The sequence below is a fragment of the Mustela erminea genome, chromosome 13 (genome assembly GCF_009829155.1).
Source record: "Mustela erminea isolate mMusErm1 chromosome 13, mMusErm1.Pri, whole genome shotgun sequence".
Classification (NCBI taxonomy): Eukaryota; Metazoa; Chordata; class Mammalia; order Carnivora; family Mustelidae; genus Mustela; species Mustela erminea.
Window position 1 is genome coordinate 23,801,169 of NC_045626.1, and position 109,286 is coordinate 23,910,454.

The 109,286-nt window shown below is 42.9% G+C and overlaps 5 protein-coding genes across 36 annotated transcripts; 4 read left to right on the forward strand and 1 right to left on the reverse strand.

The window, feature by feature from the left end:
* Nucleotides 1-2,134: 2,134 nt before the first annotated feature.
* Nucleotides 2,135-28,947, reverse strand: SKA1 (spindle and kinetochore associated complex subunit 1). 4 transcript variants are annotated; one of them, XM_032311039.1, is made up of 7 exons: nt 28,802-28,947; nt 17,861-17,954; nt 12,680-12,804; nt 11,046-11,143; nt 7,811-7,948; nt 4,017-4,186; nt 2,135-3,234 (listed from the first exon to the last, which is right to left on the reverse strand). In XM_032311039.1, the coding sequence occupies exons 2-7, from the start codon at nt 17,934-17,936 to the stop codon at nt 3,086-3,088; spliced, it is 756 nt and encodes a 251-aa protein (XP_032166930.1). In that variant the 5' UTR covers nt 17,937-17,954; nt 28,802-28,947; the 3' UTR covers nt 2,135-3,085. The 4 variants fall into 4 exon arrangements, with proteins under 4 accessions (XP_032166930.1, XP_032166931.1, XP_032166929.1 ...); XM_032311040.1 differs by lacking the exon at nt 28,802-28,947 and adding an exon at nt 26,827-27,009; XM_032311038.1 differs by lacking the exon at nt 28,802-28,947 and adding an exon at nt 16,153-16,252 and having other exon boundaries at nt 17,861-17,946.
* Nucleotides 28,948-45,790: 16,843 nt separating this feature from the next.
* CXXC1 (CXXC finger protein 1) lies at nt 45,791-52,579 on the forward strand. Of its 2 annotated transcripts, XM_032309113.1 has the most exons (15): nt 45,792-47,121; nt 47,965-48,083; nt 48,184-48,284; nt 48,577-48,812; nt 48,904-49,080; nt 49,490-49,516; nt 49,594-49,839; nt 50,010-50,117; nt 50,282-50,466; nt 50,761-50,968; nt 51,047-51,157; nt 51,286-51,335; nt 51,482-51,578; nt 51,897-52,049; nt 52,133-52,579. In XM_032309113.1, the coding sequence occupies exons 1-15, from the start codon at nt 47,119-47,121 to the stop codon at nt 52,277-52,279; spliced, it is 1,968 nt and encodes a 655-aa protein (XP_032165004.1). In that variant the 5' UTR covers nt 45,792-47,118; the 3' UTR covers nt 52,280-52,579. The 2 variants fall into 2 exon arrangements, with proteins under 2 accessions (XP_032165005.1, XP_032165004.1); XM_032309114.1 differs by lacking the exon at nt 49,490-49,516 and having other exon boundaries at nt 45,791-47,121.
* Nucleotides 52,580-53,628: 1,049 nt separating this feature from the next.
* On the forward strand, nt 53,629-66,936 carry MBD1 (methyl-CpG binding domain protein 1). 28 transcript variants are annotated; one of them, XR_004277838.1, is made up of 18 exons: nt 53,631-53,814; nt 55,223-55,357; nt 57,745-57,859; nt 57,950-58,116; nt 58,204-58,286; nt 58,450-58,490; nt 58,865-59,011; nt 59,116-59,244; nt 59,422-59,496; nt 59,635-59,754; nt 59,838-59,906; nt 60,472-60,639; nt 61,001-61,297; nt 61,391-61,528; nt 61,871-62,005; nt 62,092-62,153; nt 65,077-65,371; nt 66,845-66,921. XR_004277838.1 is itself a non-coding variant. In XM_032309098.1 (18 exons), exons 2-17 carry the CDS (start codon nt 55,248-55,250, stop codon nt 63,375-63,377), a joined length of 1,896 nt encoding a protein of 631 aa, XP_032164989.1. In that variant the 5' UTR covers nt 53,631-53,814; nt 55,223-55,247; the 3' UTR covers nt 63,378-63,409; nt 65,077-65,160. The 28 variants fall into 28 exon arrangements, 26 of the variants coding, with proteins under 26 accessions (XP_032164986.1, XP_032164991.1, XP_032164999.1 ...); XM_032309098.1 differs by lacking the exon at nt 66,845-66,921 and adding an exon at nt 63,338-63,409 and having other exon boundaries at nt 65,077-65,160; XM_032309099.1 differs by lacking the exon at nt 66,845-66,921 and adding an exon at nt 63,338-63,409 and having other exon boundaries at nt 65,084-65,149.
* A 121-nt stretch (nt 66,937-67,057) lies between these two features.
* On the forward strand, nt 67,058-106,527 carry CFAP53 (cilia and flagella associated protein 53). Its single transcript, XM_032309116.1, has 8 exons — nt 67,058-68,298; nt 71,982-72,211; nt 72,935-73,108; nt 90,049-90,352; nt 93,176-93,394; nt 100,227-100,443; nt 102,199-102,301; nt 106,120-106,527. Exons 1-8 carry the CDS (start codon nt 67,897-67,899, stop codon nt 106,346-106,348), a joined length of 1,878 nt encoding a protein of 625 aa, XP_032165007.1. The 5' UTR covers nt 67,058-67,896; the 3' UTR covers nt 106,349-106,527.
* Nucleotides 103,961-104,803, forward strand: LOC116571324 (60S ribosomal protein L7-like). Its single transcript, XM_032309117.1, has one exon. The coding sequence runs from the start codon at nt 103,982-103,984 to the stop codon at nt 104,726-104,728; it is 747 nt and encodes a 248-aa protein (XP_032165008.1). The 5' UTR covers nt 103,961-103,981; the 3' UTR covers nt 104,729-104,803.
* Nucleotides 106,528-109,286: the final 2,759 nt, after the last annotated feature.

Consider the following 109,286-nt stretch of genomic DNA (forward strand, 5'->3'; position numbering starts at 1 on the left):
ATGCTCGCTCTTTCTTTGCCTCAATGAATAAATTAGAAAATCTTAAAAAAAAAAAAAAAGAAAGAAATGAAAGTCTATCCCCATTGATCACCTGTAGAGGGTGTTCCCTGCCCAATATTTGAAAACAGGGTTAATTAAAAGTAACACATTTTTCAGATACCATGCTTACACACATATATCATTTCTCCACATTTAAGATGCCAAATACATCGCTTTGTGTGCAAACATAACAATATTTACATCCAGCATCATTCAAGAAACTCATGTCTCCAGACACATGAAAAAATGCTCATCACTAGTCATCAGGGAAATGCAAATCAAAACTACAATGAGTCCACTTCTCCCTCTCCCTCTGCCTGCTTCCCCCCCCAACCTTGTGTTCTCACTCTCTTAAATAAAAAACGTTTTAAAAAAGGTTTTATTGGAGAGAGCATGCACTAGGGGGGGAGGGGTAGAAGAAAGAGAATCTGAAGCCGACTCCCCACTGAGCAGGGAGCCCAAAGCAGGGCCTGATCCCATGACCCTGAGACATGACCTGAGCCGAAATCAAGTCGGTTACTTGAAGAGCTGAGCCAACCAGGTGCCTCAAGTTTCATGGTTTATATTTGGTTAGACTCTTAAGCCTTTTTAAAGCTAGAACATGATCCCCCCATTTTTTTTTTTTCTGTTATTGAACCTTCAAAGAACAGATGAAAGACTTTACGTAAAAAAATTAGTATCTCAAGTCTAGAAGCCTGAGCAAGGCTCTGGGTGTCAGAACCCAGCCCTCTTCCTCCCAGGACCCACAGGCTGGTAGGACAAGGTGTGCAGCCAGGCCTCAGGCTTAGTGGCACCCCGCAGGTGACAGCCAGCCGGAATCCATCCCTGCCAAGCTTCAGAACCTGCAGCAGAGAGCTGCGGCATAAGGGCCAGTTCTCCCAAAGTTATGGAGCGAGCCATGCCGTGGGCACCATGGACTGCCGAGGAAGGGGGCTTAAGGCTGCCAGCTACTGTAGAGAAGCTGGAGAGCGAAGGGTGAGGGGTACACCTGAGGGCAGAGCCCCAGGACCACGAGATGCATCCAAACATAGATCTTTAAAGGTGTCATTTACAAAAATGAGGAAGTGGAACTACCCTGTTATTGGCTTGAAAATAAAGTTCATGTGACAGAGATTAGTTCTTTTTTTTCCCTAAAGATTTTATTTATTTGACAGAGAGAGACAGCGAGAGCAGGAACACAAGCACGGGGAGTTGGAGAGGGAGAAGCAGACTCCCTGCTGAGCAGGGAGCCTGATTCGGGGCTTGATCCCAGAACCCTGGGATCGTGACCTGAGCCGAAGGCAGACGTCCAATGACTGAGCCACCCAGGCGTCCCAACAGATTAGTTCTTGTTTGAAAATTAATGTCTTTATTATTCTTTGATGAATACAAGTCAATCAATGTATGCCCAAATTAATGTAACAAACTGATTATGTGCTAATGATTAAAATAGAGACTAATTGCTTTCCTCAGTACCCATTCTACAAGAGTTAGACACCTTTATGGACAGTTGTTCACTATGAGTTTCAAGAATATTTCAAGCAGATAAAATGATCTTTCATAGAAAATGATATATATATAGAGAGAGAGAGAGAAATCAAGTAAGACTTAAAGAATAATGCCATTATTTTTATTTAAAGCAAGACATGAAAGATTAAACACGTCTGCATTTAAATTAGGGAGGAAGAAAGGACGACAGTAAGGAGTGTCTCTGATATACTCTGTGGTCCTCACAGGGAGTATATTTTATTCACCAGGCCACCAGGCCTAGATGAGTTTTCACTGGGCTACAAGGATCCATCTACCCAGCAGACGGCACAGAGACTGTGAGAGTTCACTTTATGTGTCACCTGCACTGGCCACAGGGTGCCCACACTAAACCTTGTTTCTGGACGCCTCTGCGAGGGCGTTTCCAGAGGGATGAGCATTTGAATCTGTGGACTCGGTAGACTGCCCCCCCCAGTGTGTGTGGGCATCATCCCATCTGCGCACGACCCGAATACAAGAAAAGGCGGAAGAAGGAGGCATTCACTTCTTTTTTCCGCCTCACTGCTGGAGCCACATCTCATGCTCTCTGCTTCTCAGGCCTCCGGACTCGGGACTGAGTTACGCACGGCTTTCCTCGGTCTCCAGCTGGCAGACGGCAGATCGAGGGACTTCTCAACCAATTTGTCATCATCTCTCTCTCTCTCCATATATCTACCTCCTATTGGTTCTGTATCTCTGGAGAACTCTGACTAAAACACACATAGCCAGTCTCCATAAGTGCACAAGAGAAACATCCGCAATTCTTGCAATCCAACCACCCATTTTCCCGACAACTATCAAACCGCTTATGTGTTATTTTATCATTTTTTTCATCTCAGTATATTTTTATTAAATTTCATTATAGTTGACGTTTATGGATTGGTCCATACCAAATGCATTTCAGGTAAGCTGTTCCCTAACAACACATGAGAAAGCAGAATCATCCCAGGGAGGGGGGCTGCCTATAAATCCAACTTCTGCCTGTAGACTGAAATGCCATTGATAGAATTTTGACATTAACAACCTTTAATTCTAAAGAGCCTGGGTATCACTGAAGCACCTGAGTGGCTTAGTTAAGTGTCTGACTCTTGGTCTCAGCTCACATCTTAATCTCAGAGTCATGAGTTCAAGCCTTGTGCTGAGCTCCATGCTGGGTGTGGAGCCTACTTAAAAAAAAAAAAAAAAAAAAGATAGGGTATCTTTGACCTTATCTTCTTGAACTTTTTCTTCCATTATCACATGTGCATCTATCTTATTGAGGTCTACAGCACTGTCACTAAACACAAAAATTAACCATGAATATTTTTTAGTTCCATTATATACCTAGCACAGAGGTTCATCTGGTAGGGGGTTAAATACGTTCTGAAAGAAAATGAATTTTAAAATATATGTGCTTTACCTCCTAAAAAATTGTTTTTATAGGAAGCTAGAAAAGAAAATGAAAAAGCCAAAGAAATCATTTATAAAGAAATCACATATAAGGAAACCACGGGAGTGGCCTACACCCCATATCTGGCCAGTTCAAAAGAGCACGCGGGCTTCAAGTTATGACGTATCGGGTAAGGCCTCCCCCGCGGACCTCTGAGAGCCTCCGGCAGTGTCGTAAGATATTCAGTATCACGTGAAACCGCTTGTCAGCTTTCAAAGCTGTGAACTCCTTTATGTCAGCTTCCACTATGAAATAGTGACCTGAAAATAAAGATATTAGTACTACTTTTCATAAGGACAACTTTCAGGATGAGATTTAAAGGGATTACATTGTGACCATGAATAACATGGATCATGTTTACTATCATTAGGCAGCCAAAGTTGAGAACAGATATCTTCGGTGAAATTATCAGTATTCTCTCAACTGAAGTTGCGTGATGTTTAGCGAAGTGTAGCCCTGCTTATTGTATTACTAGCTGTCTGCTGATATCTTCTGAACAACTGACTTTTCAAGAAGAAATACGGGATAGTGGTTAAGAGAATGAAATCACTGGCAACTCCATCCCTTAATTGGCTGACCTTGGACAAGAACGGGACGCTCTCTCTGCCTCATCTACAAAATGGGGGTAACATAGCTCGTAAGATGTGAGGACTAGAGCTCTCAGTACACTATCTGGCACGTGGTAAGTGTTTTCATTACTACTCCAATTCTGAAAACAGTGGGTAGAGCTTTATAATAGACTCTAAAGCAGTGTTTCTCCGCCTCGGAAGTGGAGACACCCGGAGCTAGGTATTTCTTTCCGCGGCAGCGGTCTGGTGCACTGTACTCAACTGTGCTTTTAGTCTCTGGACACCAGTGGCAGCCCAGCCCTAGCTGTAACAACCCGAATTATCTCCAGCCATGGAGAAAACGTGCCCTACTGGGAAAACCACTCCTGGTTGAGAACTACCTCTCTAGATTCAGAATTTTCTAGAATTCACCTTGTTTCTCACGATTTAGTTGCACTCCAAACATGCACACATATATAAGCCTTCATTTTTACCTTTGGTATCTTTCGTTTCTTCGTCAATAAATCTGTGGTAGAGATTTCTGGCCACGGAACTCATGGACTTTTTTGGTTGATGTAGGATCTTGTATTTACTAACCACCGCCTTGTTGATTTCTTTAATAACATCATTAATTTGACAATAGGTTAAGCGAGATTTCATGTACCTGCAAATAAGTATGTGATTAATTTTTAAAGAATCATTATACAAAATTATTTTTTCTTTGAAAAGTGTTTATGTATGATGACTTTATACAGAAGCAAAGCTATTAGAACTCTTCATAAAAATACATACATATGTATAGGCACTTGGGTGCCTCACTTGGTTGAACGTCCAACTCTTGGTTTCAGCTCAGGTCATTATCTCAGGGTCGTGAGATGGGGCCCAGTGTCCAGATCCACGTTTAGCATGGAGTCTGCTGGGGATTTTTTTCTCTCCCTTTCCCCTTGCCCCAGCCCCCACCAAAATAAATAAATAAATATTTTTAAAAAATGTATATCAACTTCCAAATAAACACATCTCAATAGCTGAAAAATTAAATAGAAACAGAGTATCGATCGCTTAACTTCCTATTTATATCTGGATGTATTCATCTCCATTCTTTGCCTTAATACTTAATACTGCCTTAATACTCAGACTTAATACTACAATTTAAAAAAGGGTCTCAAATACTACAATTTAAAACAGGGTCTCTTGTTGGTTAACTGCAAGAGAGAAGTTTATTTAAATATCTTTAAATGTTTGTGAGCAAGGAAAAGAAAAACTTAAATATTAAGTAAAGGGACACCTGGGTGGTTCAGTTGTTAAGTGTCTGCCTTTGGCTAGGGTCACGATCCCAGCGTCCTGGGATCGAACCCCGCATCGGGCTCCCTGGTCAGCGGGAAGCCTGCTTCTCCCTCTCCCTCTCCCTCTGCCCTTGCTTGTGTTCCCTCTCTTTCTATCAAATAAATAAATAAAATCTTTAAAAATATATATATAAATAAGGGTGCCTGGTTGGCTCAGTGGATTAAAGCCTCTGCTTTCAGCTCAGGTCATGAACCCAGGGTCCTGGGATCGAGCCCCGCATCGGGCTCAGCAGAGAGCTTGCTTCCCCGGCTCTCTCTGCCTGCCTGTGATCTGTCAAATAAATAAATAAATTAAATATTAAAAAAAAATATATATATATAAATATATATTAAGTAGCTTACATAACTATACCACTCTGGTTTTCTGCTAACTAATCTGTTCTGAGAAAGAAAGGGGAGGAGGGGAAGGGAAGATGGACAACAAAGACCACAACAAAGATGGTGACAACCATCAGGACAGAGAGCCAGTAGTGCAGCTGGCAGAGGACAGGGTCTGGGGGCGAGCTGCAGGGAGAGGGGAGCCAGGGTGCAGCTAAATCCACTCTTCCACGCCCATCTCCCTCTTGCCATCCTCCCAGTCACCATAGAGTCCTAGAATAAGGCTGAAACAGGAGACTCGATTTCTCTGCACACGCCAAAAACAAAACCCAATCACTTGCCTCAATTTTTCCCTTCAACAAACTGTGGAGTCAGTATGTGAAACGCTGCCCTTCACCTCTCCTCCTAATCAAAACTTCTATAATATGAAATAACATATGTTATAATTATATATAATAATTATATACTAATATAATACAAACAATATAACATATTAATATGTAAATGACAAAATATAAATAATATAATAAAAATAATATATTAATAATAATATATTAGCCAAAAACATTCATTTTCACTACTCTCTTCTTTTCTTTTATCTAAGAATTTTATTTATTTGAGAGAGGGAGAGAGAGCTGAGCGCGCACCTACAAGCAGGGGGAGTGGCAGGCAGAGGGAGAGGAAGAAGCAGACTCCCCCTGCACAGGGAGCCTGATGCGGAACTCGATCCCAGGACCCCAACAACATGACCTGAGCCAAAGGCAGAGCCTTAACCAACTGAGCTACCCATGAGCCCCTATTCTCTTCTTTTCTAAATTCATTTTTGCTTCTGTTGTTTGTAACTATAATTCCTACAAACTGTTGATCCTATAGCTCCCCACAAAGCAATTCCTTTAAATCCTCTGAACTATTATCTTAATTTCCTCAGTGCCCACCCCCACCTCTGTCAATGTTCTCTATCTTAACTCTACCCTCAGTATTAATTTTTTAAAGATAAAATAAAGAAAAGCCCAATGCTTGGAATACGTTTTTCCTTATCCCAATCATCTAAGTTCTCTCAGTAAATAACCCCTTAGTTTAAAAATGAATAAATGAATACTCTACCACGACTATCCTAATTTCCTTCGTCTCTTCACAGAAGCATTTTATAAAAGCCCGCCTACTCCACTGTTCCTCACACACATTTGCTTCTTTCTTTAGGTCAGCCAATGAGCAACAAAAATAACAGTTTAAAAAATTGAATAGCATCAAACAAAATTTTCATGAAAATAAAGCTATCATAAAATAAATGACTGACCAAAAAAAAAAAAAAAGATTAAAGAGAAAGGTCAGTCTCATTTTAAGGAAATCTAACACAACTAATAAATCCAAGTTTACAATAATAGTTAACAATGGCAAAATGCTCATAATAAAAAAAGCAAGTAAGCTCTAATAGCAGTATAACTACATTGTTGTAATGACAATCAGAAACAACCTATTATACATGTGAAATTAAAATCTGAAAGGAAATACTCCATCTTATCTGGGTGACAGAACGACAGTTAAGTTTTTTTCTGACAACATTTTCTAACAAGCTGTTATTTGTAAAATGAAAACATAATACAATATGCAACAATATAAAGCCAAGAAGTTAAGCAAAGCCCTGAAGCGATGAGAGTTTAAAAACACGAGTTTCCAGGGGCACTTGGGTGGCTCAGTCGGTGAAGAGTCTGATTCTTGATTTCAGCTCAAGTCATGATTTCAGGGTCATGAGATTAAGCCCCACGTGGAACCCTGCATGGGGCTCTGTGCTCAGTGGGGAGTCTGGATCTTTCTCTCTCCCCCCACCCCTCTAAAATAAATAAATAAATCTTTAAACAAACAAACAGGAGTTTCCATCATGGGCTCTCCATTACTGTCTTCCGTAAAGAGCAAAGCAGACCTCCTTCCAGGGAAGGAATCTTGTCTTACTCATCCCTGCACTGTTCTCAGTGACCCACAGCCCGGAACAGAACACACACTCAAACATATGTGTGGCATAAGTTGAAGAGCAAACGGAAACCAAACACACACAACATTTGCCATTCTAATTCTCAAACCTATACAGCACACGTTCCTTAAAATTCACCAAAACTGAAGCTACTTTTTTCTTTTTTAAGATTTCATTTATTTATTTGAGAGAGGGAGCCCAAGAGAGCACAAGTGGGAAGAGGGAGAGGGACAAGCGGACTTGAAGCTGAGTGTGGAGCCCAGCGCAGGGCTTGATCTCACAACCCTGAAATCATGACCTGAGCCGAAAACAAAATATGGACACTTAGCCAACTGAGCCACCCAGGCACCCCAAAACAGCTACTTTTAAAATGTAACTGGATAAATCTGGACCACAAAATGGTCCTGGAAAGGACTCAGCAATACCCTGACCCATCTCTAGATCTTGCTCTGAAGAGCTCTAGACCAAATAAAAACCATGATTTTAACCATCTTCAACTAAAGGTTTCCTGCATTTTCATTGTCTGAGGTAAGACTAGTTGAGAAAAGATCAATATTTGAACACAGCACACTATGAATATAATCAGGCTTTAGGATGTAAACAATCATGTATGTTGACCTAAAGAGTTGAACGTTAAAATTCTATCTTAAATACTTACGCTGGAATGCCATTAAATTCATCAGAAGTTATAAACGGCATTTCTTTTATACTTCTTTGTTCTTTTGGGGGCTTCCTTGTGGCTGCGGTTTCCTCAACTTTGACTGGTTCCTCAGGGTCAAGATCTGAGACATTAGCACTGCAGACAGAGATGCACAGAGGTACAAGCGATCATCAGAATTTCATAGCATACTAGGAAGTTTTCCCAACTGAAAACAATCCGTTAACAAATACAAGATTCACCTTATTATAATTGTATAGCCAAAAAAATTTTTTTAAAGATTTTACTCATTTATTTGCCAGACAGAGATCACAAGTAGGCAGAGAGGCAGGCAGAGAGAAAAGAGGAAGCAGGCTCCCCACCCAGCAGAGAGCCCAATGCGGGGCTTGATCCCAGGACCCTGAGGTCATGACCTGAGCCGAAGGCAGAGGCCTCAACCCACTGAGCCACCCAGGCGCCCCTATCCAAAAATTTTTGCTGCCCCTTCTCCTATTGTTCATGAAGATCTGAATAGTGAAGAGAACACTGAAAAAAGAAGTCCCCAAATCTTTAGTAGTAGAATTATATTTACACACCCAAAACACGGGTGTATGCTGTACCTAGGCTAAACGTCTTCATCAGTTATCCCACTGGCTTCTCAAAGTCAATACGTGTCAAGTCGAATTTATCTTAACCTCTAAACAGCTTCTCTTCCTGACTCCATAATTCTGAACATAGAAACATTAATCTTCTTATACTTCTATTTTTCTAGTTTATCCCACTGGTTGCTAGTATCAGTCTCTGCCTGTTGCAGATTCATTTTAGTTGCCAGCAATGAGCATGGAACTTTTGGCTTCAGTCCTACCCAATTTTTAGAGTCAGTGAGAAGCCTAATATAGTTCCTACCCCACTAGCTAAGAGTCTAGAAATAGGCTGTAGCTTCTGGGTGATTTAGCTGCCAGGGAAGGAACAGACCCTTGTTGGCAGCAGCAAGTGAAGCCATGCTGGCTCGACTACTCCGAAACAGAAATGGGAAACAGGAGACCGAGCAGATCCAACCCAAGAGCAAGTGAAGGGAATCCCAGAAACACAGGAAGGTGAGACCCCAAGATGACAGCTGAGCACCAGACATGAGGGAACCAGGCCCGACTGAGGCGCCATGACTGCAGATGGACATATTGTTAGGTTGTTGAGATGAAGATGGCCAATGCTATGGTACCATCAACCTTCCATGAGTGTTAACATGAGACTTCATGGTGAGCCTGGCTGACTTTTGGCTCTACTTGCTTGTCCTCACCAGATGCTAAGAGAAATTCCTGATTTTTTCCTTCATGCTCTGCTGCGACTGTCAGCTGAAAAGAACCATTTCAAGCTACAGAAAGGTTCTGCTATGACCTTGGCTGAAAGCTGAAACTAAGCCACAGTGAGGTCGGGAAAAGAAAATTCCTCCTATTCCCCAAGCCATATTCCTGCTGGATGTCTGATGTCCAGCACACGGCACAATCCTGGCAGATGTCCTGTGATGACCTCGGCTCCGAGCTTTCATTCATGACCTCACCCACCATTTTCTCTTCTTGCAGGGACACTGCAGGGGAGCCTGACCATGGCAAGTACTCTGTGGAGCTTATCTTTTTCTAGAGAACTTCAACCATCCGCAGTAATGTGGCTCATCCCCCACATGGCAAGGCTCATGCCTTCCTTTCAGTTTTTCAAATTTAAGCAGCATCATGTTTATAGAAACACATGTGCAAGAGTATGATTATCACAAACAGCAGGATGGCTACCTCTTTGATAAAGGAAAGGTCTGCAAGAGAAGAAGGGTTGTGAGGTACAGGTAATATCGTATTTCTTAATCTGAAAGTTAGATACACTGATGTTTATTTAATTCTTTTTCAATTTGCACAAATAATGGTTAGTCATTTTTCTGGATATATATGATACATTTCAGAAGTTAAAAATTTTTATATTACACATGGAATGTTTTTACACCCTTGGAACCCCCTTTTAGAAATGTAACTTTGGTGGCAGATGCCTGGGGAGGGGGAGCAGTGGAACCACGGAAGGACAAAGCACAGGAGCTCTCAAATCACAAAGACACGGGATGATGGGAGATCGCACCCAGAGCCAGCCGATGAGAACAGAAGGGAGGGCTGCGACAGACAAAACCCTATAGAGGCAGCGTGCATGGCTGAGGGCTACAGAGAGAAAGACAGGCGGAAGGTACCCAGCTCCTGTCCAGGGGAAGGGGGGAGGCAGCAGGCACGATGGGTTGGTAACAAGGAACTGGTCGGTTTGGCCTCAGACATGCAGAGCTGGAGGGAACAGCTCATGTGCTAGGCTCCTGGCAAGCAGCAGAGGTCACGTCAAGGTTGGAGTTAGGACATTTGAGAGCACTGACTATGGTGGAAGGGAAGCGTGAGCCAAACACAGCTTTAGGAGACGCCCGTAATTTAAAGGAGGGCAGAGAAACGGGACGCAGCCAAGTCAGAGGTGCAGGATGACCACGGAGCACTGGGGCAGAGCAGAACACAGCGTTTCAGAAACAAAGAGACAGCGAAATACAATCTGGAAAGAAGGATCGGGGCTGCAGGGGAATTTCTGGGTCAGCTTCCTAAGTGTGGTGGTACTAGCAGCCCAGGGACAGGCGGAGGGGGGCTCTGGGGAAAAGGGGAGGCGCAAACACATACTGGTGGGGGACACACAGGGGACACTAGTTGTGGGGGAGGGAAGAAAAGCTAAGTGTTTTGTTCCTTTGGCTGTTTATAAGATGGGAACTTCATTAAGCGTATTTTTGCCCTAAGACAGTGGTTCTCAAGGATCGGGGAGAGTCTGTCCCCCAGAGGACACATGGCAATGTGAGGAGACATTTTTTCATTGTCACAACTGGGCATGGGTGCGGCTGGGGGCATGGGGGGTGCCCTTAGCATGTAGTTGGTAGACACGAGATCAGGCATGCTACTGAACCTCCTCACTGTCCTCACAACAAGGAATCATCTGGCTGAAGATGGCCGAGGTTGACCAACTCTGGTCTGAGGTAAAGAAATGAGACAAAGTGGGAAAAGAGCCTCGCGAACACTCGCCCGTGGGAAAGACGCACGATGATTTCTGTGGAGGCAGCAGGATAACTATTTCTAGGGTAAATGTTAAGAAAACTAACAAACACTAACAAAACCACAAGTCCATAAGAAAGCAAAGACCTGAGGTGTTGAAGAGTTTGATAAATGCAGATAGCAAGAATCATTATAAATACACTTACAAGTTCTGGCTTACTGTTACTTGAGGCAAATGGGGAGGAATGTTTTCTTTGAGATGCTCCACGTCTTTATAATCCTCTTCAACGGACTCACAGAGTTCCTAAAATTAAAAAAAAAAAAAAAAAGCTCCCAAGTAAGCGTCTGTCCCACCAGTGTGTGTTTTAAGACATTGTAAAGAGCGCAATCACAACCACAATGACAGTGACTGGGAGTGTTCAGAACACAGAGGAGATGGGAAAGCACTGCCTGTAGCAATATTTTTTTACAAACCCTCTCGTTTCCAGAGCTGGTTTTAGATGGCAGTACAGTAGCTTTCTCTACTGGTTTTCAGAGAACAATGGTTATAATCACATTACAGCAGGGAGGGTTGACATGTCACCTTGGAGAGCAACTAAAAAATGCATGAAGGATTTTCGTTTGTCATTCTAGTAAGTTGCTTTTGTCGACTTAACAAACATTCCCCGGTGTTATCTGTACAGCAGCGCCAGGAGGATGGTGCATGGCTGGAGCACACGTCCGAGACACTCCTCAGAACCACCAGCATCGCTGACACCCACATACCCTGGCTTAATGGAAATTTCCACTGGATTCTGAGTGCTTTGCTTTTGTTTTGTCTTTACCTTTCGCTAGAACTTGAGGCTATGAACTCATGCAAATTTAATAAGAAAAATACTCAACACCTTTGGATTGCTGACTTCTGATTCTCAATCCTAAGATGAACAAAAATTCTAAATAGCCTTCCATTCTGAACGTAATGTTCTTTAGGTCCACACTTAACTCTGGGCACTCCTAGATAGGTTAGAACTGAAACCAATATTGGTTTCTGTTTTGAATTTATAGGACATCTTTCTTTCTAAGAGCTGAATGACATTCATAGCCACTTAATTTCATTTCAGCAGTAGTAGGATTCATGCCCATTCCTATAGTGGAAAAACGGATTATTTTAAATGGAAAAAATTAAGGATTATAAGGCTGAAAGGGACCATAGAGGCCACCTCGTTCAATCTCAGGGAACCCACCAATAGCTCCAACAGCACGAGGTAACTATGTACAGGTTGTGTATTTTCCCAGAAGTATACAAGCACTCTCATTAGCTTAGTCATTAGAAAGCTTATTTAAATCAAAATGGGGTGTGACTGAGACTCAAATTTTTCTGTACTTGAGAATCTTTATATTATGCTTCATAGAACAGAGAAATGCAGAATAGAAGGACCTAAGAAATCCTTCAGTATGACCCATTATTTTCCAAAGGATGACCACAAGACCCAAAGAGGTAAAAGGGCTTTCTCAGGGTGGCAGAGGGTGCTGAGCGCAGCCAGGGCGAGAATCTGCATCTCCTCAGCCCAGGCTAGGTGTTCCTTCCACATCACTCTATCAGATCATTCGTTTAAATTAATGCTACCAAGATTTATTTAGGAAATCTTCCTTTTCAGTACAGTTCAATTTCACTGGCTACCCACATAAAGAGACAAACACCTGAGGAGCTCTGGAGTCCTTTATACTAAGAAGATACAGTGTATACCATTAATGATAATTTACAGCTAAGAACATTTGGAATGTAAAGAATCCAGAATTCCCTGGCGATTAGGCAGTTTGTATTTATTGCCCTTTCGTTTCTTCATTGTAAAAACATTACCTTGAGTGAATGGTTGGTTTGTTCTTGATACTGAATCTCCAATTCCAATTTATTTAGAAGTTCATTTACTACAATGATCTCATCTCCTATTTTATCTAATTTAGTCCTCAAGGCAGGTTCCTGACCTATTAGTAAACAAAGAGATAATGAAAAATCAAGTATACAGAAAAGTATTAGCACACCGTATTCTTCTCAGTCTCAACCCAATTAAACTCTTGGGCCAGAGCTTTACCTGAGAGAGACACTTGGGGGAGGAGAAAGGACTACTGTTTCAGGTTCTAGAGCTTGTCTCCATGGATAATCTTTTTTTTTTTTTTTTAAGATTTTATTTATTTATTTGACAGACAGAGATCACAAGTAGGCAGAGAGGCAGGCAGAGAGAGAGGAACGGAAGCAGGTTCCCTGCTGAGCAGAAAGCCAGATGCAAGGCTCGATCCCAGGGTCCTGGGATCATGACCTGAGCTGAAGACAGAGGCTTTAACCCACTGAGCCACCCAGGCGCCCTCTATGGATAATCTTAAGACCTCATTTCTAAGTAATATGGTAGTGAAGGAAGGGAGAGGTAAGTACAAAGTGTCCCCTGAGTCCCTTGATTTTTGGCAAAGTCCTCCACTATAATAAAACACCTAGAAATGTTGGATTAAAAAAAAAAAACCACACAAAAAAACCCCTTCTACCCTCAACCCTTCTACAGTTGAGCTTTCATGAGAATAAGATAAATCTCCAATGGCTTCGGCATGAAGACAGACCCACACAGGCAATCTGGGGGAGCTGATGCTACAGCAGCCCCAAGTGGGTGTGCAGAGGAAACCTGGAGAGAGTTGTTTACCAGTCTCAGCAACCCAACACATTTGGTTTTAGTGGGGTCAAGAACCAAGGCTTTGACAACTCAAAGCACAGGGTGTTGGAAGTGAGAATCCCAAAGGAAACTCATTGATGGGGTAAACCTTCAGTGAAACTGCATTTCTCAAAATTCTGTCACTGGCCAGGGAGAGAAGCTTTTGTTTTGGACTGGTTCTCAAGGGTATGGGGAAGATGGGGGAGAGTTTCTCTTTATGATCTGCAGTACTGGCTTGGGATGCACTTGGGTTTGAGATTCATATTAAACAAAAAGTGACATAAAAGTCACAGGCTAGTCATAAGCCTGGAGTTTTTGACAGAAACAAACATCAGGCGTTTATAAAGCAACATGCTCTCATACTCCCAACGTCCCCTCCAGCACCCCTCTTTAGTTCCATAGATTTGAGAATGGGAAAACCAGAGTCTCCTCCTCCCTAGAAATAAAAGTAGGAATAAAAAAAATTTTTTATGAGATCAAAAGCACAAAAGAAAAACTATCATCATAATCAAGTATTTCCATCTTTACTTCTAATAACCAATGACATGTACGTAAGTAAAGACACTATTAGGGAGATGGGGAGAAAAATAAAGAAAAGCATAATTCGACCATATCTGTAGATTCTGGAGGCTGTAGTGTGAAATGGCCAGAAGGTCCAAGACCTAAAGTCAGAGACACCGGCACCTACCTCAAGGTTACTGTGAAGATAAGCAACAACATATATGTAAGATGGGTTGAACATTGTGCCTGGAAATCTAGTAAAACACTCAGTAAATGCTAACTACTATTCCTCATTAACATGACAAGCAATATATAATTCTTATCTAATATCATTAACTAATTCTTATCTAATATCATTACCATTATCTATATCATTATCATACCATAATCATATCATTATCTAATATCTAATAATTCTTATATAATATCAGTGTTAATCGCATTTGACAGTAGGTTCATAATGACTAAAAGAAATTAGTAAGGAAGTAAGAGTACAGATGTCTCTATCAAGATTAATTTCAGGGAGTTAAATAACTAGTGTGGACACACTTGCATTTCAAATAACTTTTAGTCACCTCATTTTAGGGCCCTGTCTACTGATTTAGTAACTTACGGCAGCTAGAGTGGCAAACAGATAAGGGTAAATAGAGTGAGCTCTATTAAATGAGCAATGGAGGGGCACCTGGGTGGCTCAGTGGGTTAAGCCTCTGCTTTCAGCCCAGGTCATGATCTCAGGGTCCTGGGATCGAGCCCCACATTGCGCTCTCTGCTCGGAGGGGAGTCTGCTCCCCACCTCCCCCGTCTCTCTCTACCTGCCTCTCTGCCTACTTGTGATCTCTGTCAAATAGATAAAATCTTTAAAAATAAATAAATAAATAAATAAATAAATAAGCGATGGAACCAAATAGACAAATCATTCTCTCCACATACAAATGATAGTGTGTAATGATCTAATAGGTCACATTGTTTCGGCAAACCTCATGCTTTGGTGGCGTCATTTGAATTCAAGGTTTAGTTGTTTTAGAGGTCTCTAAATTTTATCTTTTTATCATACAGTAATCATGCCCCTAGAAAGAAAAGGCTAAACAAGACATTAAAAATCTAGATGTCCTTTTCGGGTTATTCAATAAAAGTGGCACAGAAGTAGGAAGAATACTAGACTGGGAATCAGGATCCAAAACGGTAGTTCCAACCGACCACCATGAGCTAGGGAGCTCCGCAAGTGACTTGACTTCTGAGACTCATGTGTGAAATGAGAGAGCTGGAGGAGAAGAACCCACAGTCCCCTCAGCTTGCACTTTCTACAGAGAAAGTAAGCCGTAAATTGTACAATGGGTGGTGTTCCTTTACTGAAGGTTCTCGACAAGAAATGAAGAATACGAAAGTCCCTAGAAGGACATGTATAATTCAAACGGGCATTTCAACATTATAATTTCATATTCTTAAGAATGTCTTAAATTATCAATTCATAGTACAAACTACAGTGAAATTCACTACAATTTTCCCAGCAAATAGAATTCTGCCTATAAATAAATTTTAAGCTCTCCTAATATAGACTCGGGAGCTCACAATTTTTGTAAACAGTATTTTCCCAGACTTGACTAGTATCACCCATTTCTTTGCACTGTCATTGCCTCATCCTCTTTCAGCCCTTCTGAATATTCTGGAAGATGGTTACAACCTCCAAGCTTCTGGACATTAAAAAACTGGACATTTTCAATCAGTTGTTTCCTAGTCATATATAAAGATCAGATTCCTGCAAAGCAAGCTGCTAGATGGAGAATGGGCTATTTTTACCCCTGTGGGTCTTTTTCACTTCTATTTTTATCCCTTACCTTTCAGTATCTCTAGCTTTACCACCACAAATGCCAGATAAGCTTCAAATCTTCCTATTGTATCTTGTATATCTCAGAAAAACACAAGCCATTAAGTCTAATTAATATGCAGGTCATTGTTCAATATAACTTACATTTTAGTACTCTGCTATATTCAAACTATTAACGCTGGAGCGCTTCAAAAAACCACTGTTTGAAAGTTAAAATTACCTTTCACTTAACCAGGCTTAGGATATTCAAAGCAGAACAATAATTAAAATGCATTTTACATCTATGTCAGTGGAATCTGTTCTACTTACCACAGTTTCTAAGTGACAGAGTTCTTTTAATATTGCTAATCTTTTCATTAATATGAGAGCATAATTGTTCCAGGTCTGAGGAGGCCATCCTTTAATCCTCTGAAGAAAAAATAAAGAAATAAACATTTACAAAAACAGAAAGGGCAAGTTTCTGTTTACTTTCAAAATCCATACCGGCATTTACCAGTATTGACCCAGTAAGTGAACCACAGATGTGATACACTAAATCATATCTTGAAAAGAAAGTGCAAAAACTCAATTTCTTCCAATTCTACAAAATTCAGTTTTTAACTAGAGTCCAATACTGACTAGTCTTTGAGCCTTCTGTAATCAATGCATCCCAAACCAAAGTACAGGGGACTTAGGGGGACAAATGCACGACTTATATATAAAGACAACTATGAAATCTTCTTTAAAAATGTAAAGTACACATGAATTAAAAAGAAAGCACACAGTAAGGGCAAAGAAACGGGTCCAAGTGAGCATTTCTCCCAGGCTGCCGGGGACTGGAGCTTTACGGTTTGGAGCTGATACAGAGGCAGAGGGAGGGGAAGGGAAGGAGTCAGTTATTCATTCCGAGGGTAGGACAGATCTAAAGCATCCACTGCAGCCAACCGAGCGGTGGGGAGACGGAGCGCAGTCCCTCGGCTCGGCCTGGCGGCCCCGCGCCCCCATTCTGCCCAAACATTGCCTCCGCCGGCCTCCGAGGGCAGGATCCCCAACTTCAGATTCCAACCTGTCGCGGGTCCGGGAGCAAAGCGCCACTCGCTACAGGATCGCCAGCCGCCGAGACTCCGGGAGCGAAATTCAAAGTGCCCGCCAGGAACCCGCGCCGCGCACGCGCACGGCGGCGCTCCCGGAACGCGGGCTGCTCGAGTTCCGGCGCCCTCAAGAGCCACAGAGGGGGCAGGGCCACAACGGGGCGGGGCCACAACGGGGCGGGGGGGGAGGCGGGGCTGGGGGGGATTGACGCGCACGTCCGCTGGAGCCCAGAGCTCCTCCCAGTCCAGGCGGTCCCGCTTGATCTCGGTCGCTCGTCCAGTCTCGGCTGCAGGCCTGCCGGGGCTCGCGCGCTCCGGGGATCAAACGGTGAGCTCCAACAGTAGGTGTCCAGGCTGGTGGCAACGTTAGAATCACCAGGGACAGCTTTTACAAATTCCAATGCCTACGCTGGACCCCAAGCCTACGCTGGACCCCAAGTCTTTGAAATCAGGCACCCTGGAAGTGGGGTCCACGCCCTAATATTCTAAAAACCACCCCAGAAAATTCCAAAAATTCCTCCAGTTTGTGAGCTTAAAGACAGGGATCTTCTCTTCCTAGAGTTTACAGCCTCTGTAAGGGCAAATACAAACTTAAACTAAGAAAAAGGGTTAATTCTCCCTGTTGGGGGGGAAAAAAGAAAGAAAGAAAGAAAGGAAGGAAGGAAGGGAGGGAGGGAGGAAGGGAGGAAGAAAGGAAGGAAGGAAGGGAGAAAGAGAGAAAGAGAGAGGGAGAAAAAGCAAGCAAGCAAGCAAGCATCCCCAAGCTGGTGTGGCAACTCCACAGTCATCAACTATCCAGATTCCTTCTTTCTTTTGAAGACACCATCCATAGCATCATGCATTCTGGCCTTGGGATTTCCTGTGATGCAAGATGACCCCCAGTTCCTTCCTCAGATCTCGGTCTACAGTAGCAGAAAAGAAGAGGCAAGGGTATCAGGCTCACTTACCAGCTGAGCCACCATCTTTAAAAAGTTTTTTTTGGAAGCCACATCCAGTGGCTTCTCTCTGCTTTCCACAGGCCATTCACATCTGCAAAGTAGACTAAAAGAAAAAAATCATTATTATTATTATTATTTTTAATTTAGACAGTTACATTGCATCCTCAACCATATAGGGCTTCTGTTTGTAAGGGAGAAGGAGAGCATAGGTGCTGGGTAGGCAAATAGCATACTTGGCCGTTTCTACTTATTACTTTTAAAAATTTCTGGGAAATTTCAAACTTAAGTTAAAATAGGATAGTGAACCCGGTGCTCAACCCATCACCCCAGCTTCAACCATTATTAACTTATCTCAGATCGTGTTTCATTTGTACCTCCTCTCCTCTCACCCTTTTCCTACTGGAATTTTTTTTTCCTACTGGAATATTTTAAAGCAAATTTCAGATATTGTATCTTTCCATCCAAAAACATTTATATGCTTATCTCCAGAAGATAGAAACTCTTTAAAAATCACATTAGCATTATCACACACAAATATTTTAACAATTATTTCTCAATAACAAATATCCAGCCAGTGTTCAGTTTCCCCTGATTGTATCATTGTTTATTTTAAAAACTATTGGTTTGATTTAGAATCCAAATAAGTTACACATTATTTGGCTGATACATTTTCAATGTTTCTTTTAATTTTGACACACCTACTTGTCTAAAGCTAAAGTCCTTTAACAGAACAAAGCCTTTCATTGTAGGACTAAATGTGAGGCTTCAAATGTCAATATCTAAGAAAAATAACAACGCAAATGCACTCTGTAGCATCAAACACAAACATTTTCAGATTCTTTCCCATGAGAAAATAAACAGGAAGACCAAAGCATAAAGGCAGTCATTACAAGGTGGGGGGATGTGGGGGGAAAATTTGAGCAATTAGATTGCACTGCCTGATTCATATTTCTTTCCAATATAGGATTATTTATGAGGATTTTAAGTACAATGACAGAAACTCAATCCAAACCAACTTAAGCAAGGAGAAAAGACTTTCTTTGGCTTATAAAACTGTAAATTGTGCTTACATATGTGTCTACAGTTGTAGCTGGACCCAGGAACTCAAACATCCCATTAAAGAACCGTCTCCTTCTCTCAGTTCTGCATTCCTCTGTGTCAATTCCATTTTCAGGCAGGCTTTTCCCTATGGTAACCTCTGGTACCTCTAGACTTATACTCTCATAGGTTAGCAGTTCTTGCTTTCCCAACAGATCTAGCAAAAGCCCCAGGATTTCACCTCATTGTCCTAATTTGGGTCATCTGCCCAGTCTTAAACTATTTTATCAGCCTGTTTAGGGGGGTGGAATGGTCTGACTGGCTAGACATTCAGGAGCTGGAAGTTAGGATAATCCTACCCTAAACAGGGGATCCAAAAGTAGGACAGAAGTAGTCTCTGAAACATTATTTTATGGGAGAGGAGGAGGAAGTTGGGAAGGGTTGTTTTGACCAAAAGTTTGCTGGGGAAGAGCAAGAGTTCAGAGTGATGATGATTTCTCATTGGCTGAGTTGCAGAGAGAGTTAATTTCTCCTAGAAGATACTATGTACATCTTTCTCTGCTGGGGCTTATAATTAATGGTTCTTTCTTGTTGGTGATTCTTCTGTTGGGATCTATAATTGACATTTCTTCCTGTAACTGACACAGAATAGAAGGCTTCCCCTTCTAGCCACCTGATTCCACCTTAGAGAGGTTTCCCTTTATTAATATTTACAAGAGCAAGATATAAGAAACTGCTGGACTGGTCCTTGCAAGAAATAAAATCAAGAGTTAAAGCAATGTGAACTCTAGTCTCCAGAGAAAAATAATATCAGAAAACTTTTACTGGGTACTTCATCTAATTCAGGCACTTTACACATACTACCCTGTTTAGACTTTGTAATAAACTTATGAATACTTACAATTATGACCTATACTTTACAGATGAGCAACTGGGGCTTATAATTAAGTAACTTCCCCAAGTCGGTATTTAGAGCCTGTCCTCTTTCCCATGATGCTCCGCGGCCTCTCGGGTGCAAGGGGTCAGTCACTTGCTCCTATGCTTTATGTTTCTGAACCTAAAGACTTCCATCATCATTTAATTCCTTCATGTGAAGTATATTATCACATGAACAATTCTAGATTCTTTATGAATTCTAAGCTTTTGATACCCAATGGACTTTGACGAAATACTTTACTTCCTTTCTGTCTTTTTCTTGCAGCAAGGGGTCAAGTTTAATTTCTGGATGTCCCAAAGTCAGGACAATTAAGGTCCTCATTGTAGAACAAAGATCAAAAATCTCTTTAAGCCCTAGGACTCTGCATTCTGGGAAACTTAGGAAATATTTAATCCCCTGGTTTTGACAGTGGATAGTGACCAATAAGTTTGGGGACAGTTTTATAGCTGTCATTTCAGAAGAGGAAAGGTCTATTGTAATAGATGGGGTACAATCTGAGATGCATCACTGATCACCAACAGGTCTGATCCTTTGGGAAGTAATCACATTCAAGGCAAGCTTGTGTTTTTACATTTCCTACTAAACTATCTTCCTTTAATTTTTTTCTGAAGTCATTTTCCAAGGGGCAACATTAAAATCCAAGGCATATACTCATAATACAATTCTCACAGGGACCATTTCTCAGTTCTCATTATGTCATGGCATCTGAGGTGACACATCCCAGAAAATCAAACTCCTCACTTATGCAATGTTTCATACCCTAAAATGATTTATACCTCTGGTGGTATTATTATTATTATTATTATTTTGGTTGGTTGGTTGGTTGGTTGTTTGGTTGGTTGAGGTTTTCTTTTTTGAAACTAGAGAGAAGAGGGAAAAGAAAACTTCTTACACTTTTCCCCTAGTCTTTATCCTGTGTGTACTTTTTTTAGTGTTATTGTTACAGCCCCAATTTCTGGGCCAACAGTGTGCCTTTAACAAAGTCTCAGAGGCATATAGTATGATTAGAGGTAGAGAAAGAAAGTCACAAGCTTGAAAACTACTCTGTGTGTGTGTGTCTCTCTCTCTCCCTCTCTGATATCTAGAATTCTACCCATTCGTGAGACAGAGGAAAATGGAAAAAAAAAAAAATACAGGGAAACCTTTAGTTAGTCCCAGTTCAGTTATTAACTGGCTCTGTGAACTTGAGAAGTAGATGACTTCTGAGATTTTGTCTAACTGAAAGCATTTGGTTTTTTCCTTCTGAAAATTATTTCCGTCTTCCTGTGACCTGCTTTTAAAAATAAACATGACTAAGTGGAGAGTAATGGCCTCTAAAAAATTAACATATAATGTATTATTACTCCAGGGATTCAGGTCTGTGAATCGTCATTGCATTTAACAATGAAAATGAAAAAAAGGGGGAGAGTCAAGGAAGGAAGAAACCATGTAGAGATTGATAAAGAAAATGATCAAGAATACATATTTAAATGAATACATACAAGAATACATATTTAAATGAATAGCAAGAGGGGCGCCTGGGTGGCGAAGTCTGTTAGGGATCTGACTCTTGGTTTTGGCTCAGGTCCTGATCTTAGTGTCCTAGGATCAGCCCCAGGTTGGGTGCCTTGCTGGGCCAAAGAGTCTGCAGCAGTTTCTCTCTCACTCTCTCTCTGTCCCTCCCCCAACTCTCTCTTTCTCAAATAAATAAATCTTTAAAAAAAAAAAAAAGCAAGAAATTTTGTATTTATATGAACTGTATATATACTAATTAAAAATAAGACCTCATCAAGAACAGAGTAAACAGAAACAAGAGAAACAAAACAGAGAACATTAGACTTAAAAATATAAATTGAAGGTTCAAACACCACCATATTCTAAATTACAAATAGCAAGGAATAGAAGAGACACCCCTGACAATTAAGTAAAGAGAAAAGCTTAAGATGATCACAGTACATGCAGTTGAAGAAAAGGAAATTAAAGAAACACAGAGAAGCCCACAGAAACAGAAGATAGAAAAGATCCAACATGAGGATAATTTGTGTCCTACATGCAAAATGTCCCTAAAATGGGCAGAAGATTTATTTTTTTCTAAAGATTTTATTTATTTGAAAGAGAGAAAGCGAGCAAGCACAAACAGGGTGAGGGGCAGAGGGAGAAGCAGATTCCCAGATGAGCAGGGAGCCCGATGTAGGGCTCCTGGACTCCATCCTGGGACTCCAGAATCATGACCTGAGCCAAAGGCAGATGCTTACAGGTGCCCCAGGGCCATTTTAATAAAGATTTTTCAAAAAAAAAAAAAAAAGTCTTTAGCTGGAGAAGCACACTGCATTATTAAGGGACACTTGACAGCTGTAAGTATCCAATTTAAGTTACCCAACTTTAAGGATAAAGAAAGAATACTTTAAGCATTCAGGTAAAAAGCAAACTGACTACAAGAAGGCAAAAATAATCAGGCTGGCTGGCTCTGGCAGTGGCACAGTAACATTTCCCCCCTTATTTTTGTTTTGAAAAATTTCAAACATAAATAAAAATGGAAAAAGTCTGGGGTGCCTCGGGTGGCTCAGTGGGTTAAGCCTCTGCCTTCGGCTCGGGTCTTGATCTCAGGGTCCTGGGATTGAGCTCCGCATCGGGCTCTCTGCTCAGCGGGGAGCCTGCTTCCCCCTCTCTCTCTGCCTGCCTCTCTGCCTACTTGTGATCTCTCTGTCATATTAATAAATAAAATCTTTTTAAAAAATGGAAAAAGTCAAACAGCAAAGACTCATACACCCTTCACTTAAATTCTTCAAATTTAAACATTTTGCAACTTTGTCCTCGCTCTATATCTGTACATGTATAGTGGTGGTTTAAAAACCCCATAAATATTATAGTATATTGCAAATTCTAGGGAGACCATTTTTTTAAAAAAGAAGTATAATTGTTTATTAATGAAAATGCTCAACTAAACCCAGGGAAAGTAGTAAAAGATGCTTCTAACAACAAATAGAAAATACTTATAAACATGGCTGATATTAATTCAATTACATCAATAATCACTTTAAAGGTGAATGGGTCTAGTTACACTAAAAGACAGGGATTGTCAGAGTGGATTAAAAAAAATTAAGACCCAACCATATGTTATCAACAGGAAAACCACTTTATTTTTTTTAAAGATTTTATTTATTTACTTGACAGAGAGAGAGAAAGCGAGAGAGCACACCTGTACGCAAGCACAAGCAGGCAGGGCAGCAGGCAGAGGGAGAAGGAGAAACAGGCTTCCCGCTGAGCAGAGCGCCCAGCGTGAGGGCTTGATCCCAGGACCCTGAGATCATGACCTGGGCTGAATGCAGATGTTTAACCAATAAGCCACCCAGGTACCCCAGGAAAACCATTTCAAATGCACAGAATCTGACAGATTAAAAGTAAAGGTATGTAGAAAGGTATACAGTGATAACACTGATCAAAAACAAAACAAAGCTAAAGTACTTATATTCATTTTGGATAAAGTTGATTTCAGAACAAGGAAAATTATCAGGGACTATTACACTTGGAGATCCCAACATCTCCATCAATAACTAATAGACCAAGCAGGCAAAAAAAATCAGTAAGGATATACTTTAATTGAACAACACTATCAATTTGATCTAGTTGATATTTATGGAATATTCTGTCAAACGAAAGCAGAATACACATTTTTTTCAAGTTTGAATAGACCTTTCACTGTGACAGACCACATTCTGGGCTAAAAAGCATACCTTAACAAATCTGAAGACAAGAAATAATACATAGTATGTTTCTAGACTACAGTGGAATTGAACTCTTAAAAGTCGTATCTCCAAATACAGTCACATTGTTGGGTTAGGATTTCAATGTATGAATTTTAAAGGGACACAATTCACTATCATATACATTTTCTACTATAAGAGACTAACATGTCTCTGGCTTCTAGGGTCTAGCATTTTAATGAGACAGACTGTGTATATGTAATGAAAGAATAAGGTGAGAAGTCCAGTTGCCTATTGGAGGGGAGGGACAAGGACACAAATGAAACAACTTTGTATTTTTTCAATAATAATAATATCTTTCTAGCTCACATATTCCATAGGATGGCTGCCGCATTTGGGGGTATAAAATGTCCAACCCACACAATAGCAAGGTATGAATAACCCCTTGAATTCTGATAGGCTGTGGCTAAGCTGACCTCAAGAGAGACTCAGGTGACTGGAAATTGGAGCACTGGTTTCTACTAAAAGAAAAGGGAGAAGAGATGTGTGACTAGAGCAGCTCTATAGTACAAAATCTCTCCGGTGTTTCACAGAGATGGTATGTTAGTAGTTTCTGCCATATGCTTAGTTCACACAAAGGAAAGAGTAAGCACATTATATTATTCAAAATCTTGGCAAAAATAAGATTGGGGGGAACTGGATAATTTGAGGAGAGTGTAATAAAAGGGACTACTTAAAATATGTGGTAGAGTTTTCAGAAGGTAACATCTCATGGCACAGTTCCCTGGGGTTTATAGGAAAAAGTAATTATTCCTAAGCAGGAAGATGGACAGTCCCATGAATTTAGGGGGCAGCTCTAAGGAAGTGACCACTTGTTAGGAGCCATGGTCTCTGGTTAGGTTCAGAGCACCCCTGTCGGGAATTCAGCAGGAAGGAAGCTAGGAGAATAAATATCTCCTTGTGTTCCCCTCCCACCGATGGGTCTTCTGCTGATAACCCCAACTTCCATTGGCTGGACCCATCCCGAGGCCAGGAAGCAAAGGAAAATCTTGAAGCAGTCCATATGGGTCAGGCCCCCTCAGTCCAGGACTGGGTAGAAAATCATGGAAAGTAGATCTGGAGAAGAAGACAACCAACTCATAAACTTGGATTACGGCATTCACATATTGGCATACTTTGTGAATTTAGTAAAATATTTTTTTGAGAACAGGCATCAGTATTTTACATATGAATATTTGAGATCAGGTTTTATACATGACAAAACTCTTTTGACAAAGACTTCTCCCAAAGCATTTTAAACATGTAAAGGATATTGTTATATTGGTATTTATAAATGGCGCAGTTTGCGATTCTTAAGGTAGAGAGGAGCAATGCTTGCTAAATTTTCCAGAATCAATTAACTGCAGAAATATCTGCTAATCAGATCTCTAATAATGGGTCACAGGAAAGCTAGAAAAGACCATTTGTATACCATTTATATAGATGTGTTTATTTTGCTGAATATGTTCTAATCTTTTAGAACCAAGGTGTTTTTCTTGCTTTCCTTCTGCAAGTTCTCCTTAATGGAAACTCAGCAACAAAATGAAAACTCAATTAGAATTTCATTTTATTAACTGTCATTATGATGTACAAATCTATAGAATGAGGTGATTTCCATGTTTTAGAAAATCTCTATCTGCCTAGACACGACCAAACAGGATATGTTTATAAATCTTGTGTAAGCTTTATATAAAGCTAAATCGATAACAATTTATGTATTTCAAAGATGTTTATAAGATTTTAGAGGTTTACATCAAAGATTTATCGGACCTCATTAGAACACTCCCAGCCCTCCAAATCCTCCAAATTAACTTCCCAGATAGCCTAGGAAATGACTGAATTACATCAGAAATCTCTCACATGATGTTGTTATTATCATAGCAAAGGAGACAAACCCAAGCGCAGTAGATTGACCCTCCCAGGTTGCTATTGATGGTTAAGAGAAACTGAGGCCACCCAGAAGGAGTCTGAGTTGCTGATGAACTCCCCAGAGCCTAGTGCACTCATAGGGAACAGCACAATTGTGCCAGGCCAGGTGTGTCCATACCACAATGGCGCCTAAAGCAGCAAAGCTCAATCCTGCCCGAGCCCACAGTTTAGGGATTACACGCACATTCTGCAGTTGAGTGGTTCAGCTCTTCCCTCATCACACCCCAGTGAAGCTGCTCCCAGGACCTTCACTGGTTCAAGGTCCCTCTCTGCCTTTTCTCTTATACCCAGCATGGGTCCCCCATACCCTGCTGCCAGACCATGTACTTCCCCTTCATGCCTTGGCCCAGCTGTTCGCTTCCCCTCCCCCACTCCACATTATGGGTTTCCGCCCTACCCACCCTATTGCCTGTCAGGTCAACAATCCCCACCTCCATCATGCTCCACGGGTCTTTCCTAGCTCTTGGTCACGCCCCTTCCATTCTCGCCTGACCCACTGCCACCCAAGGCACCTATGAAATAGTAATGGCACCCTTCTTTTGTATCACTCCCCTTATGCTTGTTTATTGAAACAGAATTGTGATTCAGCTGACGGGAAGCCAAATGAGGGTTGAATTGTGCACCGCCTCCTCACCCCCATTCATATGTTGAAGTCTAACCTCCGCGATCACAGAACGTGACCTTATTGGGAGCTAAGGCCTTTAAAGGCGTAATCAAGTTCAGCTGAGATCATTACATGGGCACTAATCCAGTATACGACCGGTGTTTTTATTAAAAGGGGATATTCGGACACAGAGACAAATACGAAGGAAGATAAAGTGAAGAGGCGCAGGGAGAATATGGCCAACCACAAGCCAAAGAGAGAGAAGCCTGGAACACATCCTTCCCTCACAGCCGTCGGAAGGTAGCCTGGAACACATCCTTCCCTCACAGCCGTCGGAAGGTACCAATGATGCCAACACCTTGATCTTGGACTTCTAGCCTCCAGAACTGTGAGACAACAAACTTCTGTTGTTCAGAAGTTGTTACAAGTGCCGAGCTTGTAGCGCGTTATTACAGCAGCCCTAGCAAACCATACAAGTTGTAACCGTAAGAAACCGCTACTCCAGGCCCCTGGTTTACTGATTAACTATGACTAAACTGGGCTCTTCCTGGTGGTATTGATTTTCTTTAAACCATAAGCTCTAAAGGAAAGGTTGTTTTGTTCAATATATTCTTTTTTAAGAAACAGTGAGAGTGTCCATCTAATTTTTAATGTAGTTCCTTAAGAGTTAAACCTCGAGTGGAGTTCATAAGTGGAGTTCCTTGATGATGCCAAAAGGATGAGATTTTACCATAAAACAGAATACCTGATCTGTGTTTGGTATCAATAAGTCTTCAACCAAGTCAAAGTTTTACCCAGAACAATGTACATTTGTTGCCTTCTTCCGAAGTTGGTAAAACAAATTTTGGCTTTATTGAAATGCTGGTTGGATGGCACCTTTGCCATGCGACCACTAGATGGCAGGGCAGGACCATTCTTCTTGAGGACACGCGCTAATAAAATGCAAATTCAGGATACCTGCTCGGAAAGTTTAAGAAGATAAACTTCACTAGCTTCCTTTTTAGCATTAACTTTTTCTTTTATAAAGTAGCGCATGTTTTTAACAGCAAATCAAAACAACACATAAACGTATAACACATAAACGTATAGGGAATAAAATAAAAACTCTCATTATTCCACCTGTCAGAAGCAAACACACAGAAGGTCCTCCTCCTGCTATAAAATGGCTAAAACGTGGACCATTCCCAGCATTCTCTGTAAACACCCCTGCTCAAGGTTCCCTCCCCTTGAGGGAATTTCAGTCAAACTTAACAGAATCCGAACTCCAATCTAACCCTAACCCCAACCCACAATTCTCCTTAGGTTATTTTTAGAAATTTGTTAGCACTCCGGGTGAACACCCAGTGTTCACAGTGCTCAACATAAATACCAAATCTTATGTCAGCTGCGGCATCAGGTATTAATTTTGGTAAGACTGATAAATTCTGCCTTTGTTTTTTCCTTTGGCCATTTTTAATTATAGGTAAAACACTAACATCTGAAGAGATGTCACAGAGACATCAGACCAGTTAAAGAAACAAAAATATGTTTCCTCCTCCCACCTATGCTCAGGGAAGAGGTCATAATCCTCCCCTTAAAGACGGATCTTCCTACTTTGTACAACACTTTGTCCATTAAATTCTACCCTGTGCAGGCTGTGTAATTAACATCCTCTCCCACAGGATTTATTTTTTTTTTAAGATTTATTATTTATTTATTTGACAGACAGAGATCACAAGTAGGCAGAGAGGCAGAGAGAGAGAGGTGGAAGCAGGCTCCCGGCCGAGCAGACAGCTCAATGTGGGGCTCTATACCAGGACTCTGGGATCATGACCTGAGCTGCAGGCGGAGGCTTTAAGCCACTGAGCCACCCAGGCGCCCCAGGATTTATTTTTAAATAAATCTTCCAGCTCTGGTCAATTAATCAGCGAATCAATAAATATCATTCAGTACAACTAAATGTCCTGGCTTTAATCCTTCTGCCTTTCACACTGTTTTTCACTGTTTGTTTCCTCTGGTGTCTGCTTAAGATTCTCAATAAAGCCTCTTGGTGAATTTCCTAGCAACACCACCTGCAGCTGTTCCGTCTCTCAGTGGTAACAGGTTAGGGCAATACAGCATCTGATACACCTGGACATTCCATTGCTAAACTATCTCACCCCTAGAAGGAAGATCCGGATTATGTGGCCCATTAGCCATCCTGGTCCTGCCCTTTCACCTGGACTGCCCCACATATGTTCAGGATAGATTTGGAATCCACATCCTCTTATGAACCATCACGGTCAGATTTATTATTGCTTAGAAAAAATAGGATCAGAATTAAGAGTTCGGCCCTCAGGAGGGGAACCAGATCAGGAATGGTTTGAGACGGACGGTCAGGGGTGATTGTGGCAGGACTTAATGCTTCCCTGACAAAAGAACCTTCGTGGCTGCCATCTTCAAAGGAAAGCCCAGGTTCCTTGGCCTGGCATACAGTTCTACTGTTGACCTGCCCCCTGACTACCTCATTAGCCTCAGCGACCGCCCCTCTTGCCCAGCACTTGATACCACGAGGAATCGATGTTCGTGGTAGCTGCCACGTTGTGCCTCCCAAGCCCATCTTGCCAGTCCGTACATGCTGTGTGATACCTCTACGTCTCTGTTCGTAATGTTCTTCTGTCTGGACTGTCCTTCAGCCCACGAACCCTTTCGGTCCTCTGAATAATTCCGAATCATCTTTCAAAATTTAGCTCAATACCTGCCTCTGCGGGTCATCTTCCTTGATCTCCCCTCAGAGCGAGTCCAATTTTTCTGAACTTTGCATTCCTTTATTATTGATGGTAGTTTAAATATATATATATATTGAAATTGTTTGATATCGTATCGTCTTTCCAACTACATCATGAGTTTCTCACGGGAAAGGATGCCGTAGTAGTAGGCGTCATAATCGATTTCCTGTGTCTCCACCCACCCACCCGAACCCGGGAGCGAAGGAGCAGGGGAGGCTGGGGGCGTGGCCAATGAGGAGGCCAGGACTGCGCAGACTCAATTTCAACTCTGTTAATCAGATGATTAAATATAGAATTGCCATATGATCGAGCAATTCCATTCCCAGGTAGTAATTCCCAATAGCAATGAAAACGCATGTCGAGGGGCGCCTGGGTGGCTCTGTGGGTTAAAGCCTCTGCCTTCGGCTCAGGTCATGATCCCAGGGTCCTAGGATAGAGCCCCATATCGGGCTCCCTGCTCAGCAGGGAGCCTGCTTCCCCCTCTCTCTGTCTGCCTCTCTGCCTACTTGTGATCTCTGTCAAATAAAGAAATAAAATCTTAAGAAAAAAAAAAAAAAGAAAACGCATGTCCATGCAAAGACTTGTCCATAAATTTCATAGCAGCATTATTCATAATTGCCAAAGAAAGTGGAAACATCCCAAATATCTATCAACAAGTGGATAGATGAAATGTGTTATATCAACACACCGGAATATTATTTGGCTATAAAAAGGAATGAAATACTGATATATGCACCCGTATGAATTTATCTTGAAATTATGCTAAGAAACCAGTCACAAAATACTAGATACTGTATGATTCTATCAATGTGAAATACCCAGTCTAACCAAATCTATAGAAATAAGAACTAGATTTTGACTGCCTGTGGTTGGAGAAGTTGAGGGAAAGTGAGGAGTGTCTGCTAATGGGTTCAGAGTTTCTTTTTTGAGGTGATGGAAATGTCCTAAACTGACTGTGGTAATCTTTGTACCATTCTCTGAATATTCTAAAAACCTTTGAATTATACATTTTAAAAAAGATTTCATTTATTTGAGGGGTGCCTGGGTGGCCCAGTCTTTAAGCATCTGATTTGGGCTTGGGTCATGATTCCAGGGTCCTAGGATCGAGCCCCACATCAGGCTCTCTGCTTGGTGGGAAGCCTGCTTCTCCCTCTCCCACTCTCCCTGTTAGTGTTCCCTCTCTCTCTGTGTATCTCTCTGTCAAATAAATAAATACAATCTTTTTTAAAAGATTGTATTCATTTGTGAGAAAGAGAGAAAGAATGAGCAGGGGGAGGAGCAGATGGAGAGAGAGAGAGAGAGAGAGAAGCAGGCTCACCACTGAGCAGAGAGCCCGATGCAGGGCTCCATCCCAGGACCTGGAGATCATGGACCTGAGATTAAGATCAATACCTTGCTAAAGAAGAGTTTAAGTACAGTCAACGCTTGAACGAGACAGTGACTAGCAGCACTGATCCTATGTGAAGTCAAAAATCACATATCATCCCCAAAAACTTAACTCCTAATAGCCTGCTATTGGCCAGAATCCTTATGGATAACATAAACAATAAATATGTTAACATGAACAATATGTTAACATAAATATGTTAACATAAACAATCGGTTAACATATATTTTGTATATTACATGTATTACATATGGTATTCTTTATTTAATTTAATTTATTTATTTGTCAGAGAGATCACAAGTAGCAGAGAGGCAGGCAGAGAGAGAGGGGGAAGCAAGCTCCCCGCTGAGCAGAGAGCCCTCAGGACCCTGGGATCATGCCTGAGCCAAAGGCAGAGGCTTTAACCCACTGAGCCACCCAGGCGCCCCTACATACGGTATTCTTACAACAAAGGCAGCTAGAGAAAAGAAAATGTTCTTGAGAAAATCATAAGGCAGAGCGGTGCCTGGGTGGCTCAGTGGGTTAAGCCTCTGCCTTCGGCTCCCATCCTGATCTCAGGATCCTGGGATTGAGCCCCGAATCAGGCTCTCTGCTCAGCAGGAAGCCTGCATCCCCCCTCTCTCTGCCTGCCTCTCTGCCTACTTATGATCTCTCTCTCTCTCTGTCAAATAAATAAATAGAATCTTTTTTTAAAAAGTTCAAAAAGAAAATCATAAGAAAGAGAAAATATATGTATAGTTCTATACTGTATTTATTTTAAAAAGTCATGTTTAGGGGTGCCCTGCATGGCTCAGTCAGTTAAGCGTCTGCTTTCGGCTCAGGTCATGATCCCAGGGTCCTAGGATCCAGCCCCGAATTGGGCTCCCAGCTCAGCTGGGAACCTGCTTCTTCCTCTCCCTCTGCTGCTCCTCCTGCTTGTTCTCCCTCTCTCTCTCTCTCTCTGTGTCAAAGAAATAAAATCTCAAAAAAATAAAATAAAAAATTATGGTTTTTTAAAAAGATTTATTTATTTATCTGACAGAGATCACAAGTAGGCAGAGAGGCAGGCAGAGAGGGGAAAGCAGGCCCCCCGCTGAGCAGAAAGCCGGATGCGGGGCTCAATCCCAGGACCCCAGAATCATGACCTGAGCCGAAGGCAGAGGCTTTAACCCACTGAGTCACCCAGGCGCCCCCAAATTTAAAAAATTGTGTTTAAGTGGCTGGTGCAGTTCACATCCTTGTTGCTCAATGCGCAACTTCTAATCTTAAAATACTACAAGCAATAAGAGTCTTGGTGACAGCTGCCCTGGAGGCAGACAGGACAGGTGTGCCCTGCACTAACCAGAGAACAGCGGGGAGCCTGCCAAAGCTCTTGTCTTCACTTCTAAAGACCTTGGAGGCTTGAAATCCATTAGTGGCCCAAGAGACGCCCCAAGGGTCTGGAGAGAGCAGTGGAGAATAATGTGTTCCAGGTGGGGGCCCCGGTGCACTCCCAGGAGGACCCAGCCAGTGCAGCCTCTCCTGTGAGCCATCCTGCATTATTTCAGGCACGAAGCAGCATATCTGGCCTGACCTCTGTGCTTTGGCTCAGGAGATCCGACTGGAAGGCCACTGCAAGGGGGTCTCTAGCCACTGATCCTGGTGATTCCCTCCAGGGGCCTGGAGTCTGATGATGCACAGGAAACCCAGAAGCCTCTATGGATGCATGCTTCCAGCTCTTGATCTGGTCTGCAAGTAGGGAAACCCAGAGGCCACCTCCAATGGCTCCTGCAAAACATCTGACCTAGAGGCAGTCCTCTGCAATTTCACAGAGCTGACCCAGGAGCAGCAGACTGTCTCCAAGGATGGATGAAGAGTCGGGCACCAGGAGGGGCAGGAGGACATCTATGTGTATGACATTCACTCCGTGGAGATGATCACTCCAGGATGGGTGGACGATTTACTCTGTGCGGTCCTACAGCCAGGAGTGAGACTAGCAACCAGAGGACATTTACGAAGGTGAAAATGATGAGAACAGTAAGAAAAACTGGCAGAGTGAGGACCCAAAGGAGGCAAACAACACTGGAAATGAAGAAGATTCCAGAGGCTCTGATGAATAGGACAGCTTCACAGAAAAGAAAGGAGGCAATGGTAGACCAGAGATGTGGGGCAAATCCCCTCTGGGGGTAGAGAAGAAGTTGGGCTGTGACAACCCCTCTGATCTGGAGTCAGACCAATGGTCTTGTGATGTCTGTGAGGTTCGGCCACTGGTCCTTGAGGGCTCTGTGACTGCAGTGTCAGCTGCCCTGGCAATATTTTCTTGGGCTTCCTAGCTTAACACATGGAAGGAAAATGCATGTCCACCAGCACCATTATACCAGGGAAATTTTTACTGAAGAAGTATGTCTTTTCGAGTAATAGTAGGGTTCCTTCACCTCACTCAAAAGTGATTCTATGGTTCATAATATTTTTTTAAAGCCATGAAAATGAAGCTGGTTTGCCTAGACGTTTTCTTATCCTCCTACTGTGCTAAAGCCAGTAAATGGAGGAGAGGCTTGCTTTCCCCAGCCCTAAGATTTCCCATAACATCAGGACACCTGCCTTCAGTAAAAGCCTGTTTCTTTTAATAGAGGGCACCTAGGGGCCCCTGGGTGGCTGAGTGGGTTAAGACTCTGCCTTTGGTTCAGGTCATGATCTCAGGGTCCTGGGATTGAGCCCTGCATCGGACTCTCTGCTCAGCAGGGAACCTGCTTCCTCCTCTCTCTCTGCCTGCCTCTCTGCCTACTTGTGATCTCTGTCAAATAAATAAATAAAATATTTTTTAAAAAATAGAGGGAACCTAGAAGGGCGTCCCTTATAGCAGCACAGACTAGATGGTAATAGCCACTAGGGAAGGAAATAGAATGTGCCTGAGCTCTGAGAGGTTCTAGTCAACAGCTGTCTCTACTTCCCTGCTTCCTGACTTTGATAATGGTTGTCAATATTGTTTTCCTTTGGCAGTGGTGCCAAGAAATAGGGAATGTATGAATGTGATACCCTGTGTTTAGTAGAAGCTAACTTTAAATATGAAAAAGAAACACCAGAGCAATAGAAAAAAAGTCAGTGACTTCCCTCTTCTCCCATTTTTGTTTAAAGGAAAACATTTATTCATCTGAAAACATAAGCTTCAAATTATTTGTCACACCTTTTTTGTGGTATTACAAAGATTTCTCAAAATCTTTTACATAATGAGCAAATATAAGCACATATATTGTAAATTTATATAGAATTACATCAAATACTGTGTTCAAGAGCAGACAATACATTTTATAGCTACATTTGTGTTTTGAAATGCAAACGCACTGTCCATATTAAAATAACACACTAAAAACTATTTCAAAGAAATTACACAAGAATGGTCTTTTTTGTTGTTCTTTGTTTTTTTTTTTCATGGAATTCCCTGCTATGCTTGAGATCAAAGGAATATTAAGACAATTACAGTTTTTAAAACAGCACAAAACAAAAACATAACATGGCAGCCCACCATAAACATTCTGAAAACTGTCAACATTTGTTTTCCTCTGTTTGTGTATGTCTGCCAAAGTGAGCACTTGTTTTATCTTCCTAAATCATCAGAAGAAAGAATAAGTCAAGGGACACAGCAGGGAGACAAAGTCATACCACAGTGGTAGAAAAAACCAAGTTGGCAAGTGGCGATAATAATTTGAATTCAGTTGTGGTGTGAAAGGCGTTGTCTGGGAGAGAATAGCAGTTAGCACACATGGCCTCCAACTGGTCTCCCTCGGTGCGAAGGGATTCCCCTTCCTGTCCTAGTACTCAAGGCCCATGGATGGTAGGGAAGACAGGGGCTGACCCAGTCATACCCCAGAGGAAATAACCTCGGGTTCCCTGCCCCCAAAGAACCACGTGACACTGATCCCCAAAGGGCTGCAGATCATTGTGTCACAGTCCCTTGAGGCCCATGATAGGCTTCCTGCTTCCAAGAGGTCAATCAACCCTGTTCCCATCCAGAGATTTCCTTGTGCCAACCTGTCCCCAGACCTGCACTGGCTGGACTGAGTCTCTGTGATCTTCTCACCACATAGGGGCAGAGGGCTGAGTCCTTGAAGGGGTTAAAAGTGGCGGGGCCAGGAGCTCCCATCTTATGCCCCAGTCCTATGACATTGTTCATTTAACATTTGTTAAGTGGGATGCAGGGGACTGGAAGGTGACAGCTTGTGTTGGTGCTTTGGAAGACTTAATGTTGCTCCCATGACAGTACTACAGATTCAAACACCCCTATCAAAATCCCAGTTGACTTCTTTGAAAAACTAGACAAGCTCATCATAAAATCTTAGGAAAATTTAAGAAATCCAGAGTAGCTAAAACAATATTTTAAAATAAAGAGACTCAGACTTTCTGAATTTGAAACTTACGACAAAGCTACAGCAATACATATATGGTACTGGCATAAAGACAGATATACAGATCAATAGAATACAATTCAGAGTCAGAAATGAATCCTCATATTTATTGTCAATTGATTTTTGGCAGGGATGCCATCACTGTTCATTGGGGAAAGAATAGTCAACAAATAGTGCTAGGACAACTGTATACCCATATGCGTAAGAATGAAGTTGGACCCCTACCTCACACCATACAGAAGACTCAAAATGGATCTTTTAACTCAGAATGGAACAAAAACCTAAGTGTAAGAGCATAAACTATAAAATATTTTGAAGACAACATAGGTATGAATCTCTGTAACCTTGGATCAGGTAGTAGTTTCTTAGATATACCAAAAGCACAAGGACAAAAAGAAAAAGTAGATAAACTGGACATCATCAATATTAAAAACTTTTTTTCCTTTCCCATCCCCCCACCCACCTCCCCTCTGGTGATCCTTTGTTTGTTCTCTACAGTTAAGGGTCTGTTTTTTGTTTTTCTTTTTTCTTTCCTTTTGTTCATTTGTTTTGTTTTTTAAATTCCACATATGAGTGAAATCATATGGTATTTGTCTTTCTCTGGCTGGCTTATTTCACTTAGCATTATATTCCCTAACTCCATCCATGTTATTGCAAATAGCAAGATTTCATTCTTTTTTATGGTCTGATAATATTCCATTGTATATATATAAACACCATCTTCTTTTTTTTTTTTTTTTTTTTTTTTTACATATCATAAACATTTTATTTGGACTTTTTTTTTTTTAATTTATTTATTTCCAGCATAACAGTATTCATTATTTTTGCACCACACCCCGTGCTCCATGCAATCCGTGCCCTCTATAATACCCACCACCTGGTACCCCAACCTCCCACCCCCCGTCCCTTCAAAACCCTCAGATTGTTTTTCAGAGTCCATAGTCTCTCATGGTTCACCTCCCCTTCCAATTTCCCCCAACTCCCTTCTCCACTCTAAGTCCCCATGTCCTCCATGCTATTTGTTATGCTCCACAAATAAGTGAAACCATATGATAATTGACTCTCTCTGCTTGACTTATTTCACTCAGCATAATCTCTTCCAGTCCCGTCCATGTTGCTACAAAAGTTGGGTATTCATCCTTTCTGATGGAGGCATAATACTCTATCCCCAGGGGTACAGGTCTGTGAATCACCAGGTTTACACACTTCACAGCACTCACCAAAGTACATACCCTCCCCAATGTCCATAATCCCACCCCCTTCTCCCAAACCCCCTCCCCCCAGCAACCCTCAGTTTGTTTTGTGAGATTAAAAGTCACTTATGGTTTGTCTCCCTCCCAATCCCATCTTGTTTCCTTTATTCTTCTCCTACCCACTTAAGCCCCCATGTTGCATCACCACTTCCTCATATCAAGGAGATCATATGATAGTTGTCTTTCTCTGCTTGACTTATTTCGCTAAGCATGATACGCTCTAGTTCCATCCATGTTGTCGCAAATGGCAAGATTTCATTTCTTTTGATGGCTGCATAGTATTCCATTGTGTATATATACCACATCTTCTTGATCCATTCATCTGTTGATGGACATCTAGGTTCTTTCCATAGTTTGGCTATTGTGGACATTGCTGCTATAAACATTCGGGTGCATGTGCCCCTTTGGATCACTACGTTTGTATCCTTAGGGTAAATACCCAATAGTGCAATTGCTGGGTCATAGGGCAGTTCTATTTTCAACATTTTGAGGAACCTCCATGCTGTTTTCCAGAGTGGCTGCACCAGCTTGCATTCCCACCAACAGTGTAGGAGGGTTCCCCTTTCTCCGCATCCTCGCCAGCATCTGTCATTTCCTGACTTGTTGATTTTAGCCATTCTGACTGGTGTGAGGTGATATCTCATTGTGGTTTTGATTTGTATTTCCCTGATGCCGAGTGATATGGAGCACTTTTTCATGTGTCTGTTGGCCATCTGGATGTCTTCTTTGCAGAAATGTCTGTTCATGTCCTCTGCCCATTTCTTGATTGGATTATTTGTTCTTTGGGTGTTGAGTTTGCTAAGTTCTTTATAGATTCTGGACACTAGTCCTTTATCTGATATGTCATTTGCAAATATCTTCTCCCATTCTGTCAGTTGTCTTTTGATTTTGTTAACTGTTTCCTTTGCTGTGCAAAAGCTTTTGATCTTGATGAAATCCCAATAGTTCATTTTTGCCCTTGCTTCCCTTGCCTTTTGCGTTGTTCCTAGGAAGATGTTGCTGCGGTTGAGGTCAAAGAGGTTGCTGCCTGTGTTCTCCTCAAGGATTTTGATGGATTCCTTTCGCACATTGAGGTCCTTCATCCATTTTGAGTCTATTTTTGTGTGTGGTGTAAGGAAATGGTCCAATTTCATTTTTCTGCATGTGGCTGTCCAATTTTCCCAGCACCATTTATTGAAGAGGCTGTCTTTTTGCCATTGGACATTCTTTCCTGCTTTGTCGAAGATTAGTTGACCATAGAGTTGAGGGTCTATTTCTGGGCTCTCTATTCTGTTCCATTGATCTATGTGTCTGTTTTTGTGCCAGTACCATGCTGTCTTGATGACGACAGCTTTGTAATAGAGCTTTAAGTCCGGAATTGTGATGCCACCAACGTTGGCTTTCTTTTTCAATATCCCTTTGGCTATTCGAGGTCTTTTCTGGTTCCATATAAATTTTAGCATTATTTGTTCCATTTCTTTGAAAAAGATGGATGGTACTTTGATAGGAATTGCATTAAATGTGTAGATTGCTTTAGGTAGCATAGACATTTTCACAATATTTATTCTTCCAATCCAGGAGCATGGAACATTTTTCCATTTCTTTGTGTCTTCCTCAATTTCTTTCATGAGTACTTTATAGTTTTCTGAGTATAGATTCTGTGCCTCTTTAGTTAGGTTTATTCCTAGGTATCTTATGGTTTTGGGTGCAATTGTAAATGGGATTGACTCCTTAATTTCTCTTTCTTCTGTCTTGTTGTTGGTGTAGAGAAATGCAACTGATTTCTGTGCATTGATTTTATATCCTGACACTTTACTGAATTCCTGTACAAGTTCTAGCAGTTTTGGAGTGGAGTCTTTTGGGTTTTCCACATATAGTATCATATCATCTGCAAAGAGTGATAATTTGACTTCTTCTTTCCCGATTTGGATGCCTTTAATTTCCTTTTTTTGTCTGATTGCTGAGGCTAGGACCTCTAGTACTATGTTGAATAGCAGTGGTGATAATGGACATCCCTGCCGTGTTCCTGACCTTAGCGGAAAAGCTTTCAGTTTTTCTCCATTGAGAATGATATTTGCGGTGGGTTTTTCATAGATGGCTTTGATGATATTGAGGTATGTGCCCTCTATCCCTACACTTTGAAGAGTTTTGATCAGGAAGGGATGCTGTACTTTGTCAAATGCTTTTTCAGCATCTATTGAGAGTATCATATGGTTCTTGTTCTTTCTTTTATTGATGTGTTGTATCACATTGACTGATTTGCGGATGTTGAACCAACCTTGCAGCCCTGGAATAAATCCCACTTGGTCGTGGTGAATAATCTTTTTAATGTACTGTTGAATCCTATTGGCTAGTATTTTGTTGAGTATTTTCGCATCTGTGTTCATCAAGGATATCGGTCTATAGCTCTCTTTTTTGGTGGGATCCTTGTCTGGTTTTAGGATCAAGGTGATGCTGGCCTCATAAAATGAGTTTGGAAGTTTTCCTTCCATTTCTATTTTTTGGAACAGTTTCAGGAGAATAGGAATTAGTTCTTCTTTAAATGTTTGGTAGAATTCCCCCGGGAAGCCGTCTGGCCCTGGGCTTTTGTTTGTTTGGAGATTTTTAATGACTGTTTCAATCTCCTTACTGGTTATGGGTCTGTTCAGGCTTTCTATTTCTTCCTGGTTCAGTTGTGGTAGTTTATATGTTTCTAGGAATGCATCCATTTCTTCCAGATTGTCAAATTTATTGGTAAACACCATCTTCTTTATCCATTCCTCTATCATTGGACATTTGGACTGCTTCTATAGTTTGGTTATTGTAAATAACACTGCAATGAACATAAAGGCACATATATCCCTTCAAATCAATGTTTTTATGTTCTTTGGGTAAATGCCCAGTAGTGTGATTGTTGGATCATAGGGTAGTTCTATTTTTAATTTTTTGAGGAACCTCCATACTATCTTCCAGAGTGGCTGTACCAGTTTGCATTCCCACCAGCTGTGCATGAGAGTTCCTTTTTCTCTACATCCTTGGCAGCACTTGTTGTCTCTTGAGTTTTTCATTTTAGCCTTCTGACAGGTGTGAGGTAATATCTCATTGTGGTTTGTTTTTTTTTTTAAGATTTTATTTATTTATTTGACAGACAGAGATCACAAGTAGGCAGAGAGGCAGGCAGAGAGAGGAGGAAGCAGGCTCCCTGCAGAGCAGAAAGCCCGATGCGGGGCTCGATCCCAGGACCCTGGGATCATGACCTGAGCTGAAGGCAGAGGCTTAACCCACTGAGCCACCCAGGCGCCCCTCATTGTGGTTTTGATTGCATTTTTCTGCTGAGGAGTGGTGTGAGCATCTTTTCAGGTATCTGTTGGCCATCTATATGTCTTCTTTGGAGAAATATCTGTTCCTGTCTTCCGCCCATTTTTAATATGGATTATTTGTTATTTTGGTGTTGAGTTGTATGAGTTCTTTATGTATTTTGGACACTAACCCTTTGTAAGATATGCCATTTGCAAATATCTTCTCCCATTCAGTAGGTTCTCTTTTAGTTTTGTTGGTTGAAAATTAAAAGCTTTTGTGCTCCAGAAAACACCATCAAGAAAGTGAAGAGAGAATTGACATAATGGAAGAAGGTGTTTGCAAATCCCATGTCTGATAAGGAATATATCTAGAATATTTATAGATACAGTAACAACCAATGAAAAATAGGCAAAGGATTTGATTAGAGATTTCTCCAAAGAAAATATAAAAATGGCCAATAAGTCCACAAAAATATGTGCAACATCATTAACCATTACAGAAATGCAAATCAAGCCCAGAATGTGACACCACTTCACACCCACTAGCACGGCTATAATCCAAAAGAGAGATAGCAAATGTTACTTGAGGAGTTGGAGAAATTAGAACCTGCTGGTAGGAATAGAAAGTGGTGAAGCTATTTTGGAAAACAGTCTGGCAATTTCTTCAAATAGTCAAACATAGAGTTATATGACCCAACAATCGTGTTCTTAGTTATATACTCAATAAACCTGTTTATCCTTAGCAGGTAATGGACTACAAGCACCCATCTTGTGCAGCAGGGGAAGGACCACATTCCTGGTGGGATATAGTAGTAGAGTTAGCCAGGTGCTCTATGATGTACATGCTTAAGCAGAACAAAGGAGTACACATTGAATGGGAAATTAAGTACTTCATACTCAATGTAGTAAAAGTCCCACTGGCTATGGGAAACCAAGGCTTACTGGTGTAGCTGATCTCCTTTTGTACCTTCTCTGTGTGACTAGAGCATTGTTTTAACCAACAGTCATATTGTTTTTGATGATCCTGACACCAACAGATCATGAAGTGTGTTGACATGCAGAGACTGCTACTCTTCATTCCATGTTGCCGGTTTCCTGACTAAGATCCTGATCCCTGGAGTCTGATTACCTGGACTACTGATCCATTCCCTGACATAGGCCTACTGTGATCCTCAGATTTCAGAACCTGCTCCATTCTGTGGCTGTCCCAACAGCCTTTTCATTTGGCTGTTCCCATACTGGGGTTCCCTCAGTCTATGCCCTGATTTCAACCCACTGGGCAGCACTCAAAGGGGAAAATTGTGGGGCACCTGGGTGGCTCAGAGGGTTAAGCCTCTACTTTCTGCTCAGGTCATGATCTCAGGGTCCTGGGATTGAGACCTGCACCAGGCTCTCTGTTCAGCAGGGAGCCTGCTTCCCCCTCTCTCTCTTTGCCTGCCTCTATGCCTACTTGTGAACTCTTTCTCTGTCAAATAAATAAATAAAATTTTTTAAAAAGGGAGAAAATTGTTACTAACAATATCGGATTTATTATTACTGACTGTGTGATCTGGCAAGAGACTTAGGCTCCCTGAGTCTGGATTGCTTTCACTGTAAAGTGGGGATAACAATCCTAACTTTCAGGGACCTAAAAAAATACTTTCAAATTAGTTTAAGAATTATTTTAGGGTCACCTGGGTGGTTCAGTCAGTTAAGCAGCTGCCTTCAGCTCAGGTCATGATACCAGGGTCCTGGGATCGAGCCCCATGTTGGGCTCTCTGCTCAGTGGGGAGCCTGCTTCTCCCTCTGCCTCCACCTGCCTACTTGTGCTCTATCTTTCAGTCAAATACACAAATAAAATACAAAAAAAAAAGAATTATTTAAAAAATATTTACATATATGGCAAAGTATTTCTCAAAAAAATATTAGATTGAAAGATTATAACATAGGCCTGGAAATAATTCATGTAACCCCAAATCTGTTTTTTAATGTTCATGTACCTGTATCTACATATATAAATATGTTAGCAAGTTAACAGTGCTTCTCCCAATGGTAGGATTGTTTTGGGGTTTGTTTCACATATTTCTAGAGGTTCTAGTTTTTCTGCAGTGGATTAGTATTATAATTAGGAGAAAGGTAAAGGAAAAATATCACAAATCATACTTTCTTTTCCTTGTCAATTTTAGGGCTTTACTATGCACTATGTTTGCTACAATAAAAATTTAGATTAGAAAGACTTTGGACACGTGGGTGGCTCAGTTGGTTGGGCATCTGCCTTCAGCTCAGGTCATGGTCTTGGAGTCCTGGGATCGAGTCCATATCAGGATCCCAGCTAGCAGGGAGTCTGCTTCTCCCTCTGCCCTTCACCCTGCTTGTGCTCTCTCTCAAACAAATAAACAAAATCTTAAAACAACAACAACTTGGAAAGTTACTGTGCCTCTTCTGACAGGATTTCACTGGTGCATTTCTTTTTCTGTTATCCACCCCCTCAACCTGGTGTATTTCAAAGAATTTCTCTTCTCATTTAAAAACTTTTTTTGTTGTTATCTAGCAACTTTGGGTGTTCTCTTCCTGTGTCATCTACAGAAAGACAGGTAACTGCTGATTATTTTTAAGATCTTAACAAGCATGCTTATTGTCAATTAACTGACAGTTATCTACGAGTCACCAGGTAGATAGAGTACTGTATGCCAAAAAAAGTAAAAAGCTTGTATCCCTGACTTCAAACAGGTTCCAGTTTAGTTAGTGCAATGAGAGTAATCCACGTCAATCAATCAGCAACACTCAACAGTATTTGATTAATACTAATCTTTATGGTCTAGAAAATTGGTTCCCAAAGTGTTGTCTATGGACCTCTGGGGATTCCTGAGATGATTTTAGGCAGTGCGAGATCAAACTTTTTCATAATACTAAGGCTCCCCTCCCATTCCTCACTGCATTCATAGTTGCACCAATGGGGTAAAAGCAATGGTTGGTAAAATTGAAGACGCTTTAGCATAAATCTAGGCAGTTTCTCTAAACTATACTGTTGACCCTAGAACAACACGTCTTTCAACTTACATGCAGATTTTTTAAAAATAAAAAATAGTACAATACTTGGGATGCGGGGGTGGCTCAGCTGGTTAAGCGTTGGCTTTGGCTCGGGTCACATCCCAATGTCCTGGGATTGAGTCCCACATCAGGCTCCTTGCTCAGCAGTGAGCCTGCTTCTCCCTCTGCCTGCAGCTCCCCCTTTTTGTGCTTTCTCTTTCTCTCTGTCTCTCTCTCAGTACAGTACTGTAATAGTACAGTACTGAAAATATATTATTTTCTTCCTTAGAATTTCCTTAATAATATTTTCTCTTTTCCAGCTTTATTGTAAGAATACAGTGTGTGAGTCATATAAACACACAAAATATGTGTTAATAGACCATGTTATTGGTAAGGCTTCCAGTCAACAGTTGGTTATTAGTAGTTAGGTTGCAGGAGAGTCACAAAAGTTACATGTCAATTTTCAACTGCGCAGGGCCTGGAGCCCATTACCCCCAGGTTGTTCAAAGGTCAACTGTAATTAGTACATTTCAAGAAGGGAGTTTTTAAATTTTTGGTCCCAGGATACTGTTATACTCTGAAAGTGGCAGACCAAACAGCCCACGAATTAATAAAACCAGCCAACCAACCAAAAAAAAAAAAAAACAAAAAAAAACAGATTCATGAAGGGGTGTATTGGCTGGGGCTATGAAATGGCTTCTTCCCACATAGCACAGCAATCACAACTGCTTTTGATTTGTAGCTGACAGTGAGTTTTTGTTTGTTTGCTTTTCTAAGATTTTACTTATTTATTTGCCAGTGAGAGACAGAGAGAGAGAGAGAGAGAGAGTGTGTGTGTGTGTGTGTGTGAAAGCACACAAGCAGGGGGAGCAGCAGGCAGAGGGAGAAGCACGGTCCCCACTGAGCAAGGAACATGATGCAGAACTCCATCCCAGGACTCTGGGATCTGACCTGAGCTGAAGGCAGATGCTCAACCGACTGAGCCACCCAGGAACCCAACAATGAGGTTTTTAAGAGCTATAGTGTATCCTATCATGCAAAACCAGGATGGCCATAGGGCTAGGTCAATTGAATTCAGCCAGACCTGTCTAGTAAGGCACATTCTATCTGGGGAAGAAAGAACAGTTTTTGTTTTTTTTTTTTCTTTCTTTTTTAAAGGAACACATTTCTTTTCTCTTCTTTTAAGATTTTATTTATTTATTAGAGAGAGAGATCACAAGTAGGCAGAGAGGCAGGCAGAGAGAGAGGGGAAAGCACACTCCCTGCTGAGCAGGGAGCCCGATGTGGGGCTTGATCCCAGGACCCTGGGATCATGAACTGAACCAAAGACAGAGGCTTAACCCACTGAGCCACCCAGGTGCCCCAACAGTTGTTTTTCTTGACTGCCAGAATAATTATACAGCATGAGCACATAAAACCAAAAAAACTTAGCAAATAGGCCCCTAAATTTGGGAGGTGGTATATCAGTCAGTCCTTTGGGCAGAGTATCATAATGTTTTAGGTCATTGACACTGAGACTTTGACATTGCCAACCAATGGGTGATCATCTATGAATAGGTTGGACAATGCGGAACCTGTATTCCACCAGCACCCACCACCTCGGCAAGAGCATTTGATACTGAATCCCAGGGAGTTTTCATGTTCATTGCTTCAAACTGTCAGGTGGCCAAGCAGTCCCTGAGCAGTGGCGTGGTGGCTAAAAAGGCAACAGGTTTCACTACTACCCCTGTTTAGCATGGGTTGCCATGCCTCCACAGACCCACTTGGTGAGGAGACAACAAGCTGAAACACATTCAGACTGCTTATTAGATTTAACAAGATCATCATGGTATCAATTTCCTGCATCCCAATCTCACAAACATAATGCGCAATCAGAGGGGTCAAATGGGCAGTACTGGTGGTGGTCACTTTTCTGCTCAATGATCAGTTCTAAACTTCAGTCAAGTGCTTCTATAACCAGTGGCCTGAAGGAGAGGTGAAGTGATAAGTCTTGTGCTCAGCTGCAGCTGTGGAGCTGAATGAGACATGGTCTTTTGGCTATTCGTCATAAGGGGGGAAATCCAGGGCATTCCACCAAGACTCAGATGGCAGTTAAGTCTTTCCTATTTGGCCTCTGTGGAGATGTGTAAGGCAATACAATATTTCAAATATGAAACTAATCTTGCATTTTGAAGATCATTCCTGGCATAAATACATTTGTTTATGATATATTACCATTTTTACAAATTGCTAGATGCAATTTGCTTATATTTTGTTAATGACTTTACATCTGTGTAGAAAAGAATTTAACTTTGCCCAAAGAGAGGTCTGGCTTTTGGTCTCCTTGACTTCTGGGAGCTATCTCTAAGCCCTTTAATGTCATTCCTGACTGAAGTGTCTTTGCCTGGGGGTCTTTAGTCACTGGATAGTCTAACAATGTGACTTAGGGTGAGAACTTCAAGTCACACAGTATCATGCTCTCTTGAAGGGATAGAAACTGTGACCAGACACATGGGTTGTCATTTTCTTTTTTTGTAATGCCTTTGTCTAGTTTGGTAGCAGGGAAATGATTATGAAAATGAATTAGAAAGTGTTCTTTCCTCCTCTATTATCTCAAACACTTTGTATAGGATTGATCTTTTGTCCTCCTTAAATATTTGATGGAATTTATTAGTGAAGCTATTTGGGCTTGGAGTTTTCTTTGGGGAAGTTTTTAATTAGAAATTCAAATAATTTTATAGCTGCTTGGCTACTCAAAATTTCTATTTCTTCATGTGTTAGTTTTGGGAAGTTCTCTTTTTCAGCGAATTTGTCCATTTTATCTAAGTAGTCAAAGATATTGCATTAGACTGGTATAAATGTGTGAAAAATTCTCTTTTTAATGTCTGTGAGATCTGTACTGATGGCTCTTTTTGCGTTCAAGAGGTGAGTAATTTGTTTTCCCACTGTTTTTTCTCAATTGAATAAATCATATTTAATAAGTTATATATTAAAATTACAGTAATTGAATATACATTTAATTAATTCAACTTAGTTATGTAACTTTAAAAGGTAATGAATTAGGTGAATTTGAATTAAAATTTAAGTGTATTAAATTGAAATAATATTAAATAAAATGTAATATAAGAAAGGAAACAATATTAAATTGAAATTAAATGATACACAACATTGAAATGAATAAATTGACTTAATATTAAATTATTTTAAACCAAATTAAATTTAGTAAATCAAGTCAGTAACATTAAATTAAATTTGAGTAAATTTAAGTTAAACTTGAATTATATTCCCTTAAACTTATTTTCCTACATCAAATTGTAATTAAATTAAAATTGAATAATATGAAATTCATTAATTGATGTTAAAGTAAATTTATCAGTACCTTACTAACACGTACATATTCATTTATACTAAATAAAATTAACTTAATACAAGAAATGAACAACTAAATTTGAAGAATTAAATTATGCTAATTTAAATAAATTACAATCAAATTAAGATTAATTCAACATGAATTAGAAAAAGGAGGCAAGTCTGGACCGGAAGGTCCGCTTTGTGGATTAAAAACAGGTTTTAGGAAGAGAGGGTCATTGAATCCCTGTTGCAGTTCCTGTGTCTTCAGTTGTTTGTGATGGTGTGGAGGGGCCAGAAGTAAAAATGTTTAGAGAAGGTGAAGAAAACGAAAACAAAAACCAGACTTCCGAAACCACCGGCAGGAGAATCATCAGTAGCAAACAAGTTGCTATCACGTCGGGATCCAAAAAATCCAGAATTATCAGCAAAGGGGAAAAAGTCTCTTTCTCTTCAGGCCTCTTTCCTCAACCCGAATCAAGTCGTTCTGATTCTGAATGTGGACATGTGGACATTTACTACGACCAAGACTCGCGCATTGGGTGGCGTTTGGGCTGGTGGGGGCACTGATCCGCAGTTTCTCATTTGATTTCGTGGTTGCCCGAGTTAGATCATTACCCTAACGGGACGTCTACCTCTCTGATCGATCAAAAAAATTTTTTTATTGTACATGATCTAATTTTTAAAATGTTACAATTAACTTTATAGGAGAGAATTGAATACGTATGAAACCAGAGAACTGAAATGGACGTCACCAGGAACCCTGCAAATCCACATTCTGGCGGTGGCCCGAGGTCAGAGGAAGACTTGGTGAAGCCAGCTGTCTCGGATTTCGAAATCTGCCTTGTTTCGGCCACTTCTCACCAGAGGCGGTCAGTTCACCACCGTTTATAGCCTTCCATGGTTGTTTCCATGAACCGTGCCAGGGCTGGCTGAGGAACTGGAAGGAAGAATGAGGGCGGGAAAGAGTGGTGGACGGTGACATCGGAGACATAACAGGGGGAAAGGTTTCCTTCGCAGCGCTAAAACACACAGTCTGCTGGCGCCCAATTAATACATGTGGAAGGGGAAAGTGACTGAATGGAAGAGTGAGTGTAACTTGATACAGGTAGTGTTTCGGGAGGAGCCACTCTTTCTTTGAACTTCTACGCAGTGCAAACCGCTGGCGTACGGAACCGATGGCCAAAATGGCGGCGCCACCCTGGAATCCGCGATTAGGACGCTGCCATGTATTGCCTGTGAACGTACGGACTCGGCCATCTTACGGAATCAGATTCCAAGATGACGGCATCTGAGTGGAAGTTGCGCACAGGCGCGGCCATAGTTCCTGCAAGGTTGTGTCCGTACAAGCGGTCACCGTACGGACTTAACTCACAAGGTGGCGGTGCCCTCGGGAAAGCAGCCGTATAGGTGCGGCCATGTTTCCTGCAAACTTACGGATTTGGCGGCCGTACGGTCTCAGTAATCAAGATGGTGGCGCCTGAGAGACCGTAGAGGCTCTAGACGGCGGATCTACTTGTATGCTGCGGAGCCGACGCATTAGGCCTGCGCAATAAGAGTACGGTGCCCGGGAGGCGCGACCAAAGCGGAAGTAGTTTCGGGCGCCTTTACAACGGCCGCGGACGCCACCGAGAGGTCTGTACGGATTCGCGGGTCGCTGGCGGGGATTGCGGAGGGGTGCGCCGAGAGCGGAGAGATGGTGAGTACGGGTCCGGGGAGGGGGTCGGCGGTAGAGGTCAGCGGGGTGGTGGTAGTGGTGTGGTCCGTAGGCAGACTCTTGGGGGTCTGTGGTGAACCGTAAGGAGACTGAGGGCAGTATGGTGGGGGCCTGTGGTGAGCCTTAACAGGGGTCTGTGGGTAGAATGTTGGGGGTCTGATGTTCTGAATTTTTTTTGATGAGTGAGCCGTCTGGGAGTTTTGTGATGAGCCATTGTGGGGGTCCGTAATGGAAGTTTGGTGGCGATCCCTTTCGGTAGTTCCGCGGGGGTCCGAATGGGAAATTGTTTGGGCAGAGTGATACGGGGTATCACTTGGTACTGGTTAGTATGTGGTGAGCCGCGACGAGTCAGTGTCAAAGGACCGGTGGGGAAAGGTGATGGGGGTGCGTTGTCTGTGGGGTTGATAACGGGGGATCTGCGGGGAACCGTAATGGAAATACATGTTCCGTCTCCGGAATCTGCTCTGTGGTGTCTGTGAGAAGTGAGGGGGTCCTGTGAGGAGTCACGATGGGAGCAGCAGGAGATGAACGGTGGAGTGAACTAAGTTATAAGTGTGTGGATTGAGTGATAGAGTGTTAGCGGACTAAGTGATGGCAACTCTGAGACAGAGTGATGGGATTTGTAAGTGTGGTACTGGGATGTCAGGGGTGAGTGGGGGGGGGGCTTGTGGGGATTGTGATGGAAAGATTTATGAGGGGCTGTGATGGAAAGTCTATTGGCAGAATGTTGGGGTTTGTGGTGAGCCCCGGTGGAGCTGTAATAAGGGATGAGGCACTACGATGGGGGTTCTCTAAGGAACCGTGATGGTGGGGGGAATCCCACAGGAGGGTGATGGTTCAGACCCGGAGCCTCCAGATGCTGGGGAGGACAGCAAGTCGGAGAATGGGGAGAATGCGCCCATCTACTGCATCTGCCGCAAACCAGACATCAACTGCTTCATGATGTGAGCCGGGGAGAGGCGGGCGGGGCTGACACTTGCAAGGTTGGGTGAGGCTGATGGGTCCGGCCCCTCACATCTGCACCACTCACCCCATCCTCTGCAGCGGGTGTGACAACTGCAATGAGTGGTTCCATGGGGACTGCATCCGGATCACTGAGAAGATGGCCAAGGCCATCCGGGAGTGGTACTGTCGGGAGTGCCGAGGTGAGGGGGTGGGTGGCCTGGACAGGGCAGGCAGATCCATCTGCCTCGAGGGAGGAGAAGCCATGAAGGGAGGGTGGGTCGTGGGAAGTGGTGGTATGTGTCTGTGGGTGATTATTGGTTTGTGGTGAGCTGGAGTGGAGACTCCACTGTGAGCCCAAATACAGGGTCCCACCAGATGGGGTCGCTCTGCTCTGGAGTAGGGGGACAGAGAAGGTGGCTGGGATAGAAAAAAAGAGGAAGGAGTTTTGGGATCATCCAAATTTCTCAGTGTCCACCCGCCTTGGCCCCACAGAGAAAGACCCCAAGCTGGAAATCCGTTATCGGCACAAGAAGTCACGGGAGCGGGACAGCAATGAGCGAGACGGCAGTGAGCCCCGGGATGAGGGTGGAGGGCGCAAGAGGCCTGCCCCGGATCCAGACCTGCAGCGTCGGGCGGGGTCAGGGACAGGGGTTGGGGCGATGCTTGCTCGGGGCTCTGCTTCGCCCCACAAATCCTCTCCACAGCCCTTGGTGGCCACACCCAGCCAGGTGAGTGGCTGCCATGGTTGGGGTGGGTAAGGGGATCCCATTTCGGGCCCAACTTGAGTTCCTGAATTTTGTTCTGGGTCCCTCTCCTCAGCATCACCAGCAGCAGCAGCAGATCAAACGGTCAGCCCGCATGTGTGGCGAGTGCGAGGCCTGCCGGCGCACTGAGGACTGTGGCCACTGCGACTTCTGTCGGGACATGAAGAAGTTTGGGGGCCCCAACAAGATCCGGCAGAAGTGCCGGCTGCGTCAGTGCCAGCTGCGGGCCCGGGTGAGCACGGGTAGAGCTGGGCAGGGCCAGGTGGGGGTGTCAGTATGTCCAGGAAGGGCTCACTCAGGCCAGGAGGGGTGGGCCAGGTGAGGTGGGGCCTGATTGCCTGCAGACAGGTGGGAAGGAGCCTGTCCAGATGAATGGGGCGCGATCAGGTGTGCGGGGCTAGCAGGGGTGCCTCAAACCCTAGGTGGGCAGTGTAGAGCCAGATGTTTCAAGGCGGCCAGGCATGTCGGGGCCGGTGGGATGGGACTGAGCATGTCCTGGTTCTGAGAAGTGAGGGTAGTGGGTCTGTCTGGGGAGGCAAAGCGGGGCCAGTTGGCGGGGCTAGGCTCTTGTGGGAGGGGTTAGGGCAGGGCCACCCTCCATCCACCTGGGGCTGACCTGGGCCTTCCTCCTGCCGGCACAGGAATCGTACAAGTACTTCCCTTCCTCGGTGAGTCCAGCCCCCCAGGGCGGGGCGGGGCATGCGGGCAGGGCGGTCAGGGCCAGTCCTGAGATTCTGCCCTGCAGCTCTCGCCAGTGACGCCCTCAGAGTCCCTGCCGCGGCCTCGAAGGCCACTGCCCACCCAGCAGCAGCCACAGCCATCACAGAAGCTGGGGCGCATCCGTGAGGACGAGGGGGCAGTGGCATCATCAGCAGTCAAGGAGCCACCTGAGGCTACGGCCACACCTGAGCCACTCTCAGATGAGGACCTGCCGCTGGACCCTGACCTCTACCAGGACTTCTGTGCGGGGGCCTTTGATGACCATGGCCTGGTGAGCAGCCAGAGCGTCCCACGGTGGAAGGGTAGAAGTTACAGAAGCTGAGTTCCCATGATAAGGAGAGATGGAAGATGAGGCAGAGTATGGAAGGCTGACGGGGGCACTGAGTCGTGGCGGGGCAGTCACGAGTGCGGCAGGTGGGGCAGTGTCTGTCTCACTTGCAGCCCTGGATGAGTGACACAGAGGAGTCTCCATTCCTGGACCCTGCGCTGCGGAAGAGGGCAGTGAAAGTGAAGCATGTAAAGCGTCGGGAGAAGAAATCCGAGAAGAAGGTGATGGAGAGGGTGAAATGGTTGTGGGAAGGCAGCGGGCAGGGAGAGGAGGGAGAGGCACAGGTCAGGAGCTGGATGGGACGAGAGCCAGAAGGGGGTGGGATACGGGGAGACACGGATCTCGGGCTGACTTTAACTCTGCCCTAACCTGCGTCGTCCGACAGAAGGAAGAGAGATACAAGCGGCATCGGCAGAAACAGAAGCACAAGGACAAATGGAAACACCCAGAGCGTGCCGATGCCAAGGACCCTGCATCACTACCGCAGTGCCTGGGACCCGGCTGTGTGCGCCCTGCCCAGCCTGGCTCCAAGTATTGCTCCGATGACTGTGGCATGAAGCTGGCAGCCAAGTGAGTCATTCCTTAAAGGTTTAAGGGAATCAGGGAATACGGGATAGGGTGTGGCCAAAGCTCTCTCTATGTCTTCCCATCAGTCACCTGCCCACTCGTCAGTCCACAAAGCACCATCTATCCATCCCTCATCCACGTACCATTCAAGTGCTCATCCGCTTATTTATCTTCCACTCATTCAGTTATCCTTTTTGCCATTTGGTCGGCCATCCGTTCTGCCAGTCGTGGATCACCCCACTTTTTCTGTTGTCTGCCACCTTTCCTGCCTGCACCTAACCCACTGCCTCCCTGCAGCCGCATCTACGAGATCCTCCCTCAGCGCATCCAGCAGTGGCAGCAGAGTCCCTGTATTGCTGAGGAGCACGGGAAGAAGCTGCTCGAACGTATTCGCCGTGAGCAGCAGAGCGCCCGCACCCGCCTTCAGGAAATGGAACGCCGATTCCATGAGCTAGAGGCCATCATTCTTCGTGCCAAGCAGCAGGCTGTCCGTGAGGATGAGGAGGTGAGCAAGCAAGGCCCAGCGGCACGGGACGCCGTGCCTGGTCCTGCCGGGCCTCATCGTTTCTTCTACTCCACACAGAGCAATGAGGGGGACAGTGATGACACAGACCTGCAGATCTTCTGCGTGTCCTGCGGGCACCCTATCAACCCACGTGTTGCCTTGCGCCACATGGAGCGCTGCTATGCCAAGGTCAGGGTGTCACCCTGAGGGGGAGTATCCATGGGTCCACGGGGGGACAGATGTGTTGTCTGGGGGTTGTCTCAGGCGGGCATGCAGCGCACATCCACAGTTCCCTCCATTTGTGCTCATCCCTCCAGTATGAGAGCCAGACGTCCTTTGGGTCCATGTACCCCACACGCATTGAGGGGTGAGTGTGGGCGCTCCGTGCAGTTAGAGCAGGGAGGTTAAGGCTGGGTTGGAAGTGGCATGTTGGGGCAGGCTACGGGCGTGGACAAGAACAGATGGGTGCCCCCTCCCTCCCTTCACTGCCTTGTCTCTACTGTAAACCTCCAGAGCTACACGACTCTTCTGTGATGTCTACAATCCTCAGAGCAAGACCTATTGTAAGCGGCTCCAGGTGCTGTGCCCTGAGCACTCACGGGACCCCAAAGTAAGTTTTGCCCTCAGCTCCCCCCGTTCTGTCCTTTCCTCCTCCTCACCGCCCACATCCATCCCTTGCTGCTGCTTTTGCCCTCCTGCCTTCCCTTTTCCCTACGTGGCTGCTTCCGTAAGTCTCGCTTTGCCTGCCTTATCACTCTTCATTCCTTTCCTTTCTCCTGTCTCATTATCTCCGGTTCCTCTCCTTTTCCATTCCTTTCTACTCCCTGAACTCTGTTCCTTCCTTTCTCTCTCTCTGACCACTCCCCATTCCTGTCCTCTTTTCTCCCTCACCGCCGCCAATCATCCCTGACCCCTGCTGTCCTTGCAGGTGCCCGCAGATGAGGTATGCGGGTGCCCGCTTGTACGTGATGTCTTTGAGCTCACGGGTGACTTCTGCCGCCTGCCCAAACGCCAGTGTAACCGCCATTACTGCTGGGAGAAGTTGCGGCGTGCTGAAGTGGACCTGGAGCGTGTGCGCGTGGTAGGTTTTGATGCTGAATGGGGCTGGGGTCAGGTGGGGCTTCTAGAGCTCCTTCTCACGGCTCTTTTCTGCTTCCCTGGCAGTGGTACAAGCTGGATGAGCTGTTTGAGCAGGAGCGAAATGTACGCACAGCCATGACTAACAGGGCAGGATTATTGGCCCTGATGCTGCACCAAACGATCCAACATGACCCGCTCACTACCGACCTGCGCTCCAGTGCTGACCGCTGAACCTCACACTGGCCCAGAAGTCTTCACACCCTGCATTCCAGGCCAAGGAGCTGCCCTGAATCTCCCATTTGTCTGTTCTGCCATTCATATGTTTCTCCAAATGGTCCCTGAGTTTCTCCCTGTGCCCATCCACCATCTGACTACCCAGCTGCCGTTACCAGAGGGTCTCAGAATCTTCTCCTGTCCTTGTCTGTCCCTCTGTCTCTCCATTCTCTGTGCCTGGGTGGGACTGTGGAGTCTGCTCACTCTTGGCTCCCCTATCCTGGTTTTGTTAATAAAATTTTGAAGAATCAAAAAAGATTACTACTGAAGGTTTTCACATTTATCCAGCTGCAACCGCATTCCCAAACCCCATGGGTAGATGAGCTGTGGCACACACCTGTATTCAGAAGGGGTTGCAGTACACAGCTTTAAGTATACAGTTGGCACCTACTCTGTGTTCTGCAGGAGCCCCCCCCCTCGCCTCAGGCGGTGGCATATGCCTTGCCAAAGAAGAGCCCAGTGGCCTACATTCTCAGCATTTCATCTTGAAACAATGGGTACACAGTTGGCACTAATTCAGTATTGTGATTGACTTACCACCCCTGTGTCCGCATTGACATTCTCCGGACTAGAAATGTATTCGATGATGGACACAAGGTCTCGTTCTCCCTCAAACCCCTCTTTTGCGACACGCGTGTTAACAGAAGTCCGGGAACCCCGTCCCACCCTGTCGTCGGGGCTACTGATCCCCCACAGCACAGCCTTTCCAGGACGGGCCCCGCCGGTCTCCGTTGCACGGCCCTTCCGTTTACCTGCAGCGCGGCACCGCCCCCTTCTCCAGTTCCCGTGGAAAGTACTGGGGTTAGCGTGCGGCCGGACTAGTCCCCGCGCGCTCCTGCAACTGTTCAGCGGAGCGGAGAGAGCTGGACGCAATAGTCCTGGGGGAGATGTTCGGGAAACCGCACGGCACAGGCGCGACGTAGACGAGAGGTGGGAGAGGACCCCTCCGACACAACCTCAGCCCTGGGCACCCCTCCCTCCCGGTAACCGCTGGTGAAGACCGCCTGGGGAACAGCGTAGGGCCAACCCCAACCCTCCACGCCCCCTTAGGTTGGGAGAGCGCAGGCGCAAGCCAGGTGGGCGGAGCGGGGAGAGCGCCGGTTGGGGAAGAGAGGGGCTCCGGCGCTGCAAGTCTCCGATAGGGGTGCGAGCCGTACTTGGACGTCACGGTGCAGGCGCAGTAGGTTCCGGGCAAGAGGCGCGCGCTGCTGTGGGACCGAGCACGCAGGCGCGGGGGGGGTCCTCCCTACTAAGGGCAAACGCCGGAGGAGCATTAGAGCGCAGGCGTCTTGCCGGGGGCGGGGCCCTAGAGGGGGCCAGCGGGTTTCCGGTTCCGGGAGCAACGAACGGCCGCGGCAGCGACAGCTACCGCTTCAGAGGAAGCGTCTGCGGAGGAGGAAGAAGAGCAGGGCAAGGCGGGAGTCACAGGCGGGACCCTCGCCATGGGTCCGCGGACCTAGAGCGGCGGAAGCTACCGGCCTGGTGCCGAGCTGGTGAGACAGTTGTGGGGGTGGAAATGGAGAGCGCTCGGGCGTAGGATGGGGAAGAATTGAGGCTCAGAACCCTGACGGAGAGGAATGAAGGGCCCTCAGGCCGATGAGTGGGAGGAATGGCGGCGTCGGAATACTGAAGGGGAGGAATGGGAAGGTTTTGCCTGAGGACGGGGAGTATTGGGGCTCAGAGCGCTGACAGGTGGACGTGTTGGGAGTCTGGACGAGGACGGAGAGGGTTGGGGAAGGATCCGAACCCCGAGGGGAGACCTTGGTGCCTCTCAGGTTGAGGAGAGAAATGAGGGTTCAGAACGCTGAGAGGGAGAAATGAAGAGGGGTCTCAAGTTGATGACGGGAAGAAATGGAGCCATTGGGAGGCTGAAAAGGAGCGGCGGGGACTCCTATGGAGAAGAGAAGGAATAGGGGTTCCGAATGCTGAGTTAGGGATGGCATGATCTTGGGACTAAAACGGGGAGGATTGAGGGGTGGGTTCAGAATGTTGAGGGGGGAAAGCAGCCTATCTCAGGGTGATGAGGGGAATGGAGAATAAGAGACACTGAAGAGAAGGCATGAAGAAACTTTGTAGCTGAAGATGAGAGGAATAAGGTTTGGGGACTGATATTGGTGAAGACTTGTGTCTCAGGGCACTGACAGGGAAAACAAGGGAGGAGGAGGCTTTCAGGCTGAGGAACAGGAGTGAGGGGCTGTTCAGGGTAAAGAGATGGAGAAGCTGGGGGCTCTCTGGCAAGGAAACGGAGGAAACTGAGGCAGTAGCACTGAGGTAGCATGATAAGAGGACATCAGAAACGGAAGGAGTGGGAGGGTTAAAGGACTGAAAGAGAAATTGAGGACTCCTGGGTCAATGATGAAAGTGAATGGGAGTTCAGAACACTGAGGTAGATAGAGTACTGGGACCTTGGTCTGAGGATGAGCAGAATGGGGGCCTCTTGGGCTGATGATGGGAGGAATAGGGCCTCTCAGTTCGGGGAATGGGGTGTACGGAGGTTTCAGGGTGACAAAGGGACGGCGTAGAGACCAGTAGGTTAAAGACAGCGTCTCCTGGAAGGAAAGAGATTCTTAGGCTGGCAGAGGGGAGAAGTGATGTGTTCTCAGGCTGAGGAAAGGGAGGAAGTGGGAATCAGGACATTGAGTAAGGAATGGGGATCTTTGGGTTGAAGATTGGGACCCTTAAGTTGAAGATTGGGCTTCCAGGTCAGGAAGGGGTAGGAATGACAAGCTTCTGGGCTCAGGACAGGGAAGAATGAGTTGGGAAAGATTTTCTCTTGTATTGGCCAGTTGGCTGTGGGAGGTACCAAGTCTCGAACAAGCATACTAGCAGTTTGGGGGACTAGGGTACAACACGTCCTCTCCTAGTCCCTCAGTTTTCGTCATTACACACTTCGTGTTGCAGGCCGCTGCTCCTTCCCGTGGCTTCCATGGCTGAGGACTGGCTGGAGTGCCCAGCCTTGGGCCCTGGCTGGAAACGTCGTGAGGTCTTTCGAAAGTCAGGTGCCACCTGTGGACGCTCAGACACTTATTACCAGAGGTACTGGGTGGGTTGTGGACAGGGTCATGGGTAAGGCTGAATCTGGTTGAGCAGGGTGAAATCAGGGGGTGTGTTTAATTTTGTGGGTGGATTAAAATTATGCATATATAGTCCATTCTTATTACTTGTGTATTTCATATTTGCTAATTTGCTTGCTAGAATTTGTTTTCTTAAAGTTGATATTCCTTGTACTTTCATGGTCTTTCATAGACATGCACAGAACAGCAAAAAATTTAAGTTGCCTGATACACGTATTCCCAGCTGAGGTTGAATGTGACTTTCTTATTTCAGTTCTTTTACTGTAATCATGTGTCTTTTTCATGGCCTACTTAGTGCCATGTTTTTCACATTTTTGTACTTTTTATTGGTGATTTTAGTATTTAGAATGGCCCTCAGCATAGTGCTGAAGTTGCTATCTAGTGTTCTAAGTGTAAGAAGTCCGATGGGCTACAAGGAGAAAAACGTGATGTGCTGCAAGGAGAAAATACATATTAAATAAATTTCAGGTGTGAGTTGTAGAGCTGTTAGGAGTGAGTGCAGTGTCAGTGAATCAAAAATGTGGTACATCTAGAAAAAGAGAAGGAAAATTTCCAATTTGTCCAACTTCAATTTCTGGAAAATGCTAAAGTTACGCTGAACCTAAGGAAAAGGTGGGAAAAGGGCTAAGTATAAATAAAGATCCGTAATATGACCAGTAAAGTAAAGCGTAGTGGGCATCGGGAGAGGCCGAACGCCAAGGACTTGATGGTTGTGTTACCTCTGTTTAGGAAAATGTTGAATCTATCTTAGTGCTGACTGGCTTATGTGTTTCAGAAGGTGACATATTGTAAAAAATGTTAAATTCGCATACAAGGTAGGTCTGCAGATCAAGAGTTTGGAGAGGAATTTTTAAAATAGCCGTTAAGTGTTACATGGGAAATGTGTTACGTAGAAGACCAGGTTTTCAATACTGGCAAGGCTGGCTTGTTTTACAAGGGCCTTGGTAAAAGTACCTATATAACAATACTCCAGAGCTCCTGGCTTTAAATCATTCAAAGGCCATACATTAAAAGAGGTTACGCATTGATCATCTGAGGCTCGCAGGAAGCTATCCTGTGGTTCCCTAGGACCAGAGGTTCTATGTTCACTAATTCAGTGTTTAATGTGACTTTATACAACAAAGCACGAATGATAATTGGCCATTAATACATGAATATGCATGTTTGTGTGCTATTTTCATGTAAGGATCTAAGGTGTTTCAGGATCTATTAGTGATGCAGTTATTGAATTTACTCTTCCTGAACTTCCTGAAGTTCACTCTTTCTGAACTTTTTTGGTATCTAAGCTGCTGTTTTCCTGGAGGAATATAGTAAAATCATAAATATAATTGTTCATTCACACTTAGTTGTATATTTATCCACATATAACGCATCTGAAACTGTCACAATTTATATTTTTAAGTGTTGTCATCAAGAACTGTAAAAGACTAGAGGTTTTGTCCTAATTAGGGCAAGATAACAAGTATGTCACAATTTTGTGGATGCTGGTGTAGGATATACAACACTCCTGGGTCAGAGATGAAAGACAGCTTATTACTCACAGTTATAGCGGTATTCAGAATGTCTTTATTTTCCTGTCAGTTCCCCAAATGCCAGTTCCCACATCATGATCTGAAGATGGCTATCTAGCATCTGCCCATGCATTGGGTTGTAGGAAAGGAACTACTTGAGCTTCAGGAATCTAGTCTTTTATGTTGGGATAGTAAGGATGCCTTTCCTCTGCTCTGGAAGGAGAACTTATCTCTTATCTTCCAAGGCTGTTTGCTGTACAAACATCCTTGAAGAGATAGTTCATAACAAAGGACTATCAGTGCCTCTCTTGCAAGACATGCAAAAATGCTGGAGACCCGTGGAGTATTCTCTTTCGGTATTGCTTATTCCTGCTTTGTTTTGTATGTAGTTGCGTTTGTATGTTTATGCATGCATTTGCATATACATTTATGTGCTTGTTCATTTGTGTGTATGTTTTTAAGCAGGTGTTTATTTTATTTATTTATTTTTTAAATATTTAGTATGTAATATTAACACACTTAGACATTACTTAACAGATTGGGATTGGTACTCTTGACTGTATAGACTAAGTAGTAATATATGACATAAATACATACATATCTACGTTTATATTATTTATTTATATATGCATATGCGTGGCTATTTGTACACATTTTATATTTCTGCTTTGCAGGCTTAGTTGGGGTACGATCTGGTCAGGGTTTACTTGCAATCCCAAGCTACCTCCTGTATCCCCTGCCAGCCTTACAGGCCTGTTCACCAGTCCAGTAGGAGGGTTGTGTGGGTGGAGTGGCCATGACTTCACCCAGGTACCAACCCATCCTGGCCCATCCTTAGCCCCACAGGAGACAGGATCCGAAGCAAAGTTGAGCTGACCCGATACCTGGGCCCTGCGTGTGACCTCACCCTCTTCGACTTCAAACAAGGCATTCTGTGTTATCCAGCCCCCAAGGTACTACACAGTGTGGGGTCCCCAGCAGGGATGACTGAGCCACCTAACACCCACCCACTGATCTCTTCCTTCTTTTCCTCTCATCTGCAGCCCCAGTCCTTACCTGTCCCTAGCAGAAAGCGGAAGAAGCCTTCACGGCCAGCCAAGACTCGGAAACGTCAGGTTGGACCCCAGAAGGGTGAGGTCAGGAAGGAGGCCCCAGGGGATGAGACCAAGGCTGATGCTGACACAGCCCCAGCTTCACTGCCTGCTCCTGGGTGAGTGTTGACCTAAAGTGAGCCAAGAGGGTGAGGGTTGCGGTTGAGGGTGCACTTAGAACCCCATACCCATGTTTCCCATCCCAGGTGCTGTGAGAACTGTGGAATCAGCTTTTCAGGGGATGGTACCCGAAGACAGCGGCTCAAGACATTATGCAAGGACTGCAGAGGTGAGTGGCCCCCAGGCCCTGGGACACAGAAGTGAAGCAGGTCTGATGTCAGGTTAGGACAGCACTGTCAGGCTGGAGGTTGAATGGTGGACGTCAGGGGAGCGGCAGTGCGTGAGGGTAGATATCTGATGCTTCTTGTTCACTTCTGCTTTTTCCTCTGCAGCACAGAGGATTGCTTTCAACCGGGAGCAAAGGATGTTTAAGGTAAGCACGACCTGCCTCCTCCTCACAATTGTGTGGTGGGAGCAGGATGTGATGGGGGCTTGTGGAGGGTCTGAAGGAATAGTGATGGATTCACAGTGTGTCAGAGTCATTTTGTAGGGAGCTAGCTACCAGCAGCAGACAGTAATGGGTCGTTGGGGTATCAGCAGTTTCAGCAATGAGGTTAACAGGGTACTGGTAGACCTTGGGGATAGCCTCTGATGGCCGCTAATCAATAGTTGTCAGGTACAGTGATGAGGCAAGTGGTAGACTACTAGACGTGGAAGTGGGGGCTAATAATAATAGACACGTAAGGGGCAGTGCACCTGGAGCTACTCTGTCTGGGCCTATGACCTCGCCCCACCCATTCCTGGCAGCGTGTGGGCTGCGGGGAGTGCGCAGCCTGCCAGGTAACCGAGGACTGCGGGGCCTGCTCCACATGCCTTCTGCAGTTGCCCCATGATGTGGCCTCGGGGCTGTTCTGCAAGTGTGAGCGGAGACGGTGCCTCCGGATTGTGGAAAGGGTGAGCTGGGCAGGTGGGGTGGGCCAAAGGCTTACCCTAGCCCCTGGCTCTCATAGCTCTGGCCACATGCATCATGCTTGTGCTCCCTCCCATCCCCCCAACAGAGCCGAGGGTGTGGAGTGTGCAGGGGCTGTCAGACCCGAGAGGACTGTGGCCGTTGTCGAGTTTGCCTTCGCCCTCCCCGCCCTGGTCTCAGGCGCCAATGGAGGTGTGTCCAGCGGCGCTGCTTACGGGTGAGTTAGGCTGGAGGGGCCAGCGCTGTTGGGGCCAGGGCTGGGGCAGAACTCATCTGCTGTTAAAGTTGCTACTGCTGCTGCTGCTTCCTCCCAGTCTTGCCCACCTCATGTCTTCTTTTCTCCCTCGCCCCATGCTCAACTCCCTGGTCCCACCTACTTGCCCCTATCTGCCAGCACCTTGCCCACCGTCTCCGTCGCCACCATCAGCGATGTCAACGACGCCCTCCCCTAGCTGTGGCTCCCCCTGCTGTGAGTGCTGCACCCCACACTCTGCCTGCCTGTCCCGTGCATGCTTTCTGCACTTTTCTTGGGGGTGGGCATGAGGGTTGGGATTCTGTATCTGCCTGGTGCCATCAAGCCTAAACTACTCTTCTGGCTTTCTCCCAGGGTAAACGTAGCCGCCGCAGAGGAGGCTGTGACTCCAAGATGGCTGCCCGGCGGCGCCCCCCACGAACCCAGCCACTGCCTCCAGTTACCCCGTCACAGCCTCCAGCGTCCCCAGAGCTGGTGAGGCCCTGGTGGGCCGGGGGAAGGAACAACCCTAATCTTACCCAGCACTTGCCCTGACCCCAGCCCATTTGCCTCTGCAGCAACCCAGAGCCCTGGCCCCCTCGCCACCTGCCGAATTCATCTATTACTGTGTAGACGAGGACGAGCTAGTGAGTGGCTCCACCCTACTTGGACAAACCTAGACCCTCCCAGGGTACTTGGTTAAGCCCAAAGAAGCAGCTGCTGCAATGGGCCTAATAGGGAAACAGCAAGACACAGTAATGGGTACTAGTATGGGGTGAGCAAAAAATGGGGGAGGGACCAACATGGGATCAACAGGGGCAGCAGCAGTTGCTAATGTCAGGTGAACCGGTGCTCTGGTGGGGCTGATAGAGGAAAAGTCAGCATAGTGAAGGGATTTCACATAGGTTGAGCAGATTCAGCAGGTGCGGTGGAGCGCCACAGTGGAGGCTCAGCAAAATTCTGCTTGAGGTGGGGGCCGAAGACCTTGGTAGTCACTGGTCTAGCAGATGACACGATGGATAGGCGTTGGAGTAGCCACAATTCTGATGGTATTGGGCACTGTCCACTGCAGTGATAGTGCCTGGTGTTGGACTAGCAGGTGCTGAGGTGTGACCAAGACCAGTGCACAGCTGGTTCCCTCTGCTGAGGCTAGTAAAGGAGCAGCATTGGAATAGTGCCCGTAATAGCATCTTCTTCTTGCCTGTCCCCCAGCAGCCTTACACGAACCGTCGGCAGAACCGTAAGTGTGGGGCCTGTGCAGCTTGCTTGCGCCGGATGGACTGTGGTCGTTGTGACTTCTGCTGTGACAAGCCGAAATTTGGGGGCAGCAATCAGAAGCGCCAGAAGTGTCGTTGGCGCCAGTGCCTGCAGTTTGCCATGGTGGGTGGGGCAGGAAGGATCAGGTGGGTGGGATAAGTTGATCCAGGGCCCCCAGTGCCTGGGAGTAGTGGGAAAGGCCTGGTAGGTGGGTGGCACAGGCCAGATGGGCTGTGCATCTTCAGAGGAGTGGGCAGGGCAGTAGGTTCATCCAAAGATTACCAAATATTGTGTTGGGGCAAATGAAGAATCTGAGTGGTGCTGGCATTGCTAATAGGAGACCAGCAGGCTCAATGGTGAGGGCCTCCTTTGTGAGGTTCTGTGCTAGAACTAATTGGGATTAGCAGGCACAGTGATCAGGGCAGGGTGGTGGATATTGGAGTTGGTCACTGCCACATGGCCGTAACACCTTGTCTTTATTCAGAAGCGGCTGCTGCCTAGTGTCTGGGCAGGATCTGAGGATGGAGCAGGGCCGCCCCCACCGTACTCTCGTCGAAAGAGACCTGGCTCTACTCGACGGCCACGTCTGGGCCAGATACTGAAGACCTTGACCACACCCACAGTCAGATCAGGCCGTGCCCAAACTCCAATGAAACAGGAAACGGGCAGTGGCTTTGTGCTACCCCCACCTGGCACTGACCTTGTGTTCTTACGGGAAGGTGCAAGCAGTCCTGTGCAGGTGCCTGGCCCTGCTACAGCTTCCACAGAAGCCCTGTTGCAGGTGAGGGTCCCATCTTACCCTGCCCTCCCCAGCCCTATCCAGCCTTGTGCCAGGAAGCTGGGACCAAGTCTGCCGCAATCCTCCTTCACACAGGAGGCCCAGTGCCCAGGCCTGAGTTGGGTTGTGGCCTTACCCCAGGTGAAGCAAGAGAAGGTGGATGCCCAGGAAGACTGGACACCGGGCACAGCCATCCTGACTTCTCCTGTATTGCTGTCTGGCTGCCCCAGCAAGGTGGGGGTCAGTGATGGGTGGTCTGTAAGCAGAATGATGGTGGTTTTTTTGAGCAGAGCAATAGATGTGCTGATCGCAGCCTCACCATAAAGTTTCCCTACCTGTCTGACAAATGTCCCACCTTCCCCAGGCAACTAACTTTGCCTGCTTTGCTGTCCAGCTAACAGAAAAAAGGAATTCTCTGAGGAAGGGGAAAGGTTTGTAGGTGGAGAGATGAGTTTTCTGGGCTGAAGTGTGTTGGAAGTGAGATTTGTCAGCACACTGACAGGTTGGTTGGTAAGAGACTCTTGCCTTAGGCCAGCCTTGCCCTTCTGACTGATGCCTATTTCCCACCTCTCCCAGGCCGTAGATGCAGGCCTGCCACCTGTGAAGCAAGAGCCATTGGACCCTGAGGAGGACAAGGAGGAAGAGAGCAAGGAAGACTCCGCCTCCGACTTGGCCCCAGAGGAGGAGGCAGGAGGGGCTGGCACACCCGTGGTCAGTGCTGGGGGACATTTAACCCTGCCTTGACCCTGCTTTAGCCCCATTGGCCATGATGACCCATGATATTAATTCTTCCCCAGATCACGGAGATTTTCAGCCTGGGTGGAACCCGCCTCCGGGACACAGCGGTCTGGTTGCCAAGGTGTGCCCCGCACAGTGAGGGATGGTATGGGGTTGGTGCTGGTCAGTTGTGGGCCCTGAGTTTTAAAAGTAGAGTCAGTAATTTGGTGTGGTGCAGTGGGAGGTAAAGGCTCATATCACTTTGTATATTATGATCAGTGAGGGGTTATGTGCAGGACGTTAGAGATTTCTCCTGAGGTTCAGGTCAGGGTTTTCCTTGGGTGTGTGTATGTTGCAGGGCAGGGGGAGGGGGCTGTGGAGGGACAGGGGTCAATGGAGGTTGAGGACTTAATGCCCTGCAATGAGATTTGAAGGAAAAATATAAAAGCCTGGTCCATATCTTCTTTAGGAAATCCAGAAGGGGTCAGGTTTAATATATAAATTTTTATTTAGAGAATCTTTATTTGGGGTCTTGAAGGCCTCTGGAGTTGACAGGTGGGCTGGACAGTGCTGGGTGGGCAGGTCTGGGCCCTGAGATAGCTCTGATCTGGGGCCACGTGCAACTGCTGAATCTCAGGCTGTCTTTCACCTCCTAGAACATCCTTTGTGGATGGAGTCGGGCTGTGTTTCTTGAGCCTCTCCTGAGCCTGTTGAGGTTATTAATACAATTTTAGCTGCTCCAAAGAACTGTCCCTGCAGGCCTGGCAATAGGATGAAGGATGACTGCCCCTGAGGACAGGGCTGGCAGGAAGAGGACAAGGGAATGCTGCCTCCTGCAGGATGTTCACAGGCTGTACCATACAGCTCCAGACAAAGGCAACATAAACTGTTAGCCTAGGCACCTGGATTCCTTTGTTCCCACCAACTAGTTTCTGCAGGCCAGAAACTCCTTCATCTGCCTTGGGCGATGACAGAGGTACTGATTGAGTACCTGCTGGGTGCACTGCAGTGTGAGAGCTCCAGTGGGGAATACAATGACCCTGGAAGGCTTATCCTTCAGGAGACACACGGATTCCTGCCTTCAGGAAACTTACCATCTAAGTGAGGAAACAGTTTCCCTATGTATGAAATCAGTACGTGTTAATGGAGAAGGTAATGATGTGTTATCTCATTTGTAATGGAGTATCTTGAAAGCGAGAAGAGAGAGAAGGGATAATTATGGGGAAATGGGTGGTGTGCACAGAATACTAGGAAATGGTTTTGTAATGCTCCATTTTGCAAAGAGCGAACTTCATTCAACATACAGACCTGCTCCCTCTTCTCTAGGTCCAAGGACCTTAAAAAACCTGGAGCTAGAAAGCAGTAGACTGGAGGCTTCTGCAGACTGTAGGATTCAAGGTGATATTTACAGACTGGCTTTATGAGAGAACACTGATCTACTCAGAGGCTGGACGGTAGACCGAGGGGCTTATGTAGGATTCAGTAGGAACTGGAAAAACCTACCACCAAACCAGAGAAGCAGGCCTATTCAGTACAATGAGCTTAAAGAGGAAGTAAGCAGGAAAGGAAGAAAAAGAAAGTTGTTGCATTTGCTCCCACTGGTGCAAATCCCAGGTGCTTGACTGTGATAAGCTGTGGTGGGAGATCTGGGGTGGAGAGAGGCTGTAAAAGCCGCCACAAAACAGCCTGTACAAGCCATCTTCGTGAATAATTTTTCAGTGGCTTCTGGATGAGACCTGGCAGTGTTTCTGAACATTTCCATTTCCTCAGAGAAACAGCATTGGAAAATCGTAATGTGAAAAAATGAGGAAAGGAACTATTTGGTTAGTTCTTCCTACTGATCTATTTAGTCCTCCAATCTTTTTAGGGAAACAATGATTTTTGCCCATTTTTGCATATGGGAAAACAGACTCAAAGAAATAAAATAACTTGTCCAGTGTCCGACAGACAGCTAGTATCAGTAAGCCTAGGAAAAAAAAAAACCGGGTTGTAAAAACCTTGTTCTTTAAGCCACCGAACTGTAAGTTGTAATCCTATATCCGATAATGTATAATATTATAGTAAGTTTCCAGTGACCTTGAAAACAAGGTGGATTGCCCTAAACACAACAAATTGTTTACACTGCTGCCTCTAGCGTGGTTTAGGGAGTGCCAAGGCTGCGTGGATTTGGTCACCTTGTCACAGCACCCATGCATTCAAGAGACTGGGTTCTTCTGAGGCCTTGGGTGTTGCACAATACTCCTCAAACACTAACGGACATCCTTCTCCAGGGTTTACTGTCCATTTTGCTTGTTGCCCTCATTCTGCTCAGCCAAAGCAGTCTTCAGAAGTAAAGCTGCCAGGCTGGCTCATCTTGGCTTATAGCTTGCCTCCCCTGTCCCTTGATGGCTTCTCTGCTTAGTTTGTCCTTGGTCCCTCTCTATGAGGAGTCCAAATTCCTGCCTCAAGTCCTGCATAAGGGCCAGTCTTGACTCAGACCTGCCTCACTTCCCCGTTCTTCGTAAAGTGCCAAAAGTTTAGACCTGTCCTTCATTACATAGCCAGCTTTATAGGGCTGTGACAGGGTGCATGCCTCCTTAAATTTTGTAGCCTTTGTATCTCCCCTGCCTTATTCTAGTCCCAGCCCTGCAGCTTTAGATAACTCAGATGTAGATTAGACATTTCCCTGCTCTTAACCCTTTCTGCTACCCTTCTTTGTCCCTTCGTTTGCTTTACCTTCTTGAGCCAGAAACAAGACTGGCTAATTTTCTGGTATTGTTTTGTTCCTCCCAGGACCCAGGCATCTCACCCTAGTATTGTAATGTCTAAAATGAAATTTGATTGGCATTCAGACTTGTAAGAGTCTGATTACAGTGTGAGTCACAATACAATCAGAAAAGCAGTACCACTAATGTAAATATTATATATATATGTATATATATGTGTGTGTATGTATATATATATATATATATTATATATATGTATATTTTAAGGGACTTAATAGGGATTTGAGCTTATACAGTAGTGGGAGCTGATTAAACAGTCTCTAAGGCTGTTGTCTTTGCATCTAATGCTGGAGCTTGAAGTCTGCAGGGCAGGCAATCGGGAAGGGAAGATGGATGTAAAGTGTGGGAGACGGAGGACACTTTGGCGTGCACGAGCAAGAGCTGGAACCGGCGAGGATGGCCTAGAACCCCTGTCAGTGTCTCACCATCTCCAACTGCGATAATGTGGGTGTCCTGCAGAAGAAGCTGGTGCCCTTCATCACAGAGTTAAATACTCTTCTGGCCCAGGAATTAGAGAAGCAGAAGGAAGATCCCAGGGAAAGTGGAGCAGCTGCAGGCCTGGCTGCAGGCCTGACTGCTGCCCCACACCAACGAGGTGAGCCAGCAGATAAGTGACAACATGTGTGAACTGCAACAGTGCCTGGTGCGCCTGCACCAACCTTCCGAGTGTAAAAACAGTATGCTGCTGCTTCACTTCTGTCCTCCAGTTACCATGCAAACTGTCTCTTGTGGCCCATCCTAACCGGAAGCATACAGGGAAGGGAGTTCTGGGAAACGTAGCCTAGTCAAGGTGACACATTACAAAGCCACCCTGCCATGAATCAGCTCCCAAGGGTCTCACTGCTCACCTGAGGATAACTTGATAAAGCTACGTTGCTGGAAATGCAAAGCTGAAGACCATGGATTTCATGGTGACCCCAGCAAGTACAGAAATACTGTCAAGCCCACCCAGAAAAAAAACTGGCTGGTCTCGGCTATTTTTGTGTCATTCATTCAAGTAATGAGAACCGGGCCCATGGTAGGCACTGTACTTGATACTGGGATACAGGAATGAAAAAGATACAGTCCATGCAATTTTATTAAATAACATAAGTATGTATTACAAATGGTGAATGGATATCCAACTTTATCATGGAATTTAATGGTGAAAATATAGAATTCAGGAAACTGTCGGGAGGAAAGCCCTTGCGTGAACCTTGGGGCACAATAGGAATTGGAAATAATATAAATAGTTTCTATCTCTGAGCTGTTCTATTTTAAAAAATTATTTTAAAATGATTTTTATTGTCCCGTTTACTGTTTCATATATTTAGTGTTTCTTTGGGGAGTGTCTTGATGGTGTAACAGTGTTGACTCTGAGAAAGTGGGATGGTGGGTGGCAAGATCAAGGTCAGGTTCTGTCGAAGGACCTTGGGCCAACCACTTCTCTAGGCCTTGGGGCTTGGCTGAAGGCGGAGGCTCACCGCTGGTCCCGGTCCCGCCCCTCCATCCTCTTAATAGGCCCCCGCCAGGGGGCGCCGGGGCCGCGGTCATCCCACCACTGCTCTGGGAAGACGCAGCCCCTCACCCCTGGCCAGGGCGGCCCGGGGGCGTGGCCTCCGCCCGGCCGAGACAAAAAAATCCTTGGCCAGGCTGGGAAGAAAGCCGCTTCTTTACTAGTGGTAGAAACGGTCAAAAACAACCGGAGTTAAGTTAACGGGATGCGCCCAGGGGAGGGTGCAGCAGGACGAGCTCTCCACCGACGCTGGGACGTTTGAGGACAGCAGAGTGTCACCAGGGGTCGGCTTCCCCGTCGCAGAACTCATTTCGACAGGATCCTACGGGCTGTACGACCTCTGGGGTGTCCGACGCACTCTCTTGTATCTGCTGCTTTTCCCAAACCCAGCGCCTGAGTGAGGGCCTTTTCATTGCCTCCCTTCTTTCCCAAGGGTGTGGTGTGAGGTGTGGTTCTACCCAGTGTCCCGGTGGGCCACTCGCCCGTGGGACATGAAGATCAAGGAACTGACCCTCAGGACTCTGCCCAGGGAACCGAGACGACCTCTAATTTCTTTCTTTTTGTTTGTTTCAGGCTACGTAAACTCTTAGCAGTAAATGAAAATGAGTATTTTACCGAACTGCAATTGAAAGAAGAAGCATTATAGGAGAGAAAAAAAAAAAAAAGACAAAATGAGAATTATTAAAAGAGATTATAAAAAAGAAAAAAGAGACATTATTTTGTGGCTGAAAAGCTGAACCAGCATTTCAGGAAATGGAATCCAAATCTAGAAATGTACCGCATACAAAATCCGAAGTGGGTGGATTACAAATGATTAAGGAACGCTAATTTACAGTAAATTGCGGCCTTACGACGGTATACACAGCAGTTGTACTTTGGTTATTGTTAGATGTCAGTGACTGACTAGGTTCTGATTTTCTTCTGTGGTCTAGTGTTCTGTGCTGCTCGCTGCACTTGAGAAGGAGAGTACCAAAGCGTCATTCTTAATTGGCTTTTAGTTACTACCACCTCGCTCTTGACCAGAAGTACAGCCCTGGCTACACCTGTGCCTAAGGCTCTTTCTAGGTTCCCGGAGCTGTGTTGCCTCTTCGCCTCCTCAGATACGGATTCTTAGGGCCTCATTACCTGCGCTTCCCATCCATGCCCTGACCCTGGTTTACTGTGAACGGTACCTCAGACTCTTGGTCTTTACTTTGCCCAGCCAGGTCATGCCGTTGCCCTCTTAGCCCATCTGATTTGTCCCCCATCCTGGGGTTCCCTGAGTCAGCTCTGGTTTCTGTCCAGTGCAATAGGAAGATCTTATTACTAACAAATTTATCATTACTGGTTTGGGTGGGCTGACAAGACAGGCTCTCTAGGCCTTGTCTTAGCTGGAAGATGAGAATACCTGCTGTCCATCAACGCTCTAAGATAGTTGTGAGGCCCAAAGGCTTTGTGTGTGAAAATACCTAGCAAATTACCTTAAAGAACTACACAGATGTAGGGTGGTTGTCCTGTGATGATTATATATTATCATCAATATTTACCTAGAAATGCCCACAAAACTTAACCTTCCCACAGAATATCCACTAACTTTCCTCATGCTTTTAGGCTGATTACAGGATATAAATAGCAAAGTCAATTGGATGCAATTAGATCTTCGCCTTCACTTCAGGTTAAGGAGGCTTATTTCTGCTATTCTGATGAACCCTAGAGGAAGGGAGCGAGGTCGCTGGAGGCATGGCGAAGGGCGGGGTGAGGACTGCGCAGACTCAGCGCCTTGGCTCCGGGAGGAAGTTGGGAGCACCGGCGTCTATGGTCACCATGGTGACGGGACCGACTTTGGCCCCTCCCACCTGCCCCTCACCCTGCTGGGCGCACCATGGCAACCAGACTTCTGCACTGCGGAAGCGGGTTCCGCAGGTCTTCGCCGTTGGGATACCGCGGCGGACGCCGCCTCCATCCCGAGGGACTCGAAAATGTACAGCCAGCGATTTGGCATCGTACAGCGGGAGGTTAAGGGCCCCACTCCCAAAGTGGTGATTGTGGTAAGCACGGGATGTGTGTGCGGGACCCTACTGCTTTCTGCATCTCCCAGCACTCCGGGCCTAGCCGAGCCCAACCTGGCCCAAGCAGTGGCTCTCTCAAGGGGAGTAGGTGTCTTGTGCAGTGGTTTGAATTTTGAAAGAAGGAGCGAGAAGGCCATTCACTTAGTTCCTGTACTCTGTTCCTCAGTCCCCCACCGCGTACCAGTGATATTTAGATTCTGTATCTGTAGAATCACCCCTTGGGATACTGAGAGTTTTCAGTCTCCAAGACTCCCAAGAAGTCTGTCCCCTTGTGATGTGGCATGGCTGTTACAAAAAGAGTGCTGGGCCCAGGCAGGGCAGGATATCGGGTCTGGGCTGCTGGTGATTCAGCTGTATGATCTTGGGCTGGTCCTGCATTCCAGGGAAAATGTATGAGGAAGGAGGATTGGGCTGTGAGGGGTTGTGAGCAGTTACACTGCCCTTCCTGTGTCAAATCAGCTGTAACAGAAGTGTCCCTGCAGGCCTGGCAATAGGGTGGTTGGTTACCTCTAAGGCAGGGGTGGTGGTAGGAGGCCAGGAGAATGCTGTGTGCTGCAGAATTTGTGATGGGTCTTGCTCAGAACCCTAGACACTTGGTTTATGCACCTAGATACCTTTGTTCCTACAAGTTAGTTTCTATAGGCTAGAAAGCCTTCATGTGTAATTAGACAATGATAGAGATATTATTTGAGCCCCTGCTGTGTCAACAGCACTTTGGGAGATAGGGGGGTAAAAACTGACTCTGAGAGGTTTATTTTTCATTAAATGTCTGATCCCTGGCTTCCTGTTGCTTATTCTCGAATTGCAGAAATGGTTTGTTCATGCGTAAAACCATTAAAGGCTAACATGGTAGATAATCATGTGCTATACTGTCTGTGATGGTATTTTATGGCAGAAATACCAGCAATAATGAAGGATACGGTTTTATTATGCACCACAGTACACACAGCAATTCTCAGTCCACTTACAGACCAGCTCCCTCTTTTCTGGGTCCAAGGACTGTAGGTTCTGGGTCTGAAAATCAGTAGATTGGAGGCCTCTACAGACTGTAGAGTTCAGGGTTTCATAAGGGATAGAAACTGATCTACTTTGGGTTCTGTATCCCAACACAGAGCTCAGGGACTGGGCTATTGTGCCATTGCTTGTGTTGGGAACCAATAAAGAACATGAAAAAAAAAAAATACCACCGAACCAGAGAAGCAGGCCAATTGAATACTTTGAGCTTATAGAAGAATAAAGAGGAAAAGGGAAAAGTCAGTGTTGTATATCTCAGAAATCAGAGTGTGATAAGAAGTATGGATGTTAGAGATCACACTTGTGGTGGGGGAAGAATTAAAGCCACCAGGGATGAGACTTGAAGCTAAAGCATTTCTCCAGGAGAAAGCAATAAATGATGTAACGTCTGAAGTAAAGGAACAGTTACATGGTGAGTGCTACTTGGGGACCCAGTTATTTAATTCTTAAAATAGTTTTTTAGGTGCACATTTATTTTGCTCATTTTGACAGGTAAGAAAACTGAGATTCAAAGAGATTAAGTACCTTGTTTAAAATCACATAGTTGTAATGGGTAGAGCCAGAATCAAACCTATGTTCTTTAAGACATATAAACTGTAAACTCAATCATTAGAAACTGTAATTTAACATGTTACAGTGACAGACCCTTCAGTGACCTTGGAAACACAAGGTTATGATTAAATCCTATGTTTTCCTGCCTTTAGCATGGTTTAGAGTTGCAGTGTCCAATATGGTAGCCACTAGCCATACATGGCTTTTGAGCACTTGAAATGTGCCTAGAGTCACATGCTGAAATGACAATATTTTGAATATATTGGTTAAATAAAATATTATTAAAATTAACTTCCTGTTTCTTTTTACTTTCTAAAATGCAGCTACTAGAAAATGTTAAAGTATGGATCTGTTTTACATTATATTCATGTCAAACAGTGTGAATTTTGAGTAATACTGAAACTATGCATGGATTGGTATCACCTTATTATTAGAGAACTCCAGTTCATATTTTACTCCTCCGGACTCTTGTTCTTTCCTGACCACAGAGTCATGTACAGTATGCCCCAAGCTTTGAAGGGGCTCCTGACCCCTGGCTACTGCTCAGGGTGTTTCTCACTACCCTTTACCCTCATTCACCTTTTCAATCAAAATGTATCTCAGAACCAGGTTCCTGCTCTGACAACTCAAGACAGTTGATTCTTGATGACCTTGGTGTTTGGTTCTCAGCCATAAGTCTACTGAGAACCTGAATTCCTGTGTGTATCCTGAACAAGGTGTAGTGTTGACCCTTTTCCACTTCATTATCATTGAGTCTTCATTCATAAAATGCCATACATATTAGAGATAGTAGTTTGTTAATTAAGTGGCTCTAGGCTCTAAATGGTTATGATACGGATTATCTACCTACCATATAACCCTGGGCATCATCTTGTCTCCAACCCACTTCAGCCCTGTCTTGTTCAACTAAAATTCAAAGTACCTTTTTGCGTACCTTGAATCTTTTCATCAAGCTATCTGAAAATGTTGATTTTCTTTCCCTAGAAGACTACTTTACCAAGACCTAACACTAGTATTTTGGTAATCCTTACAGTGATGTTAGTATAATGTTAGAAGTGTAAATTATCAGATTGACTTTCTGCCATATGAGTTAAGAATTTTATTACTTGTAAATCAGCATTCTGGAGTCTCCCTATTCACCTAAGTTTGACTTGATAAAATTGGCTGAAATCAAAGCTTGAGACCATGGATTTCATGATGGCCCCGGGAGGAGTAGAAATTGCATCAAGCCTACCCAGAAATGTTTCCTTCTTCCCCCCTTTCCTCTCTACCCCCTTCCCTTCTTTCTTTCCTTCACACTGAGAACCAACAGTGGTAAGGCATTATTCTTCAATGCTAAGAATACAGAAATGAGAAAGACTGTTCACATGATTTTATTAAATGTGTCAATATGTATTCAAAATTGTGTGTTTCTAACTTTTTAGTGGAAGTTTGTCTATAAAAATTTAGAAATTCATTACCCCAAAATGTCAGGAGTACTGCCCTTGCATTAAACTGGGCACAAGAAAAATAAGAAGAAAACATTACTATCAGTTTTTTTCTCCTTTTTCCTTTTCCTTTTTTCTGTTTCAAACCCTCTCCCTTCCTTCTCAGTATAGGGTTTTTTTTTTAATTGTCACAGCTCATTATATATATCCTATATACTTAGAGAGTAGCCTCGTCTAGTTGAAAGTATTTTGATGGTAACTGTGTTGTCTACCCCTAAGAGGCAAATGTGGGGACAAGATGAAGGTCAGGAATTAGAAGACCTCTAATTTTTCTATACAGTTTTGCCCTGACTATTGGAAGCACCTTGGACAAATCACTTGCTGTTTCTGAGTTTGACTAAATAATCACTAGAGTCATGCTCAAACTTTATAATTCCATGCACTTTTACTCAAATGGCTCTTAAATATTTGAGACTTATTTGATGACATCTTAAGTATAGGCTCAAAGAATCAAACATGTTAAACCTCAGGCACTTCAGCTATCTGCAGTTCTAACAGGATGTATTACTTTGATACAACCAATGTTAATAGTATTGGTGGAGGTTATGATTACTTGAAAATATGCAATCGATTTTGGATCGATTGTAAGTGATAATTATTTGTTTTCAGAGAGCCAAGCCTCCCAAAGTTCACGGGGCCGAGCAACAACTGGAAAGAATCCAACGCAGCCATCAGAAACATCATGCTATTTTGGCTTCTATTAAGTCAAAGGAGAGAGATCGCTTGAAAGTTGAGTGGGACCAGCACAATGATCGCAAGTTTGTGGACAGTCTTGTGAAAGCAAGAATCAAGGATGCCATGCAAGGTTTTATCATCAACACTGAAGAAAGACGAAATAAGTAAGGTTCACAAACTGGTGCTTCAGACTATAAAACATTCCCAAGATCCTGATGTGAGATTGACCAAAAATCAAGTGAATTTTTATAGCAAGGATCACAGCCAAGATATTCATACCCTTACCAAATCAGTAGCTACTGTTTGTTTGTATTTTCATTTGTGATAACCCACATTTGATAGAAAGCTAAGGAATATATTGTTTAGTATTTTGTTACTTTAGTTAAAATCTGTTCATATTCTTTTGCTGAAGATGTACATTATCTAATTTGTATGAAATCAAATAAAATATGGCACATCAGTTTCTGTTGCTTTAAATGAGGACTAAACTTATTTTATAGAAGACTGCAGTGATTTTTTCTCCTTGCAAAATTTATGATTTTTTTTCCTTGCAAAATTTATGATTTGGGGGCACCTGGAAACCTCAGTCAGTTGTGTCTGCCTTTGGCTCAGGTCATGATCTAAGGGTCCTGGGATTGAGCCCACATACCCCGCCCCCCAACTGGGTCCGGCTCCCCGCTCAGTGGAAAGTCTGCTTCTCCCTTTGTGCCCAGTCCACCACGCCCATGCACATGTGCTCGCACTTTATCTCAAATAAATAAAATCTTTTTAAAAAATAAAAATAAACATAAAAATAAATGTGCTAATTAAATAAATAAAAGTAAATAAAAAACAGTAAAATGGTCCATGTGGCATAACGGTTTTAATTTTTTTGTAATTATTTTCAGGCTACGTGAACTTTTAGCATCAGAAGAAAGTGGGTATTTAACTGAAATGCAGTTGAAAGAAGAAACAATTAAGGAGAAAAAAGATAGAATGAGAGATAAAACCAGATTATTGAAAGAGAAGAAAGAAAAAGAGAGACAAGATCTTGTGGCTGAAAAACTAGACCAGCAATTCAGGTAATGATATCAGGAAAAGCACACAGAATCTGAAGTTGATATGTGAAAAAATGATGTAGGAATACTAATTTATAGGAAATTATGGCCTTGAGATGGTATTCCCAGTAGTTGTGCCTCTAAGTCTTAGTAATTATACACATCATTGGATAATGCAGGCACTGAAGGTTTGCTGGTTTTGTTTTGTTTGTTTGTTTTTTAAAGATTATTTATTTATTTATTTGACAGAGAGAGATTACAAGTAGGCAGAGAGGCAGGCAGAAAGAGGGGAAGCAAGCTCCCCGCTGAGCAGAGAGCCCGACGTGGGCCTTGATCCCAGGACCCTGAGATCATGACCCAAGCTGAAGGCAGAGGCTTAACACAACTGAGTCACCCAGGCACCCTTGTTTTGTTTTAATCACAGTGTGCCTCCAACTGACTTTGCACATTTATGTTACCTGCCTGGCTTTTCACTTATTGGAGTTTTTTTTTTATTAACATATAATGTATTATTTGCTTCAAGGGTACAGGTAGGTCTGTGAACCATCGGTCTTACACAATTGGTTTGCTGTTGTTTTGTAGTGAGAATGCTTCAGACATACTGTGTTAACAAATTTTAAATATGCAATATAGTGTTATTATCTATAGTCACCATATTCTGTTAGATCCCCATAACTTATTTATTCATCTTATAACTGAAAATTTGTGTCCTTTCACCAACATCTCCTCATTTTTCCTACCCACAGTCCCTGGGAACCACCATTCTACTCTCTGTCTCCATATATTCAACCTTTTTTTTTTTTTTTAAGTGAGAGTACAGTCTTTCTCTGTCTGTCTTAACCCACTTAGTATAATGTCTTCTAGGTTCATCCATGTTGTCTCAAGTGGCAGGATTTCCTTCTTTTTTATATTGACTAATATTCCATTTCTCACACATGTGTACATAGATGTGTGTATATACATGGTATATGTATCACACATTTTCTTTATCCATTCACATAACATTAGGTACTTAGAATGTTTCCATATCTTGACTATTGTGAATAATGTTAGACCGAACATGAGATTGTGGATAACAAGGTACTGATTCCATTTCCTTTGCTATATGCTCAGACGTGGGATTGTAGGATCATATGGTAGTTCTATATTTAGTTTTTTTAGGAATCTCCATTCTGTTTCTCATAATAGCTGTACCAACTTAAATTCCCACCAGTGGCATACAGAGGTTTCCTTTTCTCTATATCCTGGCCAACAATTGTCATCTCTTGTCTTTTTGATAATAGCCATCCTAGCAAGTGTGAGTTAATATCTCACTGTGTTATTGATTTGCATTTCCCTGGTGATTAGGGACGCCGAGTGCTTTTTCACATGCCTTTTGGCCATTTGTATGTCTTCCCTGGAAAAATGTCTGTTCAGGTCCTTTGTTCATTTTTTAATCCTATTTTTGGGGGCTACTGAGTTGTATGAGTTCCTTATATATTTTTATATTAACCCCTTAACAGATACATAGTTATCTGTTAAGTTATCCCATGATTGCCTTTTCCATGTTGTTGACTGATTCCTTTGCTGTGCAGAACTTTTTAATTTGATGGGGTCCTACTTGTTTATTTTTGCTTTTGTTGCCTTTCCTTTTGGTGTCATATCCGAAAAATAATGTCAAGACCAATGTCAAAGAGATTTTTCCCTGTTTTTGCCTATGTGTTTTACAGTTTCTGCTTTTGTGTTCAAGTGTTTAATCTGTTTTGAGTAAACTTTTATGAGTGGTATATATAGTACTCCAATTTCATTCTTTTTCATGTGGATATCCAGTTTCCCCAATACTACTTATTGAAGAGATTATTCCCCATTTTGTGTTCTTTGCCTCCTGGTATGAGATTGGTTGACTATGTATGTTCGGATTTATTTCTGGGCCCTCTATTCTGTTTCATTGATCTATATATCTTATTTTTATGCCAGTACTATATTGTTTTAATTACTATAACTTTGGAATATAGTTTGAAATCAAGTGTGTGATGCTTCGAGCATTGTTCTTCTTCTTCTTTTTTTTAACCAAGATTGCTTTGGCTCTTTTGTGGTTCCATCTGAATTTTAGGATTGTTTTTTCTATTTCTGTGAAAAATGCCATTGGAATTCCAATTTCATTGGAATTTTGGTGGATATTGCACTAACTGTGTAGATTACTGCATAGTATGGACATTTTAACAATATTGATTCTTGGGTCGCCTGGGTGGCTCAGTGGGTTGAGCCACTGCCTTCAGCTTGGGTCATGATCTAAGGGTCCTGGGATGGCCCGCATCTGGCTCTCTGCCCAGTGGGGAGCCTGCTTCTCTTGCCTCTCTCTCTGCCTGCCTCTCTGCCTACTTGTGATTTCTCTCGCTGTCAAATAAATAAATAAAATCTTTAAAAAAATTAAAAAAAAAACAATATTGATTCTTGGGGCGCCTAGGTGGCTCATTGGGTTAAGCCTCTACCTTCAGCTCAGGTTATGATCTCAGGGTCCTGGGATCAAGTCCTGCATTGGGCTCTCTGCTCAGCAGGGAGCCTGCTCCCCCCACCTTCGCCCCCGCCACCTGCCTGCCTCTCTTCCTACTTGTGATCTCTCAAATAAATGAATAAAATATTAAAAAAACAACAACAATATTGATTCTTTCAATCCAAGAACAAAAGATTAATTTCCATTTATTTGTGTCTTCAGTTTCTTTCATCAGTTTTCAGTGCATTAATCTTTCACGTCCTTGATTAAGTATTTTCCTAAATATATTATTGTTTCTGATGCTCTTCCAAATGGGATTGTTTTCTTAATTTCTCTTTCAGATAGTTCATTTTTTGTGTATAGAAATGCAACTGAGTTCCATATGTTGTTTTCATATCCTGCAGCTTTACTGAATTTATTGATAAGTTCTAACTATTTTTTTGGTGGAGTCTTTAGGGTTTTCTATATATAAGATCTTTCATGTGCAGACAGTTTTGCTTCTTTTCCATTTTAAACACTTTCTATTTCCTTTTCTTGGCTAATTGCTCTAGCTAAGATCTCCAGCTCTATACTGAATAAAAGAGGCAAGAATGGACACTCATATCTTGTTCCTGATTTCTGAGGAAGAGCCTTCAACTTTCTACCTCTGAACATGATGTGAGCTGGGAGCTTCTCATATATGGCCCTTACTGTGTTGCGCCACATTCCTTCTGTACCTAATTTGTTGAGAGTTTTTATCATGGAACTATGTTAAATTTTGTCAGATTTTTTTTTTCCTGCCTCTATAGCCATGACCTTACAATTTTTAGCCTTCATTTTGTTAGTGTATCATGTTTATTGATTTGTATATATTAAACCATCCTTGCATCCCAGGGATAAATTCCGTTTGATCTTGGCGTATGATCCTTTTAAAATGCTGTTAAATTTGGTTTACTAGTATTTTGTTGAGAATTTTTGCATCGATGTTCATCAGGGATATTGACCTGTAATTTCCTTTTCTTGTATGTCTGTTTCTGGCTTTGGTAGCAGGATAGTGCTGGCCTCATGAAATGCGTTTAGAAGTGTTTTGTCTTCTTCAGTTTTTGGAAGCTTTTGAGAGGGATTGGCATTAATTATTCTTAAAATGTTTGGCAGAACTCACCAATGAAGCCACCGTAGTCCTGGGATTTTCTTTATTGGGAGATTTTTTGATTAGTGATTCAATCTCCTGACTCATTATTGGTCTTTTCAAATTTTGTATTTCTGTATTTTCTATTTTTGTATCTCATGATTCAGTCTTTTTAAAAAAAGATATTTATTTATTTGAGAGAGCGGTCACAAGTAGGCAGAGAGGTAGGCAAGAGAGAGCGCGGGGGAAGCAGGCTCCCTGCTAGGCAGAGAACCCAGTGTGGGGCTTAATCCCAGAACCCTGAGACCATGACCTCAGCTGAAGGCAGAGGCTTAACCCACTGAGCCACCCAGGTGCCCCATGATTCAGTCTTGATAGGTTATATATGTCCAGGAATCTATCCATTTCTCCCAGGCTATTTAATTTGTTGGCTTGTAATTATTCATAGTAGTCTTCTATGATCCTTTATGTTTTTGAAGTGGCAGTTGTAATGTCTCCTCTTTCATTTCTGATTTTATTTATTTGAGTCTTCTCTCTTTTTTCTTTTTTTTTTTTTTAAGATTTTTTATTTATTTATCAGAGAGAGAGAGTGGGAGAGAGCAAGCACAGGCAGACAGAATGGCAGGCAGAGGCAGAGGGAGAAGCAGGCTCCCCGCTGAGCAAGGAGCCCGATGTGGGACTCGATCCCAGGACGCTGGGATCATGACCTGAGCCGAAGGCAGCTGCTTAACCAACTGAGCCACCCAGGCGTCCCTTCTCTCTTTTTTCTTAGTCCAGCTAAAGGTTTGTCAATTTTCTTAATTTTTTCCAGAAACAAGTTCTTACTTTCATTGATTTTTTCCTATCATTTTGCTAGTCTCTATTTTATTTATTTCTGCTCTGATCTTTGCTATTTCCTTTCTTCTGCTAACTTTGGGAATAGTTTGTCCTTTTTCTAGTTCCTTGAAGTAAAGTTAAGTTGTTCACTTGAGGTTTTTCTTTTTTCTTAATATAGGTGTTTATTGCTATAAAATTCCCTATTAAAACAGCTTTTGCTGCATCCTGTAAGTATGGTATGTCGTGTTTCCATTTTCATTTGTTTCAAGATATTTTCTGATTTCCCTTTTGATTTCTTCTTTGGCCCACTGGTTGTCCAGAAGTGTGTTTTTTAGTTTCCACATTATTTGTTAGTTTTCCAGCTTTCTTCCTGTTATTAATTTCTAGTTACATGCCATTGTGGTCAGAAAAGATACTTGATAAGATTTTAATCTTCTTTAATTTGTTAAGACATTTTTTGTGACCTAGCATATAATGTATCCTAAAGAATGCTCCACAGGTGCTTGAGAAGAATGTGTTTTCTGCTGCTGGTGGATAAAATGTTCTGTATATGTCTGTGAGTTCCACTTAATCTAAAGTGTACTTCAAGTTCTGTGTTTCCTTATTGATTTTCTTTCTGGATGATCTATTTCCTGTTCAAAGTGGAATATTGAAATCCCCTGCTATTACTGCATTGCTGCAATATCTCCCTTCAACTCTGTTAATATTTGCCTAATATATTTAGGTGTTAGATATATATACATATAATTATTATATTCTTTTGATGAATTGATCCTTTATAATTACATAGGGACCTACTTTGTCTTTTTTTTTTTTTTTAATAGCTTTTGAGTTAAAATCTGTTTTGTCTGATTTAAGTTTAGCTACCCCTTCTCATTTGCTTTCTATTTGCATGGACTTTTTCCATCCCTTCACTTTTCAGGCTTTATATGTCCTTAAAGCTGAAGTGAATGTCTTGCAAGCAGCGTATAGTTGAATCTTGTTTTTTGTTTTTTGGTTTTTTTTTCTGTTCAGCCACTGTGGATACTTTCAAATTTCCTATCTTTGATTCTTGGATTTTTTATTCTATTTGATCAAATCTGGTGGTGATACCCTCTCTTGCATTTTTCATTTCACCCATTGTATTCTTTAGCTCCAGAATTTCTGTTTGGCTCTTTTTTGTGATTTCTATCTCTCTGTTGAAACTCTCACTTAGTTCATGTATTATTTTCCTGATTTTGTTTGTCTATGTTCTCTTGTAGCTCACTGGGCTTCTTCTTTTAAGATTTTATTTATTTATTTATTTGTTTGTTTATTCATTCATTCATTCATTTGACAGAGAGAGAGCACAAGCAGTGGGAACAGCAGGCAGAGGTAGAGGGAGAAGCAGGCTCCCCGCTAAGCAGGGAGCCCAGCATGGGACTTGATCCTAGAACCCTGGGATCATGACCTGAGCCAGGGGCAGATGCTTAACCAACTGAGCCTCCTGGGCATCTCCCACAGAGCTTCTTTAGAACAATTGTTTTGAATTCTTTAGGATTGGTTACTGGAAAATTATTGTGTCCCTTTGGTAGCTTCATATTTTCCTGATTTTTTTTGTGTTCCTTGAAGTCTTGTATTGCTCTCTTCACATTTGAAGAAGCAGTTACCTCCTCTAGTCTTTACTGGATTGCTTCAGGAGAGAAATACCTTCATCAGTCAGCCTAGCTAGGGATTCTGCGGCCTTCTCAGACCTTTTTACAGTTGTCCCTGCTCCTCACTTCTTGTTCTTTATTTTCAGGGAGAGGATTTTTAAGATTGTATGCCTTCTCTCAATCCTGAAAAGCCAGGCCAGATGCTGTGAGCCTTCCATTTGTTTTCCCTAATATGGTGCCCCAAAATGCTTAAATTTGTGTACTTTCTCTCAGTCTCACAGAGTCGGACTGGCTTTCTGTGTATGCTGGCTTGCCATCTGCAAAGGCTCACACTCGTTGTCTAGTGGAACACATGAAGGGAGCTGCCACAGGACGTGTGCCATGGAGTAACAGGGGTGTTCATAGGGTGTGTCAGCAGGCAAGATGTCACCAGTGGCTTACAAGCAGGCTTTCTGATGGAGTTCATGTGGCAGTTAGGAGGATACATGTCCCTTGATGAGTTCCAGGCCCTGGTTGTTATGTTCACTGCCTCTTCCAACCCTTCAGCCATGCACCTCAGTATTTTGGGTGGGTGAGAAAGAAGCAGGACCTTTTGGAAGAAGTCAAATGCTTACTTACATGCTTTCACTTTCTCCCTTGAGAGAAATCATGGACTGAGGGACATCTTTCTTGGCACTAATTTTGCCACCTAAGGGGAGAGGTGACATGGATAAAAATGAAGCTGTTCTTACTCCTTCAATGTGTCTATTATTGGGTTTTTGGCTCTTGTGGTGTGCCTTCCCCATGGTATTCCTAGACTCCCACAAAGGTACTCTCATCCGTGGGCAACTATCAATATTGATTCTATGGGAGGATAATGGTAGAAAACTCATAGTCTACCACATTGCTCATGTCCATTCATGCAGGTATGGAGTCTGTGAAAGTTCTGTGCTCTAGTGTTCTGTGCTTGTCTCCCAATTAGAATGGAAGTACCAGGTGAGATTCTGTTACTGAATTTTATTTTATTTTTTAAATTTTTATTTATTTATTTGACAGACAGAGATCACAAGTAGGCAGAGAGGCCGGCGGGGGGGGGGGGATGCAGGCTCCCCACTGAGCAAAGAGCCCGATGTGGGGCTCGATCCCAGGACCCTGGGATCATGACCTGAGCCAAAGGCAGAGGCTTTAACCCACTGAGCCACCCAGGCGCCCCTCTGTTACTGAATTTTAGATATTCACCTCAGACTTACTGTTGGCAGGAAGTTCCTGTCACAGGAAGTCTTTGGTAGAGTTGAATTTTCCTCGCTGTCCCTAGTGCTGTCTTCTCCACCTGTGCAGAACACGTTCTTGGTTCCCTCTTCTTTACTGTTTCCTTGCCTGGTCTCTTGGTCCTTGGAGTCTGATCACCTTAACTTTTGATCCACTTCCTGACTCAACCACAGTGACTCTCAGTTTTCAGATCCCTGGTCTTCAGTCCAGTTCTTTGTTTGTCTCCATCAATCCGTTTTGTTTTGCCTTTCCCATCTTGGGATACCCTGAGTTTATGCTTTCATTTCAATCCAATACCCTGTACTTATGAGAAGGAAGATATGCATGGAAGTACCTGAGGGTGATCTTCTGAGATGATTTGTATCACAAAGAGCTTGGCAAAGGCTTTTAATTTCACAAACTGAGAAATGCATTACCTCTAAAGCAAAGGTATACTAAAAAAGTCTCAGTTTTTCTCATTTTTCTAGTCTCTATTTTATTTATTTCTGCTCTAATCTTTGCTATTTCCTTTCTTCTGATAACTTTGGGAATAGTTCAGCTCTTAGAGCAAGGACATACTTACATATTTATAATTTCATTATATATGTAATTCCTCAGTTATATTTCCAGTGCCTCTAATAATGCCTTATAAAAGTGTGAACATCAAGAATTACTATTATATGTCTCAGGATGATATGTTGATTTTGCCTCCTCTTTTCACTCATGTTTCTTTTATTTTTTTTAATTTTTAAAAAAAATTATATTTATTTATTTCACAGAAAGAGACACAGCGAGAAAGGGAACATAAGCAGGGAAAGTGAGAGAGGGAGAGGCAGGCTTCCTATCAAGCAGGGTCCCTGATGCGGGGCTCCATCCCTGGACCCTGAGATCATCTGAGCCAAAGGCAGACGCTTAACAACTGAGCCACCCAGGTGCCCCTCATTCATGTTTCTTAATGTAGTGATGATCACATGATGTAACCCATGCAATGCTCCAGATTATCCACTTTATCGGTGTCTTAATTTTGGAGTAACTGATTAAAATTTTTATCTTCAGAAGGGATCTTTAAAGTTCCGATATTACCTGCAAATGCTTAAAGCATAGCCATTATCATTCAATAATTAAATAAATATTTCTGAACACCTACTTTGTGCCAGATTCTGTGATTAAATAATAGGTTGATTGGCTTAACAACAACAACAACAAAAAATTAGTGTCACTTAGGCTATCAGGTCACCAAATGTGAGCCGGGCATGTTGTATATTATGTTATTCTGGATTCATAAACAGAATAATGTAACAAAGTAACATAACAAAGTAAATGTTTCTTTTTTAAAAAAACTTTATTTCAGATAAAATTAGTATTTCCATAATTTAGGTTAAAGCAAACACTTCCTTGAGTCCATTATTTTAGGTGATAATGATTTCCGTGAGTATCAGAGCTTCTAAGTATCTGAACATTTGCCTACATGCTTGTGAGAAGCTTCTGTAGCCTTTTTAAAGATTTTATTTATTTATTTGACAGAGAGAAATCACAAGTAGTCGGAGAGGCAGGCAGAGAGAGAGAGAGAGGAGGAAGCAGGCTCCCTGCTGAGCAGAGAACCCCATGCGGGACTCGATCCCAGGACCCTGAGATCATGACCTGAGCCGAAGGCAGCGGCTTAACCCACTGAGCCACCCAGGCGCCCTTCTGTAGCCTTTTCTTGGTAGGAAAGGCTACCAGTTTTTCTTCCAGTTTTTCTGAATTCTTCCCTTTCCTTCAGGTATTCCATTTTGCATTCTTCATAAAAGGCTGGATCATTATAATGAGAAGTTAGGCATTCTTTCAATGCAGAATTTTCTTTCCGGCATTTTACTACCATAAGGATTCCAGAGTCCTTGCAACATTTGGTAAAATCTTGAACTTGTTCATAATATCTCTCTCGGGCTTTTTTAAACCCTGAGTTAAAAGTCTAGCACAATTCAGAAGGAATACAAGAGTTCATTTTATACAGCATGCAAAATTTGAGCAGATGAGAAATCTAAAGGTCAGCAGGTTCAAGGAAGCAGCAAAGCCAGGCGTGTAGAGGATTAAGATATGGTTTCAAAGGCAGAGCTTTTGCCACCTCCTCTCTCTCTGCTATGAAGTTGTTATTAATCATATAGACTGCCCTAAATCCTCCTAGTAGAGGCCCAGAGGACAAGTAAGCTATTTCAATGAGTAGTGTGTACAAATTACAGATACAGCTGAGTTAGCAGTAAATTAGAGTGCTCAAACTGAGGGAATGGAAAGTTCCAGGGCTTGGGGAACTGCTGAAGGAGGGCAGTGAAGAAAACCAGAGTAGCAATGCATAGGGCCAGAAGGGACTCGTCACCTTTTTCATCTAGCAAATGGGTAACTTGAGTTCCACAGGTATTACTTTTCCTGAGTCTTAAAAGCTTGTAGTAACCAAGACAGAATTACACTTGGATTTTCTAGCCTATGTAAAGTGTAACCTCACCACTGTCCTTGGTAGGACTCAGACACTCTCTACTGGGTGCTGGAGGAGAAGATGCAGGGAGGGACCGCGGGGACACTGGCAAGGGAATTTCAAGGACCATTCATATATTTTCCACTCCCTGATAAATGCTGTTCAACACAGCTTCATAGAGAAGTTGTATAACTTACTAAGTAGATAAATTATTAGGCTTTTGAAGAAACAGTTGTATCCTACAGTGTTATAATTCATCTAAAAACAAATTGTTTTCGTATTTTTAATGTAATATTGCCAATTCTTCCATACAGAGCATCACACATAGTTGTAATTCTTTATGAGAGTGAAGGATGAGGATTAAATTTTGACCAACGATGCTAAATCAGGCCCCTTTGGGGCACTGGGTGTCTCAGTCAGTCAAGTGTCTGACTCTTGATTTCAGTTCAGGTCATTATCTCAGGGTCCTGGGATTGAGCCCTGATGTTGGGCTTAGCATGGAGTCTGATTGAGAATTCTTCCTCTCCACCTGCCCCTCTTCCCGCTTGCATGTTCTCTGCCTCTTTTTCAAATAAATAAACAAATAATCTTTTTAAAGATCTTGCTAGTTCAGCAGTAAATAAATAAATAAATAAATGACTGAATGAATAAGGCCCCACTATCGAAAATATAACTGGAGCTTTAATACATATGTAGAGCAAGATGAAATTGCTGCTCCTCCTCCTCTGCTATCTCCTCCTCCTCCTTTTTGTATCCCCCTGTATGAATATGCCACAATTTATTCCCTTCCCAGATGATAGGCATTTCATTTATTTCTGATTTGGGACTCCTATGACTGCAGCTGCTGTGAACATGCCTGTATGTGTCTTTTGGTAGCTACATGCTTTCATTTCTGTTAGGTACCTAGAATATTTGATGACTCCAATGGGTCATTTTTAATGTTCCATTCCTCTAAACAGAAAAATTATTTTCAGTAATAATGAAATGAAATGAATAATAATAACAAGACAGCCAATGATTTCTCTTATTTTAAATTTTAAAATAATTACACATTCACAGAAATTGTCAAGATAGTAGAGGTGCGATGTACCCTTATCCCAGTTTTTCACCATGGTTATATCTTAATATAACTATAGCACAATATGAAGAAAATTGACAGTGGCACATGTGTGCACAGTTCTGTGTCATTTTATCATGTGTAGATCCATGTAACTCACCACCACAATCATGGTACAGAACTCTTCCATACCACAAAGATGTCCCTCATACCACCCCTTTATGGTCCAACCCACTCCTCGCATCCCCACCATTTCCAATCTCTGCTAACCGCTAATCTCTTCTCCATTTCCGTCATTTTGCCATGTCAAGAGTGTTACATACAACATATGAGGTTTTGAGATGCACTATGTTACACAACATAGTGCTTTTGAGGTCCATCCCAGTTGCTGCGTGTGTCAATAGTTGGTCCTTTATAGTCCCTTGTATGGATGTACTTAGGTTTGTGCAAACCATTCACTACTGAAGAACATTTTGGTTGTTTCTAGTTTTTAGCTATTATATAAATAAATCTAATGTGAACATTTGTATACAGATTTTTGTGTGATTGTAAATTTTCATTTCTCTAGGACCATTGTCCTGGGCTATTGCCAGGTCTTTCATTTTTAGAGAAACTGCCAAAGTGTTTTCCAGCATGGCTGTCCCATATTACATTTGCACTAGTAATGTATAATAGACCAAGTTTTTCCATAGTCTTGCCAGATTTTTGTATTGTCACTATTTGAACAGAAGTATGGTACGTATTGATTATCTCATCAAGGTCGTTTTTTTTTTTTTTAAAGATTTTATTTATTATTTGACAGTCAAAGATCACAAGTAGGCAGAGAAGCAGACAGAGAGAGAGGAGAAAGCAGGCTCCCTGCTGAGCAGGGAGCCCGATGGGGGGCCTGATCCCAGGACTCTGGGACCATGACCTGAGTCGAAGGCAGAGGCTTCAACCCACTGAGCCACCCAGGCACCCCTGATATCTCATCAAGGTCTTAATCAGTATTTCCCTAATGGCTGGTGATGTTGAACTACTTTTATGTGCTTATTTGCTATCTGTATATCCTCTTTGGTGAAATGTCTCTTCATGTCTTTTGCCCATTTTCTATTTGGATTAGCTATTAGTTTTTAGAGTTCTTGTATATTCTATTTTTTAAAAAAGATTTAATTTATTTATTTGACAGAGAGAGAGCTCGTGAGTGCAAGCAGGGGGAGTAGCAGGCAGAGGGAGAGGGAGAAGCAGGCTCCCCATTGACCAGGGAGCCAGATGAGCCAGGGAGCTTGATCCCAGGACCCTGGGATCATGACTTGAGCCAAAGGCAGACACTTACCTGACTGAGCCACCCAAGTGCCCCTGTTCTTTATATATATTCTAGAAATGAGTCCTTTGTATGGGATAAGTGGTTTGGAAACATTTTTCTTCTTAGTCTATAGTTTGTTTGTTTTCCTCTTAACAGGGTCTTTCACAGAGAGAAAGTTTTTAAGTTTGATGAAATCCAGTTTATCAATATTTCTTTTATGGATCATGCTTTGGATACATCGTGAATTTTTTTTATTATATGGCCATTTAAAAATCTTTAATCAAATTTCATCAAAGATTACTGGCCATATTACATGCCAGGATTAGCTTTCTACAAACAACTTTGCTTTCTGTGTACAAATCAGTGTCAGTGAAATAAAAATAAAATTGTATCCTAGGCAAAGAACTTTATTAACCTTATTTCAAACTTTATTCCCAGGCTTCTTCAGCTTAATTAGCTGCCAAGAATGAATTGTGCATAAGCAAATACTGAAAAGAGCTGCAGTGTCCAATGGCTTGGGCTTAAAAATATTAGAGATCTAGATTTTACCAGATTCAGGGATAAAATTTTTAAAAAGCAGTCATAATAAAAATAACAGCTCCCAGTAACTTCTTCAAGTTTTATCTTCTTCAGAAATTGACTCAATTCAGTTTGCTTATTCTTGGAAGCTTCATCAAAATTCTCTATAAGATCTGGAACTTCATCCTCCTCCTCCTCTCTGGTAGCAAGTGGGGCTTTTCCATCCACAGATTGAGCAGAGCTTCAGCCAGTGTTCTTCAACTGGTCAGACTGTAGGCACCAAGTGGGCTTAAGATACCGGCTAGCTTTTCCATCAGCTGCTTTGTGTCAGCGTGGCCTGTAATGGTGAAAGTGTTTGCTACCAGCAATGCCTGAACTTTGGGGTTGTTAAAGTACATCACTGTTCCTTGGTTTGTGAACTATTCACTTCTTCAATACCAGAGGTATTGTGTACCCCTAACTTTAAGGAGAACTGCAGGTTTTTATCATTGGCTATAGCTCTTCTGTGAACCACCTTCTTTTGGTGAGCAGTTCCTTTCCCACCAATGTGCACTTGTGCTTGCAGTTAGGTGAGTTTCTCCTGGTGGGTGATAGTTTCTTTCATCAATCTTGTTGGAGCAGAAATGGTACCGCCCCAGGGGGAGTAGGGTTGGCGTTTAGGTGGTCTCTGTCAGACCATCTGAGATTATATGCACACACGCAGGGACTCAAGATGGCAGCTAGAGTTTTTTGTTGTTGTTTTTTAATTTCATTTATTTATCTGACAGAGATCACAAGTAGGCAGAGAGAGAGGGGGAAGCAGGCTCCCCACTGAGCAGAGAGCCCAATGCGGGGCTCCATCCCAGGACCCTGAGATCATGACCTGAGCTGAAGGCAGAGGCTTAACCCACTGAGCCACCCAGACATCCCCTGAAATTAGTTTTTAAGTGTCCTATATTTATATGCAGTTAGTGATTAGGCCTCAGATTAAAGTAGAGTTTTTGGCTTTATTTTGTTTTTGTGTTTTTATTAAAGGACTACCCTAAGATGTGTTGTCAGATCACTCGAGAATTGTCTTGCCTCTGTTAATTACTGATAGAGGTGACAGAATGAAGTACCAAAGAATCCAGATTCCAGGGCCAGACTACCAGGTCTTCCGTCTCAGCTCTAGCACATATGAAATGTATGAACTTACCCATGATGCTTAACTTCTCTGTGCTTCCATTTTATCTAACCTGGAGATAATAGTAAGAATGATCTTGGAGTGATGTTGCAACATTGGTTGTTATGAATATTACAAGAGTTCATAACATGTCAACTCAGAACAGCACCTGGCAAATAATAAGCACTTAGTAACTGTTGCTAATAATATTACAACTACTGGCCATGTGGCTTGGGAAGATATTAAGGTTTCCTGAGTTTCAATTGCTGTAACTCCAAAATGGGAGTAATACTTGCTGCTCCATCTAAGTTATAAGACACATGTGAGGATAAAATAAGATTTTACTGTGAAAGTACTATTTAAAACACTCACAAACATAAGGTTTTCCTCTTATCAATGATTATTATAATTAAAATAGAGAGATACACTTGTATCTGTAGATAAAAATGAGCTTCCCTGAGTCAAGTGTTCTCAAGGTTAAGTGAATAGGTGAATCACTAGGATGTAGGGAGGAAATAGTTGATGTTTTTTATTTAAATCTCATCTGTCTTTGGTTTTTGTTTTTGCTATATTTAATAATTTAGGTGATATAGTAATATAGTAATAATTGCATACAGTTTATAAATAATAATAATCCTACCTGTTTGTGGGTGCTTAGAATTTTTTTTTTTTAATGAAAAGAATACCTGATCAAAGTTTGAAGTTTTACTGATCTAAAGAAATACTTGATATGGACACCTTCGTACAGTGTTAATTCAGGCTTTCTGAGTTCTAAGGAGATATCAATATAAGTACATCATCAGGTGCCTGACAACATTTTTGTGCTCTGATTTTTTTTTAAATATATATATTTTTTAATTTATTCATTTGACAGACAGAGATCACAAGTAGGCAGAGAGGCAGGCAGAGAGAGAGGAAGGGAAACAGGCTCCCCGCTGAGCAGAGAGCCCAATGTGGGGCTTGATTCCAGGACCCTGAGATCATGACCTGGGCTGAAGGCAGAGGCTTTAACCCACTGAGCCACCCAGGTACTCCTGGGTGATTTTCTATTAAGGAAAGGAATACCTTAGGTAATCATCAGAGATAAGCAGAAAGAGCTACATTTATAAATATTCATTGCAACATTATTGTAAATGTCAGAAGTAACCTATACATACATCAAACAAGGAAATATTTAAACAAATTGATATATTTAAAGGCTCTAGCCTCCATTACATAGTTTAGTAAACTATAATAAAGTTTTGAGGTTAGGTGTTTTAAGAAGATTCCATGAAGAGACATTCCCAAAATAATGTTAGGTGGAAAAATTAAGATATAAGGAGATATCAATATAAGTACATAGATATACAAAATGACCCCAATGCTAATAAAAATGCACACACACAAGACTAGAATGAAATACACTAACATGGTAAAAGCAGTTATCTCTGGGGAGAGGGATTAAGCATATTTTTATTGTTTTCATTCTTTTCTGTATTTTCCAGTTTTTCTGCATGCATTAGTTTTGTAATTAGAAAGTTTTTTTAAAAAAAGATTTTATTTATTTATTTGACAGAGAGAGAACACAAGTAAGCAGAGCAGCAGGCAGAGGGAGAGAGAGAAGCAGGCCTTCCACTAAGCAGGGAGCTGAGGAAGGGCTTGATCCCAGGACCTTGGAATCATGACCAAAGTCAAAGGCAGACGCTTAACAACTGAGCCACCCTTGCACCCCAGAAAGTTTTTTTTTTTTTTTTTAATATCATAAGCCATGCTTATTGTTCTTAGGCTTCAGTTTTTCATTAGCTGAATAACTTTTCCAGAGTATAAGTCATAGGATTAGGAAAAACTTTAATTTGTTGTCATGGCCAATTCTAATAGAATTTCATTGATAAATTTATTTTTCAGTGTTAAAGTGGTTTTTCTGTTTGTTTGTTTGTTTTTGATAACCTAGCAATTTCTGCTTCTGTAATCTTTTTGAGCTTTCCACAGAATATAGATAACTGCCAGTTACCATTATTTTGCTAATAAGCATAACTGTATATCAATTTAACCAATAATTATTTAATGGACATTGAGTAGGTAGTATAGGGAATATATTCCTGAAATATGTTCCTGAGTCCCAGCTCTCACAGAGATTCCCCTTTAGTCAGGGAAATGAGACTAGTCCTCATCAAATGTTGAGTAATACTTAACCATATCCGATAAATGTCAATTTCTGTGTTTTGACCATGCTTGTAGTTTTAGACATCAGCCTTTCTTTCAACCTTAGCAACTAAAATTCTTTGAAGTTCTTTATTAAGCCAATTCTCAAATTTCAGCTTTTTGGTGCTGAACTTGATGAAACTAGGAAAACTTGGTGTTTTATAAGCATTACTTTGAATCAGAGGTTCTCAAACTTGACTATATGCCTGAAGTTTCTAAGCCGCTCTGAAAAAATATAGGTGCTTAGATTCTGCCCCCAGATATTCTGATTTAACTAGTCTGGACTGGGAGTAGCAGAGGGAAGAAGTGGAGAGTGGGATTTTAAAGATACCTCTAAGTAATTCTAAAGTGTGGACAGTATTGAATATCATAGCCCTTAAACTAAAAACAGGCTCAAGGAAGAACTTCTGAGGAAATTTGAATTGCTAAGACTGAACGGAAGGACGAGGCCTAAACACTTACAGAGAGAGCATTTCTTCTGGAATGGTGACATAAGCCTAGATATGAAAAGGTAGCATTTGGGCTATTTTCCCAGCTCTGGCAGAAACCCCATCAGTGACATGGGTCCCACCAGGAATCCAGGGGAACTGGGGCAGCTTTACCATGCTATGCTGACCCTTAGCTCTTTTCTAGGTTTTCAGGGCCTCTTCCTAGCAAAGCCTTAATCTATGTGTAATATTACAGGGACCCATGCCTCTTCTGTTTCCTTGGCGATCATAATAATAGTTATCATTTATTTAGCTTCTGTTATCTACCAGATAATTTCATCCATTTTCTCTGATCCTTACCAGAACCTTGAAAGAGAATTGTTTTACAAATAAAGAAACAGGCTCGGATAGGTCGAGTTTTTGATCCACGGTCACATAGAAATGTCAGATCACGGTTTCAAAGTCTGCTTGGCCAGACTTCGGTTCCTGTATTTTGTCTGTGCCCTCATTCCGGTCTCCCTGCTGCCCCTCACATGTCTTCTCAGCTTTGGTGGCCTACCTTTAGGTCTTTCACTTTTCATACTTCAGTGTCTGGGCAGATGTTTGCTTAAATAGAGCAGTGTCTCATGAGAGGCTGGATTTTGCCTCTTAAAAATTCTCCTTTCAGAGAACGGTGTGAGGAGCTCCGTGCTGAATTGTTTTGTATCCATGAGAAGAAAGTGAGCGAGGAGCGGAAAGCACAGGTAGCTTTCAATGAAGAGTTGAAAAGGCAAAAACGGGTGGAAGAGCAGATGTTCTCAAAGCTCTGGGAGGAAGACCGATTAACCAAGGAAAAGCGAGAAGCTGAAGAGGCGAGGAGGCAGAAAGAGCTGGTGGAGAACACACGCCTGGGCCTTAATGCCCAGATCACGAGCATCAAAGCGCAGAGGCAGGCCGAACAGCAGCTGAAGGAAGAGGAGGCACGCTTTGTGGTGGGCCTTTTATGATGCTTTTTGTGGGATGATCCACTCAATGGGCATAGTACGCAGTTTGTAGGCCTGCTACCATGCCCTTTCCCTCATGGCCTGGATAGTTCCCCGGGCAACGACTATGGTCAAAGCCTTGGATTCCAAGGCCCAGTCAACAGTGCCATCCCATTGCACAGGGCAAGTTACTTCACTACTGCGACTTGGTCTCTTTCTCTTAAAAAATGAGGCAAAAGGCACTTGTCTTTGTTGTGAGGATGAATGTGATAATCGTGGGCAGTACCATGAAGGGCTGGTGGCAGTTTGGCAACATCCCCCCATTCTTTGATACGGATAAATGACAGTTTCCAAATCCTATGTAAAGTGCTATGCAACAGCTACAGTGGCCCCTCTGCCCCAGCCACCAAAATCAATCATTTTGTTCCAACAAGGTCATTGCCCCTACTATAGAGAAATTAGAACTGTCACTGGAAATGTATGAAAGCACTAAAAAAAGAAGCAATTCTATATGTATATAAAGCTTCCAGCAACTAGTACTTCAATGCAACCAAATTTAGGAAAAATGTTTATTTTCCTGGGAAGTCCCAAGTATTGAAATTTAGAACCATAAGAAATGCTAAAGGTAAGATACTTCAGAGCCCTAAAAATCTTCCTGGGTTTGAGACTATTTTCTTTTGGAGAGTTTGAAGACGTCTAACTATTTTAGCTTCTCTAAGAAAATTGAAATGGTGGCCCCCAAATTACTTCTGTTGTAAGATACCTAGTGAGTCATTTTTACTCACAATACTTCTGACACCAAATGTATGGGTTTTTCCTCACACCAAAGAATTCTGTAATTCTCCATGGGCCCTACCAACTAGGTGACCTACAGTTTGATTGGATTCTGACACTAGCTACCAGTGATAGCATTAGACTCCACAGGTTTAAGGGCTCCGTCCCAGAAGACTGCTTGGACTCCAGAGACCAGTCATAAGTGATAGGCCCTTAGGGTACCCACACCTCTGTCCAACTTGACTACAAAATCAGAGTTTCTCTTAGCTCCCCTTAAGTTTGATAATTCACTAAAATAACTCAGACTCCTCCAGAAAGTGCTTTGCTTGCTATATAATGGTTTATTGTAAAAGGTACAATTCAGAAACAGGCAAATGGAAGAGATGCATAGGACAAGGTATGGTGGGCAGCACACAGAGCTTGCACACCCTCTCTGGGCATACTGTGTTCCCAATACCTCCATGTGTTCACCAATCCTATTATTTGGCATTTTAATGGAGGTTTTCTTATATAGGCATGATTAATTGAATCATTTACCATTGATGATTGGACTCAATTTCTGGCTGCTCTCTTCTCTGGGGGTAGAGGGGTATCTAGAACTGAAAGTTTTAACCCTCTAATCATATGGTTTGGCCTTTCTGGTTACCAGCCCCAACCTGAAGTTATGTAGGGATTCCCACCACCAGTCATTACATAAGGGTACAAAAGACATGTACAAATACATGTCAAGTGTGTGTCTCAATGACACGATTAAGGACATTTTCTTATACATGCCAATATCAGACCTAAAAAAATTAACTGTGATTCCTTTTTATTATCTAAAATCAATACCAAATTTCTGTCATTGTCTGAACTATTAGATATTTAAATCAAAATCAAACATGTTCTTATAGTCTCTCTAGAAAGGGGGACTCTATCTTATTCAAAGTAAGGCACAATTGAGGTTGAAAGGGATGCCATAAATTTATTACATTAGCACAACAGGCACACAGTCAGAACTACCCCAGAGAAATCAAGACATGATCAACTGCTTTTAGGTCTCTTAATCTTGAACATTTCTCTCCTGTCCTATCCTATCTCCCCCACGTCTCACAACGGGGATTTGCCTGATTGCTTCATCCTGGTATAGTCAGGCTTACTTAAAAATGTGGCCTGCTATTATACTGACTTTCATTTTTGGTAGCCATTGCTTTCCCTTAGATGTAGCAGACGATTTTCACATTTTCTTTTGACCCTCACAATTCAGGATTTACTATTCATGACATTAATAGGAAAGTCTAGCACGTAACTGTCTTCTCACAAACCAGTGATAGTGATGACTGTGGCTGTTGTGAATCTCAGTTAAATCACACTGGGAATTGTATACCATCCTCACTATTGCCATGTCATCTCTTGTCCCAGCTGGGCAAGTACTTTTCCTTCCAGGACTACTGCTCAGCTGCCTCTGGAACAAGGACTAATGCTGCAGTTTATACTGTACCCAGATTTTCTAGCAAACCCACAATGCCTGACAATATTGGTGCCCTAGTTAAAACTGCTTGATTGGCCAGGCAGTTAAGCCACCTCAGAGGATCAGAAAGATAAGAAAATGAAAGGAATGGGGTAATGCTTTTAAAAGACAAAATGCATACAATTTAATTTTGTATATGTAGCTGATGGCACATTTCCAATTTGGGGCTCCCATAGCTCCTTAATAATGTGTCCATATCTGGATGTTGCAGGTGTACATAGAAGAGTAATGTCTAGAAGGCCAATACACTGAAATGTTGAGTGTGGTAGTGGGTGGTGGGTACTAGGATTAAAGGTGATTTCTCTCTATACTTTTCTGTATTTTGAACTCCACAACCATTTATTATTTCATAATCATGCACAGCACAAAGTGCTATTCCTGACTCGGCAATGAAAAGTCAAGTTTTCCATCTTATAGTCCCTCTAAATTCAGGTGTGTGTATCTCCAAGAGACACTTGATTCTCAGTCTCTTAAGTGAAATGATTTACATTTTGTTTTGTTTTGTCCAGCTGTACCAATGCATAATCTTCATTATTGTTTTGCCTTAGGAAAATGACAAAGCACAGGTGAAACTCGAGAATGAACAGGATAAGCTAAAGAAACAGAAGGCAAAACAGGAAATTAGGGCTGCTTTGCAGAAAGCCCTCCAAGAGAAGATAGAACATATTCAACAGGAATATAGAGAAGAACAGGATTTGGACATGAAGCTTGTGCAAAGGGCCCTTCAAGACTTACAGGAAGATGCTGATAAAAAGAAGCAAAAAAGAGTAAGGTGTTTGTTCAAAATATGTTACTACTATGTGCTGAACAAGATAGCTCGCTTAGCTTTCAGTCTTACAGGAGCCAGCCACATGTGAACCATACTATGCTACTCTTAAGTGTGGTCCACGAACCCGCAACGTCAGCATCATCTGGGAGGATGTTAGAAGTAGAAATTCATAGCCTCCAGAATCAGAGTCTCCAAATCAAAATCTTGGCAGGGGCAAGAAATCTATTTCAACAAGCTCCCCCAGGGGATTCTGATGCCCATTGAATTTGGAGCCCTCCTATAAGGTGGAGTTGGCATTGTGATAGCAGGATGGGAGAGAAGGAAGTGGGTGACTAAGTATGCCGTGAATCTGGCAAAAATGTCACTGAAGAAGTGGTATTCGAGTTGGACCTTGAAAGATATGTAAAGTTTTGTCAGGCAGAGAGTAGAGAAAAGCGTTGGGTATGTATTCTGTTATCTGTTCTTTTGAAATTTGTATTGAAATCTTGAGGTCGTTGTGCCTTTCCCGTAGGTACTACTTTTTTTGTTTGTTTGTTTTGTTTCTCTTTAAAAATAAACTTTATTTTTTAGAGCAGTTCTCGGTTCGGAGCAAAATTAAGTGAAAGATACAGAGATTTCCCATGTACCCCCTGCCCCTACATAGGACGTAGCCTCCCGTGCTACCAATATCCCCCAACCAGAGTGGATATTTGTTACCACTGAAGAAGCCACATCGACATGTCCTTATCACCCAGAGTCCATAGTTTACGTGAAGGTTTACTCTTGGTGTTGTACATTCAGTGGGTTTGAATGAATGTAAGATGACATGTAGCCACCATGAAAGTATCATACAGTAATTTCACTATCCTAAAATCTTCTGTGCTCCCCTGGTTCATTCCTCTTCCCTGACTCCAAACCCATAGAAACTGCATATCTTCTTACTGTCTCTACAGTTTCATCTTTTCTAGGATGTCATCAAGTTGGAATCATACAGTATGATGCCTTTTTAGATTCACTTATTTCACCAAGTACTGTGCATTTAAGTTTCCTCCATACCTTTTCCTGACTCTGCAGCTCATTTCCTTTTCACTCTTAATAATGTTCCATTGTGTGGATGGAGCACAGACTATCCAGCCACCTACTGAAGGATATCCTGGGCTGCTTCCGGTTTTAGTGATTATGACTAAAGCTATTATACACATTTGTGTGCAGGCTTTTGTGTGGCTGTATGTTTTCAGATCATTTGGGTAAATGCCAAGGAGTGTAGTTGCTGGGTCATATGGTAAGAGTATGTTTAGTTTTCTAAGAAACTGCCAAATTGTTTTCCAAAGTGGCTGTAGCATTTTGCATTTTCACAGTCAGTGTCAACCGTACATACTAGAGGCCTGGCCTAGGGTAGAACTCCAGGTATGGGCTCTATTGCTAGTTGAGTGATCTCAGTGAGCTCTGTGGAGTTGCCAGGGGTGCACCTTGGAAACGAATGCATGGTGTCCATGACTGAGTTTAGAATCACTGTGACTTGGGCTTCTGTGTCTAATAGAGCCAGGAATGTCTGGTGATTGCCTTTGTCCCACTGGGCCACCAGAGTCGTAAGTGGACAATTGTGCAGATGGGACAAGCTCTGAGGAACTGCCAAATCCCTAGGGTCATTTTCTGGGAGACTCTTAAGCCTGCTGTCAGGGGTGTTGTTTGGGAGAGAGGGAGCCTTGGGATCTCTGAAGGCCTCTGAGACATTAACATTGGGCTCTGTAGTGAGGTAATCACTTGTTTTAAAGAGAGGAGCTTACTTCATATTTGTCTCAATATAAAATTGCTAGGCACCCCCAACTGGTGGAGCTGCTAGTACAAGGCTCCCTGCTATTTAAAATGTCTCAGACATTGCTTCCTGACAGATTTGGCTTGGGAGCTCCAGGACCAGGAGACAGGAAGGTTGCTCTACAGGGTGGGTTGCAGGCTTGGCACCTGAAAGCTAGCCTTGGGCTTGTGGGCTGCCTTGGTATTATAAAATCTGGGAGTCTAGTTAGGTGTCTCTTTCATGGGGTGCCATCAAGTTTACTTCTTCCAGTGCCTGCTGAATAGTATGGGAGGTCCCCACAAAGTGGAGGCACATGGCCCTATTAATTTGGGAGGGGGTTTGTCTATAAGAAGAATTATCTGGATTTATGGACAATTGGGGCCTCTTCAAGACTGGAGATAAAATCTGGGTCCTCTGGGTTGCTATGTTCAGAGACGTGATAGACCCATTGGATCACACCAGTGTTACAGAGGACTCAGGCCTCATCTAGTGTGTTCTGCTAGCTTTGAGCCTTTGTGGTAATAACTACAATAGAAGGGTGAGGTCAGCTCCAAGCCATAAAAATCCAGGCAAGCGGAGGAAGGGATTCTCCCTCTGTCTTCAGAGCTGGTGCCTTTGGGTCTGGACTCTCCCTCGTCATTGGAATCCTTGATTATGGTGTTTCCATTTTCCCACATGGAAGGCTACAAGGGTCCTGGAGTTGGGATTTCCCACCTCTCAGGTCAGTTAGGCTCAGATAAAAACTGCAGCAGGTTAGGGTCTGGTTAAATATTTGCTCCTGAGAGCAAACCTAAGAACAGCATGTTCTGGTGGTGTATTTCAAAATGATTCCATTTCTTCTGCTGCGGGAAGCATGAAAGGCTTTTTCTCTGATATTCACTGTGAGAACTTGGTAGAGCTTCAGAAGGTAAAACTCCCAAAAGTGTGCTCTCCTCCACGTTTCATCACTGGGTCCCCTTAGAGCTTTTAACTCTTAGATGTGTCTGCACTGAACCTCTAGCAATTCATCAGTTGCAGGTTTTCCTATCCCAGCACTGGTTCCCATAGAAGTTTCTGCTCATGGGTTTCCACTATGGTAATTTGTGATTGTCTGTATTTACCTGTCTGTCTCTCCAATCTGGGGGCAGTGGTTTGCCCTGTAACCTCACTTCTCATATGGAACCAAGATTGTTGATTTCTTTGTAAGATTGATTTTTTTTTTTTATTTCTGAGAGAGAGGGAAAGAGAGAGAGAACATGCTGAGCACTGAGCCTAACACAAGGCTTGGTCTCATGACTCTGAGATCACGATCTGAATCGAAACCAAGACGCTTAACAGCCTGCACCACCCAGGTGCCCCAAGATTGTTAATTTATTAAGTTAAAATTAAAAGCTGATTTATTAAGCTTTTTGCTTGTTGTTAGAATGCCAGAGTGACACCTTCTAAGCTCCTTATATACCAGATTGGAAACCAGGAATCTTCTATTTTTTTTATTAAGTTTTTTATTTGGGGATAATTACAGATAATTATAGATTCACATGCAGTTGAAAGAAATAATACGAAGAGATAATACAAAGAGATGCAATGGACCTTTCATTCAGTTTTTCTCTATGATGTCTTGAATAACTATAGTATAATATCAGAGCCAGGATATTGACATTGAACTGTCAAGATACAGAACATTCCCATTCCCATCACAAGGATTCTGAAGAATCCTTTTTTGGCCACATCCACTTCCCTCTTGTCTTCATCCCCTTCTTAATCCTTGGCAACCGCTTACCTGTTCTCCATTCCACAATTTTGTCATTTCAAGAGTGTTCTATAAATGGAATCATATAGTATGTAACCTTTTGGGATTGACATTTTCATTCAGCGTCACTCTCTGGAGATTTATCCATGTTATTGAATGTATCAGTAGTGTTTATTTTTATTGTCTAGTAGTGTTCATGGTAAGACTGTACCACGGTCTGTTTTTACCATTTACCTGTGTACAGGTTTTTGTGTGAACACAAATTTTTGTTTCTATGGGAAAAAGGCCTTGAAGGTTAGTTGTGATTGCATGTTTGGTTTTTTGTTTGCTTGTTTGTCTTGTTTTGTTTTGTTTTTAAAGAAAACTGCCAAGCTGTTTTTCACAGTAGCTTTACCAAATGTGATCAGTATTGGTACATTCCTACAAACAATGAATAGATGATTGAGTTTCTCCACATCCTCACCAACATTTGGTGGTGGCACTCTTTTTTACTTTAGCTCTACTGAGAGATGTAGAGAGATATCTCATTGTTTATTTTACGTTTCCATAGCTCTACTGATAGATGTAGAGTGATATCTCATTGTTTATTTTACATTTCCATAATAACCAATGATGTTGATCAATTTTTCATGTGTTTATTTGCTATATGTATATCTTCTTCAGTGAAATGTTTTCTTATATTTCTTTCCCATTTTCTAATTGGATTCTTTTTTTTCTTTCTTTTTTTTTGTTATTGAGTTTTTTGTTCTCCATTAGATCATTTTATTTTATTTTTTTAACAGCTTCATTAAGGTATAATTCATACAACTTTCCCATTTCAAATATATATTCAGTGGCTTTTTGGTATATTCACATAAGTATGCAACCATCACCACAGTCAATTTTAGAACTTTTTATTATCTCACTCTTCCCTCTTCCCCACGCCTTGCCCCTATTCTTTTTTTTTTTTTTCAGATTTATTTATTTATTTGAGAGAGAGAGGGAGGGTTGGAGAATGCACACAAGCAAGGGATAGGGCAGAGGGAGAAGAAGCAGCAGATTCCCTGCTGAGTAGGGAGCCCAATTTGGGGCTGGATCTCAGGACCCTAAGATCATGACCTGAGCCAAAGGCAGAGGCTTTAACCCACTGAGCCACCCAGGCACCCCTGAATAATTCTTCACTGTACCGATGCACCATGTTTCATTGTCAGCCTATGGATATTTGATTTGTTTGCATTTTTTTGGCTATTATAGATAATGCTACGTGAATATTCTCATATAAATTTTTGTTTGGACGTAGGTTTTTGCTTCTCTTGGGCATATACCTAGGAGTAGAATTAATGAGTCCTAAGGTAACCCTAAGTTTTTGAGTACTTGCCAAATTGTTTTCCAAAGTGGTTTCACCATTTTATGTTCTCACTAGCAGTGTCGCAGGTTTTGATTTCTCCACACACTTGTTAACACTTGTTATTGTTTGTCTCTTTTATTTTAACCATCCTGAAGTATGTCTGAAGTGATCTGTTATTGTGGTTTTGATTTGCATTCCCTAATGAGTAATGATCTTGAGCTTCTTTTTCTGTGTCTATCAACCATCTGTATATCTTCTTTGGAGAAATCTATCTGAACCTTTCGAAACTTCAAGAAATATATTCCAATCCTTTTTCCAATTCTTAATTGGATTATTTGACTTTATTACTGAGTTGTAATAGTTGTTTATATGTTCTAGATACAAGTCCCTTACCCATAAACTCTGTGTAAATATATTTTTTTCATCCTGTGGGTTGTCTTTTCACTTTATTAATGGTATCCCTTAAAGTACAAAAGTTTTAATTTTGATAAAGTCCAATGTATCTACATTTTGTTTTGTTGCTTGTGCTTTTAGTGTTATATCTAAACATCAGTTCCTACCCCAAGGTCAAGAAGATGGTGGTCCTATGTTTTCTTCTTAAAGTTTTATAGGTTTAGTTCTCCCATTTAGGCCTTTGATCCATTTTGAGTTAACTTTTGTATATGTTGTGAGGTAGAGGTCTAACTTCATTCTTTTGCACGTAGATACCCAGTTGTCCCAGCACCATTGTTGAAGAGACGGTTCTTCCCCTGTAGGATTGTCTTGGTACACTTGTCAGAATCAGTTGATGGTGAATGTGAGGGCTTAGCTCTGGACTCTGAATTCTTTTCCATTAATCTATGTCCGTCCTTAGGCCAGTAGCACATATATATATGCTTTGATCACTGTAGCTCTGCAGTAAATTTGAAATCAGGAAATGTGAATCTTCCAACTTTGTTCTTTTCAGATTGTTTTGGCTTTTCTGGCTCTCTTGCATTTCCATATGAATCTGGAATCTGCTTGTGGATTTATGCATAGAAACCTTTTTGGATTTTGATAGGGATTGTTTTGAATCTGTAGACCAAATGTAGACAGTTGCCATTTTACCGGTATTGTCTTCTGATCCATGAATATAGGATGTTTTTCCACTTATTTTTTCAGTTTCTTAGTTTTCAGAGTATATGTTTTACACTTCTTTTGTTAAATTTATCCCCACGGATGAGACTATGAATGCAAGTTATTCTGAGGGTACAGTTCAGACCTTGTCAGTCCCCCCGCCAGATTTATGATATTCTCAAAAGCAGTCAGAACAGAGATCGGATGGAACGGCACAAGTATAATACCGTGAGCAACAGAGACGTCAGCATTGCAAAGCCCAGTTCACAGTCTTAGCTGCACATTAAAATCACTTGGCGAACTTAAACACTGTTCCTTAGAACGGACTCTCAGGGTGAGATTCAGCCCTTGGTGCTTTTTAAAGCTCCCAGGTGATTCCAGAGTATAGCTAAGACTGAGAATGTCTGTTATTGAAGTATCAAGTGACCATCTTGTAGTCAGAAGCAGTGCTGTCATAGTAGTAATAACTGACTTTGTTTATCAGGTTACAATTTCATAACCTATCTAAATGGAAATAAATTAAGATAAAGCTGTTTAATTGAAAATTATCCAGACACTGCTTTGAAAAACAGTTTGGGAAAGTGTTTGAAGTAACTTATTCAAAAATGTATTATAAAGCGCAGGTACAAAGAATAGCACAATAAACGCCCATATGTCCTTCACTTAGCTTCAACAGCCACCAGCTAACGGCTTCTCTGTATTATGTGTGTGCCCCACCCATTCCCTACCACCACTCTTGAATATTTTGAACTAAACCTGAGAGAGAATATTTCATCCATAAATGTCTCATTATGTAGTTCTAAAAAATTGGGATTGTAGCTCTAAAAGATTGTTTTAAAACTTATCCTCCATACCATTATCACACCTACAATTTTAACAACGTGAGGTAATTCTTCTGTTTGTAGGAAGAGATGGCAAGAGAACAGGAGATATATCTTCAGTATGTGGCACAGCGGCGTGAGGAGGAGAGAGCTCAGGAGAAAGAACTGGACAGAATATTAGAGGCAGAGAAGGAAAAGAAGTTGGCGGAGAAGGACAAGGAGCTGAGACTTGAAAAGGAGGCAAGGAGACAACTTGTGAATGAGGTCATGTGTACGAGAAAACTTCAAGTTCAAGAAAAATGTAAGGACATGAATTATAATAATAATATAGTTGGGCCTTAATTCAACTTAATTAGTAACCAAAATATTTATAAGTAGGTATTATGTGTAAAATGATATGAGGGATGTAAAAAGGATTAAGGCAAGACCCCTGCCTTGCAGAACTTATGTAATTTAATCCTTCGAGTATAAACTTACAAAGAGTTTCATATCCTAGTAGATTCTGAGGAATCATGTGCGTTGACTGGTCTGTGCACCTTAGTGACTATAAAAGGGAAGTGAGAAGGTAGGGCACAACGCACACCTCCCTCCTCCCTTTTATCTGTCCGTCTTTTCTTTCCACGGGTGTTTCCATACCTCCATACCTTTACTTGGGTAGTTTTCTCTGCTTATGATGCTTTTGATCCTGAGAAATCCTGGAGATCCTTCAAGGCCAGCTCAGATGTCTCATTCCTCAAATTTGTCCCTCATTCTTAATAAATCCTCTTTCCAGGACTCTCACTGTGGCTTGCTCACATCCCTGTCTTAGTACACTTTTGTATGCCCTCAGCTCCAAACCGTGCTTGGTCATGAAAGGAAATATTTGTTGAGAGGGTGAACTGTCACCTTCAGATTTCCACTGCTCCATGTCCAGCCCAGTGGACCAGAAAGGCAATAGACAGACACATTTACCATTCAGGTACTATTAGACTTCACTCTAGTTGTCTTTGCAAGAGAAACTCGTATTCTCTACTCCAGGAATTATGACAGCCGTTGAAAATTGGTAAGCCTGTATTGGGTGGAGTTGTAAGAAAATGAGAAAAAAAGTCTATAAACTAAAAGATTTCTGTTTACCCCTGATAAATATTTTAAAATATATTGAGACAACATGGAAAATTTAAGTGTTTGGGGCCATTTTTAAACAAAGGAACAAAATCAACCGTAAGTCTACCACCCAGAAATAGCTACTACTCACAGCTTCATCTATTTCCTTCTAGTATTTTTACTATGTATGTAGCAAATTAGGATTTATGTTGAAAGTATTGTTTTACAGCCTGCCTTTGCCACTTACCATAAACATTTTTCTAGGTCACCTTTTTTTTTTTTCAGTTATAAAATTTGTAATGCTGCCTAGAAATCTATTATAAAAATGGACCATGATTTATTTCATCTAAACACAACTAATGGACCTACAGATTGTCTTTAATCTTTTTACTACTATTTTAGAATTGCAGGTTACTATCTCTGTACATAGTTCTTCTTGGCTTATATATGATTATTTAAGAAAAGTTCCTATAAATGGATGTGGGGGCCAAAGTTGTACATTTCAGTTGTGTTTTTGCTGACTGTATTTATTCTTTTGTGAACTCTGGTTTCTTTGTTATTTTTTCACACTTCCTGGATGCTTATGTTTTAAAATTTTAATTTATTAATGCCTTTTCTAATTATTTTGTCATAAATTCTTTTTAACATAAATGACAACAGAACTTTTTGTTCTCGAGATGAGAAAGGTAAGAAGTGTTCTAATAGTGATAATCTGGCTTGAAAAAGGCTGATCATAGATTTTCAGTGAAAAATCGTTGAGAGTAAAATCTGTGTAGATCACACACATTCAAACCTAAATCCTCTTCTTCCCTTGATGGAGAGGACTGCTTTTACCCTATCGACCTTAGACACAGTCCAGTGATTATAGGCTCTGCCTCTCTAAAGACAGGATGACCCTGATGCCCAGAGGGATTGCCAGCAAGCCTTCTCTGAAGAAAGTCATTTACCAAAAATTACTTTTGTTTTTCTTAAGTACAACGAAAGGCAAAAGAACAGGAAGAACGTGCTATGGAACAGGAACGCATAAATGAAGGCCTGAAAGAGCTTAACCATGCAGAGAAGGAGAATTTTGCAAGGTATGGTTTTGTTTCCTTTATTATTGTTTACTGCCTAAAAAGGGGGAAGGGAGAGGACAATGTGCCATCACTCATGCATTACTGACATTTTTTACATCAGTATTACATTTGTCCTAAAAGCTCCAGTCACATTACAAAATCCCATATAAAAATAAACACCAAACATCTTGGTAAAATTAAATTTTATTGTTATTGTGTACATTCTGGTTATAGACATTAGGTATTAAAATGAATGGATACCTTAAAAAATAAAGTAAGTTAAAATGATTTTTTTAAAACAGGCTCCAACATTAAATCCTAATGAAATAACCAGAAGATTATTCTTTCATACGAAATGAACCCTGAAACTCAGTGTGGCTTGATTAGTTGGAGTAGCAGAAATGGCTTCTGAAAATGGGAGTCCATACAAAATGTCCTCAGGAGAATTTTTGTAGCCTCACTGGGCTGGAAAACTGAAATGTTCTAGGTGTTTTGGGAAATACCACTGCCTTCCTCTGACAAGGCCCCTCTGAGAACCACCGCCAGGCTCTGGAGGAGGAAATAGGCAGATCCGTCCTGGCAGCATTTCTTGGACCATAGCACCCCTTTCCCACCGATGACCAGGATACCCAATTCAGATGACCAGTGTGGTGGAGGAAGGTGACTTGGTTCCTCTAATTGCTGCTCCCCTTTCCTGTCCCTTGGCCCTGTCCCATGACATACATACTTGGTACATAGACATAAGTTCTTTTCATTCTAGAGAAGAGTTGGGTTTAGGTACCTGAGCCTAGTGTGAGCCTAGTGTTTCGGGGGACTAACAATAATTTCTGGCCTACCCTACTGATTTCCTGCTATTGTCTCTGCTCTGGAGGTCTTTCCTTCTCACTTTTGAAGTTTATTGTTGGACATGTGAGGGGGACCTGATAAATAGCAATAGGCTTCCCTGCCCTACTTCTGAATCAACTGAGAGAAGGAAAACAGTATGTGTGGAAGGTATCATAGCTGCCTATCGGTACATTATAGAAACCCCCACGATGTGTGCCTTTAGGTGAGTTATGATTATCTCTGATGGTTCTCTGGTTGACAGGGCTCCCTTGGGTGATTCTTCCTGGCCGTCCCTCATGTAGTTCAGGTCAGGTGTTAGCCAGGGCTACATTCATCTGAGGGCTCAACCGTCCTGGACACCTAAGATACCTACTCATGTAGCTGGCAGCGTGTGCTGACTGTAGATGGGGACTCATCCGGTGTTGCCCCCAGAACAACTTCATGTGGCTTTTCTATGTGTTGGGCCTTCTCACAGTGTAGTGGCCGGTTCTGACAGGGAGAGGTCCAATAGACAGGATGGGGAAGCTGCCAGGCCAGTGAAGGGCTGCCCCTAGGACCGGCGTAGCATCACTTGTCATAATCTGTTGGTCATGAAAATAGTCACCAGGGCTATCCAGATTCAAGAGATGGAGACAGAAGCTCCACCTCTTGATGAGGGGAATAGAGGTCCACATTGCAGGAGAGTGCATGGGAGGGAGATGCTGCTGTGACCATCTTTAGAAAATGGACTCTGCCACAGAGGCGTGTGCATGCTTTTCTGATAAAAGCTGATATTTATAAAATGCAGCTTATAGATTATAAAATGGCTGACCACTATGGAGAACAGTATGAAGTTTCCTCAAAAAATTAAAAATAGCTCTTTTTCCGGCTGGAACCATGGAGGGTGCAGAGGAGAAGAAAAAGAAGGTTCCTGCCGTGCCAGAAACCCTTAAAAAGAAGCGAAGGAATTTCGCAGAGCTGAAGATCAAGCGTCTGAGGAAGAAGTTTGCTCAAAAGATGCTTCGAAAGGCAAGGAGGAAGCTTATCTATGAGAAAGCCAAGCATTACCACAAGGAGTACAGACAGATGTACCGGACCGAGATTCGGATGGCGAGGATGGCAAGAAAAGCTGGCAACTTCTACGTACCTGCAGAACCCAAGTTGGCGTTTGTCATCAGGATCAGAGGCATCAATGGTGTGAGCCCAAAGGTTCGAAAGGTGTTGCAGCTCCTTCGCCTTCGTCAAATCTTCAATGGCACCTTTGTTAAGCTCAACAAGGCTTCAGTTAACATGTTAAGGATTGTGGAACCATATATAGCATGGGGGTACCCTAACCTGAAGTCAGTGAATGAATTAATCTACAAGCGTGGTTATGGCAAAATCAACAAGAAGCGAATTGCCCTGACAGATAACACATTGATTGCCCGATCTCTTGGTAAATATGGCATCATCTGCATGGAGGATCTGATTCACGAGATCTATACTGTTGGAAAAGGTTTCAAAGAGGCAAACAACTTTTTATGGCCCTTCAAATTATCTTCTCCACGAGGGGGGATGAAGAAAAAGACCACCCATTTTGTGGAAGGTGGAGATGCTGGCAACAGGGAAGACCAGATCAATAGGCTTATTCGAAGAATGAACTAAGGTATCTACCATGATTATTTTTGTAATCGGGCCAGTTAATAAAGGACTACTCTCAAATGGAAAAAAAAAAAAAAATTAAAAATAGGGGCGCCTGGGTGGCTCAGTTGGTTGGGAGTCTGCCTTCAGCTCAGGTCATGATCCCAAGATGTGGGATAGAGCCCCACTTTGGGGCTCCCTGCTTCAGTAGGGAGTCTGCTTCTCCCTTTCCCTCTGCCTCTCCTCCTGCTTGTGCTCTCTCTGTCTCTCTCTCAAACAAATAAATAAAATCTTAAAAAAAAAATTAAAACTGGAACTACCATGTCATCCATCAATCGGACTTCTGGGTGTATATTCAAAATAATCGAAAGCAAGATGTTGAAGAGATATTGACACAGCCATGTTCATAGCAGCACTGTTCACAATAACCGGGAGGTGGAAATAACCCAGGTGTCCATTAACACATGAATGGATAAACCAAATATGTTATATACGTACAATGGAATATTAGCCTTAAAATGGAAGAAAATCCTGTCAGATGCCTCCTCATGCATGAACCTTGAGGGCATTATGCTAAGTGGAATAAGCCAGTCACAAAAAGACAAGTACTGTATGATTTCACTTATACAAGATCCCTAGAGTAGTCAAATTCATAGACACAACAAATAGAATGGTGGTTGCCAGAGACTGGGGGGAGGGGGAAAAGGGAGCTCCTGTTTAATGGGTGGAGTGTTTCAAGTTTACAAGATGAACATGTCCCGGAGAACGATGTAAGGCAACGTGAATGTACTGACGCTACTGAACTAGACACTTAAAAATTGTTCAGTGGTGGTCAATTTTACGTTGTGTGTTTTTTTTACCACAGTAAAAACAAAACAAAATGAAACAACACACTATAAAATTTAAAATGTGGTTTATATGTTTAACATGTGGCTTACATGCGGAGGAAATCGTCTAGTTCATGCTGAACAGAATGAGGCCCACTCACCCCGCCAGGCCCCAGCAATGCCAGCCTGCTCTGGCTCTCTCCTGCAGGCCAGTGGCCCTTTGACAGCAGAGTGGAAAACCTGCAGACTAGTCTGTTCCTGGTTTGACCAGTAGAGAAGTCATTCCTTCTCAGAGAAAAGTGGGAGGGGGCTGGAGAGAGGCCAAGGACTCTCACTCCAGATAGCAGGAAATGTTGTGAGGGGGCCAGAAGTATTCCCTCCCTAAAATCAATATTTGTTCTGTTTATCTTAATTATTATTGTGTAAATAAACACATTATTGAATTTTCCATCTATTTTTTCCTATATCACCCTGATTTTAATGGGAATTTTAATTTGACTTCAAAAGTTACATTTTAATTATGATGCCCTAAATGAATCCAAATGCTTGCTTTTACAATTTTGTACTTTGACATTTTTAATACTGCAGGCGCTCCAGTTTGGCCCAGGAGTACAGAAAGCAGCTTCAGATGCAAATGTCCTACCAGCGGCAGGCCCGGGAAGCACAGAAGGAGGAGGAACGCCGAGAGTTTGAAGCAGGGGTAGCAGCAAACAAGATTTGCCAAGACAAGATCAGGGAGATCCTGTCTTTCCATCAAGTGCTGCCCCGAAACATTCATCCCATGCGGAGGGCATGCCCTGATAAGCTCCCACCGTAGTTTCATAGACATTAATATATTTTTTCACAGTCTTTTCATGTCTTTAACTATAGTATACTGGTCTGTTCTTTTCAACTCATGGATAAACTTCCTTTATTTCTCTGAGTTTCCATAATTCTACATAATGTTATTCCTTCAAATTAAACTTCGTGCCTTTTTTTAGACTTCATAGACTTACATATGTGAGTGATTTATTTCATATCATATAGTTATTTTCCTGACTTACCCCCACACCTCCCTTTCTTGCTCATTTATTAATAGCTACAGTTTCTCCACCCCTCTACTCAAATGCCCATTTTCTTTAGCCTTTGTCTCATATACATAATTGCCTTGTCTCGTGTATGTAAATCACCCTGTCAACAGGGCAGAGCTGGGCCTAACAGCCACTTTCATTAGCCCACTTATTTAATTATTATGTAAATATTTTCCTTGCATGTGACTTTGGCAAGAACAGAGCAAACCCCTTGCTTTTGTGGAGCTTATGTCCTGGGAGAGGAAATCAGATAACGTATTAAGTACTATAAAGCAGGAAATGGCAAGAGTACTAGAAGATCAGTTTGAGCAGGTGGTACTCGAATGAACCAACAATATGGTTATCTGGGCAGAAACATCCCCACCAGAGGAAAGAGCCAGTGCAAGGGGCCTGGGGCAGAAGTCTGTTTAGTGTGTTTGAGGCATAGTATTTGTGCAGAGTAGAGTGAGTGAGGAACAAAGTGGTAAAAGATTAATCAGAAAGGCAGTGAGGGCTAAATGATGTAAGGCCTTGGAACCATGGTGAAGACTAGCTTTTCCCATGACTATGAAAAGCTGTTACAGAATTTTGAGCAGAAGAGTGACATTAGATGTAAGAGGGTTGCTGGCTGCAGACAAAGGCCGAGAACAGATTTTGGGGAGACAAAAACAGACTCAGTTAAGGAACGATCATAGTAGCCCAGGTGAGAGGTGAGGATGGCATGGCAGCCAGCCCCCACGACAGTCCCTGTGATCCTCTCCCCGTATCTCCGTCCCTGTGCAGTCCCCTTCCACCCTCAACCATGGCTGCCCTGTGTGATACCCCCTTGCAGACAAAGTGTTCTAGCGTCTTCTAGAGAGCCTCCTCAAAAATGGCAGGGAGGGAACTTTGGGAACTTGCGGGTAAGGAGCTCTGGAAATCCTCTCTTCAAAGGGCAATAATAAAATGGTAAACCGTCAAAAACAGCCATTTCAGCACTGGAAATTGACCAAAGGCATGGAACAGATGGAGAAGCATTTATTCAAGAAAATCTACAAAACCTTGGTGAGAATGGTGGGAATCTATGGCCTCCTGGCCAGGAGCTGCTGCCACATCCCCCTCAGCTACATGGAACAACAGTTCCACCGGGCAAGGCAGGCTGTGAGGACCTGCTACCTCACCGCCAGGGGAGGCCGACTTGAATGGGAGCAGCATTTGGAAAAATACGTGCTTGGGGCATTGTCAAATAATAGTGGTTTCTCTGGCAGTCAGAGAAGGGCAACATCACAACTAGCCTGAGGTGGTGATACTGATTGGGACAAGTAGCAGAACAGCCAGAATTTACAGGAAGATCTGGGGAACATGACAGTCTTAATGGGCTTTGGTATTTGAATGGGCTTCCACATATTCTTGGTACTCAGGAAGGCTGTGTGGACAGACAGCTACATGCTTGTTCATAAAGGACAATGGACAGGTCCTAGCAGTCTACTGATCCTTGGCCAAATGTGAGGGCTTGCACATACAGAAAGTCAAAGCTGGGGCAGATTTGGCCTAAATTTTGAATGTGTTCCCCAAGCCTCACACAGATCCACAGCAAAAGGTAGAAGCCTTACTAGCTTCATCACTCACTGAGCATACACCGTAAAGACAGAGGGCCAGACCAAGGAAGCCAGCCAGCCTTAAAAATAAAACAGGAATTTTATTTTATTTTTATTTTTTATTATATTCAATCAACTGACATATAATACATCATTAGTTTTTTTTAAAAAGACTATTTATTTGACAGAGAGATCACAAGTAGGCAGAGATGTAGGCTGTTGGGGAGGGGCAGGCTCCTTGCCGAGCAGAGAGCCCAATGCAGGGCTTGAACCCAGGACCCTGAGATCATGACCTGAGCCAAAGGCAGAGGCTTAACTTGCTGAGCCACCCAGGCATCCCACATCATTAGTTTTTGACGTAGTGTTCAACAATTCATTAGTTGCATATAACACCCATTGCCCATCACCACACATGCCCTCCTTAATACCCATCGCCCTAAAAAAGGAATTTTTTTTTGAAGATTTTATTTATTTGACAGAGAGAGACACAGTGAGAGAGGGAACATAAACAGGGGGAGTGGGAGAGGGAGAAGCAGGCATCCCGCTGAGCAGGGAGCCTGATGTGGAACTCAATCCCAGGACCCTGAGATCATGGCAGATCAAAGGCAGACGCTTAATGACTGAGCCACCCAGGCTCCCCTAAAACAGGAATTTTTAAAATGAGCAGGTATCAGTGTTATCTCCTCGGGTTGTATAAAGGTTCAAATGAAGTCTGGAATATGTACATGATTTGATTAACTATAGAATGTTACCCATATGCGGGCATTAGTATGTGGCCCATACTCCCAGTGCAGGGTTCTCTCCTCAATATCTTTAATTTGTGGCCACCTGTGTTCTCTTTGGACTCTTCTATTAATAAAGAGGTTCTTTACATAAGACTGAAATCTATGTCTTCTAGGTGTTGGCAGAACATATATTCAACAAAGGACTCATTTCCAGAATATATAAACAGCTGGTACAATAAATAAGAAAAAGGGTAACTCAGTAGAAAAATGGACAAACGTCTTGGGCTGACACTTCACAAAAGAGAATAAGAAAATGGGCGATAAGCAGATGGGGAGATGCTCACAGATGGTGTGATTGCTCACCAAAGAAGTGAAATTAAAACTACCACGAATAACTCTACACA

Excerpts from the sequence above, each read along its gene's own strand:
- SKA1 (XM_032311038.1), bottom strand. The coding sequence starts at position 16,240 with ATGGCCTCCTCAGACCTGGAACAATTATGCTCTCATATTAATGAAAAG. Across the intron at positions 11,144-12,679 it reads AAACCAACCATTCACTCAAG|GAACTCTGTGAGTCCGTTGA; the intron begins GTAATGTTTTTA and ends TTTTAATTTTAG. Across the intron at positions 7,949-11,045 it reads GTAACAGTAAGCCAGAACTT|TGCTAATGTCTCAGATCTTG; the intron begins GTAAGTGTATTT and ends CTCTGTCTGCAG.
- CXXC1 (XM_032309113.1), top strand. Across the intron at positions 49,517-49,593 it reads ACAAGTACTTCCCTTCCTCG|CTCTCGCCAGTGACGCCCTC; the intron begins GTGAGTCCAGCC and ends TCTGCCCTGCAG. Across the intron at positions 50,969-51,046 it reads CTGTCCGTGAGGATGAGGAG|AGCAATGAGGGGGACAGTGA; the intron begins GTGAGCAAGCAA and ends TACTCCACACAG.
- MBD1 (XM_032309085.1), top strand. The coding sequence starts at position 55,248 with ATGGCTGAGGACTGGCTGGAGTGCCCAGCCTTGGGCCCTGGCTGGAAA. Across the intron at positions 61,529-61,870 it reads TGTCTGGCTGCCCCAGCAAG|GCCGTAGATGCAGGCCTGCC; the intron begins GTGGGGGTCAGT and ends CACCTCTCCCAG. Across the intron at positions 62,154-65,076 it reads ACAGCGGTCTGGTTGCCAAG|TCTGCAGGGCAGGCAATCGG; the intron begins GTGTGCCCCGCA and ends TGGAGCTTGAAG.
- CFAP53 (XM_032309116.1), top strand. The coding sequence starts at position 67,897 with ATGCAATTAGATCTTCGCCTTCACTTCAGGTTAAGGAGGCTTATTTCT. Across the intron at positions 73,109-90,048 it reads AAACTAGACCAGCAATTCAG|AGAACGGTGTGAGGAGCTCC; the intron begins GTAATGATATCA and ends TTCTCCTTTCAG. Across the intron at positions 102,302-106,119 it reads GAGAAGGAGAATTTTGCAAG|GCGCTCCAGTTTGGCCCAGG; the intron begins GTATGGTTTTGT and ends TTAATACTGCAG.
- LOC116571324 (XM_032309117.1), top strand. The coding sequence starts at position 103,982 with ATGGAGGGTGCAGAGGAGAAGAAAAAGAAGGTTCCTGCCGTGCCAGAA.